Source organism: Dromaius novaehollandiae, chromosome 26 (genome assembly GCF_036370855.1).
Source record: "Dromaius novaehollandiae isolate bDroNov1 chromosome 26, bDroNov1.hap1, whole genome shotgun sequence".
NCBI classification, from domain to species: domain Eukaryota; kingdom Metazoa; phylum Chordata; class Aves; order Casuariiformes; family Dromaiidae; genus Dromaius; species Dromaius novaehollandiae.
The window spans coordinates 408897-545408 of record NC_088123.1 but is presented as its reverse complement, the minus strand read 5'-3'; positions in this window follow the sequence as shown (position 1 = coordinate 545408).

Here is a 136512-nt window from a genome sequence, read left to right as displayed (position 1 = left end):
TCACAGCAGACTCAGTGCCTCAAAAGTTAGTGTGCAGCGCCCCCTGCTGGCTGTGCTTGTGAGGTCACAGCAGCCTCAGTGCCCCTCAGGCAAGTACCATGCTCATGGCTGCTGGCTGTGCTTGTGAGGTCACAGCAGACTCAGTACCTCCTAGTTTAGTGCCCATCGCCCCCTGCTGGCTCTGCTTGTGAGGTCACAGCAGCCTCAGTGCCTCTGAGGCCAGTGGCATGCTCATGGCTGCTGGCTGTGCTTCTGAGGTCACAGCAACCTCAGTGCCTCTCAGGCCAGTATCAGGCTCATGGCTGCTGGCTGTGCTTGTGAGGTCACAGCAGCCTGAATGCCTCCTCTGCCAGTGGCAGTCTCATGGCTGCTGGCTGTGCTTGTGAGGTCACAGCAGCCTCAGTGCCTCATAGTTTAGTGTCCAGCGTCCCCTGCTGGCTCTGCTTGTGAGCTCCCAGCAGACTCAGTGCCTCATAGGTTAGTGTCCAGCGTGCCCTGCTGGCTCTGCTTGTGAGGTCACAGCAGCCCCAGTGCCTCCTCTGCCACTGTCAGGCTCATGGCTGCTGGCTGTGCTTCTCAGTTCACAGCAGCCTCAGTGCCTCCACGGACAGAGCCATGCTCATGGCTGCTGCCTGTGGTTGTGAGCTCACAGAAGCCTCAGTGCCTCTGAGGCCAGTGGCAGTCTCATGGCTGCTGGTTGTGTTTGTGAGGTCACAGCAGCCTGAATGCCTCCTAGACCAGTGGCACGCTCATGGCTGCTGGCTATGACTGTGAGGTCACAGCAGGATCAGTGCCTCATAGTTTAGTGTCCAGCGTCCCCTACTGGCTCCGCTTGTGACGTCACAGCAGCCTCAGTGCATCCTCTGCCAGTGTCAGGCTCATGGCTGCTGGCTGTGCTTGTGAGGTCACAGCAGCCTCACTGCCTCATAGTTTAGTGTTCAGCGTCCCCTGCTGGCTCTGCTTGTGAGGTCACAGCAGAGTCTGTGCCTCAAAATTTAGTGTGCAGCGACCCCTGCTGGCTCTGCTTGTGAGGTCACAGCAGCCTCAGTGCCTCTCAGGCCAGTATCATGCTCATGGCTGCTGGCTGAGCATCTGAGGTCACAGCAGCCTGAATGCCTCCTAGACCAGTGTCAGGCTCATGGCTGCTGGCTGTGCTTGTGACCTCACAGCAGCCTCAGTGCCTCATAGTTTAGTGTCCAGACTCCCCTGCTGGCTCTGCTTCTGAGGTCACAGCAGACTCAGTGCCTCATAGGTTAGTGTCCAGCGACCCCTGCTGGCTGTGCTTGTGACGTCACAGCAGACTCAGTGCCTCAAACGTTAGTGTGCAGCGCCCCCTGCTGGCTGTGCTTGTGAGGTCACAGCAGCCTCAGTGCCTCTCAGGCCAGTACCATGCTCATGGCTGCTGGCTGTGCTTGTGAGGTCACAGCAGCCTCAGTACCTCCCAGTTTAGTGCCCATCGCCCCCTGCTGGCTCTGCTTGTGAGGTCACAGCAGCCTCAGTGCCTCTGAGGCCAGTGGCATTGTCATGGCTGCTGACTGTGCTTGTGATGTCAGAGCAGCCTCAGTGCCTCCGTGGATAATGCCATGCTCATGGCTGCTGGCTGTGCTTCTGAGGTCACAGCAACCTCAGTGCCTCTCAGGCCAGTATCAGGCTCATGGCTGCTGGCTGTGTTTGTGAGGTCACAGCAGCCTGAATGCCTCCTCTGCCAGTGGCAGTCTCATGGCTCCTGGCTGTGCTTGTGAGGTCACAGCAGCCTCAGTGCCTCATAGTTTAGTGTCCAGCGTCCCCTGCTGGCTCTGCTTGTGAGCTCCCAGCAGACTCAGTGCCTCATAGGTTAGTGTCCAGCGTGCCCTGCTGGCTCTGCTTGTGAGGTCACAGCAGCCCCAGTGCCTCCTCTGCCACTGTCAGGCTCATGGCTGCTGGCTGTGCTTCTCAGTTCACAGCAGCCTCAGTGCCTCCACGGATAGAGCCATGCTCATGGCTGCTGCCTGTGGTTGTGAGCTCACAGAAGCCTCAGTGCCTCTGAGGCCAGTGGCAGTCTCATGGCTGCTGGTTGTGTTTGTGAGGTCACAGCAGCCTGAATGCCTCCTAGACCAGTGGCACGCTCATGGCTGCTGGCTATGACTGTGAGGTCACAGCAGGATCAGTGCCTCACAGTTTAGTGTCCAGCGTCCCCTGCTGGCTCTGCTTGTGACGTCACAGCAGCCTCAGTGCATCCTCTGCCAGTGTCAGGCTCATGGCTGCTGGCTGTGCTTGTGAGGTCACAGCAGCCTCAGTGCCTCAGAGTTTAGTGTTCAGCGTCCCCTGCTGGCTCTGCTTGTGAGGTCACAGCAGAGTCTGTGCCTCAAAATTTAGTGTGCAGCGACCCCTGCTGGCTGTGCTTGTGAGGTCACAGCAGCCTCAGTGCCTCTCAGGCCAGTACCATGCTCATGGCTGCTGGCTGAGCATCTGAGGTCACAGCAGCCTGAATGCCTCCTAGACCAGTGTCAGGCTCATGGCTGCTGGCTGTGCTTGTGACCTCACAGCAGCCTCAGTGCCTCATAGTTTAGTGTCCAGACTCCCCTGCTGGCTCTGCTTCTGAGGTCACAGCAGACTCAGTGCCTCATAGGTTAGTGTCCAGCGACCCCTGCTGGCTGTGCTTGTGAGGTCACAGCAGCCTCAGTGCCTCTCAGGCCAGTACCATGCTCATGGCTGCTGGCTGTGCTTGTGAGGTCACAGCAGCCTCAGTACCTCCCAGTTTAGTGCCCATCGCCCCCTGCTGGCTCTGCTTGTGAGGTCACAGCAGCCTCAGTGCCTCTGAGGCCAGTGTCAGGCTCATGGCTGCTGGCTGTGCCTCTGAGGTCACAGCAGGCTGAATGCCCCCTAGGCCACTGGCAGGCTCATGGCTGCTGGCTGTGGTTGTGAGGTCACAGCAGCCTGAATGCCTCCTAGGCCAGTGGCAGGCTCATGGCTGCTGGCTGTGATTGTCAAGTCACAGCAGCCTGAATGCCTCTGAGGCCAGTGGCAGGCTCATGGCTGCTGGCTGTACTTGTGAGGTCACAGCAGACTCAGTGCCTCAAAAGTCAGTTTCCAGCGCCCCCTGCTGGCTGTGCTTGTGAGGTCACAGCAGCCTCAGTGCCTCACAGGCCAGTATCAGGTTCATGGCTGATGGCTGTGCTTGTGACGTCACAGCAGCATGAATGCCTCCTAGGCCAGTATCAGGCTCATGGCTGCTGGCTGTGCTTGTGAGGTCACAGCAGCCTGAATGCCTCTGAGGCCAGCGGCAGTCTCATGGCTGCTGGCTGTGCTTGTGAGGTCACAGCAGCCTCAGTGCCTCATAGTTTAGTGTCCAGCGTCCCCTGCTAGCTCTGCTTGTGAGGCCACAGCAGCCTCCGTGCCTCATAGGTTAGTGTCCAGCGCCCCCTGCTGGCTGTGCTTGTGAGGTCACAGCAGCCTCAGTGCCTCACAGGCCAGTACCATGCTCATGGCTGCTGGTTGTGCTTGTGAGGTCACAGCAGCCTGAATGCCTCCTAGACCAGTGTCAGGGTCATGACTGCTGGCTGTGCTTGTGAGGTCACAGTAGCCTCAGTGCCTCATAGATTACTGTGCAGCGCCCCCTGCTAGCTATGTTTGTGACATCACAGCAGCCTGAGTGCCTCCTATGCCCGTGGCAGACTCATGGCTGCTGGCTGTGCTTGTGAGGTCACAGCAGCCGCAGTGCCTCTGAGGCCAGTGGCAGGCTCATGGCTGCTGACTGTGCTTGTGACCTCACAGCAGCCTCAGTGCCTCATAGTTTAGTGTCCAGACTCCCCTGCTGGCTCTGCTTCTGAGGTCACAGCAGACTCAGTGCCTCATAAGTTAGTTTCCAGCGCCCCCTACTGGCTGTGCTTGTGAGCTCACAGCAGCCTCAGTGCCTCTGAGTCCAGTGGCAGGCTCATGGCTGCTGGATGTGCTTTTGAGGACACAGAAGCCTCAGTGCCTCCTCTGCCAGTGGCAGTCTCATGGCTGCTGGCTGTGCTTGTGAGGTCACAGCACCCTCAGTGCCTCCTAGGATAGTGTCCAGCGCCCCCTACTGGTTGTGCTTGTGAGGTCACAGCAGACTCAGTGCCTCCTCTGCCAGTGCCATGCTCATGGCTGTTGGCTGTGCTTGTGAGGTCACAGCAGCCTGAATGCCCCCTAGGCCACTGGCAGGCTCATGGCTGCTGGCTGTGGTTGTGAGGTCACAGCAGCCTGAATGCCTCCTAGGCCAGTGGCAGGCTCATGGCTGCTGGCTGTGATTGTCAAGTCACAGCAGCCTGAATGCCTCTGAGGCCAGTGGCAGGCTCATGGCTGCTGGCTGTGGTTGTGAGGTCACAGCAGACTCAGTGCCTCAAAAGTCAGTTTCCAGCGCCCCCTGCTGGCTGTGCTTGTGAGGTCACAGCAGCCTCAGTGCCTCACAGGCCAGTATCAGGTTCATGGCTGATGGCTGTGCTTGTGACGTCACAGCAGCATGAATGCCTCCTAGGCCAGTATCAGGCTCATGGCTGCTGGCTGTGCTTCTGAGGTCACAGCAGCCTGAATGCCTCTGAGGCCAGCGGCAGTCTCATGGCTGCTGGCTGTGCTTGTGAGGTCACAGCAGCCTCAGTGCCTCATAGTTTAGTGTCCAGCGTCCCCTGCTAGCTCTGCTTGTGAGGCCACAGCAGCCTCCGTGCCTCATAGGTTAGTGTCCAGCGCCCCCTGCTGGCTGTGCTTGTGAGGTCACAGCAGCCTCAGTGCCTCACAGGCCAGTACCATGCTCATGGCTGCTGGTTGTGCTTGTGAGGTCACAGCAGCCTGAATGCCTCCTAGACCAGTGTCAGGGTCATGACTGCTGGCTGTGCTTGTGAGGTCACAGTAGCCTCAGTGCCTCATAGATTACTGTGCAGCGCCCCCTGCTAGCTATGTTTGTGACATCACAGCAGCCTGAGTGCCTCCTATGCCCGTGGCAGACTCATGGCTGCTGGCTGTGCTTGTGAGGTCACAGCAGCCGCAGTGCCTCTGAGGCCAGTGGCAGGCTCATGGCTGCTGACTGTGCTTGTGACCTCACAGCAGCCTCAGTGCCTCATAGTTTAGTGTCCAGACTCCCCTGCTGGCTCTGCTTCTGAGGTCACAGCAGACTCAGTGCCTCATAAGTTAGTTTCCAGCGCCCCCTACTGGCTGTGCTTGTGAGCTCACAGCAGCCTCAGTGCCTCTGAGTCCAGTGGCAGGCTCATGGCTGCTGGATGTGCTTTTGAGGACACAGAAGCCTCAGTGCCTCCTCTGCCAGTGGCAGTCTCATGGCTGCTGGCTGTGCTTGTGAGGTCACAGCACCCTCAGTGCCTCCTAGGATAGTGTCCAGCGCCCCCTACTGGTTGTGCTTGTGAGGTCACAGCAAACTCAGTGCCTCCTCTGCCAGTGCCATGCTCATGGCTGTTGGCTGTGCTTGTGAGGTCACAGCAGCCTGAATGCCCCCTAGGCCACTGGCAGGCTCATGGCTGCTGGCTGTGGTTGTGAGGTCACAGCAGCCTGAATGCCTCCTAGGCCAGTGGCAGGCTCATGGCTGCTGGCTGTGATTGTCAAGTCACAGCAGCCTGAATGCCTCTGAGGCCAGTGGCAGGCTCATGGCTGCTGGCTGTGCTTGTGAGGTCACAGCAGGCTCAGTGCCTCACAGGCCAGTATCAGGTTCATGGCTGATGGCTGTGCTTGTGACGTCACAGCAGCATGAATGCCTCCTAGGCCAGTATCAGGCTCATGGCTGCTGGCTGTGCTTCTGAGGTCACAGCAGCCTGAATGCCTCCTTGGCCAGTGGCAGGTTCATGGCTGCTGGCTGTGCTTGTGAGGTCACAGCAGCCTCAGTGCCTCATAGTTTAGTGTCCAGCGTCCCCTGCTAGCTCTGCTTGTGAGGCCACAACAGCCTCCGTGCCTCATAGGTTAGTGTCCAGTGCCCCCTGCTGGCTGTGCTTGTGAGGTCACAGCAGCCTCAGTGCCTCCTCTGCCAGTGGCAGGCTCATGGCTGCTGGCTGTGCTTGTGAGGTCACAGCAGCCTCAGTGTCTCCGTGGATAGTGGCATGCTCATGGCTGCTGGCTGTGCTTGTGAGGTCACAGCTGCCTCAGTGCCTCTTAGGTTAGTGTCCAGCGCCCCCTGCTGGCTCTGCTTTTGAGGTCACACCAGCCTGAGTGCCTCACAGGCCAGTATCAGGCTCATGGCTGCTGGCGGTGCTTGTGATGTCACAGCAGCCTCAGTGCCTCCTCTGCCAGTTCCATGCTCATGGCTGCTGGCTGTGCTTGTGAGGTCACAGCAGCCTCAAAGCCTCCTAAGCCAGTGGCAGGCTCATGGCTGCTGGCTGTGCTTGTGACGTCACAGCAGCCTCAATGCCTCCGAGATTAGTGTCCAGCGTCCCCTGCTGGCTCTGCTTGTGAGGTCACAGCAGCCTCAGTGCCTCATAGGTCAGTGTCCAGCGCCCCCTGCTGGCTGTGCTTATGAGGTCACAGCAGCCTCAGTGCCTCCCAGGCCAGTATCAGGCTCATGGCTGCTGGCTGTGGTTGTGAGGTCACAGAAGCCTGAATGCCTCCTAGGCCAGTGTCAGGGTCATGGTTGCTGGCTGTGCTTGTGAGGTCACAGCAGCCTCAGTGCCTCACAGTTTAGTGTCCAGCGTCCCCTGCTGGCTCTGCTTGTGAGGTCACAGCAGACTCAGTGCCTCATAGATTAGTGTGCAGCGACCCCTGCTGGCTGTGCTTGTGAGGTCACAGCAGCCTCAGTGCCTCTCAGGCCAGTATCATGCTCATGGCTGCTGGCTGTTCTTGTGAGGTCACAGCAGCCTCAGTGCCTCCTCTGCCAGTGGCAGGCTCATGGCTGCTGGCTGTGCTTGTGAGGTCACAGCAGCCTCAGTCCCTCATAGTTTAGTGTCCAGAGTCCCCTGCTGGCTCTGCTTGTGAGGTCACAACAGACTCGGTGCCTCAAAAGTTAGTGTGCAGCGCCCCCTGCTGGCTGTGCTTGTGAGGTCACAGCAGCCTCAGTGCCTCTCAGGCCAGTACCATGCTCATGGCTGCTGGCTGTGCTTGTGAGGTCACAGCAGCCTGAATGCCTCCTAGACCAGTGTCAGGGTCATGGCTGCTGGCTGTGCTTGTGAGGTCACAGCAGCCTGAATGCCTCCTAGGCCAGTGGCAGGCTCATGGCTGCTGGCTGTGCTTGTGAGGTCACAGCAGCCTCAAAGCCTCCTAAGCCAGTGGCAGGCTCATGACTGCTGGCTGTGCTTGTGACGTCACAGCAGCCTCAATGCCTCATAGTTTAGTTTCCAGCATCCCCTGCTGGCTCTACTTGTGAGGTCACAGCAACTCAGTGCCCCAAAAGGTAGTGTGCAGCGCCTCCTGCTGGCTGTGCTTATGAGGTCAAAGCAGCCTCAGTGCCTCCCAGGCCAGTATCAGGCTCATGGCTGCTGGCTGTGCTTGTGAGGTCACACAAGCCTGAATGCCTCCTATGCCAGTGTCAGGGTCATGGTTGCTGGCTGTGCTTGTGAGGTCACAGCAGCCTCAGTGCCTCTCAGGCCGGTATCATGCTCATGGCTGCTGGCTGTGCTTTTGAGGTCACAGCAGCCTGAATGCCTCCTAGACCAGTGTCAGGCTCGTGGCTGCTGGCTGTGCTTGTGACCTCACAGCAGCCTCAGTGCCTCATAGTTTAGTGTCCAGACTCCCCTGCTGGCTCTGCTTCTGAGGTCACAGCAGACTCAGTGCCTCATAGGTTAGTGTGCAGCGCCCCCTGCTGGCTCTGCTTGTGACGTCACAGCAGACTCAGTGCCTCAAAAGTTAGTGTGCAGCGCCCCTGCTGGCTGTGCTTGTGAGGTCACAGCAGCCTCAGTGCCCCTCAGGCAAGTACCATGCTCATGGCTGCTGGCTGTGCTTGTGAGGTCACAGCAGACTCAGTACCTCCTAGTTTAGTGCCCATCGCCCCCTGCTGGCTCTGCTTGTGAGGTCACAGCAGCCTCAGTGCCTCTGAGGCCAGTGGCATGCTCATGGCTGCTGGCTGTGCTTCTGAGGTCACAGCAACCTCAGTGCCTCTCAGGCCAGTATCAGGCTCATGGCTGCTGGCTGTGCTTGTGAGGTCACAGCAGCCTGAATGCCTCCTAGGCCAGTGGCAGTCTCATGGCTGCTGGCTGTGCTTGTGAGGTCACAGCAGCCTCAGTGCCTCATAGTTTAGTGTCCAGCGTCCCCTGCTGGCTCTGCTTGTGAGCTCCCAGCAGACTCAGTGCCTCATAGGTTAGTGTCCAGCGTGCCCTGCTGGCTCTGCTTGTGAGGTCACAGCAGCCCCAGTGCCTCCTCTGCCACTGTCAGGCTCATGGCTGCTGGCTGTGCTTCTCAGTTCACAGCAGCCTCAGTGCCTCCACGGATAGAGCCATGTTCATGGCTGCTGCCTGTGGTTGTGAGCTCACAGAAGCCTCAGTGCCTCTGAGGCCAGTGGCAGTCTCATGGCTGCTGGTTGTGTTTGTGAGGTCACAGCAGCCTGAATGCCTCCTAGACCAGTGGCACGCTCATGGCTGCTGGCTATGACTGTGAGGTCACAGCAGGATCAGTGCCTCATAGTTTAGTGTCCAGCGTCCCCTGCTGGCTCCGCTTGTGACGTCACAGCAGCCTCAGTGCATCCTCTGCCAGTGTCAGGCTCATGGCTGCTGGCTGTGCTTGTGAGGTCACAGCAGCCTCACTGCCTCATAGTTTAGTGTTCAGCGTCCCCTGCTGGCTCTGCTTGTGAGGTCACAGCAGAGTCTGTGCCTCAAAATTTAGTGTGCAGCGACCCCTGCTGGCTCTGCTTGTGAGGTCACAGCAGCCTCAGTGCCTCTCAGGCCAGTATCATGCTCATGGCTGCTGGCTGAGCATCTGAGGTCACAGCAGCCTGAATGCCTCCTAGACCAGTGTCAGGCTCATGGCTGCTGGCTGTGCTTGTGACCTCACAGCAGCCTCAGTGCCTCATAGTTTAGTGTCCAGACTCCCCTGCTGGCTCTGCTTCTGAGGTCACAGCAGACTCAGTGCCTCATAGGTTAGTGTCCAGCGACCCCTGCTGGCTGTGCTTGTGAGGTCACAGCAGCCCCAGTGCCTCCTCTGCCACTGTCAGGCTCATGGCTGCTGGCTGTGCTTCTCAGTTCACAGCAGCCTCAGTGCCTCCACGGATAGAGCCATGCTCATGGCTGCTGCCTGTGGTTGTGAGCTCACAGAAGCCTCAGTGCCTCTGAGGCCAGTGCCAGTCTCATGGCTGCTGGTTGTGTTTGTGAGGTCACAGCAGCCTGAATGCCTCCTAGACCAGTGGCACGCTCATGGCTGCTGGCTGTGCTTGTGAGGTCACAGCAGCCTCAGTGCCTCACAGTTTAGTGTTCAGCGTCCCCTGCTGGCTCTGCTTGTGAGGTCACAGCAGAGTCTGTGCCTCAAAATTTAGTGTGCAGCGACCCCTGCTGGCTCTGCTTGTGAGGTCACAGCAGCCTCAGTGCCTCTCAGGCCAGTATCATGCTCATGGCTGCTGGCTGAGCATCTGAGGTCACAGCAGCCTGAATGCCTCCTAGACCAGTGTCAGGCTCATGGCTGCTGGCTGTGCTTGTGACCTCACAGCAGCCTCAGTGCCTCATAGTTTAGTGTCCAGACTCCCCTGCTGGCTCTGCTTCTGAGGTCACAGCAGACTCAGTGCCTCATAGGTTAGTGTCCAGCGACCCCTCCTGGCTGTGCTTGTGAGGTCACAGCAGCCTCAGTGCCTCTCAGGCCAGTACCATGCTCATGGCTGCTGGCTGTGCTTGTGAGGTCACAGCAGCCTCAGTACCTCCCAGTTTAGTGCCCATCGCCCCCTGCTGGCTCTGCTTGTGAGGTCACAGCAGCCTCAGTGCCTCTGAGGCCAGTGTCAGGCTCATGGCTGCTGGCTGTGCTTGTGAGGTCACAGCAGGCTGAATGCCCCCTAGGCCACTGGCAGGCTCATGGCTGCTGGCTGTGGTTGTGAGGTCACAGCAGCCTGAATGCCTCCTAGGCCAGTGGCAGGCTCATGGCTGCTGGCTGTGATTGTCAAGTCACAGCAGCCTGAATGCCTCTGAGGCCAGTGGCAGGCTCATGGCTGCTGGCTGTACTTGTGAGGTCACAGCAGACTCAGTGCCTCAAAAGTCAGTTTCCAGCGCCCCCTGCTGGCTGTGCTTGTGAGGTCACAGCAGCCTCAGTGCCTCACAGGCCAGTATCAGGTTCATGGCTGATGGCTGTGCTTGTGACGTCACAGCAGCATGAATGCCTCCTAGGCCAGTATCAGGCTCATGGCTGCTGGCTGTGCTTCTGAGGTCACAGCAGCCTGAATGCCTCTGAGGCCAGCGGCAGTCTCATGGCTGCTGGCTGTGCTTGCGAGGTCACAGCAGACTCAGTGCCTCATAGTTTAGTGTCCAGCGTCCCCTGCTAGCTCTGCTTGTGAGGCCACAGCAGCCTCCGTGCCTCATAGGTTAGTGTCCAGTGCCCCCTGCTGGCTGTGCTTGTGAGGTCACAGCAGCCTCAGTGCCTCCTCTGCCAGTGGCAGGCTCATGGCTGCTGGCTGTGCTTGTGAGGTCACAGCAGCCTCAGTGTCTCCGTGGATAGTGGCATGCTCATGGCTGCTGGCTGTGCTTGTGAGGTCACAGCAGCCTCAGTGCCTCATAGTTTAGTGTCCAGCGTCCCCTGCTAGCTCTGCTTGTGAGGCCACAGCAGCCTCCGTGCCTCATAGGTTAGTGTCCAGTGCCCCCTGCTGGCTGTGCTTGTGAGGTCACAGCAGCCTCAGTGCCTCCTCTGCCAGTGGCAGGCTCATGGCTGCTGGCTGTGCTTGTGAGGTCACAGCAGCCTCAGTGCCTCCTCTGCCAGTGGCAGGCTCATGGCTGCTGGCTGTGCTTGTGAGGTCACAGCAGCCTCAGTGTCTCCGTGGATAATGCCATGCTCATGGCTGCTGGCTGTGCTTCTGAGGTCACAGCAACCTCAGTGCCTCTCAGGCCAGTATCAGGCTCATGGCTGCTGGCTGTGCTTGTGAGGTCACAGCAGCCTGAATGCCTCCTCTGCCAGTGGCAGTCTCATGGCTGCTGGCTGTGCTTGTGAGGTCACAGCAGCCTCAGTGCCTCATAGTTTAGTGTCCAGCGTCCCCTGCTGGCTCTGCTTGTGAGCTCCCAGCAGACTCAGTGCCTCATAGGTTAGTGTCCAGCGTGCCCTGCTGGCTCTGCTTGTGAGGTCACAGCAGCCCCAGTGCCTCCTCTGCCACTGTCAGGCTCATGGCTGCTGGCTGTGCTTCTGAGTTCACAGCAGCCTCAGTGCCTCCACGTATAGAGCCATGCTCATGGCTGCTGCCTGCGGTTGTGAGCTCACAGAAGCCTCAGTGCCTCTGAGGCCAGTGGCAGTCTCATGGCTGCTGGTTGTGTTTGTGAGGTCACAGCAGCCTGAATGCCTCCTAGACCAGTGGCACGCTCATGGCTGCTGGCTATGACGGTGAGATCACAGCAGGATCAGTGCCTCATAGTTTAGTGTCCAGCGTCCCCTGCTGGCTCCGCTTGTGAGGTCACAGCAGACTCAGTGCCTCACAGGACAGTATCAACCTCATGGCTGCTGGCTCTGCTTGTGACGTCACAGCAGCCTCAGTGCATCCTCTGCCAGTGTCAGGCTCATGGCTGCTGGCTGTGCTTGTGAGGTCACAGCAGACTCAGTGCCATCTAGGACAGTATCAGGCTTATGGCTGCTGGCTGTGCTTGTGAGGTCACAGCAGCCTCAGTGCCTCAAAAGTTAGTGTCCAGCGTCCCCTGCTGGCTCTGCTTGTGAGGTCACAGCAGACTCAGAGCCTCCCAGGCCAATATCAGGCTCATGGCAGCTGGCTGTGCTTGTGAGGTCACAGAAGCCTGAATGCCTCCTAGGCCAGTGTCAGGGTCATGGTTGCTGGCTGTGCTTGTGAGGTCACAGCAGCCTCAGTGCCTCACAGTTTAGTGTCCAGCGTCCCCTGCTGGCTCTGCTTGTGAGGTCACAGCAGACTCAGTGCCTCAAAAGTTAGTGTGCAGCGACCCCTGCTGGCTGTGCTTGTGAGGTCACAGCAGCCTCAGTGCCTCTCAGGCCAGTATCATGCTCATGGCTGCTGGCTGTTCTTGTGAGGTCACAGCAGCCTCAGTGCCTCCTCTGCCAGTGGCAGGCTCATGGCTGCTGGCTGTGCTTGTGAGGTCACAGCAGCCTCAGTGCCTCATAGTTTAGTGTCCAGAGTCCCCTGCTGGCTGTGCTTGTGAGGTCACAGCAGCCTCAGTGCCTCTCAGGCCAGTACCATGCTCATGGCTGCTGGCTGTGCTTGTGAGGTCACAGCAGCCTGAATGCCTCCTAGACCAGTGTCAGGGTCATGGCTGCTGGCTGTGCTTGTGAGGTCACAGCAGCCTGAATGCCTCCTAGGCCAGTGGCAGGCTCATGGCTGCTGGCTGTGCTTGTGAGGTCACAGCAGCCTCAAAGCCTCCTAAGCCAGTGGCAGGCTCATGACTGCTGGCTGTGCTTGTGAGGTCACAGCAGCCTCAATGCCTCATAGTTTAGTGTCCAGCGTGCCCTGCTGGCTCTGCTTGTGAGGTCACAGCAACTCAGTGCCTCAAAAGTTAGTGTACAGCGCCTCCTGCTGGCTGTGCTTATGAGGGCAAAGCAGCCTCAGTGCCTCCCAGGCCAGTATCAGGCTCATGGCTGCTGGCTGTGCTTGTGAGGTCACACAAGCCTGTATGCCTCCTATGCCAGTGTCAGGGTCATGGTTGCTGGCTGTGCTTGTGAGGTCACAGCAGACTCAGTGCCTCACAGTTTAGTGTTCAGCGTCCCCTGCTGGCTGTGCTTGTGAGGTCACAGCAGCCTCAGTGCCTCTCAGGCCGGTATCATGCTCATGGCTGCTGGCTGTGCTTTTGAGGTCACAGCAGCCTCAGTGCCTCTCAGGCCAGTATCATGCTCATGGCTGCTGGCTGTTCTTGTGAGGTCACAGCAGCCTCAGTGCCTCCTCTGCCAGTGGCAGTCTCATGGCTGCTGGCTGTGCTTCTGAGGTCACAGCAGCCTCAGTACCTCCTAGTTTAGTGCCCATCGCCCCCTGCTGGCTCTGCTTGTGAGGTCACAGCAGCCTCAGTGCCTCTCAGGCCAGTGGCATGGTCATGGCTGCTGACTGTGCTTGTGATGTCACAGCAACCTCAGTGCCTCCGTGGATAATGCCATGCTCATGGCTGCTGGCTGTGCTTCTGAGGTCACAGCAACCTCAGTGCCTCTCAGGCCAGTATCAGGCTCATGGCTGCTGGCTGTGCTTGTGAGGTCACAGCAGCCTGAATGCCTCCTCTGCCAGTGGCAGTCTCATGGCTGCTGGCTGTGCTTGTGAGGTCACAGCAGCCTCAGTGCCTCATAGTTTAGTGTCCAGCGTACCCTGCTGGCTCTGCTTGTGAGCTCCCAGCAGACTCAGTGCCTCATAGGTTAGTGTCCAGCGTGCCCTGCTGGCTCTGCTTGTGAGGTCACAGCAGCCCCAGTGCCTCCTCTGCCACTGTCAGGCTCATGGCTGCTGGCTGTGCTTCTGAGTTCACAGCAGCCTCAGTGCCTCCACGTATAGAGCCATGCTCATGGCTGCTGCCTGCGGTTGTGAGCTCACAGAAGCCTCAGTGCCTCTGAGGCCAGTGTCAGTCTCATGGCTGCTGGTTGTGTTTGTGAGGTCACAGCAGCCTGAATGCCTCCTAGACCAGTGGCACGCTCATGGCTGCTGGCTATGATTGTGAGATCACAGCAGAATCAGTGCCTCATAGTTTAGTCTCCAGCGTCCCCTGCTGGCTCCGCTTGTGAGGTTACAGCAGACTCAGTGCCTCACAGGACAGTATCAACCTCATGGCTGCTGGCTCTGCTTGTGACGTCACAGCAGCCTCAGTGCATCCTCTGCCAATGTCAGGCTCATGGCTGCTGGCTGTGCTTGTGAGGTCACAGCAGCCTCAGTGCCTCGGATGCCAGTGGCAGGCTCCTGGCTGCTGGCTGTGCTTGTGAGGTCACAGCAGCCTCAGTGCCTCAAAAGTCAGTGTCCAGCGTCCCCTGCTGGCTCTGCTTGTGAGGTCACAGCAGACTCAGAGCCTCCCAGGCCAATATCAGGCTCCTGGCTGCTGGCTGTGCTTGTGAGGTCACAGCAGCCTCAGTGCCTCACAGGACAGCATCAGGCTCATGGCTGCTGGCTGTGCTTGTGAGGTCACAGCAGCCTCAGTGCATCCTCTGCCAGTATCAGGCTTATGGCTGCTGGCTGTGCTTCTGAGGTCACAGCAGACTCAGTGCCTCTTCTGCCAGTGGCAGTCTCATGGCTGCTGGCTGTGCTTGTGAGGTCACAGCAGCCTCAGTGCCACCTAGGCCAGTGGCAGCCTCATGGCTGCTGGCTGTGCTTGTGAGGTCACAGCAGCCTGAATGCCTCTGAGGCCAGTGGCAGGCTCATGGCTGCTGGCTTTGATTGTGAGGTCACAGCAGCCTCGGTGCCTCTGAGGCCAGTGGCAGCCTCATGGCTGCTGGCTGTGCTTGTGACGTCACAGCAGCCTGAGTGCCTCCAAGGCCAGTGGCAGCCTCATGGCTGCTGGCTGTGCTTGTGAGGTCACAGCAGCCTGAATGCCTCCTTGGCCAGTGGCAGTCTCATGGCTGCTGGCTGTGCTTGTTAGGTCAGAGCAGCCTCAGTGCCTCATAGTTTAGTGTCCAGCGTCCCCTGCTGGCTCTGCTTGTGAGGTCACAGCAGACTCAGTGCCTCCTAGGTTAGTGACCAGCGCCCCCTGCTGGCTGTGCTTGTGAGGTCACAGCAGCCTCAGTGCCTCTCAGGCCACTACCATGCTCATGGCTGCTGGCTGTGCTTGTGAGGTCACAGCAGGCTCAGTACCTCCTAGTTTAGTGCCCATCGCCCACTACTGGCTGTGCTTGTGAGTGTCACAGCAGCCTCAGTGCCTGATAGGTTATCTCCAGAGCCCCCTGCTGGCTGTGTTGTGAGGTAACAGCACCCTCAGTGCCTCACAGGCCAGTGGCAGTCTCATAGCTGCTGGCTGTGCTTCTGAGGTCACACAAGCCTCAGTGCATCCTCTGCCAGTGTCAGGCTCATGGCTGCTGGCTGTGCTTGTGATGTCACAGCAGACTCAGTGCCTCACAGGCAAGTATCAGGCTTATGGCTGCTGGCTGTGCTTGTGAGGTCACAGCAGCCTCAGTGCCTCAAAAGTCAGTGTCCAGCGTCCCCTGCTGGCTCTGCTTGTGAGGTCACAGCAGACTCAGAGCCTCCCAGGCCAATATCAGGCTCCTGGCTGCTGGCTGTGCTTGTGAGGTCACAGCAGCCTCAGTGCCTCACAGGACAGCATCAGGCTCATGGCTGCTGGCTGTGCTTGTGAGGTCACAGCAGCCTCAGTGCATCCTCTGCCAGTATCAGGCTTATGGCTGCTGGCTGTGCTTCTGAGGTCACAGCAGACTCAGTGCCTCTTCTGCCAGTGGCAGTCTCATGGCTGCTGGCTGTGCTTGTGAGGTCACAGCAGCCTCAGTGCCACCTAGGCCAGTGGCAGCCTCATGGCTGCTGGCTGTGCTTGTGAGGTCACAGCAGCCTGAATGCCTCCTAGGCCAGTGGCAGGCTCATGGCTGCTGGCTTTGATTGTGAGATCACAGCAGCCTCGGTGCCTCTGAGGCCAGTGGCAGCCTCATGGCTGCTGGCTGTGCTTGTGACGTCACAGCAGCCTGAGTGCCTCCAAGGCCAGTGGCAGCCTCATGGCTGCTGGCTGTGATTGTGAGGTCACAGCAGCCTGAATGCCTCCTTGGCCAGTGGCAGTCTCATGGCTGCTGGCTGTGCTTGTTAGGTCAGAGCAGCCTCAGTGCCTCATAGTTTAGTGTCCAGCGTCCCCTGCTGGCTCTGCTTGTGAGGTCACAGCAGACTCAGTGCCTCCTAGGTTAGTGACCAGCGCCCCCTGCTGGCTGTGCTTGTGAGGTCACAGCAGCCTCAGTGCCTCTCAGGCCACTACCATGCTCATGGCTGCTGGCTGTGCTTGTGAGGTCACAGCAGGCTCAGTACCTCCTAGTTTAGTGCCCATCGCCCACTACTGGCTGTGCTTGTGAGTGTCACAGCAGCCTCAGTGCCTGATAGGTTATCTCCAGAGCCCCCTGCTGGCTGTGTTGTGAGGTAACAGCACCCTCAGTGCCTCACAGGCCAGTGGCAGTCTCATAGCTGCTGGCTGTGCTTCTGAGGTCACACAAGCCTCAGTGCATCCTCTGCCAGTGTCAGGCTCATGGCTGCTGGCTGTGCTTGTGATGTCACAGCAGCCTCAGTGCCTCACAGGCAAGTATCAGGCTTATGGCTGCTGGCTGTGCTTCTGAGGTCACAGCAGTCTCAGTGCCTCTTTTGCCAGTGGCAGTCTCATGGCTGCTGGCTGTGCTTGTGAGGTCACAGCAGCCTCAGTGCCTCTGAGGCCAGTGGCAGCCTCATGGCTGCTGGCTGTGCTTCTGAGGTCACAGCAGCCTGAATGCCTCTGAGGCCAGTGGCAGGCTCATGGCTGCTGGCTCTGCTTGTGAGGTCACAGCAGCCTCGGTGCCTCTGAGGCCAGTGGCAGGCTCATGGCTGCTGGCTGTGCTTGTGAGGTCACAACAGCCTGAATGCCTCTGAGGCCAGTGGCAGGCTCATGGCTGCTGGCTGTGCTTGTGAGGTCACAGCAGCCTCAGTGCCTCCTCTGCCAGTGCCATGCTCCTGGCTGCTGGCTGTGCTTCTGAGGTCACAGCAGCCTCAGTGCCTCCTCTGCCAGTGGCAGTCTCATGGCTGCTGGCTGTGCTTCTGAGGTCACACAAGCCTGAATGCCTCTGAGGCCAGTGGCAGGCTCATGGCAGCTGGCTGTGCTTGTGAGGTCACAGCAGCCTCAGTGCCTCATAGTTTAGTGTCCAGCGTCCCCTGCTGGCTCTGCTTGTGAGGTCACAGCTGACTCAGTGCCTCATAGGTTAGTGACCAGCGCCCCCTGCTGGCTCTGCTTGTGATGTCACAGCAGCCTCAGTGCCTCTCAGGTCAGTACCATGCTCATGGCTGCTGGCTGTGCTTGTGAGGTCACAGAAGCCTCAGTGCCTCCCAGGCCAGTATCAGGCTCATGGCTGCTGGCTGTGCTTGTGAGGTCACAGCAGCCTCAGTACCTCCTAGTTTAGTGCCCATCGCTCCCTACTGGCTGTCCTTGTGAGGTCACAGCAGGCTCAGTGCCTGATAGGTTATCTCCAGTGCCCCCTGCTGGCTGTGTTGTGAGGTCACAGCAGCCTCAGTGCCTCACAGGCCAGTATCAGGCTTATGGCTGCTGGCTCTGCTTGTGAGGTCACAGCAGACTCAGTGCCTCCTCTGCCAGTGCCATGCTCATGGCTGCTGGCTGTGCTTGTGAGGTCACAGCAGCCTGAATGCCTCCTAGGCCAGTGGCAGGCTTATGGCTGCTGGCTGTGCTTGTGAGGTCACAGCAGCCTGAATGCCTCTGAGGCCAGTGGCAGGCTCATGGCTGCTGGCTGTGCTTGTGAGGTCACAGCAGCCTCGGTGCCTCTGAGGCAAGTGGCAGCCTCATGGCTGCTGGCTGTGCTTGTGAGGTCACAGAAGCCTCAGTGCCTCCTCTGCCAGTGGAAGTCTCATGGCTGCTGGCTGTGCTTCTGAGGTCACAGCAGCCTGAATGCCTCTGAGGCCAGTGGCAGGCTCATGGCTGCTGGCTGTGCTTTTGAGGTCACAGCAGCCTCGGTGCCTCTGAGGCCAGTGGCAGCCTCATGGCTGCTGGCTGTGCTTGTGAGGTCACAGCAGCCTGAATGCCTCTGAGGCCAGTGGCAGGCTCATGGCTGCTGGCTGTGCTTGTGAGGTCACACCAGCCTCAGTGCCTCCTCTGCCAGTGCCATGCTCATGGCTGCTGGCTGTGCTTCTGAGGTCACAGCAGCCTCAGTGCCTCCTCTGCCAGTGCCATGCTCATGGCTGCTGGCTGTGCTTGTGAGGTCACAGCAGCCTCAGTGCCTCTGAGGCCAGTGGCAGTCTCATGGCTGCTGGCTGTGCTTCTGAGGTCACACAAGCCTGAATGCCTCTGAGGCCAGTGGCAGGCTCCTGGCAGCTGGCTGTGCTTGTGAGGTCACAGCAGCCTCAGTGCCTCATAGTTTAGTGTCCAGCGTCCCCTGCTGGCTCTGCTTGTGCGGTCACAGCAGACTCAGTGCCTCATAGGTTAGTGTCCAGCGCCCCCTGCTGGCTCTGCTTGTGCTGTCACAGCAGCCTCAGTGCCTCTCAGGCCAGTACCATGCTCATGGCTGCTGGCTGTGCTTGTGAGGTCACAGCAGCCTCAGTGCCTCCTCTGCCAGTGGCAGTCTCATGGCTGCTGGCTGTGCTTGTGAGGTCACAGCAGCCTCAGTACCTCCCAGTTTAGTGCCCATCGCCCCCTACTGGCTGTCCTTGTAAGGTCACAGCAGGCTCAGTGCCTGATAGGTTATCTCCAGTGCCCCCTGCTGGCTGTGTTGTGAGGTCACAGCAGCCTCAGTGCCTCACAGGCCAGTATCAGGCTTATGGCTGCTGGCTCTGCTTGTGAGGTCACAGCAGACTCAGTGCCTCCTCTGCCAGTGCCATGCTCATGGCTGCTGGCTGTGCTTGTGAGGTCACAGCAGCCTGAATGCCTCCTAGGCCAGTGGCAGGCTTATGGCTGCTGGCTGTGCTTGTGAGGTCACAGCAGCCTGAATGCCTCTGAGGCCAGTGTCAGGCTCATGGCTGCTGGCTGTGCTTGTGAGGTCACAGCAGCCTCGGTGCCTCTGAGGCCAGTGGCAGCCTCATGGCTGCTGGCTGTGCTTTTGAGGTCACAGAAGCCTCAGTGCCTCCTAGGCCAGTGGCAGTCTCATGGCTGCTGGCTGTGCTTCTGAGGTCACAGCAGCCTGAATGCCTCCGAGGCCAGTGGCAGGCTCATGGCTGCTGGCTGTGCTTTTGAGGTCACAGCAGCCTCGGTGCCTCTGAGGCCAGTGGCAGCCTCATGGCTGCTGGCTGTGCTTGTGAGGTCACAGCAGCCTGAATGCCTCTGAGGCCAGTGGCAGGCTCATGGCTGCTGGCTGTGCTTGTGAGGTCACAGCAGCCTCTGTGCCTCCTCTGCCAGTGCCATGCTCATGGCTGCTGGCTGTGCTTGTGAGGTCACAGCAGCCTCAGTGCCTCTGAGGCCAGTGGCAGTCTCATGGCTGCTGGCTGTGCTTCTGAGGTCACACAAGCCTGAATGCCTCTGAGGCCAGTGGCAGGCTCATGGCGGCTGGCTGTGCTTGTGATGTCACAGCAGACTCAGTGCCTCATAGTTTAGTGTCCAGCGTCCCCTGCTGGCTCTGCTTGTGCGGTCACAGCAGACTCAGTGCCTCATAGGTTAGTGTCCAGCGCCCCCTGCTGGCTCTGCTTGTGATGTCACAGCAGCCTCAGTGCCTCTCAGGCCAGTACCATGCTCATGGCTGCTGGCTGTGCTTGTGAGGTCACAGAAGCCTCAGTGCCTCTGAGGCCAGTGGCAGTCTCACGGCTGCTGGCTGTGCTTGTGAGGTCACAGCAGCCTCAGTACCTCCTAGTTTAGTGCCCATCGCCCCCTACTGGCTGTCCTTGTGAGGTCACAGCAGGCTCAGTGCCTGATAGGTTATCTCCAGTGCCCCCTGCTGGCTGTGTTGTGAGGTCACAGCAGCCTCAGTGCCTCAAAGGCCAGTATCAGGCTTATGGCTGCTGGCTCTGCTTGTGAGGTCACAGCAGACTCAGTGCCTCCTCTGCCAGTGCCATGCTCATGGCTGCTGGCTGTGCTTGTGAGGTCACAGCAGCCTGAATGCCTCCTAGGCCAGTGGCAGGCTTATGGCTGCTGGCTGTGCTTGTGAGGTCACAGCAGCCTGAATGCCTCTGAGGCCAGTGGCAGGCTCATGGCTGCTGGCTGTGCTTGTGAGGTCACAGCAGCCTCGGTGCCTCTGAGGCCAGTGGCAGCCTCATGGCTGCTGGCTGTGCTTGTGAGGTCACAGCAGCCTCCGTGCCTCCTAGCTTAGTGTCCATCGCCCCCTACTGGCTGTGCTTGTGATGTCACAGCAGACTCAGTGCCTGATAGGTTATCTCCAGTGCCCCCTGCTGGCTGTGTTGTGAGGTCACAGCAGCCTCAGTGCCTCCTCTGCCAGTGTCAGGCTCATGGCTGCTGGCTGTGCTTGTGAGGTCACAGAAGCCTCAGTGCCTCACAGGCCAGTATCAGGCTCCTGGCTGCTGGCTGTGCTTCTGAGGTCACAGCAGACTCAGTGCCTCTTCTGCCAGTGGCAGTCTCATGGCTGCTGGCTGTGCTTCTGAGGTCACAGCAGCCTCAGTGCCTCCTAGCTTAGTGCCCATCGCCCACTACTGGCTGTGCTTGTGAGTGTTACAGCAGCCTCAGTGCCTGATAGGTTATCTCCAGAGCCCCCTGCTGGCTGTGTTGTGAGGTCACAGCAGCCTCAGTGCCTCACAGGCCAGTGGCAGTCTCATGGCTGCTGGCTGTGCTTGTGAGGTCACACAAGCCTCAGTGCCCCTTAGGCCAGTGCCAGGCTCATGGCTGCTGGCTGTGCTTGTGATGTCACAGCAGCCTCAGTGCCTCACAGGCCAGTATCAGGCTTATGGCTGCTGGCTGTGCTTCTGAGATCACAGCAGACTCAGTGCCTCTTCTGCCAGTGGCAGTCTCATGGCTGCTGGCTGTGCTTGTGAGGTCACAGCAGCCTCAGTGCCACCTAGGCCAGTGGCAGCCTCATGGCTGCTGGCTGTGCTTGTGAGGTCACAGCAGCCTCAGTGCCTCCTAGGCCAGTGGCAGGCTCATGGCTGCTGGCTGTGCTTGTGAGGTCTCACCAGCCTCAGTGCCTCCTCTGCCAGTGGCAGTCTCATGGCTGCTGGCTGTTCTTGTGATGTCACAGCACACTCAGTGCCTCCTCTGCCAGTGCCATGCTCATGGCTGCTGGCTGTGCTTGTGAGGTCACAGAAGCCTGAATGCCTCCTAGGCCAGTGGCAGGCTCATGGCTGCTGGCTGTGCTTGTGAGGTCACAGAAGCCTGAGTGCCTCCTAGTCCAGTGGCAGGCTCATGGCTGCTGGCTGTGCTTGTGAGGTCACAGAAGCCTGAGTGCCTCCTAGTCCAGTGGCATGCTCATGGCTGCTGGCTGTGGTTGTGAGGTCACAGCAGCCTCAGTTGCTCCTCTGCCAGTGTCAGGCGCATGGCTGCTGGCTGTGCTTGTGAGGTCACAGCAGACTCAGGGCCTGAGAGGTTATCTCCAGTGTCCCCTGCTGGCTGTGCTTGTGAGGTCACAGCAGCCTCAGTGCCTCCTCTGCCAGTGTCAGGCTCATGGCTGCTGGCTGTGCTTGTGAGGTCACAGCAGTCTCAGTGCCTCATAGTTTAGTGTCCAGCGTGCCCTGCTGGCTCTGCTTGTGAGGTCACAGCAGACTCAGTGCCTCATAGGTTAGTGTCCAGCGCCCCCTGCTGGCTGTGATTCTGAGGTCACAGCAGCCTCAGTGCCTCCCAGGCCACTATCACGCTCCTGGCTGCTGGCTGTGCTTGTGACATCACAGCAGCCTCAGTGCCTCTCAGGCCAGTATCAGGCTCATGGCTGCTGGCTGTGCTTGTGATGTCACAGCAGCCTCAGTGCCTCTGAGGCCAGTGGCAGTCTCATGGCTGCTGGCTGTGCTTGTGAGGTCACAGAAGCCTCAGTACCTCCTCTGCCAGTGGCAGTCTCATGGCTGCTGGCTGTGCTTGTGAGGTCACAGCAGACTCAGTGCCTGATAGGTTATCTGCATTGCCCCCTGCTGGCTGTGTTGTGAGGTCACAGCAGACTCAGTGCCTCATAGTTTACTGTGCTGCGCACCCTGCTGGCTGTGCTTGTGAGGTCACAGCAGACTCAGTGCCTCATAGGTTAGTCTCCAGCGCCCCCTGCTGGCTGTGCTTGTGAGGTCACAGCAGCCTGAGTGCCTCCCAGGCCAGTGGCAGGCTCATGGCTGCTGGCTCTGCTTGTGAGGTCACAGCAGCCTCAGTGCCTCCTAGGCCAGTGGCAGGCTCATGGCTGCTGGCTGTTCTTGTGACGTCACAGCAGACTCAGTGTCTCTGTGGATAGTGCCATGCTCATGGCTGCTGGCTGTGCTTTTGAGGTCACAGCAGACTCAGTGCCTCCTCTGCCAGTGCCATGCTCATGGCTGCTGGCTGTGCTTGTGAGGTCACAGAAGCCTGAATGCCTCCTAGGCCAGTGGCAGGCTCATGGCTGCTGGCTGTGCTTGTGAGGTCACAGAAGCCTGAGTGCCTCCTAGTCCAGTGGCAGGCTCATGGCTGCTGGCTGTGCTTGTGAGGTCACAGAAGCCTGAGTGCCTCCTAGTCCAGTGGCATGCTCATGGCTGCTGGCTGTGGTTGTGAGGTCACAGCAGCCTCAGTTGCTCCTTTGCCAGTGTCAGGCTCATGGCTGCTGGCTGTGCTTGTGAGGTCACAGCAGACTCAGGGCCTGAGAGGTTATCTCCAGTGTCCCCTGCTGGCTGTGCTTGTGAGGTCACAGCAGCCTCAGTGCCTCCTCTGCCAGTGTCAGGCTCATGGCTGCTGGCTGTGCTTGTGAGGTCACAGCAGTCTCAGTGCCTCATAGTTTAGTGTCCAGCGTCCCCTGCTGGCTCTGCTTGTGAGGTCACAGCAGACTCAGTGCCTCATAGGTTAGTGTCCAGCGCCCCCTGCTGGCTGTGATTCTGAGGTCACAGCAGCCTCAGTGCCTCCCAGGCCACTATCACGCTCCTGGCTGCTGGCTGTGCTTGTGACATCACAGCAGCCTCAGTGCCTCTCAGGCCAGTATCAGGCTCATGGCTGCTGGCTGTGCTTGTGAGGTCACAGCAGCCTCAGTGCCTCTGAGGCCAGTGGCAGTCTCATGGCTGCTGGCTGTGCTTGTGAGGTCACAGAAGCCTCAGTACCTCCTCTGCCAGTGGCAGGCTCATGGCTGCTGGCTGTGCTTGTGAGGTCACAGCAGTCTGAATGCCACCTAGGCCCGTGGCAGGCACATGGCTGCTGGCTGTGCTTGTGAGGCCACAGCAGACTCAGTGCCTCCCAGGCCTGTATCAGGCTCATGGCTGCTGGCTGTGCTTGTGAGGTCACAGCAGCCTCAGTGCCTCATAGTTTAGGGTCCAGCGTCCCCTGCTGGCTCTGCTTGTGAGGTCACAGCAGACTCAGTGCCTCACAGGCTAGTATCAGGCTCCTGGCTGCTGGCTGTGCTTGTGACGTCACAGCAGCCTCAGTGCCTCCTCTGCCAGTGCCATGCTCATGGCTGCTGGCTGTGCTTGTGAGGTCACAGCAGCCTCAGTGCCTCCTAGACCAGTATCAGGCTCATGGCTGCTGGCTGTGCTTGTGAGGTCACAGCAGACTCGGTGCCTCCTAGACCAGTGTCAGGCTCATGGCTGCTGGCTGTGCTTCTGAGGTCACAAAAGCCTCAATGCCTCTGAGGGCAGTGGCAGGCTCATGGCTGCTCGCTGTGCTTCTGAGGTCACAGAAGCCTCAATGCCTCTGAGGCCAGTGGCAGGCTCATGGCTGCTGGCTGTGCTTGTGAGGTCACAGCAGCCTCAGTGCCTCATAGTTTAGTGTCCAGCATCCCCTGCTGGCTGTGCTTGTGAGGTCACAGCAGACTCAGTGCCTCTTGGTTTAGTGTGCAGCGCGCCCTGCTGGCTGTGCTTGTGAGGTCACAGCAGACTCAGTGCCTGATAGGTTTTCTCCAGTGCCCCCTGCTGGCTGTGCTTGTGAGGTCACAGCAGCCTCAGTGCCTCCCAGGCCAGTGGCAGGCTCATGGCTGCTGGCTCTGCTTGTGAGGTCACTGCAGCCTCAGTGCCTCATAGGTTAGTGTCCAGCGCCCCCTGCTGGCTGTGCTTGTGAGGTCACAGTAGCCTCAGTGCCTCTCAGGACAGTGGCAGGCTCATGGCTGCTGGCTGTGCTTCTGAGGTCACAGCAGCCTCAGTGCCTCCTCTGCCAGTGGCAGTCTCATGGCTGCTGGCTGTGCTTGTGAGGTCACAGCAGCCTCAGTACCTCCTAGTTTAGTGCCCATCGCCCCCTACGGGCTGTTCTTGTAAGGTCACAGCAGGCTCAGTGCCTGTTAGGTTTTCTCCAGTGCCCCCTGCTGGCTGTGCTTGTGAAGTCACAGCAGCATCAGTGCCTCACAGGCCAGTGTCAGGCTCATGGCTGCTGGCTGTGCTTGTGAGGTCACAGCAGCCTGAATGCCTTCTAGGCCAGTGGCAGGCTCATGGCTGCTGGCTGTGCTTGTGAGGTCACAGCAGCCTCAGTGCCTCACAGGCCAGTATCAGGCTTATGGCTGCTGGCTGTGCTTCTGAGGTCACAGCAGCCTCTGTGCCTCCTCTGCCAGTGTCAGGCCCATGGCTCCTGGCTGTGCTTGTGAGGTCACAGCAGCCTCAGTGCCTCTGAGGCCAGTGGCAGTCTCATGGCTGCTGGCTGTGCTTGTGACGTCACAGCAGCCTCAGTGCATCCTCTGCCAGTGTCAGGCTCATGGCTGCTGGCTGTGCTTGTGAGGTCACAGCAGCCTCAGTGCCTCACAGGCCAGTATCAGGCTTATGGCTGCTGGCTGTGCTTCTGAGGTCACAGCAGCCTCTGTGCCTCCTCTGCCAGTGTCAGGCTCATGGCTGCTGGCTGTGCTTGTGACGTCACAGCAGCCTCAGTGCCTCTGAGGCAGGTGGCAGTCTCATGGCTGCTGGCTGTGCTTGTGACGTCACAGCAGCCTCAGTGCATCCTCTGCCAGTGTCAGGCTCATGGCTGCTGGCTGTGCTTGTGAGGTCACAGCAGCCTCAGTGCCTCACAGGCCAGTATCAGGCTTATGGCTGCTGGCTGTGCTTCTGAGGTCACAGCAGACTCAGTGCCTCTTCTGCCAGTCGCAGTCTCATGGCTGCTGGCTGTGCTTGTGAGGTCACAGCAGCCTCAGTGCCTCATAGGTTAGTGTCCAGCGCCCCCTGCTGGCTGTGCTTCTGAGGTCACAGCAGCCTGAATGCCTCCTAGGCCAGTGCCAGGCTCATGGCTGCTGGCTGTGCTTCTGAGGTCACACAAGCCTCAGTGCCTCCTCTGCCAGTGGCAGTCTCATGGCTGCTGGCTGTTCTTGTGATGTCACAGCAGACTCAGTGCCTGATAGGTTATCTCCAGTGCCCCGTGCTGGCTGTGTTGTGAGGTCACAGCAGCCTCAGTGCCTCCTCTGCCAGTGTCAGGCTCATGGCTGCTGGCTGTGCTTGTGAGGTCACAGCAGCCTCAGTGCCTCACAGGCCAGTATCAGGCTCCTGGCTGCTGGCTGTGCTTCTGAGGTCACAGCAGACTCAGTGCCTCTTCTGCCAGTGGCAGTGTCATGGCTGCTGGCTGTGCTTCTGAGGTCACAGCAGCCTCAGTGCCTCCTAGCTTAGTGCCCATCGCCCACTACTGGCTGTGCTTGTGAGTGTCACAGCAGCCTCAGTGCCTGATAGGTTATCTCCAGATCCCCCTGCTGGCTGTGTTGTGAGGTCACAGCAGCCTCAGTGCCTCACAGGCCAGTGGCAGTCTCATGGCTGCTGGCTGTGCTTGTGAGGTCTCACCAGCCTCAGTGCCTCCTCTGCCAGTGGCAGTCTCATGGCTGCTGGCTGTTCTTGTGATGTCACAGCACACTCAGTGCCTCCTCTGCCAGTGCCATGCTCATGGCTGCTGGCTGTGCTTGTGAGGTCACAGAAGCCTGAATGCCTCCTAGGCCAGTGGCAGGCTCATGGCTGCTGGCTGTGCTTGTGAGGTCACAGAAGCCTGAGTGCCTCCTAGTCCAGTGGCAGGCTCATGGCTGCTGGCTGTGCTTGTGAGGTCACAGCAGCCTCAGTGCCTCCTAGTCCAGTGGCATGCTCATGGCTGCTGGCTGTGGTTGTGAGGTCACAGCAGCCTCAGTTGCTCCTCTGCCAGTGTCAGGCGCATGGCTGCTGGCTGTGCTTGTGAGGTCACAGCAGACTCAGGGCCTGAGAGGTTATCTCCAGTGTCCCCTGCTGGCTGTGCTTGTGAGGTCACAGCAGCCTCAGTGCCTCCTCTGCCAGTGTCAGGCTCATGGCTGCTGGCTGTGCTTGTGAGGTCACAGCAGTCTCAGTGCCTCATAGTTTAGTGTCCAGCGTGCCCTGCTGGCTCTGCTTGTGAGGTCACAGCAGACTCAGTGCCTCATAGGTTAGTGTCCAGCGCCCCCTGCTGGCTGTGATTCTGAGGTCACAGCAGCCTCAGTGCCTCCCAGGCCACTATCACGCTCCTGGCTGCTGGCTGTGCTTGTGACATCACAGCAGCCTCAGTGCCTCTCAGGCCAGTATCAGGCTCATGGCTGCTGGCTGTGCTTGTGAGGTCACAGCAGCCTCAGTGCCTCTGAGGCCAGTGGCAGTCTCATGGCTGCTGGCTGTGCTTGTGAGGTCACAGAAGCCTCAGTACCTCCTCTGCCAGTGGCAGTCTCATGGCTGCTGGCTGTGCTTGTGAGGTCACAGCAGACTCAGTGCCTGATAGGTTATCTGCATTGCCCCCTGCTGGCTGTGTTGTGAGGTCACAGCAGACTCAGTGCCTCATAGTTTACTGTGCTGCGCCCCCTGCTGGCTGTGCTTGTGAGGTCACAGCAGACTCAGTGCCTCATAGGTTAGTCTCCAGCGCCCCCTGCTGGCTGTGCTTGTGAGGTCACAGCAGCCTGAGTGCCTCCTAGGCCAGTGGCAGGCTCATGGCTGCTGGCTCTGCTTGTGAGGTCACAGCAGCCTCAGTGCCTCCTAGGCCAGTGGCAGGCTCATGGCTGCTGGCTGTTCTTGTGACGTCACAGCAGACTCAGTGTCTCTGTGGATAGTGCCATGCTCATGGCTGCTGGCTGTGCTTTTGAGGTCACAGCAGACTCAGTGCCTCCTCTGCCAGTGCCATGCTCATGGCTGCTGGCTGTGCTTGTGAGGTCACAGAAGCCTGAATGCCTCCTAGGCCAGTGGCAGGCTCATGGCTGCTGGCTGTGCTTGTGAGGTCACAGAAGCCTGAGTGCCTCCTAGTCCAGTGGCAGGCTCATGGCTGCTGGCTGTGCTTGTGAGGTCACAGAAGCCTGAGTGCCTCCTAGTCCAGTGGCATGCTCATGGCTGCTGGCTGTGGTTGTGAGGTCACAGCAGCCTCAGTTGCTCCTTTGCCAGTGTCAGGCTCATGGCTGCTGGCTGTGCTTGTGAGGTCACAGCAGACTCAGGGCCTGAGAGGTTATCTCCAGTGTCCCCTGCTGGCTGTGCTTGTGAGGTCACAGCAGCCTCAGTGCCTCCTCTGCCAGTGTCAGGCTCATGGCTGCTGGCTGTGCTTGTGAGGTCACAGCAGTCTCAGTGCCTCATAGTTTAGTGTCCAGCGTCCCCTGCTGGCTCTGCTTGTGAGGTCACAGCAGACTCAGTGCCTCATAGGTTAGTGTCCAGCGCCCCCTGCTGGCTGTGATTCTGAGGTCACAGCAGCCTCAGTGCCTCCCAGGCCACTATCACGCTCCTGGCTGCTGGCTGTGCTTGTGACATCACAGCAGCCTCAGTGCCTCTCAGGCCAGTATCAGGCTCATGGCTGCTGGCTGTGCTTGTGAGGTCACAGCAGCCTCAGTGCCTCTGAGGCCAGTGGCAGTCTCATGGCTGCTGGCTGTGCTTGTGAGGTCACAGAAGCCTCAGTACCTCCTCTGCCAGTGGCAGTCTCATGGCTGCTGGCTGTGCTTGTGAGGTCACAGCAGACTCAGTGCCTGATAGGTTATCTGCATTGCCCCCTGCTGGCTGTGTTGTGAGGTCACAGCAGACTCAGTGCCTCATAGTTTACTGTGCTGCGCCCCCTGCTGGCTGTGCTTGTGAGGTCACAGCAGACTCAGTGCCTCATAGGTTAGTCTCCAGCGCCCCCTGCTGGCTGTGCTTGTGAGGTCACAGCAGCCTGAGTGCCTCCTAGGCCAGTGGCAGGCTCATGGCTGCTGGCTCTGCTTGTGAGGTCACTGCAGACTCAGTGACTCATAGGTTAGTGTCCAGCGACCCCTGCTGGCTGTGCTTGTGAGGTCACAGCAGACTCAGTGCCTGATAGGTTATCGCCATTGCCCCCTGCTGGCTGTGTTGTGAGGTCACAGCAGCCTCAGTGCTTCCTCTGCCAGTGCCATGCTCATGGCTGCTGGCTGTGCTTCTGAGGTCACAGCAGCCTCAGTGCCTCTCAGGCCAGTGGCAGGCTCATGGCTGCTGGCTGTGCTTGTGAGGTCACAGCAGTCTGAATGCCTCCTAGGCCCGTGGCAGGCACATGGCTGCTGGCTGTGCTTGTGAGGCCACAGCAGACTCAGTGCCTCCCAGGCCTGTATCAGACTCATGGCTGCTGGCTGTGATTGTGAGGTCACAGCAGCCTCAGTGCCTCATAGTTTAGTGTCCAGCGTCCCCTGCTGGCTCTGCTTGTGAGGTCACAGCAGACTCAGTGCCTCACAGGCTAGTATCAGGCTCCTGGCTGCTGGCTGTGCTTGTGACGTCACAGCAGCCTCAGTGCCTCCTCTGCCAGTGCCATGCTCATGGCTGCTGGCTGTGCTTGTGAGGTCACAGCAGCCTCAGTGCCTCCTAGACCAGTATCAGGCTCATGGCTGCTGGCTGTGCTTGTGAGGTCACAGCAGACTCGGTGCCTCCTAGACCAGTGTCAGGCTCATGGCTGCTGGCTGTGCTTCTGAGGTCACAGAAGCCTCAATGCCTCTGAGGCCAGTGGCAGGCTCATGGCTGCTGGCTGTGCTTCTGAGGTCACAGCAGCCTCTGTGCCTCTGAGGCCAGTGGCAGGCTCATGGCTGCTGGCTGTGCTTGTGAGGTCACAGCAGGCTCAGTGCCTCATAGTTTAGTGTCCAGCATCCCCTGCTGGCTGTGCTTGTGAGGTCACAGCAGACTCAGTGCCTCATAGTTTAGTGTGCAGCGCCCCCTGCTGGCTGTGCTTGTGAGGTCACAGCAAACTCAGTGCCTGATAGGTTTTCTCCAGTGCCCCCTGCTGGCTGTGCTTGTGAGGTCACAGCAGCCTCAGTGCCTCCTAGGCCAGTGGCAGGCTCATGGCTGCTGGCTCTGCTTGTGAGGTCACTGCAGCCTCAGTGACTCATAGATTAGTGTCCAGCGTCCCCTGCTGGCTGTGCTTGTGAGGTCACAGCAGACTCAGTGCCTCATAGGTTAGTGTCCAGCGCCCCCTGCTGGCTGTGCTTGTGAGGTCACAGTAGCCTCAGTGCCTCTGAGGCCAGTGGCAGGCTCATGGCTGCTGGCTGTGCTTGTGAGGTCACAGCAGCCTCAGTGCCTCTGAGGCCAGTGGCAGGCTCCTGGCTGCTGGCTGTGCTTGTGAGGTCACAGCAGCCTCAGTACCTCCTAGTTTAGTGCCCATCGCCCCCTACGGGCTGTTCTTGTGAGGTCACAGCAAACTCAGTGCCTGTTAGGTTTTCTCCAGTGCCCCCTGCTGGCTGTGCTTGTGAAGTCACAGCAGCATCAGTGCCTCACAGGCCAGTGTCAGGCTCATGGCTGCTGGCTGTGCTTGTGAGGTCACAGCAGCCTGAATGCCTTCTAGGCCAGTGGCAGGCTCATGGCTGCTGGCTGTGCTTGTGAGGTCACAGCAGCCTCAGTGCCTCACAGGCCAGTATCAGGCTTATGGCTGCTGGCTGTGCTTCTGAGGTCACAGCAGCCTCTGTGCCTCCTCTGCCAGTGTCAGGACCATGGCTCCTGGCTGTGCTTGTGAGGTCACAGCAGCCTCAGTGCCTCTGAGGCCAGTGGCAGTCTCATGGCTGCTGGCTGTGCTTGTGACGTCACAGCAGCCTCAGTGCATCCTCTGCCAGTGTCAGGCTCATGGCTGCTGGCTGTGCTTGTGAGGTCACAGCAGCCTCAGTGCCTCACAGGCCAGTATCAGGCTTATGGCTGCTGGCTGTGCTTCTGAGGTCACAGCAGCCTCTGTGCCTCCTCTGCCAGTGTCAGGCTCATGGCTCCTGGCTGTGCTTGTGAGGTCACAGCAGCCTCAGTGCCTCTGAGGCCAGTGGCAGTCTCATGGCTGCTGGCTGTGCTTGTGAGGTCACAGCAACCTCTGTGCATCCTCTGCCAGTGTCAGGCTCATGGCTGGTGGCTGTGCTTGTGAGGTCACAGCAGCCTCAGTGCCTCACAGGCCAGTATCAGGCTCATGGCTGCTGGCTGTGCTTCTGAGGTCACAGCAGACTCAGTGCCTCTTCTGCCAGTCGCAGTCTCATGGCTGCTGGCTGTGCTTGTGAGGTCACAGCAGCCTCAGTGCCTCATAGGTTAGTGTCCAGCGCCCCCTGCTGGCTGTGCTTCTGAGGTCACAGCAGCCTGAATGCCTCCTAGGCCAGTGGCAGGCTCATGGCTGCTGGCTGTGCTTGTGAGGTCACACCAGCCTCAGTGCCTCCTCTGCCAGTGGCAGTCTCATGGCTGCTGGCTGTTCTTGTGATGTCACAGCAGACTTGTTACAAGACAACCCTGAGAAGCTCAGAAAGAATGTTTGAAGTAGGTAGATTTGGATAACTTCTATCTTAGATAGAATTTATTTAGCATGAGTAGCCGCACACTTGCTTAGCATAAGTAGCTAAATTTGCTGAAGCCTTAGGCCGTGCTCCTAGTTCATTAAGAAAAGGCCTCAGAGCTGGTGCAGGCTGGAGAGATAAGGGAGTTACAAGCAGTCTGCATTCCTGTGCCCCACTCTCCAGAAGGGAGGATGCCAAGGCTGAGAAATAAGGCCTGTTTGGGCGCCAAGACCTTGGGAAGTAAAAAGCTTCCTCTCACTGTTAAAACAGTGATGATTAAGGGGTCTGGATTATGTCTTCTTCCTCAGGGCCTTGGAAGATAACACCTACTGACCCAGCTGGGGCAGTGTTAATTAATTGATCAGAACCTTGAGAAGCAGGGGTGGGACCCAGGGAAATGTGAAGAAATCATTAACCAATCAGTGTAGAAGAGGAAGGAAGTCACAAATATGGCAATAAGAGGAAGGAAGTCACAAATATGGCAAATTTGATTGTATAAATGCTACCTGAAAAGTTGGGGGGGTGTGCTTGATTTGTGGGAGACCACCAAGCACCCAGGCTTGCGCAACTCTGAAATAAATAAATAAATGTCTCTCCTGAGTGTGTAATTATTGGCTCATTGCACACCGGGCAACGAATCCGCTTTTCGGACAACAGTTTTCTGGCGACCCAGATGGGACCTCGCTGTAAAGCCTTGCCCGGATCGTCTTGCCAGTTCCGGCGGGGAGACACTGCTCATCGGACTCCAGCGCGCACCGACCGTTTTGTTCGGGGACTCCGTGAGCACCCTCCCCGGTCGGAACAGGTAAGCGACTCAAAGGTGCAACGCAGTAATTATTAAGAGACATTGCATAAAGGGTATGATACAAGGGTAATTGGTTGTGGTAACCAAAGGTAAGCTTTGTACACGTTTGGACAGTGACGACTGGAGTGTACGAAAGCGTAATTGGTAAGAACGTTCTTTTAAGGGTGGTAATATGGGAACAGGACAATCTGTGGGGGTATCCTCCTGTTCTCCTTTAGGATGCATCCTGAAACATTGGAGAAAGTTTGGTGGGAATCCTTTAACAAGGAGAAAATTAAAGGAATACTGTACTCAGTGGTGGCCAATGTATAAACTGGAGGATGAGGAAAAATGGCCAGAAATGGGAACGCTAAACTATAATACAATCTTGCAACTTATGTTGTTTTGCAGAAGACAGAACAAATGGGATGAGGTCCCATATGTAGATTTGTTCTTCTCTCTGAGAAATGATCATGAAACTAGAAAAAAATGTAAGCTGTTGATCTCTGATTCAAATGTGTTAATGATGATGGGAAACAAAGAGAAAATGTCTCGGTGTTGCTCTGCTTGTAGCATTGGGAAAAGATGTTTAAAAGCGGGTGATGAGGAAGAGGATGTACAATTATTGGTCTCTCCTGAAAGAGATCAAGATAGTGTTAATAGCAGAAATAAGGGAAGTGAGGCATGTAGCCCGATTGCAGGCAGAACTCGGGCTATTCGGGCTCAACAAAATCCCGTGATTCAGGCCCTGCTGCGTCAAGCAGTCGGACCAGACGGGATGCCTGTGTATGTGAAGGTCCCTTTGTCAACTACAGATTTAATGAATTGGAAGGAGTCTGCCGGGTCGTACCGAGAAAATCCAGAAAAGATGTATCAATCCTTTAAAATGATAATTGAAAATCATAATCCAGATTGGCAGGATTTACAGGTGCTTTTAAATACTTTGCTTTCACCTGAGGAGAAAAGAATGGTATTAGATAAAGCTCAAGAGGAAAATGAAAGGCAAAATGCCAGAGACGGACCAGACCGTTTTATGCCGACCCGGGAACCGGGTTGGGATCAAAACATAGGGGCAGGCAGGTTAACGACTAAACAGTACCAACAGTTAATACTATATGGGGTAAAGCATGGAGTACCTAGGCCCAAAAATATTGCAAAACTATATCAAATCGCACAGGGTAAGACTGAGGATCCCTCTGCATTTTACGAGCAGTTATGTGAAACTGCCCGAAAATGGACAGACTTGGATCCCGAGGACGAAGCAAATAAAATAACTTTTACTACATTATTTGTAGGACAATCAGCACCAGATATAAGGAGAAAGCTTCAGAAAGTAGATGGTATGTCGGGGATGTCGATATCGCAATTAATAGAAATTGCAGATAAGGTGTACAATAATAGGGAAGAAGTGGAGAGAAAGGAAAAACAAAAGGAGAAACTGAAAGATAAGAGGCAAAATGCTGCAATCTTGGCAGCTGCATTTGCCCAAGCATAAACTCCCTCTCAGGGAAGGAGTTTTCCGAAAGGACAAGGACGTAGAAGAGGGTATAGAGTAAGAGGGAATTTGGGAGATGGAATTCCGCTAAGGAGAGATCAGTGTGCAATTTGCAGGGGGAAGGGGCACTGGAAAAATGAGTGCCCGAAGAGACAAACAGATCATTGGAAACCTCAGTCTGCATCTGTTCCAGAGGCAGATTTGCTCGTGTTCGGTACAGAGGATTCAGACTGACGGGGACCGGGGGTTGAGGAACTGGATTCCCCAGCCGAACCCCTGGTTTCAGTAAAGCTGGGGAACGAAACAGTTAAATTTTTAGTAGACACTGGAGCAGCATACTCAGTACTAAATAGCTGTAAGGGACCAATGAGTAAATTCTCTATGCCAGTAATTGGGGCCACGGGAAAGCGAGAGGTTAAACCTTTCTGTCAACCAATTAAATGTGAAATAGGAAATAAAGTGTTAACACATGAATTCTTATACATGCCAGAATGCCCATTACCCCTAATGGGGAGGGATTTACTGAATAAACTGGGGGCACAGATAACCTTTGATCAAAACAAAGTTAAGGTGCACATTCCACAAAGTAACGCCTGGAAGGCACAAGCATATATGTTGCAGAAAGCACTGGATTCCGAACAGGTGGAGGATGGACCAAGTGAAATTCCCTCTGAAGTAATGGACGCAGTAATCCCTTTTGTGTGGGCAACGGAGAAACCTGGAAGAGCCAGATGTGCAGAACCGGTAAAGGTGAAATTAAAACAAGGAGCTAAACCGGTAAGGTGAAAACAGTATCCCATGAAGTTAGAGGCCCGTGTTGGACTGGAGCCTATGATTAATAATTTCTTAAAGTATGGACTGCTGCGAGAATGTCAATCCGAGTACAATACTCCAATCCTGCCTGTAAAAAAAAAAAAAAAAAAAAAAAAAAAAAAAAAACAAAAAACAAAAAACTACATGAGAGAGGGCACCAGGCTTTGGGAGTGCTTGTACAGACTTTAGGAAATTGGAAAAGACCTGTGGCTTATTTTTCAAGACAGCTGGATAAAGTGAGTGCAGGGTGGCCAGGATGCCTCAGAGCAGTTGCAGCTGCTGTGCTGTTAATACAAGAGGCACGAAAATTGACATTGGGACAAAAAGTGACTGTTTATGTGCCACATGCTGTTGCAGCAGTTTTAGAACAAAAAGGGCATCACTGGTTATCCCCAAGTAGGATGGTGCAGTACCAGGCAGTGATACTTGAGCAAGAAGATGTAACCATGAAGGTGTATAATACCCTTAATCTGGCATCTTTATTACCATTTCATGAAGGGGGAGGTTGGCTCATGACTGTCTGCAAACTATTGAGCGAGTATATTCCAGCCGTCCAGATTTGAGAGATGTTCCATTGCAGAATCCAGACTGCGAATTATTTACCAATGGGAGCAGATTTATAATAAAGGGAGAAAGAAGGGCTGGATACGCTGTTGTCACTTTGGAAGGAGAAATCGAAGCAAGATCACTACCAGCAAATACATCAGCCCAGAAAGCAGAACTGATTGCTTTAGCCCGGGCTCTGGAATTATCAGAGGGAAAATGGACTAATGTGTTTCAGAAGAAGCCCCCCCCAGGGGAAGTAGAAAGGGGCTTCATGCCTGGGGATTACTGGCAAATTGATTTTTCTGAATTACCAAAATGTAATGGATATAAATATTTGTTGGTGATTGTTGACACCTTTTCAGGATGGCCTGAAGCTTTCCCGTGCCGTACCAATAAGGCCAGGGAGGTAGTAAAAATGTTATTAAAAGAAATTATACCAAGATTTGGGGTACCAGAAGGGTTTTCTTCAGATAGAGGACCTCATTTTATAGCAGAAATAGTACAGCAAATCTCAAAAATACTACAAATTAAATGGGACTTACATACCCCCTGGAGGCCACGATCCAGTGGAAAAGTGGAAAGAATGAATCAAACAATTAAGAGACAGGTAGGAAAATTGTGTCAGGAGACTCAGATGAAATGGACTGATGTTTTACCTCTGGCATTATTAAGAATCAGAATAACCCCAAGGGTTAGGGAGAAAGTTAGTCCATTTGAGATTCTGTATGGTAAACCTTACACTGTAAATTTAACTGGAAATGAAATTCAAATGCACGTTAAGGGTGATCAAATTTTAAGTGATTATCTCTTGTCTATGGCAAAGGTTCTTACTTCTCTCCGTAGGTACATCCAGTTAAGATCTCCTGTACTTTTAGATTCACCTGTACATTCATTCCAGCCAGGAGATCAAGTGTATCTTCGGACCTGGAAGGACGAGCCATTGGTAGAAAAGTGGAGAGGACCGTATCTTGTACTGCTAACAACAAATACTGCTGTGAAACTGCAGGGAATTGATTCCTGGATCCACTACACCCGAGTGAAAGCAGTACCTCGAGAGACGTGGAAAGCTGAACAAGTTCAACCTCTAAAGTTAAAAATACATAAAGATATATGAGTTGTATTGGAAGCGAATCGGTTTTAAATTTAGATTGTATTCAGGAAAGAATTGCTTTAATCTGTTTGTTAGGAATAGGGTTAATATTGTTGTTACGGTATCTATGGTATCTGTGTAAAAATGATGTTCTCCCAAATAACCAGGGGAGAAATGTGGTGGTTAGTTTTTCTAAGTTACCTGAGCCAAACAATTAAAGGGAATCAGGAAGGATTTTGGAGCCATAATCTCCATTTGGAAGTAATTACGAAATCTATGAAGATAATTAACCAGAAGGATTGCTGGGTGTGTACCCACTTCCCTGAACATTCCAATAAGGGCTTCCCCCTAATTGGAGTGCCTCTTAATTTTTCCTTTATGGAATTTATGAGGCAGATAAGAAATGATAGTGATCAAACGAAATATAATGAAACAACCGAACAGGAATGGGAAGTCCAGAGTGTGACAGGAGATTATTACCAATGTATCCGAAGATGTAATAATAGTAATAGATGGTGGGAAAAAAAAACTGTACCCTATGGAAAGCAACCGATCAACTGTACTGGAGCCATTAAGGTGGGAGGTTATAAAAATTGCTCTCATATACCTGAAATAGGTTATAAGTGGCCAAGTAAGGAACTAAATGGGTGGCATGTTCCGAAAGGTAGTGGATGGTATTGGTTGTGTGGGAACAAGGCACGAAAAGTGCTACCTCCTAATTGGTCAGGGGCATGTACTTTAGGGGCAATAATCCCTAATGTTACTATAAGAAAAGAACTGAGTAATAAATATCAAAAATCCTGGCTAAGAACATTCATGAGGAGACAAAAGAGGGTCAATAATCCTTTAATAGATCGACCTACTAGGTTTCAGTCATTCGTAAGGTGGCTGTTTCCACAATTGGGAGTGAGTGAACTTGAAAAAGCAATAGTAAATATTTCAGCAGTTATTGAAAAAAATAGGGAATAAAACCTCTGATGCCATTGCAGCTTTACAAGAGGAGGTTTCAGAAATTGCTAAAATAAGTACCCAAAACAGGATGGCTCTAGATATGTTATTGGCATCTCAGGGAGGAGTATGTACAGTAATAAATACTAGTTGCTGTGTATATGTGGATCAAAGCGGGAGAATTTCTACCGATCTAAATGAAATCTGGAAGCAGACTGAAATCTTACATGAGGTTCAGAAAGATGATACTTCTTTCGGATTTGAAGAAATATGGAAATGGTTGACTTCCTGGTTCCCTGATGTGAGCTCATGGGTTAAAAAAATGTTTAACAATTCTAGGATTGATGCTAGTAATTTTTGTATGCGTTTATGTAGTGATTCAATGTATTTCTAAGTGTTATATGAAACTAATATGGGAAAGATTTTAAAAGAGTGAGACTAATATGAAAATGATCATAAAAGTCTCAAAGGGGGGAATTGTTACAAGACAACCCTGGGAAGCTCAGAAAGAATGTTTGAAGTAGGTAGATTTGGATAACTTCTATCTTAGATAGAATTTATTTAGCATGAGTAGCCGCACACTTGCTTAGCATAAGTAGCTAAATTTGCTGAAGCCTTAGGCCGTGCTCCTAGTTCATTAAGAAAAGGCCTCAGAGCTGGTGCAGGCTGGAGAGATAAGGGAGTTACAAGCAGTCTGCATTCCTGTGCCCCACTCTCCAGAAGGGAGGATGCCAAGGCTGAGAAATAAGGCCTGTTTGGGCGCCAAGACCTTGGGAAGTAAAAAGCTTCCTCTCACTGTTAAAACAGTGATGATTAAGGGGTCTGGATTATGTCTTCTTCCTCAGGGCCTTGGAAGATAACACCTACTGACCCAGCTGGGGCAGTGTTAATTAATTGATCAGAACCTTGAGAAGCAGGGGTGGGACCCAGGGAAATGTGAAGAAATCATTAACCAATCAGTGTAGAAGAGGAAGGAAGTCACAAATATGGCAATAAGAGGAAGGAAGTCACAAATATGGCAAATTTGATTGTATAAATGCTACCTGAAAAGTTGGGGGGGTGTGCTTGATTTGTGGGAGACCACCAAGCACCCAGGCTTGCGCAACTCTGAAATAAATAAATAAATGTCTCTCCTGAGTGTGTAATTATTGGCTCATTGCACACCGGGCAACGAATCCGCTTTTCGGACAACAGACTCAGTGCCTGATAGGTTATCTCCAGTGCCCCGTGCTGGCTGTGTTGTGAGGTCACAGCAGCCTCAGTGCCTCCTCTGCCAGTGTCAGGCTCATGGCTGCTGGCTGTGCTTGTGAGGTCACAGCAGCCTCAGTGCCTCACAGGCCAGTATCAGGCTCCTGGCTGCTGGCTGTGCTTCTGAGGTCACAGCAGACTCAGTGCCTCTTCTGCCAGTGGCAGTGTCATGGCTGCTGGCTGTGCTTCTGAGGTCACAGCAGCCTCAGTGCCTCCTAGCTTAGTGCCCATCGCCCACTACTGGCTGTGCTTGTGAGTGTCACAGCAGCCTCAGTGCCTGATAGGTTATCTCCAGAGCCCCCTGCTGGCTGTGTTGTGAGGTCACAGCAGCCTCAGTGCCTCACAGGCCAGTGGCAGTCTCATGGCTGCTGGCTGTGCTTCTGAGGTCACACAAGCCTCAGTGCCCCTTAGGCCAGTGCCAGGCTCATGGCTGCTGGCTGTGCTTGTGATGTCACAGCAGCCTCAGTGCCTCACAGGCCAGTATCAGGCTTATGGCTGCTGGCTGTGCTTCTGAGATCACAGCAGACTCAGTGCCTCTTCTGCCAGTGGCAGTCTCATGGCTGCTGGCTGTGCTTGTGAGGTCACAGCAGCCTCAGTGCCACCTAGGCCAGTGGCAGCCTCATGGCTGCTGGCTGTGCTTGTGAGGTCACAGCAGCCTCAGTGCCTCCTAGGCCAGTGGCAGGCTCATGGCTGCTGGCTGTGCTTGTGAGGTCACACCAGCCTCAGTGCCTCCTCTGCCAGTGGGAGGCTCATGGCTGCTGGCTGTTCTTGTGATGTCACAGCACACTCAGTGCCTCCTCTGCCAGTGCCATGCTCATGGCTGCTGGCTGTGCTTGTGAGGTCACATAAGCCTGAATGCCTCCTAGGCCAGTGGCAGGCTCATGGCTGCTGGCTGTGCTTGTGAGGTCACAGAAGCCTCAGTGCCTCCTAGTCCAGTGGCAGGCTCATGGCTGCTGGCTGTGCTTGTGAGGTCACAGAAGCCTGAGTGCCTCCTAGTCCAGTGGCAGGCTCATGGCTGCTGGCTGTGGTTGTGAGGTCACAGCAGCCTCAGTTGCTCCTCTGCCAGTGTCAGGCGCATGGCTGCTGGCTGTGCTTGTGAGGTCACAGCAGACTCAGGGCCTGAGAGGTTATCTCCAGTGTCCCCTGCTGGCTGTGCTTGTGAGGTCACAGCAGCCTCAGTGCCTCCTCTGCCAGTGTCAGGCTCATGGCTGCTGGCTGTGCTTGTGAGGTCACAGCAGTCTCAGTGCCTCATAGTTTAGTGTCCAGCGCCCCCTGCTGGCTCTGCTTGTGAGGTCACAGCAGACTCAGTGCCTCATAGGTTAGTGTCCAGCGCCCCCTGCTGGCTGTGTTTCTGAGGTCACAGCAGCCTCAGTGCCTCCCAGGCCACTATCACGCTCCTGGCTGCTGGCTGTGCTTGTGACATCACAGCAGCCTCAGTGCCTCTCAGGCCAGTATCAGGCTCATGGCTGCTGGCTGTGCTTGTGAGGTCACAGCAGCCTCAGTGCCTCTGAGGCCAGTGGCAGTCTCATGGCTGCTGGCTGTGCTTGTGAGGTCACAGAAGCCTCAGTACCTCCTCTGCCAGTGGCAGTCTCATGGCTGCTGGCTGTGCTTGTGAGGTCACAGCAGACTCAGTGCCTGATAGGTTATCTGCATTGCCCCCTGCTGGCTGTGTTGTGAGGTCACAGCAGACTCAGTGCCTCATAGTTTACTGTGCTGCGCCCCCTGCTGGCTGTGCTTGTGAGGTCACAGCAGACTCAGTGCCTCATAGGTTAGTCTCCAGCGCCCCCTGCTGGCTGTGCTTGTGAGGTCACAGCAGCCTGAGTGCCTCCTAGGCCAGTGGCAGGCTCATGGCTGCTGGCTCTGCTTGTGAGGTCACTGCAGACTCAATGACTCATAGGTTAGTGTCCAGCGTCCCCTGCTGGCTGTGCTTGTGAGGTCACAGCAGACTCAGTGCCTGATAGGTTATCGCCATTGCCCCCTGCTGGCTGTGTTGTGAGGTCACAGCAGCCTCAGTGCTTCCTCTGCCAGTGCCATGCTCATGGCTGCTGGCTGTGCTTCTGAGGTCACAGCAGCCTCAGTGCCTCTCAGGCCAGTGGCAGGCTCATGGCTGCTGGCTGTGCTTGTGAGGTCACAGCAGTCTGAATGCCTCCTAGGCCCGTGGCAGGCACATGGCTGCTGGCTGTGCTTGTGAGGCCACAGCAGACTCAGTGCCTCCCAGGCCTGTATCAGGCTCATGGCTGCTGGCTGTGCTTGTGAGGTCACAGCAGCCTCAGTGCCTCATAGTTTAGTGTCCAGCGTCCCCTGCTGGCTCTGCTTGTGAGGTCACAGCAGACTCAGTGCCTCACAGGCTAGTATCAGGCTCCTGGCTGCTGGCTGTGCTTGTGACGTCACAGCAGCCTCAGTGCCTCCTCTGCCAGTGCCATGCTCATGGCTGCTGGCTGTGCTTGTGAGGTCACAGCAGCCTCAGTGCCTCCTAGACCAGTATCAGGCTCATGGCTGCTGGCTGTGCTTGTGAGGTCACAGCAGACTCGGTGCCTCCTAGACCAGTGTCAGGCTCATGGCTGCTGGCTGTGCTTGTGAGGTCACAAAAGCCTCAATGCCTCTGAGGGCAGTGGCAGGCTCATGGCTGCTCGCTGTGCTTCTGAGGTCACAGAAGCCTCAATGCCTCTGAGGCCAGTGGCAGGTTCATGGCTGCTGGCTGTGCTTGTGAGGTCACAGCAGCCTCAGTGCCTCATAGTTTAGTGTCCAGCATCCCCTGCTGGCTGTGCTTGTGAGGTCACAGCAGACTCAGTGCCTCTTGGTTTAGTGTGCAGCGCGCCCTGCTGGCTGTGCTTGTGAGGTCACAGCAGACTCAGTGCCTGATAGGTTTTCTCCAGTGCCCCCTGCTGGCTGTGCTTGTGAGGTCACAGCAGCCTCAGTGCCTCCCAGGCCAGTGGCAGGCTCATGGCTGCTGGCTCTGCTTGTGAGGTCACTGCAGCCTCAGTGCCTCATAGGTTAGTGTCCAGCGCCCCCTGCTGGCTGTGCTTGTGAGGTCACAGTAGCCTCAGTGCCTCTCAGGACAGTGGCAGGCTCATGGCTGCTGGCTGTGCTTCTGAGGTCACAGCAGCCTCAGTGCCTCCTCTGCCAGTGGCAGTCTCATGGCTGCTGGCTGTGCTTGTGAGGTCACAGCAGCCTCAGTACCTCCTAGTTTAGTGCCCATCGCCCCCTACGGGCTGTTCTTGTGAGGTCACAGCAAACTCAGTGCCTGTTAGGTTTTCTCCAGTGCCCCCTGCTGGCTGTGCTTGTGAAGTCACAGCAGCATCAGTGCCTCACAGGCCAGTGTCAGGCTCATGGCTGCTGGCTGTGCTTGTGAGGTCACAGCAGCCTGAATGCCTTCTAGGCCAGTGGCAGGCTCATGGCTGCTGGCTGTGCTTGTGAGGTCACAGCAGCCTCAGTGCCTCACAGGCCAGTATCAGGCTTATGGCTGCTGGCTGTGCTTCTGAGGTCACAGCAGCCTCTGTGCCTCCTCTGCCAGTGTCAGGCCCATGGCTCCTGGCTGTGCTTGTGAGGTCACAGCAGCCTCAGTGCCTCTGAGGCCAGTGGCAGTCTCATGGCTGCTGGCTGTGCTTGTGACGTCACAGCAGCCTCAGTGCATCCTCTGCCAGTGTCAGGCTCATGGCTGCTGGCTGTGCTTGTGAGGTCACAGCAGCCTCAGTGCCTCACAGGCCAGTATCAGGCTTATGGCTGCTGGCTGTGCTTCTGAGGTCACAGCAGCCTCTGTGCCTCCTCTGCCAGTGTCAGGCTCATGGCTGCTGGCTGTGCTTGTGACGTCACAGCAGCCTCAGTGCCTCTGAGGCCAGTGGCAGTCTCATGGCTGCTGGCTGTGCTTGTGACGTCACAGCAGCCTCAGTGCATCCTCTGCCAGTGTCAGGCTCATGGCTGCTGGCTGTGCTTGTGAGGTCACAGCAGCCTCAGTGCCTCACAGGCCAGTATCAGGCTTATGGCTGCTGGCTGTGCTTCTGAGGTCACAGCAGACTCAGTGCCTCTTCTGCCAGTCGCAGTCTCATGGCTGCTGGCTGTGCTTGTGAGGTCACAGCAGCCTCAGTGCCTCATAGGTTAGTGTCCAGCGCCCCCTGCTGGCTGTGCTTCTGAGGTCACAGCAGCCTGAATGCCTCCTAGGCCAGTGGCAGGCTCATGGCTGCTGGCTGTGCTTCTGAGGTCACACAAGCCTCAGTGCCTCCTCTGCCAGTGGCAGTCTCATGGCTGCTGGCTGTTCTTGTGATGTCACAGCAGACTCAGTGCCTGATAGGTTATCTCCAGTGCCCCGTGCTGGCTGTGTTGTGAGGTCACAGCAGCCTCAGTGCCTCCTCTGCCAGTGTCAGGCTCATGGCTGCTGGCTGTGCTTGTGAGGTCACAGCAGCCTCAGTGCCTCACAGGCCAGTATCAGGCTCCTGGCTGCTGGCTGTGCTTCTGAGGTCACAGCAGACTCAGTGCCTCTTCTGCCAGTGGCAGTGTCATGGCTGCTGGCTGTGCTTCTGAGGTCACAGCAGCCTCAGTGCCTCCTAGCTTAGTGCCCATCGCCCACTACTGGCTGTGCTTGTGAGTGTCACAGCAGCCTCAGTGCCTGATAGGTTATCTCCAGAGCCCCCTGCTGGCTGTGTTGTGAGGTCACAGCAGCCTTAGTGCCTCACAGGCCAGTGGCAGTCTCATGGCTGCTGGCTGTGCTTCTGAGGTCACACAAGCCTCAGTGCCCCTTAGGCCAGTGCCAGGCTCATGGCTGCTGGCTGTGCTTGTGATGTCACAGCAGCCTCAGTGCCTCACAGGCCAGTATCAGGCTTATGGCTGCTGGCTGTGCTTCTGAGATCACAGCAGACTCAGTGCCTCTTCTGCCAGTGGCAGTCTCATGGCTGCTGGCTGTGCTTGTGAGGTCACAGCAGCCTCAGTGCCACCTAGGCCAGTGGCAGCCTCATGGCTGCTGGCTGTGCTTGTGAGGTCACAGCAGCCTCAGTGCCTCCTAGGCCAGTGGCAGGCTCATGGCTGCTGGCTGTGCTTGTGAGGTCACACCAGCCTCAGTGCCTCCTCTGCCAGTGGGAGGCTCATGGCTGCTGGCTGTTCTTGTGATGTCACAGCACACTCAGTGCCTCCTCTGCCAGTGCCATGCTCATGGCTGCTGGCTGTGCTTGTGAGGTCACATAAGCCTGAATGCCTCCTAGGCCAGTGGCAGGCTCATGGCTGCTGGCTGTGCTTGTGAGGTCACAGCAGCCTCAGTGCCTCCTAGTCCAGTGGCAGGCTCATGGCTGCTGGCTGTGCTTGTGAGGTCACAGAAGCCTGAGTGCCTCCTAGTCCAGTGGCAGGCTCATGGCTGCTGGCTGTGGTTGTGAGGTCACAGCAGCCTCAGTTGCTCCTCTGCCAGTGTCAGGCGCATGGCTGCTGGCTGTGCTTGTGAGGTCACAGCAGACTCAGGGCCTGAGAGGTTATCTCCAGTGTCCCCTGCTGGCTGTGCTTGTGAGGTCACAGCAGCCTCAGTGCCTCCTCTGCCAGTGTCAGGCTCATGGCTGCTGGCTGTGCTTGTGAGGTCACAGCAGTCTCAGTGCCTCATAGTTTAGTGTCCAGCGCCCCCTGCTGGCTCTGCTTGTGAGGTCACAGCAGACTCAGTGCCTCATAGGTTAGTGTCCAGCGCCCCCTGCTGGCTGTGTTTCTGAGGTCACAGCAGCCTCAGTGCCTCCCAGGCCACTATCACGCTCCTGGCTGCTGGCTGTGCTTGTGACATCACAGCAGCCTCAGTGCCTCTCAGGCCAGTATCAGGCTCATGGCTGCTGGCTGTGCTTGTGAGGTCACAGCAGCCTCAGTGCCTCTGAGGCCAGTGGCAGTCTCATGGCTGCTGGCTGTGCTTGTGAGGTCACAGAAGCCTCAGTACCTCCTCTGCCAGTGGCAGTCTCATGGCTGCTGGCTGTGCTTGTGAGGTCACAGCAGACTCAGTGCCTGATAGGTTATCTGCATTGCCCCCTGCTGGCTGTGTTGTGAGGTCACAGCAGACTCAGTGCCTCATAGTTTACTGTGCTGCGCCCCCTGCTGGCTGTGCTTGTGAGGTCACAGCAGACTCAGTGCCTCATAGGTTAGTCTCCAGCGCCCCCTGCTGGCTGTGCTTGTGAGGTCACAGCAGCCTGAGTGCCTCCTAGGCCAGTGGCAGGCTCATGGCTGCTGGCTCTGCTTGTGAGGTCACTGCAGACTCAATGACTCATAGGTTAGTGTCCAGCGTCCCCTGCTGGCTGTGCTTGTGAGGTCACAGCAGACTCAGTGCCTGATAGGTTATCGCCATTGCCCCCTGCTGGCTGTGTTGTGAGGTCACAGCAGCCTCAGTGCTTCCTCTGCCAGTGCCATGCTCATGGCTGCTGGCTGTGCTTCTGAGGTCACAGCAGCCTCAGTGCCTCTCAGGCCAGTGGCAGGCTCATGGCTGCTGGCTGTGCTTGTGAGGTCACAGCAGTCTGAATGCCTCCTAGGCCCGTGGCAGGCACATGGCTGCTGGCTGTGCTTGTGAGGCCACAGCAGACTCAGTGCCTCCCAGGCCTGTATCAGGCTCATGGCTGCTGGCTGTGCTTGTGAGGTCACAGCAGCCTCAGTGCCTCATAGTTTAGTGTCCAGCGTCCCCTGCTGGCTCTGCTTGTGAGGTCACAGCAGACTCAGTGCCTCACAGGCTAGTATCAGGCTCCTGGCTGCTGGCTGTGCTTGTGACGTCACAGCAGCCTCAGTGCCTCCTCTGCCAGTGCCATGCTCATGGCTGCTGGCTGTGCTTGTGAGGTCACAGCAGCCTCAGTGCCTCCTAGACCAGTATCAGGCTCATGGCTGCTGGCTGTGCTTGTGAGGTCACAGCAGACTCGGTGCCTCCTAGACCAGTGTCAGGCTCATGGCTGCTGGCTGTGCTTCTGAGGTCACAGAAGCCTCAATGCCTCTGAGGGCAGTGGCAGGCTCATGGCTGCTCGCTGTGCTTCTGAGGTCACAGAAGCCTCAATGCCTCTGAGGCCAGTGGCAGGCTCATGGCTGCTGGCTGTGCTTGTGAGGTCACAGCAGGCTCAGTGCCTCATAGTTTAGTGTCCAGCATCCCCTGCTGGCTGTGCTTGTGAGGTCACAGCAGACTCAGTGCCTCTTGGTTTAGTGTGCAGCGCGCCCTGCTGGCTGTGCTTGTGAGGTCACAGCAGACTCAGTGCCTGATAGGTTTTCTCCAGTGCCCCCTGCTGGCTGTGCTTGTGAGGTCACAGCAGCCTCAGTGCCTCCTAGGCCAGTGGCAGGCTCATGGCTGCTGGCTCTGCTTGTGAGGTCACTGCAGCCTCAGTGCCTCATAGGTTAGTGTCCAGCGCCCCCTGCTGGCTGTGCTTGTGAGGTCACAGTAGCCTCAGTGCCTCTCAGGACAGTGGCAGGCTCATGGCTGCTGGCTGTGCTTCTGAGGTCACAGCAGCCTCAGTGCCTCATAGGTTAGTGTCCAGCGCCCCCTGCTGGCTGTGCTTGTGAGGTCACAGTAGCCTCAGTGCCTCTCAGGACAGTGGCAGGCTCATGGCTGCTGGCTGTGCTTCTGAGGTCACAGCAGCCTCAGTGCCTCCTCTGCCAGTGGCAGTCTCATGGCTGCTGGCTGTGCTTGTGAGGTCACAGCAGCCTCAGTACCTCCTAGTTTAGTGCCCATCGCCCCCTACGGGCTGTTCTTGTGAGGTCACAGCAAACTCAGTGCCTGTTAGGTTTTCTCCAGTGCCCCCTGCTGGCTGTGCTTGTGAAGTCACAGCAGCATCAGTGCCTCACAGGCCAGTGTCAGGCTCATGGCTGCTGGCTGTGCTTGTGAGGTCACAGCAGCCTGAATGCCTTCTAGGCCAGTGGCAGGCTCATGGCTGCTGGCTGTGCTTGTGAGGTCACAGCAGCCTCAGTGCCTCACAGGCCAGTATCAGGCTTATGGCTGCTGGCTGTGCTTCTGAGGTCACAGCAGCCTCTGTGCCTCCTCTGCCAGTGTCAGGCCCATGGCTCCTGGCTGTGCTTGTGAGGTCACAGCAGCCTCAGTGCCTCTGAGGCCAGTGGCAGTCTCATGGCTGCTGGCTGTGCTTGTGACGTCACAGCAGCCTCAGTGCATCCTCTGCCAGTGTCAGGCTCATGGCTGCTGGCTGTGCTTGTGAGGTCACAGCAGCCTCAGTGCCTCACAGGCCAGTGGCAGGCTCCTGGCTGCTGGCTGTGCTTCTGAGGTCACAGCAGCCTCTGTGCCTCCTCTGCCAGTGTCAGGCTCATGGCTGCTGGCTGTGCTTGTGACGTCACAGCAGCCTCAGTGCCTCTGAGGCCAGTGGCAGTCTCATGGCTGCTGGCTGTGCTTGTGACGTCACAGCAGCCTCAGTGCATCCTCTGCCAGTGTCAGGCTCATGGCTGCTGGCTGTGCTTGTGAGGTCACAGCAGCCTCAGTGCCTCACAGGCCAGTATCAGGCTTATGGCTGCTGGCTGTGCTTCTGAGGTCACAGCAGACTCAGTGCCTCTTCTGCCAGTCGCAGTCTCATGGCTGCTGGCTGTGCTTGTGAGGTCACAGCAGCCTCAGTGCCTCATAGGTTAGTGTCCAGCGCCCCCTGCTGGCTGTGCTTCTGAGGTCACAGCAGCCTGAATGTATCCTAGGCCAGTGGCAGGCTCATGGCTGCTGGCTGAGCTTGTGAGGTCACACCAGCCTCAGTGCCTCCTCTGCCAGTGGCAGTCTCATGGCTGCTGGCTGTTCTTGTGATGTCACAGCAGACTCAGTGCCTGATAGGTTATCTCCAGTGCCCCGTGCTGGCTGTGTTGTGAGGTCACAGCAGCCTCAGTGCCTCCTCTGCCAGTGTCAGGCTCATGGCTGCTGGCTGTGCTTGTGAGGTCACAGCAGCCTCAGTTCCTCACAGGCCAGTATCAGGCTCCTGGCTGCTGGCTGTGCTTCTGAGGTCACAGCAGACTCAGTGCCTCTTCTGCCAGTGGCAGTCTCATGGCTGCTGGCTGTGCTTCTGAGGTCACAGCAGCCTCAGTGCCTCCTAGCTTAGTGCCCATCGCCCACTACTGGCTATGCTTGTGAGTGTCACAGCAGCCTCAGTGCCTGATAGGTTATCTCCAGAGCCCCCTGCTGGCTGTGTTGTGAGGTCACAGCAGCCTCAGTGCCTCACAGGCCAGTGGCAGTCTCATGGCTGCTGGCTGTGCTTGTGAGGTCACACAAGCCTCAGTGCCCCTTAGGCCAGTGCCAGGCTCATGGCTGCTGGCTGTGCTAGTGATGTCACAGCAGCCTCAGTGCCTCACAGGCCAGTATCAGGCTTATGGCTGCTGGCTGTGCTTCTGAGATCACAGCAGACTCAGTGCCTCTTCTGCCAGTGGCAGTCTCATGGCTGCTGGCTGTGCTTGTGAGGTCACAGCAGCCTCAGTGCCACCTAGGCCAGTGGCAGCCTCATGGCTGCTGGCTGTGCTTGTGAGGTCACAGCAGCCTCAGTGCCTCCTAGGCCAGTGGCAGGCTCATGGCTGCTGGCTGTGCTTGTGAGGTCACAGCAGCCTCAGTGCCTCCTCTGCCAGTGGCAGTCTCATGGCTGCTGGCTGTTCTTGTGATGTCACAGCACACTCAGTGCCTCCTCTGCCAGTGCCATGCTCATGGCTGCTGGCTGTGCTTGTGAGGTCACATAAGCCTGAATGCCTCCTAGGCCAGTGGCAGGCTCATGGCTGCTGGCTGTGCTTGTGAGGTCACAGCAGCCTCAGTGCCTCCTAGTCCAGTGGCAGGCTCATGGCTGCTGGCTGTGCTTGTGAGGTCACAGAAGCCTGAGTGCCTCCTAGTCCAGTGGCAGGCTCATGGCTGCTGGCTGTGGTTGTGAGGTCACAGCAGCCTCAGTTGCTCCTCTGCCAGTGTCAGGCTCATGGCTGCTGGCTGTGCTTGTGAGGTCACAGCAGACTCAGGGCCTGAGAGCTTATCTCCAGTGTCCCCTGCTGGCTGTGCTTGTGAGGTCACAGCAGCCTCAGTGCCTCCTCTGCCAGTGTCAGGCTCATGGCTGCTGGCTGTGCTTGTGAGGTCACAGCAGTCTCAGTGCCTCATAGTTTAGTGTCCAGCGTCCCCTGCTGGCTCTGCTTGTGAGGTCACAGCAGACTCAGTGCCTCATAGGTTAGTGTCCAGCGCCCCCTGCTGGCTGTGATTCTGAGGTCACAGCAGCCTCAGTGCCTCCCAGGCCACTATCACGCTCCTGGCTGCTGGCTGTGCTTGTGACATCACAGCAGCCTCAGTGCCTCTCAGGCCAGTATCAGGCTCATGGCTGCTGGCTGTGCTTGTGAGGTCACAGCAGCCTCAGTGCCTCTGAGGCCAGTGGCAGTCTCATGGCTGCTGGCTGTGCTTGTGAGGTCACAGAAGCCTCAGTACCTCCTCTGCCAGTGGCAGTCTCATGGCTGCTGGCTGTGCTTGTGAGGTCACAGCAGACTCAGTGCCTGATAGGTTATCTGCATTGCCCCCTGCTGGCTGTGTTGTGAGGTCACAGCAGACTCAGTGCCTCATAGTTTACTGTGCTGCGCCCCCTGCTGGCTGTGCTTGTGAGGTCACAGCAGCCTCGGTGCCTCATAGGTTAGTCTCCAGCGCCCCCTGCTGGCTGTGCTTGTGAGGTCACAGCAGCCTCAGTGCCTCCTAGGCCAGTGGCAGGCTCATGGCTGCTGGCTCTGCTTGTGAGGTCACTGCAGACTCAGTGACTCATAGGTTAGTGTCCAGCGTCCCCTGCTGGCTGTGCTTGTGAGGTCACAGCAGACTCAGTGCCTGATAGGTTATCGCCATTGCCCCCTGCTGGCTGTGTTGTGAGGTCACAGCAGCCTCAGTGCTTCCTCTGCCAGTGCCATGCTCATGGCTGCTGGCTGTGCTTCTGAGGTCACAGCAGCCTCAGTGCCTCTCAGGCCAGTGGCAGGCTCATGGCTGCTGGCTGTGATTGTCAAGTCACAGCAGCCTGAATGCCTCCTAGGCCCGTGGCAGGCACATGGCTGCTGGCTGTGCTTGTGAGGCCACAGCAGACTCAGTGCCTCCCAGGCCTGTATCAGGCTCATGGCTGCTGGCTGTGCTTGTGAGGTCACAGCAGCCTCAGTGCCTCATAGTTTAGTGTCCAGCGTCCCCTGCTGGCTCTGCTTGTGAGGTCACAGCAGACTCAGTGCCTCACAGGCTAGTATCAGGCTCCTGGCTGCTGGCTGTGCTTGTGACGTCACAGCAGCCTCAGTGCCTCCTCTGCCAGTGCCATGCTCATGGCTGCTGGCTGTGCTTGTGAGGTCACAGCAGCCTCAGTGCCTCCTAGACCAGTATCAGGCTCATGGCTGCTGGCTGTGCTTGTGAGGTCACAGCAGACTCGGTGCCTCCTAGACCAGTGTCAGGCTCATGGCTGCTGGCTGTGCTTCTGAGGTCACAGAAGCCTCAATGCCTCTGAGGGCAGTGGCAGGCTCATGGCTGCTCGCTGTGCTTCTGAGGTCACAGAAGCCTCAATGCCTCTGAGGCCAGTGGCAGGCTCATGGCTGCTGGCTGTGCTTGTGAGGTCACAGCAGGCTCAGTGCCTCATAGTTTAGTGTCCAGCATCCCCTGCTGGCTGTGCTTGTGAGGTCACAGCAGACTCAGTGCCTCTTGGTTTAGTGTGCAGCGCGCCCTGCTGGCTGTGCTTGTGAGGTCACAGCAGACTCAGTGCCTGATAGGTTTTCTCCAGTGCCCCCTGCTGGCTGTGCTTGTGAGGTCACAGCAGCCTCAGTGCCTCCTAGGCCAGTGGCAGGCTCATGGCTGCTGGCTCTGCTTGTGAGGTCACTGCAGCCTCAGTGCCTCATAGGTTAGTGTCCAGCGCCCCCTGCTGGCTGTGCTTGTGAGGTCACAGTAGCCTCAGTGCCTCTCAGGACAGTGGCAGGCTCATGGCTGCTGGCTGTGCTTCTGAGGTCACAGCAGCCTCAGTGCCTCCTCTGCCAGTGGCAGTCTCATGGCTGCTGGCTGTGCTTGTGAGGTCACAGCAGCCTCAGTACCTCCTAGTTTAGTGCCCATCGCCCCCTACGGGCTGTTCTTGTGAGGTCACAGCAAACTCAGTGCCTGTTAGGTTTTCTCCAGTGCCCCCTGCTGGCTGTGCTTGTGAAGTCACAGCAGCATCAATGCCTCACAGGCCAGTGTCAGGCTCATGGCTGCTGGCTGTGCTTGTGAGGTCACAGCAGCCTGAATGCCTTCTAGGCCAGTGGCAGTCTCATGGCTGCTGGCTGTGCTTGTGAGGTCACAGCAGCCTCAGTGCCTCACAGGCCAGTATCAGGCTTATGGCTGCTGGCTGTGCTTCTGAGGTCACAGCAGCCTCTGTGCCTCCTCTGCCAGTGTCAGGCCCATGGCTCCTGGCTGTGCTTGTGAGGTCACAGCAGCCTCAGTGCCTCTGAGGCCAGTGGCAGTCTCATGGCTGCTGGCTGTGCTTGTGACGTCACAGCAGCCTCAGTGCATCCTCTGCCAGTGTCAGGCTCATGGCTGCTGGCTGTGCTTGTGAGGTCACAGCAGCCTCAGTGCCTCACAGGCCAGTGGCAGGCTCCTGGCTGCTGGCTGTGCTTCTGAGGTCACAGCAGCCTCTGTGCCTCCTCTGCCAGTGTCAGGCTCATGGCTGCTGGCTGTGCTTGTGACGTCACAGCAGCCTCAGTGCCTCTGAGGCCAGTGGCAGTCTCATGGCTGCTGGCTGTGCTTGTGACGTCACAGCAGCCTCAGTGCATCCTCTGCCAGTGTCAGGCTCATGGCTGCTGGCTGTGCTTGTGAGGTCACAGCAGCCTCAGTGCCTCACAGGCCAGTATCAGGCTTATGGCTGCTGGCTGTGCTTCTGAGGTCACAGCAGACTCAGTGCCTCTTCTGCCAGTGGCAGGCTCATGGCTGCTGGCTGTGCTTGTGAGGTCACAGCAGCCTCAGTGCCTCATAGGTTAGTGTCCAGCGCCCCCTGCTGGCTGTGCTTCTGAGGTCACAGCAGCCTGAATGCCTCCTAGGCCAGTGGCAGGCTCATGGCTGCTGGCTGAGCTTGTGAGGTCACACCAGCCTCAGTGCCTCCTCTGCCAGTGGCAGTCTCATGGCTGCTGGCTGTTCTTGTGATGTCACAGCAGACTCAGTGCCTGATAGGTTATCTCCAGTGCCCCGTGCTGGCTGTGTTGTGAGGTCACAGCAGCCTCAGTGCCTCCTCTGCCAGTGTCAGGCTCATGGCTGCTGGCTGTGCTTGTGAGGTCACAGCAGCCTCAGTGCCTCACAGGCCAGTATCAGGCTCCTGGCTGCTGGCTGTGCTTCTGAGGTCACAGCAGACTCAGTGCCTCTTCTGCCAGTGGCAGTCTCATGGCTGCTGGCTGTGCTTCTGAGGTCACAGCAGCCTCAGTGCCTCCTAGCTTAGTGCCCATCGCCCACTACTGGCTATGCTTGTGAGTGTCACAGCAGCCTCAGTGCCTGATAGGTTATCTCCAGAGCCCCCTGCTGGCTGTGTTGTGAGGTCACAGCAGCCTCAGTGCCTCACAGGCCAGTGGCAGTCTCATGGCTGCTGGCTGTGCTTGTGAGGTCACACAAGCCTCAGTGCCCCTTAGGCCAGTGCCAGGCTCATGGCTGCTGGCTGTGCTAGTGATGTCACAGCAGCCTCAGTGCCTCACAGGCCAGTATCAGGCTTATGGCTGCTGGCTGTGCTTCTGAGATCACAGCAGACTCAGTGCCTCTTCTGCCAGTGGCAGTCTCATGGCTGCTGGCTGTGCTTGTGAGGTCACAGCAGCCTCAGTGCCACCTAGGCCAGTGGCAGCCTCATGGCTGCTGGCTGTGCTTGTGAGGTCACAGCAGCCTCAGTGCCTCCTAGGCCAGTGGCAGGCTCATGGCTGCTGGCTGTGCTTGTGAGGTCACAGCAGCCTCAGTGCCTCCTCTGCCAGTGGCAGTCTCATGGCTGCTGGCTGTTCTTGTGATGTCACAGCACACTCAGTGCCTCCTCTGCCAGTGCCATGCTCATGGCTGCTGGCTGTGCTTGTGAGGTCACATAAGCCTGAATGCCTCCTAGGCCAGTGGCAGGCTCATGGCTGCTGGCTGTGCTTGTGAGGTCACAGCAGCCTCAGTGCCTCCTAGTCCAGTGGCAGGCTCATGGCTGCTGGCTGTGCTTGTGAGGTCACAGAAGCCTGAGTGCCTCCTAGTCCAGTGGCAGGCTCATGGCTGCTGGCTGTGGTTGTGAGGTCACAGCAGCCTCAGTTGCTCCTCTGCCAGTGTCAGGCTCATGGCTGCTGGCTGTGCTTGTGAGGTCACAGCAGACTCAGGGCCTGAGAGCTTATCTCCAGTGTCCCCTGCTGGCTGTGCTTGTGAGGTCACAGCAGCCTCAGTGCCTCCTCTGCCAGTGTCAGGCTCATGGCTGCTGGCTGTGCTTGTGAGGTCACAGCAGTCTCAGTGCCTCATAGTTTAGTGTCCAGCGTGCCCTGCTGGCTCTGCTTGTGAGGTCACAGCAGACTCAGTGCCTCATAGGTTAGTGTCCAGCGCCCCCTGCTGGCTGTGATTCTGAGGTCACAGCAGCCTCAGTGCCTCCCAGGCCACTATCACGCTCCTGGCTGCTGGCTGTGCTTGTGACATCACAGCAGCCTCAGTGCCTCTCAGGCCAGTATCAGGCTCATGGCTGCTGGCTGTGCTTGTGAGGTCACAGCAGCCTCAGTGCCTCTGAGGCCAGTGGCAGTCTCATGGCTGCTGGCTGTGCTTGTGAGGTCACAGAAGCCTCAGTACCTCCTCTGCCAGTGGCAGTCTCATGGCTGCTGGCTGTGCTTGTGAGGTCACAGCAGACTCAGTGCCTGATAGGTTATCTGCATTGCCCCCTGCTGGCTGTGTTGTGAGGTCACAGCAGACTCAGTGCCTCATAGTTTACTGTGCTGCGCCCCCTGCTGGCTGTGCTTGTGAGGTCACAGCAGCCTCGGTGCCTCATAGGTTAGTCTCCAGCGCCCCCTGCTGGCTGTGCTTGTGAGGTCACAGCAGCCTGAGTGCCTCCTAGGCCAGTGGCAGGCTCATGGCTGCTGGCTCTGCTTGTGAGGTCACTGCAGACTCAGTGACTCATAGGTTAGTGTCCAGCGTCCCCTGCTGGCTGTGCTTGTGAGGTCACAGCAGACTCAGTGCCTGATAGGTTATCGCCATTGCCCCCTGCTGGCTGTGTTGTGAGGTCACAGCAGCCTCAGTGCTTCCTCTGCCAGTGCCATGCTCATGGCTGCTGGCTGTGCTTCTGAGGTCACAGCAGCCTCAGTGCCTCTCAGGCCAGTGGCAGGCTCATGGCTGCTGGCTGTGATTGTCAAGTCACAGCAGCCTGAATGCCTCCTAGGCCCGTGGCAGGCACATGGCTGCTGGCTGTGCTTGTGAGGCCACAGCAGACTCAGTGCCTCCCAGGCCTGTATCAGGCTCATGGCTGCTGGCTGTGATTGTGAGGTCACAGCAGCCTCAGTGCCTCATAGTTTAGTGTCCAGCGTCCCCTGCTGGCTCTGCTTGTGAGGTCACAGCAGACTCAGTGCCTCACAGGCTAGTATCAGGCTCCTGGCTGCTGGCTGTGCTTGTGACGTCACAGCAGACTCAGTGCCTCCTCTGCCAGTGCCATGCTCATGGCTGCTGGCTGTGCTTGTGAGGTCACAGCAGCCTCAGTGCCTCCTAGACCAGTATCAGGCTCATGGCTGCTGGCTGTGCTTGTGAGGTCACAGCAGACTCGGTGCCTCCTAGACCAGTGTCAGGCTCATGGCTGCTGGCTGTGCTTCTGAGGTCACAGAAGCCTCAATGCCTCTGAGGCCAGTGGCAGGCTCATGGCTGCTGGCTGTTCTTGTGAGGTCACAGCAGCCTCTGTGCCTCTGAGGCCAGTGTCAGGCTCATGGCTGCTGGCTGTGCTTGTGAGGTCACAGCAGGCTCAGTGCCTCATAGTTTAGTGTCCAGCATCCCCTGCTGGCTGTGCTTGTGAGGTCACAGCAGACTCAGTGCCTCATAGTTTAGTGTGCAGCGCCCCCTGCTGGCTGTGCTTGTGAGGTCACAGCAAACTCAGTGCCTGATAGGTTTTCTCCAGTGCCCCCTGCTGGCTGTGCTTGTGAGGTCACAGCAGACTCAGTGGCTCATAGGTTAGTGTCCAGCGCCCCCTGCTGGCTGTGCTTGTGAGGTCACAGTAGCCTCAGTGCCTCTGAGGCCAGTGGCAGGCTCATGGCTGCTGGCTGTGCTTGTGAGGTCACAGCAGCCTCAGTGCCTCTGAGGCCAGTGGCAGTCTCATGGCTGCTGGCTGTGCTTGTGAGGTCACAGCAGCCTCAGTACCTCCTAGTTTAGTGCCCATCGCCCCCTACGGGCTGTTCTTGTGAGGTCACAGCAAACTCAGTGCCTGTTAGGTTTTCTCCAGTGCCCCCTGCTGGCTGTGCTTGTGAAGTCACAGCAGCATCAGTGCCTCACAGGCCAGTGTCAGGCTCATGGCTGCTGGCTGTGCTTGTGAGGTCACAGCAGCCTGAATGCCTTCTAGGCCAGTGGCAGGCTCATGGCTGCTGGCTGTGCTTGTGAGGTCACAGCAGCCTCAGTGCCTCACAGGCCAGTATCAGGCTTATGGCTGCTGGCTGTGCTTGTGAGGTCACAGAAGCCTGAATGCCTCCTCTGCCAGTGTCAGGCCCATGGCTCCTGGCTGTGCTTGTGAGGTCACAGCAGCCTCAGTGCCTCTGAGGCCAGTGGCAGTGTCATGGCTGCTGGCTGTGCTTGTGAGGTCACAGAAGCCTGAGTGCCTCCTAGTCCAGTGGCAGGCTCATGGCTGCTGGCTGTGCTTGTGAGGTCACAGAAGCCTGAGTGCCTCCTAGTCCAGTGGCAGGCTCATGGCTGCTGGCTGTGGTTGTGAGGTCACAGCAGCCTCAGTTGCTCCTCTGCCAGTGTCAGGCTCATGGCTGCTGGCTGTGCTTGTGAGGTCACAGCAGACTCAGGGCCTGAGAGCTTATCTCCAGTGTCCCCTGCTGGCTGTGCTTGTGAGGTCACAGCAGCCTCAGTGCCTCCTCTGCCAGTGTCAGGCTCATGGCTGCTGGCTGTGCTTGTGAGGTCACAGCAGTCTCAGTGCCTCATAGTTTAGTGTCCAGCGTCCCCTGCTGGCTCTGCTTGTGAGGTCACAGCAGACTCAGTGCCTCATAGGTTAGTGTCCAGCGCCCCCTGCTGGCTGTGCTTGTGAGGTCACAGCAGCCTCAGTGCCTCCCAGGCCACTATCACGCTCCTGGCTGCTGGCTGTGCTTGTGACATCACAGCAGCCTCAGTGCCTCTCAGGCCAGTATCAGGCTCATGGCTGCTGGCTGTGCTTGTGAGGTCACAGCAGCCTCAGTGCCTCTGAGGCCAGTGGCAGTCTCATGGCTGCTGGCTGTGCTTGTGAGGTCACAGAAGCCTCAGTACCTCCTCTGCCAGTGGCAGTCTCATGGCTGCTGGCTGTGCTTGTGAGGTCACAGCAGACTCAGTGCCTGATAGGTTATCTGCATTGCCCCCTGCTGGCTGTGTTGTGAGGTCACAGCAGACTCAGTGCCTCATAGTTTACTGTGCTGCGCCCCCTGCTGGCTGTGCTTGTGAGGTCACAGCAGCCTCGGTGCCTCATAGGTTAGTCTCCAGCGCCCCCTGCTGGCTGTGCTTGTGAGGTCACAGCAGCCTGAGTGCCTCCTAGGCCAGTGGCAGGCTCATGGCTGCTGGCTCTGCTTGTGAGGTCACTGCAGACTCAGTGACTCATAGGTTAGTGTCCAGCGTCCCCTGCTGGCTGTGCTTGTGAGGTCACAGCAGACTCAGTGCCTGATAGGTTATCGCCATTGCCCCCTGCTGGCTGTGTTGTGAGGTCACAGCAGCCTCAGTGCTTCCTCTGCCAGTGCCATGCTCATGGCTGCTGGCTGTGCTTCTGAGGTCACAGCAGCCTCAGTGCCTCTCAGGCCAGTGGCAGGCTCATGGCTGCTGGCTGTGCTTGTGAGGTCACAGCAGTCTGAATGCCTCCTAGGCCCGTGGCAGGCACATGGCTGCTGGCTGTGCTTGTGAGGCCACAGCAGACTCAGTGCCTCCCAGGCCTGTATCAGGCTCATGGCTGCTGGCTGTGATTGTGAGGTCACAGCAGCCTCAGTGCCTCATAGTTTAGTGTCCAGCGTCCCCTGCTGGCTCTGCTTGTGAGGTCACAGCAGACTCAGTGCCTCACAGGCTAGTATCAGGCTCCTGGCTGCTGGCTGTGCTTGTGACGTCACAGCAGCCTCAGTGCCTCCTCTGCCAGTGCCATGCTCATGGCTGCTGGCTGTGCTTGTGAGGTCACAGCAGCCTCAGTGCCTCCTAGACCAGTGTCAGGCTCATGGCTGCTGGCTGTGCTTGTGAGGTCACAGAAGCCTCAATGCCTCTGAGGCCAGTGGCAGGCTCATGGCTGCTCGCTGTGCTTCTGAGGTCACAGAAGCCTCAATGCCTCTGAGGCCAGTGGCAGGCTCATGGCTGCTGGCTGTGCTTGTGAGGTCACAGCAGGTTCAGTGCCTCATAGTTTAGTGTCCAGCACCCCCTGCTGGCTGTGCTTGTGAGGTCACAGCAGACTCAGTGCCTCATAGTTTAGTGTGCAGCGCCCCCTGCTGGCTGTGCTTGTGAGGTCACAGCAAACTCAGTGCCTGATAGGTTTTCTCCAGTGCCCCCTGCTGGCTGTGCTTGTGAGGTCACAGCAGCCTCAGTGCCTCCTAGGCCAGTGGCAGGCCCATGGCTGCTGGCTCTGCTTGTGAGGTCACTGCAGCCTCAGTGCCTCATAGGTTTGTGTCCAGCGCCCCCTGCTGGCTGTTCTTGTGAGGTCACAGTAGCCTCAGTGCCTCTCAGGCCAGTGGCAGGCTCATGGCTGCTGGCTGTGCTTGTGAGGTCACAGCAGCCTCAGTGCCTCTGAGGCCAGTGGCTGTCTCATGGCTGCTGGCTGTGCTTGTGAGGTCACAGCAGCCTCAGTACCTCCTAGTTTAGTGCCCATCGCCCCCTACGGGCTCTTCTTGTGAGGTCACAGCAAACTCAGTGCCTGTTAGGTTTTCTCCAGTGCCCCCTGCTGGCTGTGCTTGTGAAGTCACAGCAGCATCAGTGCCTCCCAGGCCTGTACCAGGCTCATGGCTGCTGGCTGTGCTTGTGAGGTCACAGCAGCCTGAATGCCTTCTAGGCCAGTGGCAGGCTCATGGCTGCTGGCTGTGCTTGTGAGGTCACAGCAGCCTCAGTGCCTCACAGGCCAGTATCAGGCTTATGGCTGCTGGCTGTGCTTCTGAGGACACAGCAGCCTCTGTGCCTCCTCTGCCAGTGTCAGGCTCATGGCTCCTGGCTGTGCTTGTGAGGTCACAGCAGCCTCAGTGCCTCTGAGGCCAGTGGCAGTCTCATGGCTGCTGGCTGTGCTTGTGACGTCACAGCAGCCTCAGTGCATCCTCTGCCAGTGTCAGGCTCATGGCTGCTGGCTGTGCTTGTGAGGTCACAGCAGCCTCAGTGCCTCACAGGCCAGTATCAGGCTTATGGCTGCTGGCTGTGCTTCTGAGGTCACAGCAGCCTCTGTGCCTCCTCTGCCAGTGTCAGGCTCATGGCTCCTGGCTGTGCTTGTGAGGTCACAGCAGCCTCAGTGCCTCTGAGGCCAGTGGCAGTCTCATGGCTGCTGGCTGTGCTTGTGACGTCACAGCAGCCTCAGTGCATCCTCTGCCAGTGTCAGGCTCATGGCTGGTGGCTGTGCTTGTGAGGTCACAGCAGCCTCAGTGCCTCACAGGCCAGTATCAGGCTTATGGCTGCTGGCTGTGCTTCTGAGGTCACAGCAGACTCAGTGCCTCTTCTGCCAGGGCAGTCTCATGGCTGCTGGCTGTGCTTCTGAGGTCACAGCAGCCTGAATGCCTCCTAGGCCAGTGGCAGGCTCATGGCTGCTGGCTGTGCTTGTGAGGTCACACCAGCCTCAGTGCCTCCTCTGCCAGTGGCAGTCTCATGGCTGCTGGCTGTTCTTGTGAGGTCACAGCAGGCTCAGTGCCTCCTCTGCCAGTGCCATGCTCATGGCTGCTGGCTGTGCTTGTGAGGTCACAGCAGCCTCAGTTCCTCCTAGGTCAGTATCAGGCTCATGGCTGCTGGCTGTGCTTCTGAGGTCACAGCAGACTCAGTGCCTCTTCTGCCAGGGCAGTCTCATGGCTGCTGGCTGTGCTTCTGAGGTCACAGCAGCCTGAGTGCCTCCTAGGCCAGTGGCAGGCTCATGGCTGCTGGCTGTGCTTGTGACGTCACAGAAGCCTCAGTGCCTCCTAGTCCAGTGGCAGGCTCATGGCTGCTGGCTGTGGTTGTGAGGTCACAGCAGCCTCAGTTGCTCCTCTGCCAGTGTCAGGCTCATGGCTGCTGGCTGTGCTTGTGAGGTCACAGCAGACTCAGGGCCTGATAGGTTATCTCCAGTGTCCCCTGCTGGCTGTGCTTGTGAGGTCACAGCAGCCTCAGTGCCTCCTCTGCCAGTGTCAGGCTCATGGCTGCTGGCTGTGCTTGTGAGGTCACAGCAGTCTCAGTGCCTCATAGTTTAGTGTCCAGCGCCCCCTGCTGGCTCTGCTTGTGAGGTCACAGCAGACTCAGTGCCTCATAGGTTAGTGTCCAGCGCCCCCTGCTGGCTGTGATTCTGAGGTCACAGCAGCCTCAGTGCCTCCCAGGCCACTATCACGCTCCTGGCTGCTGGCTGTGCTTGTGACATCACAGCAGCCTCAGTGCCTCTCAGGCCAGTATCAGGCTCATGGCTGCTGGCTGTGCTTGTGAGGTCACAGCAGCCTCAGTGCCTCTGAGGCCAGTGGCAGTCTCATGGCTGCTGGCTGTGCTTGTGAGGTCACAGAAGCCTCAGTACCTCCTCTGCCAGTGGCAGTCTCATGGCTGCTGGCTGTGCTTGTGAGGTCACAGCAGACTCAGTGCCTGATAGGTTATCTGCATTGCCCCCTGCTGGCTGTGTTGTGAGGTCACAGCAGACTCAGTGCCTCATAGTTTACTGTGCTGCGCCCCCTGCTGGCTGTGCTTGTGAGGTCACAGCAGAGTCAGTGCCTCATAGGTTAGTCTCCAGCGCCCCCTGCTGGCTGTGCTTGTGAGGTCACAGCAGCCTGAGTGCCTCCTAGGCCAGTGGCAGGCTCATGGCTGCTGGCTCTGCTTGTGAGGTCACTGCAGACTCAGTGACTCATAGGTTAGTGTCCAGCGTCCCCTGCTGGCTGTGCTTGTGAGGTCACAGCAGACTCAGTGCCTGATAGGTTATCGCCATTGCCCCCTGCTGGCTGTGTTGTGAGGTCACAGCAGCCTCAGTGCTTCCTCTGCCAGTGCCATGCTCATGGCTGCTGGCTGTGCTTCTGAGGTCACAGCAGCCTCAGTGCCTCTCAGGCCAGTGGCAGGCTCATGGCTGCTGGCTGTGCTTGTGAGGTCACAGCAGTCTGAATGCCTCCTAGGCCCGTGGCAGGCACATGGCTGCTGGCTGTGCTTGTGAGGCCACAGCAGACTCAGTGCCTCCCAGGCCTGTATCAGGCTCATGGCTGCTGGCTGTGATTGTGAGGTCACAGCAGCCTCAGTGCCTCATAGTTTAGTGTCCAGCGTCCCCTGCTGGCTCTGCTTGTGAGGTCACAGCAGACTCAGTGCCTCACAGGCTAGTATCAGGCTCCTGGCTGCTGGCTGTGCTTGTGACGTCACAGCAGCCTCAGTGCCTCCTCTGCCAGTGCCATGCTCATGGCTGCTGGCTGTGCTTGTGAGGTCACAGCAGCCTCAGTGCCTCCTAGACCAGTGTCAGGCTCATGGCTGCTGGCTGTGCTTGTGAGGTCACAGAAGCCTCAATGCCTCTGAGGCCAGTGGCAGGCTCATGGCTGCTCGCTGTGCTTCTGAGGTCACAGAAGCCTCAATGCCTCTGAGGCCAGTGGCAGGCTCATGGCTGCTGGCTGTGCTTGTGAGGTCACAGCAGGTTCAGTGCCTCATAGTTTAGTGTCCAGCACCCCCTGCTGGCTGTGCTTGTGAGGTCACAGCAGACTCAGTGCCTCATAGTTTAGTGTGCAGCGCCCCCTGCTGGCTGTGCTTGTGAGGTCACAGCAAACTCAGTGCCTGATAGGTTTTCTCCAGTGCCCCCTGCTGGCTGTGCTTGTGAGGTCACAGCAGCCTCAGTGCCTCCTAGGCCAGTGGCAGGCCCATGGCTGCTGGCTCTGCTTGTGAGGTCACTGCAGCCTCAGTGCCTCATAGGTTTGTGTCCAGCGCCCCCTGCTGGCTGTTCTTGTGAGGTCACAGTAGCCTCAGTGCCTCTCAGGCCAGTGGCAGGCTCATGGCTGCTGGCTGTGCTTGTGAGGTCACAGCAGCCTCAGTGCCTCTGAGGCCAGTGGCTGTCTCATGGCTGCTGGCTGTGCTTGTGAGGTCACAGCAGCCTCAGTACCTCCTAGTTTAGTGCCCATCGCCCCCTACGGGCTCTTCTTGTGAGGTCACAGCAAACTCAGTGCCTGTTAGGTTTTCTCCAGTGCCCCCTGCTGGCTGTGCTTGTGAAGTCACAGCAGCATCAGTGCCTCCCAGGCCTGTACCAGGCTCATGGCTGCTGGCTGTGCTTGTGAGGTCACAGCAGCCTGAATGCCTTCTAGGCCAGTGGCAGGCTCATGGCTGCTGGCTGTGCTTGTGAGGTCACAGCAGCCTCAGTGCCTCACAGGCCAGTATCAGGCTTATGGCTGCTGGCTGTGCTTCTGAGGACACAGCAGCCTCTGTGCCTCCTCTGCCAGTGTCAGGCTCATGGCTCCTGGCTGTGCTTGTGAGGTCACAGCAGCCTCAGTGCCTCTGAGGCCAGTGGCAGTCTCATGGCTGCTGGCTGTGCTTGTGACGTCACAGCAGCCTCAGTGCATCCTCTGCCAGTGTCAGGCTCATGGCTGCTGGCTGTGCTTGTGAGGTCACAGCAGCCTCAGTGCCTCACAGGCCAGTATCAGGCTTATGGCTGCTGGCTGTGCTTCTGAGGTCACAGCAGCCTCTGTGCCTCCTCTGCCAGTGTCAGGCTCATGGCTCCTGGCTGTGCTTGTGAGGTCACAGCAGCCTCAGTGCCTCTGAGGCCAGTGGCAGTCTCATGGCTGCTGGCTGTGCTTGTGACGTCACAGCAGCCTCAGTGCATCCTCTGCCAGTGTCAGGCTCATGGCTGGTGGCTGTGCTTGTGAGGTCACAGCAGCCTCAGTGCCTCACAGGCCAGTATCAGGCTTATGGCTGCTGGCTGTGCTTCTGAGGTCACAGCAGACTCAGTGCCTCTTCTGCCAGGGCAGTCTCATGGCTGCTGGCTGTGCTTCTGAGGTCACAGCAGCCTGAATGCCTCCTAGGCCAGTGGCAGGCTCATGGCTGCTGGCTGTGCTTGTGAGGTCACACCAGCCTCAGTGCCTCCTCTGCCAGTGGCAGTCTCATGGCTGCTGGCTGTTCTTGTGAGGTCACAGCAGGCTCAGTGCCTCCTCTGCCAGTGCCATGCTCATGGCTGCTGGCTGTGCTTGTGAGGTCACAGCAGCCTCAGTTCCTCCTAGGTCAGTATCAGGCTCATGGCTGCTGGCTGTGCTTCTGAGGTCACAGCAGACTCAGTGCCTCTTCTGCCAGGGCAGTCTCATGGCTGCTGGCTGTGCTTCTGAGGTCACAGCAGCCTGAGTGCCTCCTAGGCCAGTGGCAGGCTCATGGCTGCTGGCTGTGCTTGTGAGGTCACAGAAGCCTCAGTGCCTCCTAGTCCAGTGGCAGGCTCATGGCTGCTGGCTGTGGTTGTGAGGTCACAGCAGCCTCAGTTGCTCCTCTGCCAGTGTCAGGCTCATGGCTGCTGGCTGTGCTTGTGAGGTCACAGCAGACTCAGGGCCTGATAGGTTATCTCCAGTGTCCCCTGCTGGCTGTGCTTGTGAGGTCACAGCAGCCTCAGTGCCTCCTCTGCCAGTGTCAGGCTCATGGCTGCTGGCTGTGCTTGTGAGGTCACAGCAGTCTCAGTGCCTCATAGTTTAGTGTCCAGCGCCCCCTGCTGGCTCTGCTTGTGAGGTCACAGCAGACTCAGTGCCTCATAGGTTAGTGTCCAGCGCCCCCTGCTGGCTGTGATTCTGAGGTCACAGCAGCCTCAGTGCCTCCCAGGCCACTATCACGCTCCTGGCTGCTGGCTGTGCTTGTGACATCACAGCAGCCTCAGTGCCTCTCAGGCCAGTATCAGGCTCATGGCTGCTGGCTGTGCTTGTGAGGTCACAGCAGCCTCAGTGCCTCTGAGGCCAGTGGCAGTCTCATGGCTGCTGGCTGTGCTTGTGAGGTCACAGAAGCCTCAGTACCTCCTCTGCCAGTGGCAGTCTCATGGCTGCTGGCTGTGCTTGTGAGGTCACAGCAGACTCAGTGCCTGATAGGTTATCTGCATTGCCCCCTGCTGGCTGTGTTGTGAGGTCACAGCAGACTCAGTGCCTCATAGTTTACTGTGCTGCGCCCCCTGCTGGCTGTGCTTGTGAGGTCACAGCAGACTCAGTGCCTCATAGGTTAGTCTCCAGCGCCCCCTGCTGGCTGTGCTTGTGAGGTCACAGCAGCCTCAGTGCCTCCTAGGCCAGTGGCAGGCTCATGGCTGCTGGCTCTGCTTGTGAGGTCACTGCAGACTCAGTGACTCATAGGTTAGTGTCCAGCGTCCCCTGCTGGCTGTGCTTGTGAGGTCACAGCAGACTCAGTGCCTGATAGGTTATCGCCATTGCCCCCTGCTGGCTGTTTTGTGAGGTCACAGCAGCCTCAGTGCTTCCTCTGCCAGTGCCATGCTCATGGCTGCTGGCTGTGCTTCTGAGGTCACAGCAGCCTCAGTGCCTCTCAGGCCAGTGGCAGGCTCATGGCTGCTGGCTGTGCTTGTGAGGTCACAGCAGTCTGAATGCCTCCTAGGCCCGTGGCAGGCACATGGCTGCTGGCTGTGCTTGTGAGGCCACAGCAGCCTCAGTGCCTCCCAGGCCTGTATCAGGCTCATGGCTGCTGGCTGTGATTGTGAGGTCACAGCAGCCTCAGTGCCTCATAGTTTAGTGTCCAGCGTCCCCTGCTGGCTCTGCTTGTGAGGTCACAGCAGACTCAGTGCCTCACAGGCTAGTATCAGGCTCCTGGCTGCTGGCTGTGCTTGTGACGTCACAGCAGCCTCAGTGCCTCCTCTGCCAGTGCCATGCTCATGGCTGCTGGCTGTGCTTGTGAGGTCACAGCAGCCTCAGTGCCTCCTAGACCAGTATCAGGCTCATGGCTGATGGCTGTGCTTGTGACGTCACAGCAGACTCGGTGCCTCCTAGACCAGTGTCAGGCTCATGGCTGCTGGCTGTGCTTCTGAGGTCACAGAAGCCTCAATGCCTCTGAGGCCAGTGGCAGGCTCATGGCTGCTCGCTGTGCTTCTGAGGTCACAGAAGCCTCAATGCCTCTGAGGCCAGTGGCAGGCTCATGGCTGCTGGCTGTGCTTGTGAGGTCACAGCAGGCTCAGTGCCTCATAGTTTAGTGTCCAGCATCCCCTGCTGGCTGTGCTTGTGAGGTCACAGCAGACTCAGTGCCTCATAGTTTAGTGTGCAGCGCCCCCTGCTGGCTGTGCTTGTGAGGTCACAGCAGATTCAGTGCCTGATAGGTTTTCTCCAGTGCCCCCTGCTGGCTGTGCTTGTGAGGTCACAGCAGCCTCAGTGCCTCCTAGGCCAGTGGCAGGCTCATGGCTGCTGGCTCTGCTTGTGAGGTCACTGCAGCCTCAGTGCCTCATAGGTTAGTGTCCAGCGCCCCCTGCTGGCTGTGCTTGTGAGGTCACAGTAGCCTCAGTGCCTCTCAGGCCAGTGGCAGGCTCATGGCTGCTGGCTGTGCTTCTGAGGTCACAGCAGCCTCAGTGCCTCTGAGGCCAGTGGCAGTCTCATGGCTGCTGGCTGTGCTTGTGAGGTCACAGCAGCCTCAGTACCTCCTAGTTTAGTGCCCATCGCCCCCTACGGGCTGTTCTTGTGAGGTCACAGCAAACTCAGTGCCTGTTAGGTTTTCTCCAGTGCCCCCTGCTGGCTGTGCTTGTGAAGTCACAGCAGCATCAGTGCCTCACAGGCCAGTGTCAGGCTCATGGCTGCTGGCTGTGCTTGTGAGGTCACAGCAGCCTGAATGCCTTCTAGGCCAGTGGCAGGCTCATGGCTGCTGGCTGTGCTTGTTAGGCCACAGCAGCCTCAGTGCCTCACAGGCCAGTATCAGGCTTATGGCTGCTGGCTGTGCTTCTGAGGTCACAGCAGCCTCCGTGCCTCCTCTGCCAGTGTCAGGCTCATGGCTCCTGGCGGTGCTTGTGAGGTCACAGCAGCCTCAGTGCCTCTGAGGCCAGTGGCAGTCTCATGGCTGCTGGCTGTGCTTGTGACGTCACAGCAGCCTCAGTGCATCCTCTGCCAGTGTCAGGCTCATGGCTGCTGGCTGTGCTTGTGAGGTCACAGCAGCCTCAGTGCCTCACAGGCCAGTATCAGGCTTATGGCTGCTGGCTGTGCTTCTGAGGTCACAGCAGCCTCTGTGCCTCCTCTGCCAGTGTCAGGCTCATGGCTCCTGGCTGTGCTTGTGAGGTCACAGCAGCCTCAGTGCCTCTGAGGCCAGTGGCAGTCTCATGACTGCTGGCTGTGCTTGTGACGTCACAGCAGCCTCAGTGCATCCTCTGCCAGTGTCAGGCTCATGGCTGCTGGCTGTGCTTGTGAGGTCACAGCAGCCTCAGTGCCTCACAGGCCAGTATCAGGCTTATGGCTGCTGGCTGTGCTTCTGAGGTCACAGCAGACTCAGTGCCTCTTCTGCCAGTCGCAGTCTCATGGCTGCTGGCTGTGCTTGTGAGGTCACAGCAGACTCAGTGCCACCTAGGCCAGTGGCAGCCTCATGGCTGCTGGCTGTGCTTCTGAGGTCACAGCAGCCTGCATGCCTCCTAGGCCAGTGGCAGGCTCATGGCTGCTGGCTGTGCTTGTGAGGTCACAGCAGACTCAGTGCCTCATAATTTAGTGTGCAGCGCCCCCTGCTGGCTGTGCTTGTGAGGTCACAGCAAACTCAGTGCCTGATAGGTTTTCTCCAGTGCCCCCTGCTGGCTGTGCTTGTGAGGTCACAGCAGCCTGAATGCCTTCTAGGCCAGTGGCAGGCTCATGGCTGCTGGCTGTGCTTGTGAGGTCACAGCAGCCTCAGTGCCTCACAGGCCAGTATCAGGCTTATGGCTGCTGGCTGTGCTTCTGAGGTCACAGCAGCCTCTGTGCCTCCTCTGCCAGTGTCAGGCTCCTGGCTCCTGGCTGTGCTTGTGAGGTCACAGCAGCCTCAGTGCCTCTGAGGCCAGTGGCAGTCTCATGGCTGCTGGCTGTGCTTGTGACGTCACAGCAGCCTCAGTGCCTCCTCTGCCAGTGTCAGGCTCATGGCTGCTGGCTGTGCTTGTGAGGTCACAGCAGCCTCAGTGCCTCACAGGCCAGTATCAGGCTTATGGCTGCTGGCTGTGCTTCTGAGGTCACAGCAGCCTCTGTGCCTCCTCTGCCAGTGGCAGGCTCATGGCTGCTGGCTGTGCTTGTGAGGTCACAGCAGCCTCAGTGCCTCTGAGGCCAGTGGCAGTCTCATGGCTGCTGGCTGTGCTTGTGAGGTCACAGCAGCCTCAGTGCCTCCTAGTTTAGTGCCCATCGCCCCCTACGGGCTGTTCTTGTGAAGTCACAGCAAACTCAGTGCCTGTTAGGTTTTCTCCAGTGCCCCCTGCTGGCTGTGCTTGTGAAGTCACAGCAGACTCAGGGCCTCACAGGCCAGTATCAGGCTTATGGCTGGTGGCTGTGCTTCTGAGATCACAGCAGACTCAGTGCCTCTTCTGCCAGTCGCAGTCTCATGGCTGCTGGCTGTGCTTGTGAGGTCACAGCAGCCTGAATGCCACCTATACCAGTGTCAGGCTCATGGCTGCTGGCTGTGCTTCTGAGGTCACAGCAGCCTGAATGCCTCCTAGGCCAGTGGCAGGCTCATGGCTGCTGGCTGTGCTTGTGAGGTCACACCAGCCTCAGTGCCTCCTCTGCCAGTGGCAGTCTCATGGCTGCTGGCTGTTCTTGTGATGTCACAGCAGACTCGGTGCCTCCTCTGCCAGTGCCATGCTCATGACTGCTGGCTGTGCTTGTGAGGTCACAGCAGCCTCAGTTCCTCCTAGGTCAGTATCAGGCTCATGGCTGCTGGCTGTGCTTCTGAGGTCACAGAAGCCTGAATGCCTCCTAGGCCAGCGGCAGGCTCATGGCTGCTGGCTGTGCTTGTGAGGTCACAGAAGCCTCAGTGCCTCCTAGTCCAGTGGCAGGCTCATGGCTGCTGGCTGTGGTTGTGAGGTCACAGCAGCCTCAGTTGCTCCTCTGCCAGTGTCAGGCTCATGGCTGCTGGCTGTGCTTGTGACGTCACAGCAGTCTCAGTGCCTCATAGGTTAGTGTCCAGCGCCCCCTGCTGGCTCTGCTTGTGAGAACACAGCAGACTCAGTGCCTCATAGGTTAGTGTCCAGCGCCCCCTGCTGGCTGTGATTCTGAGGTCACAGCAGACTCAGTGCCTCCCAGGCCACTATCACGCTCCTGGCTGCTGGCTGTGCTTGTGACATCACAGCAGCCTCAGTGCCTCTCAGGCCAGTATCAGGCTCATGGCTGCTGGCTGTGCTTGTGAGGTCACAGCAGCCTCAGTGCCTCTGAGGCCAGTGGCAGTCTCATGGCTGCTGGTTGTGCTTGTGAGGTCACAGAAGTCTCAGTGCATCCTCTGCCAGTGGCAGTCTCATGGCTGCTGGCTGTGCTTGTGAGGTCACAGCAGACTCAGTGCCTCATAGTTTAGTGTCCAGCGTCCCCTGCTGGCTCTGCTTGTGAGGTCACAGCAGACTCAGTGCCTCATAGGTTAGTGTCCAGCGCCCCCTGCTGGCTGTGCTTGTGAGGTCACAGCAGCCTCAGTGCCTCCCAGGCCAATATCAGGCTCATGGCTGCTGGCTGTGCTTGTGAGGTCACAGCAGCCTGAATGCCTCCTAGACCAGTGTCAGGCTCATGGCTGCTGACTGTGCTTGTGAGGTCACAGCAGTCTCAGTGCCTCCTCTGCCAGTGCCAGGCTCATGGCTGCTGGCTGTGCTTGTGAGGTCACAGCAGCCTCAGTGCCTCCTCTGCCAGTGCCAGGCTCATGGCTGCTGGCTGTGCTTGTGAGGTCACAGCAGTCTCAGTGCCTCCTCTGCCAGTGCCAGGCTCATGGCTGCTGGCTGTGCTTGTGAGGTCACAGCAGCCTCAGTGCCTCACAGGCCAGTATCAGGCTTATGGCTGCTGGCTGTGCTTGTGAGGTCACAGCAGACTCAGTGCCTCACAGGCCAGTATCAGGCTCATGGCTGCTGGCTGTGCTTGTGAGGTCACAGCAGCCTGAATGCATCCTCTGCCAGTGTCAGGCTCATGGCTGCTGACTGTGCTTGTGAGGTCACAGCAGTCTCAGTGCCTCCTCTGCCAGTATCAGGCTCATGGCTGCTGGCTGTGCTTGTGAGGTCACAGCAGACTCAGTGCCTGATAGCTTATCTCCAGTGCCCCCTGCTGGCTGTGCTTGTGAGGTCACAGCAGCCTGAATGCCTCCTCTGCCAGTGTCAGGCTCATGGCTGCTGGCTGTGCTTGTGAGGTCACAGCAGCCTGAATGCCTCCTAGACCAGTGTCAGGGTCATGGCTGCTGGCTGTGCTTCTGAGGTTACACAAGCCTGAATGCCTCCTAGGCCAGTGGCAGGTTTATGGCTGCTGGCTGTGCTTGTGAGGTCACAGCAGCCTCAGTGCCTCATAGTTTAGTGTCCAGTGTCCCCTGCTGGCTCTGCTTGTGAGGTCACAGCAGCCTCAGTGCCTCATAGGTTAGTGTCCAGCGCCCCCTGCTGGCTCTGCTTGTGAGGTCACAGCAGCCTCAGTGCCTCCCAGGCCAATATCAGGCTCCTGGCTGCTGGCTCTGCTTGTGACCTCACAGCAGCCTGAGTGCCTCCTAGGCCCGTGGCAGGCTCATGGCTGCTGGCTCTGCTTGTGAGGTCACAGAAGCCTCAGTGCCTCCTCTGCCAGTGGCAGTGTCATGGCTGCTGGCTGTGCTTGTGAGGTCACAGCAGCCTCAGTGCCTCCTCTGCCAGTGTCAGGCTCATGGCTGCTGGCTGTGCTTGTGAGGTCACAGCAGCCTGAATGCATCCTCTGCCAGTATCAGGCTCATAGCTGCTGACTGTGCTTGTGAGGTCACAGCAGTCTCAGTGCCTCCTCTGCCAGTGCCAGGCTCATGGCTGCTGGTTCTGCTTTTGAGGTCACAGCAGCCTCAGTGCCTCCGAGGACAGTGCCATGCTAATGGCTGCTGGCTGTGCTTGTGAGGTCACAGCAGCCAGAATGCATCCTCTGCCAGTGTCAGGCTCATGGCTGCTGACTGTGCTTGTGAGGTCACAGCAGTCTCAGTGCCTCCTCTGCCAGTGGCAGGGTCATGGCTGCTGGCTGTGCTTGTGAGGTCACAGCAGCCTCAGTGCCTCCGAGGACAGTGCCATGCTAATGGCTGCTGGCTGTGCTTGTGAGGTGACAGCAGACTCAGTGCCTCACAGGCCAGTATCAGGCTCATGGCTGCTGGCTGTGCTTGTGACGTCACAGCAGCCTCAGTGCCTCCCAGGTCAATATCAGGCTCCTGGCTGCTGGCTATGCTTGTGACGTCACTGCAGCCTCAGTGCCTCACAGGCCAGTGGCATACTCATGGCTGCTGGCTGTGCTTGTGAGGTCACAGAAGCCTCAGTGCCTCCTCTGCCAGTGGCAGTCTCATGGCTGCTGGCTGTGCTTGTGAGGTCACAGGAGACTCAGTGCCTCAAAAGTTAGTGTCCATCGCCCCCTACTGGATGTGGTTGTGAGGTCACAGCAGATTCAGTGCCTGATAGGTTATCTCCAGTGCCCCCTACTGGCTGTGCTTGTGACGTCACAGCAGCCTCAGTGCCTCATAGGTTAGTGTCCAGCGCCCCCTGCTGGCTGTGCTTGTTAGGTCACAGCAGCCTCAGTGCCTCCCAGGCCAATATCAGGCTCCCGGCTGCTGCCTCTGCTTGTGAGGTCACAGCAGACTCAGTGCCTCCTAGGCCCGTGGCAGGCTCATGGCTGCTGGCTGTGCTTCTGTGGTCACAGCAGCCTCGGTGCCTCCTAGACCAGTGTCATTGTCATGGCTGCTGGCTGTGCTTGTGAGGTCACAGCAGCCTCGGTGCCGCCTAGGCCAGTGGCAGGCTCATGGCTGCTGGCTCTGCTTGTGAGGTCACAGCAGACTCAGTGCCTCATAGGTTAGTGTCCATCGCCCCCTGCTGGCTGTGCTTGTGAGGTCACAGCAGCCTCAGTGCCTCCCAGGCCAATATCAGGCTCCTGGCTGCTGGCTCTGCTTGTGACCTCACAGCAGCCTGAGTGCCTCCTAGGCCCGTGGCAGGCTCATGGCTGCTGGCTCTGCTTGTGAGGTCACAGAAGCCTCAGTGCCTCCTCTGCCAGTGGCAGTGTCATGGCTGCTGGCTGTGCTTGTGAGGTCACAGCAGCCTCAGTGCCTCCCCTGCCAGTGTCAGGCTCATGGCTGCTGGCTGTGCTTGTGAGGTCACAGCAGCCTGAATGCATCCTCTGCCAGTGTCAGGCTCATGGCTGCTGACTGTGCTTGTGAGGTCACAGCAGTCTCAGTGCCTCCTCTGCCAGTGGCAGGCTCATGACTGCTGGCTCTGCTTGTGAGGTCACAGCAGCCTCAGTGCCTCCGAGGACAGTGCCATGCTAATGGCTGCTGGCTGTGCTTGTGAGGTCACAGCAGACTCAGTGCCTCACAGGCCAGTATCAGGCCCATGGCTGCTGGCTGTGCTTGTGAGGTCACAGCAGCCTGCATGCATCCTCTACCAGTGTCAGGCTCCTGGCTGCTGACTGTGCTTGTGAGGTCACAGCAGTCTCAGTGCCCCCTCTGCCAGTGCCAGGCTCATGGCTGCTGGCTCTGCTTGTGAGGTCACAGCAGACTCAGTGCCTCCGAGGACAGTGCCATGCTAATGGCTGCTGGCTGTGCTTGTGAGGTCACAGCAGACTCAGTGCCTCACAGGCCAGTATCAGGCTCATGGCTGCTGGCTGTGCTTGTGAGGTCACAGCAGCCTGAATGCCTTGTAGACCAGTGTCAGGGTCATGGCTGCTGGCTCTGCTTGTGAGGTCACAGCAGATTCAGTGCCTCATAGGTTAGTGTCCAGCGCCCCCTGCTGGCTCTGCTTGTGATGTCACAGCAGCCTCAGTGCCTCCCAGGTCAATATCAGGCTCCTGGCTGCTGGCTATGCTTGTGACGTCACAGCAGCCTCAGTGCCTCCGAGGACAGTGGCATACTCATGGCTGCTGGCTGTGCTTGTGAGGTCACAGCAGCCTCAGTGCCTCCTCTGCCAGTGGCAGTCTCATGGCTGCTGGCTGTGCTTGGGAGGTCACAGCAGCCTCAGTGCCTCCTAGGTTAGTGTCCATCGCACCCTACTGGCTGTGCTTGTGAGGTCACAGCAGACTCAGTGTCTGATAGGTTATCTCCAGTGCCCTGTGCTGGCTGTGCTTGTGAGGTCACAGCAGCCTCAGTGCCTCCTCTGCCAGTGTCAGGCTCATGGCTGCTGGCTGTGCTTGTGACGTCACAGCAGCCTCAATGCCTCATAGTTTAGTGTGCAGCGTCCACTGCTGGCTGTGCTTGTGAGGTCACCGCAGACTCAGTGCCTCAAAAGTTAGTGTCCAGCGCCCCCTGCTGGCTGTGCTTGTGAGGTCACACCAGCCTCAGTGCCTCCTAGGCCTGTGGCAGGCTCATGGCTGCTGGCTGTGCTTGTGAGGTCACAGCAGCCTCAGTGCCTCATAGTTTAGTGTCCAGCGTCCCATGCTGGCTCTGCTTGTGAGGCCACAGTAGACTCAGTTCACCATAGGTTAGTGTGCAGCCTCCCCTGCTGGCTGTGCTTGTGAGGTCACAGCAGACTCAGTGCCTCCCAGGCCAATATCAGGCTCCTGGCTGCTGGCTCTGCTTGTGACGTCACAGCAGCCTGAGTGCCTCCTAGGCCAGTGGCAGGCTCATGGCTGCTGGTTCTGCTTGTGACCTCACAGCAGCCTCAGTGCCTCCTCTGCCAGTGTCAGGCTCATGCCTGCTGGCTGCGCTTGTGAGGTCACAGCAGACTCAGTGCCTCTGAGGATAGTGCCATGCTAATGGCTGCTGGCTGTGCTTGTGAGGTCACACCAGCCTCAGTGCCCCTCAGGCCAGTATCAGGCTCATGGCTGCTGGCTGTGCTTGTGAGGTCACACAAGCCTGAATGCCTCCGAGGCCAGTGGCAGGCTCATGGCTCCTGGCTGTGCTTGTCAGGTCACAGCATCCTCAGTGCCTCATCGTTTAGTGTCCAGCGTCCCTTGCTGGCTCTGCTTGTGAGGTCACAGCAGCCTCAGTGCCTCATAGGTTAGTGTCCGGCGCCCCTTGCTGGCTGTGCTTGTGAGGTCACAGCAGCCTCAGTGCCTCCCAGGCCAATATCAGGTTCCTGGCTGCTGGCTGTGCTTCTGAGGTCACAGCAGCCTCAGTGCCTCTGAGGCCAGTGGCAGTCTCCTGGTTGCTGGCTGTGCTTGTGAGGTCACAGCAGACCTAGTGCCTCCGAGGATAGTGCCATGCTAATGGCTGCTGGCTGTGTTTTTGAGGTCATAGCAACCTCAGGGCCTCACAGGCCAGTATCAGTCTCATGGCTGCTGGCTGTGCTTGTGAGGTCACAGCAGCCTGAATGACTCCTAGACCAGTGTCAGGGTCATGGCTGCTGGCTGTGCTTCTGAGGTCACAGAAGCCTGAATGCCTCTGAGGCCAGTGGCAGGCTCATGGCTGCTGGCTGTGGTTGTGAGGTCACAGCAGGCTCAGTGCCTCATAGTTTAGTGTCCAGCGTCCCCTGCTGGCTGTGCTTGTGAGGTCACAGCAGACTCAGTGCCTCACAGGTTAGTGTCCAGCGCCCCCTGCTGGCTGTGCTTGTGAGGTCACAGCAGCCTCAGTGCCTCCCAGGCCAATATCAGGCTCATGGCTGCTGGCTCTGCTTGTGACGTCACAGCAGCCTCAGTGCCTGTGAGGCCAGTATCAGGCTCATGGCTGCTGGCTGTGCTTGTGAGGTCACAGCAGCCTCAGTGCCTCCCAGACCAGTGGCAGTCTCATGGCTGCTGGCTGTGCTTGTGAGGTCACAGCAGCCTGAATGCCTCCTAGACCAGTGTCAGGCTCATGGCTGCTGGCTGTGCTTGTGAGGTCACAGCAGACTCAGTGCCTCATAGGTTAGTGTCCAGCGCCCCCTGCTGGCTGTGCTTCTGAGGTCACAGCAGACTCAGGGCCTCCTCTGCCAGTTTCAGGGTCATGGCTGCTGGCTGTGCTTGTCAGGTCACAGCAGACTTAGCGCCTGCGAGGATAGTGCCATGCTAACGGCTGCTGGCTATGCTTGTGAGGTCACAGCAGCCTCAGTGCCTCTCAGGCCACTATCAGGCACCTGGCTGCAGGCTGTGCTTGTGAGGTCACAGGAGCCTGAATGCCTCCTCTGGCAGTGTCAGGGTCATGGCTGCTGGCTGTGCTTGTGAGGTCACAGCAGCCTGAATGCCTCCGAGGCCAGTGTCAGGCTCATGGCTGCTGGCTGTGATTCTGAGGTCACAGCATCCTCAGTGCCTCATCGTTTAGTGTCCAGCGTCCCTCGCTGTCTCTGCTTGTGAGGTCACAGCATACTCAGTGCCTCATAGCTTAGTGTCCAGCGCCCCTTCCTGGCTGTGCTTGTGAGGTCACAGCAGCCTCAGTACCTCCTAGTTTAGTGCCCATCGCCCCCTACGGGCTGTGCTTGTGAGGTCACAGCAAACTCTTTTCCTGATAGGTTTTCTCCAGTGCCCCCTGCTGGCTGTGCTTCTGAGGTCACAGCAGCCTGAATGCTTCCTAGACCAGTGTCATTGTCATGGCTGCTGGCTGTGCTTCTGAGGTCACAGCAGACTCAGTGCCTCCGAGGATAGTGCCATGCTAATGGCTGCTGGCTGTGCTTGTGATGTCACAGCAGCCTCAGTGCCTCTGAGGCCAGTGGCAGGTTCATGGCTGCTCGCTGTGCTTGTGAGGTCACAGCAGCCTCAGTGCCTCCTCTGCCAGTGGCAGGTTCATGGCTGCTGGCTGTGCTTGTGAGGTCACAGAAGCCTCAGTGCCTCCTCTGCCAGTGGCAGTCTCATGGCTGCTGGCTGTGCTTGTGAGGTCACAGCAGACTCAGTGCCTCCGAGGACAGTGCCATGCTAATGGCTGCTGGCTGTGCTTTGAGGTCACAGCAGCCTCAGTGCCTCCCAGGCCACTATCAGGCTCCTGGCTGCTGGCTATGCTTGTGACGTCACAGCAGCCTGAGTGCCTCCTCGGCCAGTGGCAGGCTCATGGCTGCTGGCTGTGCTTGTGACTTCACAGCAGTCTCAGTGCCTCACAGGCCAGTGGCAGTCTCATGGCGGCTGGCTGTGCTTGTGAGGTCACAGCAGCCTCAGTGCCTCCTCTGCCAGTGGCAGTCTCATGGCTGCTGGCTGTGCTTGTGAGGTCACAGCAGCCTCAGTGCCTCCTAGGTTAGTGTCCATCGAACCCTACTGGCTGTGCTTGTGAGGTCACAGCAGAATCAGTGCCTGATAGGTTATCTCCAGTGCCCACTGCTGGCCCTGCTTGTGAGGTCACAGCAGCCTCAGTGCCTCCTCTGCCAGTGTCAGGCTCATGGCTGCTGGCTGTGCTTGTGAGGTCACAGCAGCCTGAATAACTCCTAGACCAGTGTCATTGTCATGGCTGCTGGCTGTGCTTCTGAGGTCACAGCAGCCTCAGTGCCTCCGACGACAGTGCCATGCTAATGGCTGCTGGCTGTGCTTTTGAGGACACAGCAACCTCAGTGCCTCTCAGGCCAGTATCAGGCTCATGGCTGCTGGCTGTGCTTGTGAGGTCACAGCAGCCTGAATGCCTCCTAGACCAGTTTCAGGGTCATGGCTACTGGCTGTGCTTCTGATGTCACAGAAGCCTGATTGCCTCCTAGGCCAGTGTCAGGGTCAGGCTGCTGGCTGTACTTGTGAGCTCACAGCAGCCTCAGTGCCTCATAGGTTAGTGTCCAGCGTCCCCTGCTGGCTCTGCTTGTGAGGTCACAGCAGCCTCAGTGCCTCTCAGGCCAGTATCAGGTTCCTGGCTGCTGGCTCTGCTTGTGACGTCACAGCAACCTGAGTGCCTCCTAGGCCCGTGGCAGGCTCATGGCTGCTGGCTGTGCTTGTGAGGTCACAGCAGCCTGAATGCCTCCCAGACCAGTGGCAGTCTCATGGCTGCTGGCTGTGCTTCTGAGGTCACAGAAGCCTGAATGCCTCCTAGGCCAGTGTCAGGCTCATGGCTGCTGACTGTGCTTGTGACGTCACAGCAGCCTCAGTGCCTCCCATGCCAGTGGCAGGCTCATGGCTGCTGGCTGTGCTTGTGAGGTCACAGCAGACTCAGTGCCTCATAGGTTAGTGTCCAGCGCCCCCTGCTGGCTGTGCTTGTGAGGTCACAGCAGACTCAGTGCCTCCTCTGCCAGTTTCAGGGTCATGGCTGCTGGCTGTGCTTGTGAGGTCACAGCAGACTTAGTGCCTCCGAGGATAGTGGTAGTCTCAAGGCTGCTGGCTGTTCTTGTGAGGTCACAGCAGCCTGAATGCCTCCTAGACCAGTGTAAGGGTCATGGCTGCTGACTGTGCTTCTGAGGTCACAGAAGCCTTAGTGCCTCCTCTGCCAGTGGCAGGCTTATGGCTGCTGGCTGTGCTTGTGACGTCACAGCAGCGTCAGTGCCTCATAGTTTAGTGTCCATCGTCCCCTGCTGGCTCTGCTTGTGAGATCACAGCAGACTCAGTGCCTCATAGGTTAGTGTCCAGCGCCCCCTGCTGGCTGTGCTTGTGAGGTCAGAGCAGCCTCAGTGCCTCCCAGGCCAATATCAGGCTTCTGACTGCTGGCTCTGCCTGTGACCTCACAGCAGCCTGAGTGCCTCCTAGGCCCGTGGCAGGCTCATGACTGCTGGCTGTGCTTGTGATGTCACAGCAGCCTCAGTGCCTCCCATGCCAGTGTCATTGTCATGGCTGCTGGCTGTGCTTGTGAGGTCACAGCAGCCTCAGTGCCTCTGAGGCCAGTGGCAGTCTCATGGCTGCTGGCTGTGCTTGTGAGGTCACAGCAGCCTCAGTGCCTCCTCGGCCAGTGTCAGGTTCATGGTTGCTGGCTGTGCTTGTGAGGTCACAGCAGCCTCAGTGCCTCCTCGGCCAGTGTCAGGCTCAAGGCTGCTGGCTGCTCCTCTGAGGTCACAGCAGCCTCGGTGCCTCCTAGACCAGTGTCATTGTCATGGCTGATGGCTGTGCTTGTGAGGTCACAGCAGTCTCAGTGCCTCTCAGGCCAGTATCAGGCTCATGGCTGCTGGCTGTGCTTGTGAGGTCACAGCAGCCTGAATGCCTCCTAGACCAGTGTCAGGCTCATGGCTGCTGGCTGTGCTTGTGAGGTCACAGCAGCCTGAATGCCTCCTAGACCAGTGTCATTGTCATGGCTGCTGGCTCTGCTTGTGACGTCACAGCAGCGTCAGTGCCTCATAGCTTAGTGTCCAGCGTCCCCTGCTGGCTCTGCTTGTGAGGTCACAGCAGCCTCAGTGCCTCATAGGTTAGTGTCCAGCGCCCCCTGCTGGCTGTGCTTGTGAGGCCACAGCAGCCTCAGTGCCTCCCAGGCCACTATCAGGCTCCTGGCTGCTGGCTGTGCTTGTGACGTCACAGCAGCCTGAGTGCCTCCTAGGCCCGTGGCAGGCTCTTGGCTGCTGGCTCTGCTTGTGATGTCACAGCAGCCTCAGTGCCTCTGAGGCCATTGGCAGACTCATGGCTGCTGGCTGTGCTTGTGAGGTCACAGCAGCCTCAGTGCCTCCTCTGCCAGTGTCAGGCTCATGGCTGCTGGCTGTGCTTGTGAGGTCGCAGGAGCCTCATTGCCTCCTAGGCCAGTGTCATTGTCATGCCTGCTGGCTCTGCTTGTGAGGTCACAGCAGCCTCAGTGCCTCATAGGTTAGTGTCCAGCGTCCCCTGCTGGCTCTGCTTGTGAGGTCACAGCAGACTCAGTGCCTCCTCTGCCAGTGGCAGTCTCATGGCTGCTGGCTGTGCGTGTGAGGTCACAGCAGCCTTAGTGCCTCCTCTGCCAGTGGCAGTCTGATGGCTGCTGGCTGTGCTTGTGAGGTCACAGCAGCCTCAGTGCCTCATAGGTTAGTTTGCAGCGCCCCCTGCTGGCTGTGCTTGTGAGGTCACAGCAGCCTCAGTGCCTCCCAGGCCAGTATCAGGCTCATGGCTGCTGGCTGTGCTTGTGAGCTCACAGCAGACTCAGTGCCTCCTCTGCCAGTGTCAGGCTCATGGCTGCTGGCTGTGCTTGTGACGTCACAGCAGCCTCAGTGCCTCCTAGGCCAGTCTCAGGCTCATGGCTGCTGGCTGCTCCTCTGAGGTCACAGCAGCCTCGGTGCCTCCTAGACCAGCGTCATTGTCATGGCTGCTGGCTGTGCTTCTGAGGTCACAGCAGTCTCAGTGCCTCCGATTACAGTGCCATGCTAATGGCTGCTGGCTGTGCTTTTGAGGTCACAGCAGACTCAGTGCCTCCCAGTCCAATATCAGGCGCCTGGCTGCTGGCTATGCTTGTGAGGTCACAGCAGCCTGAATGCCTCCTAGACCAGTGTCAGGCTCATGGCTGCTGGCTGTGCTTGTGAGGTCACAGCAGCCTGAATGCCTCCTAGACCAGTGTCATTGTCATGGCTGCTGGCTGTGCTTGTGAGGTCACAGCAGCCTCAGTGCCTCATAGTTTAGTGTCCAGCGTCCCCTGCTGGCTCTGCTTGTGAGGTCACAGCAGCCTCAGTGCCTCATAGGTTAGTGTCCAGCGCCCCCTGCTGGCTGTGGTTGTGAGGTCACAGCAGCCTCAGTGCCTCCCAGGCCAATATCAGGCTCCTGGCTGCTGGCTGTGCTTATGACGTCACAGCAGCCTGAGTGCCTCCTAGGCCCGTGGCAGGCTCATGGCTGCTGGCTGTGCTTGTGAGGTCACAGCAGCCTCATTGCCTCCTAGGCCAGTGTCATTGTCATGGCTGCTGGCTCTGCTTGTGAGGTCACAGCAGCCTCATTGCCTCATAGGTTAGTGTCCAGCGTCCCCTGCTGGCTCTGCTTGTGAGGTCATAGCAGACTCAGTGCCTCATAGTTTAGTGTGCAGCGCCCCCTGCTGGCTGTGCTTGTGAGGTCACAGCAGCCTCAGTGCCTCCCAGGCCAATATCAGGCTCCTGGCTGCTTGCTGTGCTTGTGAGGTCACAGCAGCCTGAGTGCCTCCTAGGCCCCTGGCAGGCTCATGGCTGCTGGCTGTGCTTGTGAGGTCACAGCAGACTCAGTGCCTCTGAGGCTAGTGGCATGCTCATGGCTGCTGGCTGTGCTTGTGACGTCACAGCAGCCTCAGTGCCTCCTCTGCCAGTGTCAGGCTCATGGCTGCTGGCTGTGCTTGTGAGGTCACAGCAGCCTCGGTGCCTCCTAGACCAGTGTCATTGTCATGGCTGCTGGTTGTGCTTGTGAGGTCACAGCAGTCTCAATGCCTCCGAGGATAGTGCCATGCTAATGGCTGCTGGCTGTGCTTGTGAGGTCACAGCAACCTCAGTGCCTCTGAGGCCAATGGCTGTCTCATGGCTGCTGGCTGTGCTTGTGAGGTCACAGCAGCCTGAGTGCCTCCTAGGCCCCTGGCAGGCTCATGGCTGCTGGCTGTGCTTGTGAGGTCACAGCAGACTCAGTGCCTCTGAGGCCAGTGGCATGCTCATGGCTGCTGGCTGTGCTTGTGACGTCACAGCAGACTCAGTGCCTCCTCTGCCAGTGTCAGGCTCATGGCTGCTGGCTGTGTTGTGAGGTCACAGCAGCCTCAGTGCCTCCTCTGCCAGTGTCAGGCTCATGGCTGCTGGCTGTGCTTGTGAGGTCACAGCAGCCTCGGTGCCTCCTAGACCAGTGTCATTGTCATGGCTGCTGGTTGTGCTTGTGAGGTCACAGCAGTCTCAGTGCCTCCGAGGATAGTGCCATGCTAATGGCTGCTGGCTGTGCTTGTGAGGTCACAGCAGACTCAGTGCCTCATAGGTTAGTGTCCAGCGCCCCCTGCTGGCTGTGCTTGTGAGGTCACAGCAGACTCAGTGCCTCCTCTGCCAGTTTCAGGGTCATGGCTGCTGGCTGTGCTTGTGAGGTCACAGCAGACTTAGTGCCTATGAGGATAGTGGCAGTCTCAAGGCTGCTGGCTGTTCTTGTGAGGTCACAGCAGCCTCAGTGCCTCCTAGACCAGTGTAAGGGTCATGGCTGCTGGCTGTGCTTCTGAGGTCACAGAAGCCTTAGTGCCTCCTCTGCCAGTGGCAGGCTTATGGCTGCTGGCTGTGCTTGTGACGTCACAGCAGCGTCAGTGCCTCATAGTTTAGTGTCCAGCGTCCCCTGCTGGCTCTGCTTGTGAGATCACAGCAGACTCAGTGCCTCATAGGTTAGTGTCCAGCGCCCCCTGCTGGCTGTGCTTGTGAGGTCAGAGCAGCCTCAGTGCCTCCCAGGCCAATATCAGGCTTCTGACTGCTGGCTCTGCCTGTGACCTCACAGCAGCCTGAGTGCCTCCTAGGCCCGTGGCAGGCTCATGACTGCTGGCTGTGCTTGTGATGTCACAGCAGCCTCAGTGCCTCCCATGCCAGTGTCATTGTCATGGCTGCTGGCTGTGCTTGTGAGGTCACAGCAGCCTCAGTGCCTCTGAGGCCAGTGGCAGTCTCATGGCTGCTGGCTGTGCTTGTGAGGTCACAGCAGCCTCAGTGCCTCCTCGGCCAGTGTCAGGTTCATGGTTGCTGGCTGTGCTTCTGAGGTCACAGCAGCCTCAGTGCCTCCTCGGCCAGTGTCAGGCTCAAGGCTGCTGGCTGCTCCTCTGAGGTCACAGCAGCCTCGGTGCCTCCTAGACCAGTGTCATTGTCATGGCTGATGGCTGTGCTTGTGAGGTCACAGCAGTCTCAGTGCCTCTCAGGCCAGTATCAGGCTCATGGCTGCTGGCTGTGCTTGTGAGGTCACAGCAGCCTGAATGCCTCCTAGACCAGTGTCAGGCTAATGGCTGCTGGCTGTGCTTGTGAGGTCACAGCAGCCTGAATGCCTCCTAGACCAGTGTCATTGTCATGGCTGCTGGCTCTGCTTGTGACGTCACAGCAGCGTCAGTGCCTCATAGCTTAGTGTCCAGCGTCCCCTGCTGGCTCTGCTTGTGAGGTCACAGCAGCCTCAGTGCCTCATAGGTTAGTGTCCAGCGCCCCCTGCTGGCTGTGCTTGTGAGGCCACAGCAGCCTCAGTGCCTCCCAGGCCACTATCAGGCTCCTGGCTGCTGGCTGTGCTTGTGACGTCACAGCAGACTCAGTGCCTCCTAGGCCCGTGGCAGGCTCTTGGCTGCTGGCTCTGCTTGTGATGTCACAGCAGCCTCAGTGCCTCTGAGGCCATTGGCAGACTCATGGCTGCTGGCTGTGCTTGTGAGGTCACAGCAGCCTCAGTGCCTCCTAGGCCAGTGTCATTGTCATGCCTGCTGCCTCTGCTTGTGAGGTCACAGCAGCCTCAGTGCCTCATAGGTTAGTGTCCAGCGTCCCCTGCTGGCTCTGCTTGTGAGGTCACAGCAGACTCAGTGCCTCCTCTGCCAGTGGCAGTCTCATGGCTGCTGGCTGTGCGTGTGAGGTCACAGCAGCCTCAGTGCCTCCTCTGCCAGTGGCAGTCTGATGGCTGCTAGCTGTGCTTGTGAGGTCACAGCAGCCTCAGTGCCTCATAGGTTAGTTTTCAGCGCCCCCTGCTGGCTGTGCTTGTGAGGTCACAGCAGCCTCAGTGCCTCCCAGGCCAGTATCAGGCTCATGGCTGCTGGCTGTGCTTGTGAGCTCACAGCAGCCTCAGTGCCTCCTAGGCCAGTCTCAGGCTCATGGCTGCTGGCTGCTCCTCTGAGGTCACAGCAGCCTCGGTGCCTCCTAGACCAGCGTCATTGTCATGGCTGCTGGCTGTGCTTCTGAGGTCACAGCAGTCTCAGTGCCTCCGATTACAGTGCCATGCTAATGGCTGCTGGCTGTGCTTTTGAGGTCACAGCAGACTCAGTGCCTCCCAGTCCAATATCAGGCGCCTGGCTGCTGGCTATGCTTGTGAGGTCACAGCAGCCTGAATGCCTCCTAGACCAGTGTCAGGCTCATGGCTGCTGGCTGTGCTTGTGAGGTCACAGCAGCCTGAATGCCTCCTAGACCAGTGTCATTGTCATGGCTGCTGGCTGTGCTTGTGAGGTCACAGCAGCCTCAGTGCCTCATAGTTTAGTGTCCAGCGTCCCCTGCTGGCTCTGCTTGTGAGGTCACAGCAGACTCAGTGCCTCATAGGTTAGTGTCCAGCGCCCCCTGCTGGCTGTGCTTGTGAGGTCACAGCAGCCTCAGTGCCTCCCAGGCCAATATCAGGCTCCTGGCTGCTGGCTGTGCTTATGACGTCACAGCAGCCTGAGTGCCTCCTAGGCCCGTGGCAGGCTCATGGCTGCTGGCTCTGCTTGTGATGTCACAGCAGCCTCAGGGCCTCTGAGGCCAGTGGCAGTCTCATGGCTGCTGGCTGTGCTTGTGAGGTCACAGCAGCCTCATTGCCTCCTAGGCCAGTGTCATTGTCATGGCTGCTGGCTCTGCTTGTGAGGTCACAGCAGCCTCATTGCCTCATAGGTTAGTGTCCAGCGTCCCCTGCTGGCTCTGCTTGTGAGGTCATAGCAGACTCAGTGCCTCATAGTTTAGTGTGCAGCGCCCCCTGCTGGCTGTGCTTGTGAGGTCACAGCAGCCTCAGTGCCTCCCAGGCCAATATCAGGCTCCTGGCTGCTTGCTGTGCTTGTGAGGTCACAGCAGCCTGAGTGCCTCCTAGGCCCCTGGCAGGCTCATGGCTGCTGGCTGTGCTTGTGAGGTCACAGCAGACTCAGTGCCTCTGAGGCCAGTGGCATGCTCATGGCTGCTGGCTGTGCTTGTGACGTCACAGCAGACTCAGTGCCTCCTCTGCCAGTGTCAGGCTCATGGCTGCTGGCTGTGTTGTGAGGTCACAGCAGCCTCAGTGCCTCCTCTGCCAGTGTCAGGCTCATGGCTGCTGGCTGTGCTTGTGAGGTCACAGCAGCCTCGGTGCCTCCTAGACCAGTGTCATTGTCATGGCTGCTGGTTGTGCTTGTGAGGTCACAGCAGTCTCAGTGCCTCCGAGGATAGTGCCATGCTAATGGCTGCTGGCTGTGTTTGTGAGGTCACAGCAACCTCAGTGCCTCTGAGGCCAATGGCTGTCTCATGGCTGCTGGCTGTGCTTGTGAGGTCACAGCAGCCTGAATGCCTCCCAGACCAGTGGCAGTCTCATGGCTGCTGGCTGTGCTTCTGAGGTCACAGAAGCCTGAATGCCTCCTAGGCCAGTGTCAGGCTCATGGCTGCTGACTGTGCTTGTGACGTCACAGCAGCCTCAGTGCCTCCCATGCCAGTGGCAGGCTCATGGCTGCTGGCTGTGCTTGTGAGGTCACAGCAGACTCAGTGCCTCATAGGTTAGTGTCCAGCGCCCCCTGCTGGCTGTGCTTGTGAGGTCACAGCAGACTCAGTGCCTCCTCTGCCAGTTTCAGGGTCATGGCTGCTGGCTGTGCTTGTGAGGTCACAGCAGACTTAGTGCCTCCGAGGATAGTGGCAGTCTCAAGGCTGCTGGCTGTTCTTGTGAGGTCACAGCAGCCTGAATGCCTCCTAGACCAGTGTAAGGGTCATGGCTGCTGGCTGTGCTTCTGAGGTCACAGAAGCCTTAGTGCCTCCTCTGCCAGTGGCAGGCTTATGGCTGCTGGCTGTGCTTGTGACGTCACAGCAGCGTCAGTGCCTCATAGTTTAGTGTCCAGCGTCCCCTGCTGGCTCTGCTTGTGAGATCACAGCAGACTCAGTGCCTCATAGGTTAGTGTCCAGCGCCCCCTGCTGGCTGTGCTTGTGAGGTCAGAGCAGCCTCAGTGCCTCCCAGGCCAATATCAGGCTTCTGACTGCTGGCTCTGCCTGTGACCTCACAGCAGCCTGAGTGCCTCCTAGGCCCGTGGCAGGCTCATGACTGCTGGCTGTGCTTGTGATGTCACAGCAGCCTCAGTGCCTCCCATGCCAGTGTCATTGTCATGGCTGCTGGCTGTGCTTGTGAGGTCACAGCAGCCTCAGTGCCTCTGAGGCCAGTGGCAGTCTCATGGCTGCTGGCTGTGCTTGTGAGGTCACAGCAGCCTCAGTGCCTCCTCGGCCAGTGTCAGGTTCATGGTTGCTGGCTGTGCTTCTGAGGTCACAGCAGCCTCGGTGCCTCCTCGGCCAGTGTCAGGCTCAAGGCTGCTGGCTGCTCCTCTGAGGTCACAGCAGCCTCGGTGCCTCCTAGACCAGTGTCATTGTCATGGCTGATGGCTGTGCTTGTGAGGTCACAGCAGTCTCAGTGCCTCTCAGGCCAGTTTCAGGCTCATGGCTGCTGGCTGTGCTTGTGAGGTCACAGCAGCCTGAATGCCTCCTAGACCAGTGTCAGGCTCATGGCTGCTGGCTGTGCTTGTGAGGTCACAGCAGCCTGAATGCCTCCTAGACCAGTGTCATTGTCATGGCTGCTGGCTCTGCTTGTGACGTCACAGCAGCGTCAGTGCCTCATAGCTTAGTGTCCAGCGTCCCCTGCTGGCTCTGCTTGTGAGGTCACAGCAGCCTCAGTGCCTCATAGGTTAGTGTCCAGCGCCCCCTGCTGGCTGTGCTTGTGAGGCCACAGCAGCCTCAGTGCCTCCCAGGCCACTATCAGGCTCCTGGCTGCTGGCTGTGCTTGTGACGTCACAGCAGCCTCAGTGCCTCATAGGCCCGTGGCAGGCTCTTGGCTGCTGGCTCTGCTTGTGATGTCACAGCAGCCTCAGTGCCTCTGAGGCCATTGGCAGACTCATGGCTGCTGGCTGTGCTTGTGAGGTCACAGCAGCCTCAGTGCCTCCTCTGCCAGTGTCAGGCTCATGGCTGCTGGCTGTGCTTGTGAGGTCGCAGGAGCCTCATTGCCTCCTAGGCCAGTGTCATTGTCATGCCTGCTGGCTCTGCTTGTGAGGTCACAGCAGCCTCAGTGCCTCATAGGTTAGTGTCCAGCGTCCCCTGCTGGCTCTGCTTGTGAGGTCACAGCAGACTCAATGCCTCCTCTGCCAGTGGCAGTCTCATGGCTGCTGGCTGTGCGTGTGAGGTCACAGCAGCCTTAGTGCCTCCTCTGCCAGTGGCAGTCTGATGGCTGCTGGCTGTGCTTGTGAGGTCACAGCAGCCTCAGTGCCTCATAGGTTAGTTTGCAGCGCCCCCTGCTGGCTGTGCTTGTGAGGTCACAGCAGCCTCAGTGCCTCCCAGGCCAGTATCAGGCTCATGGCTGCTGGCTGTGCTTGTGAGCTCACAGCAGACTCAGTGCCTCCTCTGCCAGTGTCAGGCTCATGGCTGCTGGCTGTGCTTGTGACGTCACAGCAGCCTCAGTGCCTCCTAGGCCAGTCTCAGGCTCATGGCTGCTGGCTGCTCCTCTGAGGTCACAGCAGCCTCGGTGCCTCCTAGACCAGCGTCATTGTCATGGCTGCTGGCTGTGCTTCTGAGGTCACAGCAGTCTCAGTGCCTCCGATTACAGTGCCATGCTAATGGCTGCTGGCTGTGCTTTTGAGGTCACAGCAGACTCAGTGCCTCCCAGTCCAATATCAGGCGCCTGGCTGCTGGCTATGCTTGTGAGGTCACAGCAGCCTGAATGCCTCCTAGACCAGTGTCAGGCTCATGGCTGCTGGCTGTGCTTGTGAGGTCACAGCAGCCTGAATGCCTCCTAGACCAGTGTCATTGTCATGGCTGCTGGCTGTGCTTGTGAGGTCACAGCAGCCTCAGTGCCTCATAGTTTAGTGTCCAGCGTCCCCTGCTGGCTCTGCTTGTGAGGTCACAGCAGACTCGGTGCCTCATAGGTTAGTGTCCAGCGCCCCCTGCTGGCTGTGCTTGTGAGGTCACAGCAGCCTCAGTGCCTCCCAGGCCAATATCAGGCTCCTGGCTGCTGGCTGTGCTTATGACGTCACAGCAGCCTGAGTGCCTCCTAGGCCCGTGGCAGGCTCATGGCTGCTGGCTCTGCTTGTGATGTCACAGCAGCCTCAGTGCCTCTGAGGCCAGTGGCAGTCTCATGGCTGCTGGCTGTGCTTGTGAGGTCACAGCAGCCTCATTGCCTCCTAGGCCAGTGTCATTGTCATGGCTGCTGGCTCTGCTTGTGAGGTCACAGCAGCCTCATTGCCTCATAGGTTAGTGTCCAGCGTCCCCTGCTGGCTCTGCTTGTGAGGTCATAGCAGACTCAGTGCCTCATAGTTTAGTGTGCAGCGCCCCCTGCTGGCTGTGCTTGTGAGGTCACAGCAGCCTCAGTGCCTCCCAGGCCAATATCAGGCTCCTGGCTGCTTGCTGTGCTTGTGAGGTCACAGCAGCCTGAGTGCCTCCTAGGCCCCTGGCAGGCTCATGGCTGCTGGCTGTGCTTGTGAGGTCACAGCAGACTCAGTGCCTCTGAGGCCAGTGGCATGCTCATGGCTGCTGGCTGTGCTTGTGACGTCACAGCAGACTCAGTGCCTCCTCTGCCAGTGTCAGGCTCATGGCTGCTGGCTGTGTTGTGAGGTCACAGCAGCCTCAGTGCCTCACAGGCCAGTATCAGGCTCATGGCTGCTGGCTGTGCTTGTGAGGTCACAGCAGCCTCGGTGCCTCCTAGACCAGTGTCATTGTCATGGCTGCTGGTTGTGCTTGTGAGGTCACAGCAGTCTCAGTGCCTCCGAGGACAGTTCCATGCTAATGGCTGCTGGCTGTGCTTGTGAGGTCACAGCAACCTCAGTGCCTCTGAGGCCAATGGCTGTCTCATGGCTGCTGGCTGTGCTTGTGAGGTCACAGCAGCCTGAGTGCCTCCTAGGCCCCTGGCAGGCTCATGGCTGCTGGCTGTGCTTGTGAGGTCACAGCAGACTCAGTGCCTCTGAGGCCAGTGGCATGCTCATGGCTGCTGGCTGTGCTTGTGACGTCACAGCAGACTCAGTGCCTCCTCTGCCAGTGTCAGGCTCATGGCTGCTGGCTGTGTTGTGAGGTCACAGCAGCCTCAGTGCCTCTGAGGCCAATGGCTGTCTCATGGCTGCTGGCTGTGCTTGTGAGGTCACAGCAGCCTCAGTGCATCCTCGGCCAGTGTCAGGTTCATGGTTGCTGGCTGTGCTTCTGAGGTCACAGCAGCCTCATTGCCTCCTAGGCCAGTCTCAGGCTCATGGCTGCTGGCTGCTCCTCTGAGGTCACAGCAGCCTCGGTGCCTCCTAGGCCAGTGTCATTGTCATGGCTGCTGGCTGTGCTTGTGAGGTCACAGCAGTCTCAGTGCCTCTCAGGCCAGTATCAGGCTCATGGCTGCTGGCTGTGCTTGTGAGGTCACAGCAGCCTCAGTGCCTCATAGTTTAGTGTCCAGCGTCCCCTTCTGGTTCTGCTTGTGAGCTCACAGCAGACTCAGTGCCTCATAGGTTAGTGTCCAGCGCCCCCTGCTGGCTGTGCTTGTGAGGTCACACCAGCCTCAGTGCCTCCCAGGCCACTATCAGGCTCCTGGCTGCTGGCTGTGCTTCTGAGGTCACAGCAGCCTCAGTGCCTCCCAGGCCACTATCAGGCTCCTGGCTGCTGGCTGTGCTTGTGAGGTCACAGCAGCCTCAGTGCCTCCTAGGCCCGTGGCAGGCTCCTGGCTGCTGGCTCTGCTTGTGATGTCACAGCAGCCTCAGTGCCTCCTCTGCCAGTGTCAGGCTCATGGCTGCTAGCTGTGCTTGTGAGGTCGCAGCAGCCTCATTGCCTCCTAGGCCAGTGTCATTGTCATGGTTGCTGGCTCTGCTTGTGAGGTCACAGCAGCCTCAGTGCCTCATAGTTTAGTGTCCAGCGTCCCCTGCTGGCTGTGCTTGTGAGGTCACAGCAGACTCAGTGCCTCCAAAGTTGGTGTCCAGTGCCCCCTGCTGGCTGTGCTTGTGAGGTCACAGCAGCCTCAGGGCCTCCCAGGCCACTATCAGGCTCCTGGCTGCTGGCTGTGCTTGTGAGGTCACAGCAGACTCAGTGCCTCCTAGGCCCGTGGCAGGCTCATGGCTGCTGGCTGTGCTTGTGAGGGCACAGCAGCCTCAGTGCCTCTGAGGCCAGTGGCAGTCTCACGGCTGCTGGCTGTGCTTGTGACGTCACAGCAGACTCAGTGCCCCCTCTGCCAGTGTCAGGCTCATGGCTGCTGGCTGTGCTTGTGACGTCACAGCAGCCTCAGTGCCTCCTCTGCCAGTGTCAGGCTCATGGCTGCTGGCTGTGCTTGTGAGGTCACAGCAGCCTCGGTGCCTCCTAGACCAGTGTCATTGTCATGGCTGCTGCCTGTGCTTGTGAGGTCACAGCAGTCTCAGTGCCTCCAAGGATAGTGCCATGCTAATGGCTGCTGGCTGTGCTTTTGAGGTCACAGCAACCTCAGTGCTTCTCAGGCCAGTATCAGGCTCATGGCTGCTGGCTGCTCCTCTGAGGTCACAGCAGCCTGAAAGCCTTCTAGACCAGTGTCAGGCTCATGGCTGCTGGCTGTGCTTCTGAGGTCACAGAAGCCTGAATACCCCTAGGCCAGTGGCAGGCTTATGGCTGCTGGCTGTGCTTGAGAGGTCACAGCAGCCACAATGCCTCATAGTTTAGTGTCCAGCGTCCCCTGCTGGCTCTGTGTGTGAGGTTACAGCAGACTCAGTGCCTCAAAAGTTATGATGCAGCGCCCCCTGCTGGCTGTGCTTGTGAGGTCACAGCAGCCTCAGAGCCTCTCAGGCCAGTATCATGCTCATGGCTGCTGGCTGTGCTTGTGAGGTCACAGCAGCCTCAGTGCCGCGTAGTTTAGTGTCCAGCGTCCCCTGCTGGCTCTGCTTATGAGATCATAGCAGCCTCAGTGCCTCATAGGTTAGTGTCCAGCGCCCCCTGCTGGCTGTGCTTGTGAGGTCACAGCAGCCTCAGTGCCTCCCAGGCCAGTAGCAGGCTCATGGCTGCTGGCTGTGCTTGTGAGCTCACAGCAGACTCAGTGCCTCCTCTGCCAGTGCCATGCTCATGGCTGCTGGCTGTGCTTGTGAGGTCACAGCAGCCTCAGTGCCTCCTCTGACAGTGGCAGTCTCATGGCTGCCGACTGTGCTTGTGAGGTCACAGCAGCCTCAGTGCCTCTGAGGCCAGTATCAGGCTCATGGCTGCTGGCTGTGCTTGTGAGGTCACTGCAGCCTGAATGCCTCCTAGACCAGTGTCAGGCTCCTGGCTGCTGGCTGTGCTTGTGAGGTCACAGCAGCCTCAGTGCCTCATAGTTTAGTGCCAGCATCCCCACGTGGCTCTGATTGTGAGGTCACAGCAGACTCAGTGCCTCAAAAGTTAGTGTCCAGCGCCCCCTGCTGGCTGTGCTTGTGAGGTCACAGCAGCCTCAGTGCCTCCCAGGCCAGTATCAGGCTCCTGGCTGCTGGCTGTGCTTGTGAGGTCACAGCAGCCTGAATGCCTCCTAGACCAGTGTCATTGTCATGGCTGCTGGCTCTGCTTGTGAGCTCACAGCAGACTCAGTGCCTCAGAGGTTAGTGTCCAGCGTCCCCTGCTGGCTCTGCTTGTGAGGTCACAGCAGACTCAGTGCCTCATAGGTTAGTGTCCAGCGCCCCCTGCTGGCTGTGCTTGTGAGGTCACAGCAGCCTCAGTGCCTCCCAGGCCACTATCAGGCTCCTGGCTGCTGGCTGTGCTTGTGACGTCACAGCAGCCTGAGTGCCTCCTAGGCCCGTGGCAGGCTCCTGGCTGCTGCCTGTGCTTGTGAGGTCACAGCAGCCTCAGTGCCTCCGAGGCCAGTGTCAGGCTCATGGCTGCTGGCTGTGCTTGTGAGGTCGCAGCAGCCTCATTGCCTCCTAGGCCAGTGTCATTGTCATGGCTGCTGGCTCTGCTTGTGAGGTCACAGCAGCCTCATTGCCTCATAGGTTAGTGTCCAGCGTCCCCTGCTGGCTCTGCTTGTGAGGTCACAGCAGACTCAGTGCCTCATAGGTTAGTGTCCAGCGCCCCCTGCTGGCTGTGCTTGTGAGGTCACAGCAACCACAGTGCCTCCCAGGCCAGTATCAGGCTCATGGCTGCTGGCTGTGCTTGTGAGCTCACAGCAGCCTCAGTGCCTCCTCTGCCAGTGTCAGGCTCATGGCTGCTGGCTGTGCTTGTGACGTCACAGCAGCCTCGGTGCCTCCTAGACCAGCGTCATTGTCATGGCTGCTGGCTGTGCTTCTGAGGTCACAGCAGTCTCAGTGCCTCCGATTTCAGTGCCATGCTAATGGCTGCTGGCTGTGCTTTTGAGGTCACAGCAGACTCAGTGCCTCCCAGTCCAATATCAGGCGCCTGGCTGCTGGCTATGCTTGTGAGGTCACAGCAGCCTGAATGCCTCCTAGACCAGTGTCAGGCTCATGGCTGCTGGCTGTGCTTGTGAGGTCACAGCAGCCTGAATGCCTCCTAGACCATTGTCATTGTCATGGCTGCTGGCTCTGCTTGTGAGGTCACAGCAGCCTCAGTGCCTCATAGGTTAGTGTCCAGCGTCCCCTGCTGGCTCTGCTTGTGAGGTCACAGCAGACTCAGTGCCTCATAGGTTAGTGTCCAGCGTCCCCTGCTGGCTGTGCTTGTGAGGTCACAGCAGCCTCAGTCCCTCCCAGGCCACTATCAGGCTACTGGCTGCTGGCTGTGCTTGTGAGGTCACAGCAGCCTGAGTGCCTCCTAGGCCCGTGGCAGGCTCATGGCTGCTGGCTCTGCTTGTGATGTCACAGCAGCCTCAGTGCCTCTGAGGCCATTGGCAGTCTCATGGCTGCTGGCTGTGCTTGTGAGGTCACAGCAGCCTCATTGCCTCCTAGGCCAGTGTCATTGTCATGGCTGCTGGCTCTGCTTGTGAGGTCACAGCAGCCTCATTGCCTCATAGGTTAGTGTCCAGCGTCCCCTGCTGGCTCTGCTTGTGAGGTCATAGCAGACTCAGTGCCTCATAGTTTAGTGTGCAGCGCCCCCTGCTGGCTGTGCTTGTGAGGTCACAGCAGCCTCAGGGCCTCCCAGGCCAATATCAGGCTCCTGGCTGCTGGCTGTGCTTGTGAGGTCACAGCAGCCTGAGTGCCTCCTAGGCCCGTGGCAGGCTCATGGCTGCTGGCTGTGCTTGTGAGGGCACAGCAGCCTCAGTGCCTCTGAGGCCAGTGGCATGCTCATGGCTGCTGGCTGTGCTTGTGAGGTCACAGCAGCCTCAGTGCCTCCTCTGCCAGTGTCAGGCTCATGGCTGCTGGCTGTGTTGTGAGGTCACAGCAGCCTCAGTGCCTCCTCTGCCAGTGTCAGGCTCATGGCTGCTGGCTGTGTTGTGGGGTCACAGCAGCCTCGGTGCCTCCTAGACCAGTGTCATTGTCATGGCTGCTGGCTGTGCTTGTGAGGTCACAGCAACCTCAGTGCCTCATAGGCCAGTGGCAGTCTCATGGCTGCTGGCTGTGCTTGTGAGGTCACAGCAGCCTCAGTGCCTCCTCGGCCAGTGTCAGGTTCATGGTTGCTGGCTGTGCTTCTGAGCTCACAGCAGCCTCATTGCCTCCTAGGCAAGTCTCAGGCTCATGGCTGCTGGCTGCTCCTCTGAGGTCACAGCAGCCTCGGTGCCTCCTAGACCAGTGTCATTGTCATGGCTGCTGGCTGTGCTTGTGAGGTCACAGCAGTCTCAGTGCCTCATAGTTTAGTGTCCAACGTCCCCTGCTGGCTCTGCTTGTGAGCTCAGAGCAGACTCAGTGCCTCATAGGTTAGTGTCCAGCGCCCCCTGCTGGCTGTGCTTGTGAGGTCACACCAGCCTCAGTGCCTCCCAGGCCACTATCAGGCTCCTGGCTGCTGGCTGTGCTTGTGAGGTCACAGCAGCCTCAGTGCCTCCCAGGCCACTATCAGGCTCCTGGCTGCTGGCTGTGCTTGTGAGGTCACAGCAGCCTCAGTGCCTCCTAGGCCCGTGGCAGGCTCCTGGCTGCTGGCTCTGCTTGTGATGTCACAGCAGCCTCAGTGCCTCCTCTGCCAGTGTCAGGCTCATGGCTGCTGGCTGTGCTTGTGAGGTCGCAGCAGCCTCATTGCCTCCTAGGCCAGTGTCATTGTCATGGCTGCTGGCTCTGCTTGTGAGGTCACAGCAGCCTCAGTGCCTCATAGTTTAGTGTCCAGCGTCCCCTGCTGGCTCTGCTTGTGAGGTCACAGCAGACTCAGTGCCTCCAAAGTTGGTGTCCAGTGCCCCCTGCTGGCTGTGCTTGTGAGGTCACAGCAGCCTCAGTGCCTCCCAGGCCACTATCAGGCTCCTGGCTGCTGGCTGTGCTTGTGAGGTCACAGCAGACTCAGTGCCTCTGAGGCCAGTGGCAGTCTCATGGCTGCTGGCTGTGCTTGTGACCTCACAGCATCCTCAGTGCCTCTGAGGCCAGTGTCAGGCTCATGGCTGCTGGCTGTGCTTGTGACGTCACAGCAGCCTCAGTGCCTCCTCTGCCAGTGTCAGGCTCATGGCTGCTGGCGGTGCTTGTGAGGTCACAGCAGCCTCGGTGCCTCCTACACCAGTGTCATTGTCATGGCTGCTGCCTGTGCTTGTGAGGTCACAGCAGTCTCAGTGCCTCCAAGGATAGTGCCATGCTAATGGCTGCTGGCTGTGCTTTTGAGTTCACAGCAACCTCAGTGCTCCTCAGGCCAGTATCAGGCTCATGGCTGCTGGCTGTGCTTGTGAGGTCACAGCAGCCTGAATGCCTCCTAGACCAGTGTCAGGCTCATGGCTGCTGGCTGTGCTTGTGAGGTCACAGCAGCCTCAGTGCCTCCTCTGACAGTGGCAGTCTCATGGCTGCCGACTGTGCTTGTGAGGTCACAGCAGCCTCAGTGCCTCTGAGGCCAGTATCAGGCTCATGGCTGCTGGCTGTGCTTGTGAGGTCACAGCAGCCTGAATGCCTCCTAGACCAGTGGCAGGCTCCTGGCTGCTGGCTGTGCTTGTGAGGTCACAGCAGCCTCAGTGCCGCATAGTTTAGTGTCCAGCATCCCCACGTGGCTCTGATTGTGAGGTCACAGAAGCCTCAGTGCCTCCCAGGCCAGTATCAGGCTCCTGGCTGCTGGCTGTGCTTGTGAGGTCACAGCAGCCTGAATGCCTCCTTGACCAGTGTCAGGCTCATGGCTGCTGGCTGTGATTCTGAGGTCACAGCAGCCTCAGTGCCTCACAAGCCAGTATCAGGCTCATGGCTGCTGGCTGTGCTTGTGACGTCTCAGCAGCCTCAGTGCCTCCGAGGCCCGTGGCAGGCTCATGGCTGCTGGCTGTGCTTGTGAGGTCATAGCAGCCTCAGTGCCCTCTCTGCCAGTGTCAGGCTCATGGCTGCTAGCTGTGCTTCTGAGGTCACAGAAGCCTCAGTGCCTCCTCTGCCAGTGGCAGTCTCATGGCTGCTGGCTGTGCTTGTGAGGTCACAGCAGCCTCAGTGCCTGATAGGTTATCTCCGGTGCCCCCTGCTGGCTGTGCTTGTGAGCTCACAGCAGCCTCAGTGCCTCCTCTGCCAGTGCCATGCTGCTGGCTGCTGGCTGTGCTTGTGAGGTCACAGCAGACTCACTGCCTCCTAGGCCAGTGGCAGCCTCATGGCTGCTGGCTGTGCTTGTGAGGTCACGGCAGCCTGAATGCCTCCTAGACCAGTGGCAGGCTCATGGCTGCTGGCTGTGCTTGTGAGGTCACAGCAGCCTCAGTGCCTCCTTGGTTAGTGTCCATCGTCCCCTCCTAGCTCTGCTTGTGAGGTCACAGCAGACTCAGTGCCTCCAAAGTTAGTGTGCAGCGCACCCTGCTGGCTGTGCTTGTGAGGTCACAGCAGACTCAGTGCCTCCTCTTCCAGTTTCAGGCTCGTGGCTGCTGGCTGTGCTTGTGAGGTCACAGAAGCCTGAATGCCTCCTAGACCAGTGTAAGGGTCATGGCTGCTGGCTGTGCTTGTGAGGTCACAGCAGCCTCGGTGCCTCCTAGACCAGCGTCATTGTCATGGCTGCTGGCTGTGCTTCTGAGGTCACAACAGTCTCAGTGCCTCTGAATACAGTGCCATGCTAATGGCTGCTGGCTGTGCTTGTGAGGTCACAGCAGCCTCAGTGCCTCCCAGGCCAATATCAGGCTCCTGGCTGTTGGCTGTAGTTGTGGCGTCACAGCAGCCTGAGTGCCTCCTAGGCCCGTGGCAGGCTCATGGCTGCTGGCTGTGCTTGTGAGGTCACAGCAGCCTCAGTGCCTCCTCTGCCAGTGGCAGTCTCATGGCTGCTGGTTATGCTTGTGAGGTCACAGAAGCCTCCGTGCCTCCTCTGCCAGTGGCAGACTCATGGCTGCTGGCTGTGCTTGTGAGGTCACAGCAGCCTCAGTGCCTCATAGCTTAGTGTCCATCGCACCCTACTGGCTGTGCTTCTGAGATCACAGCATACTCAGTGCCTCATAGTTTAGTGTCCAGCGTCCCCTGCTGGCTCTGCTTGTGAGGTCACAGCAGACTCAGTGCCTCAAAAGTTAGAGTGCAGAGCCGCCTGCTGGCTGTGCTTGTGAGGTCACAGCAGCCTCAGTGCCTCACAGGCCAGTATCAGGCTCCTGGCTGCTGGCTGTGCTTGTGGGGTCACAGCAGCCTCAGTGCCTCCTCTGCCAGTGCCATGATCCTGGCTGCTGGCTGTGCTTGGGGGGTCACAGCAGCCTCAGTGCCTCCTCTGCCAGTGTCAGGCTCATGGCTGCTGGCTGTGCTTCTGAGGTCACAGCAGCCTGAATGCCTCCTAGGCCAGCGGCAGGCTCATGGCTGCTGGCTGTGCTTGTGAGGTCACAGCAGCCTCAGTGCCTGAAAAGTTACTGTCCAGCGGCCCCTGCTGACTGTGCTTGTGAGGTCACAGCAGCCTGAATGCCTCCTAGACCAGTGTCAGGCTCATGGCTGCTGGCTGTGCTTGTGAGGTCACAGCAGCCTGAATGCCTCCTTGGCCAGTGGCAGGCTCATGGCTGCTGGCTGTGCTTGTGAGGTCACAGCAGCCTCAGTGCCTCATAGTTTAGTGTCCAGCGTCCCCTGCTGGCTCTGTTTGTGAGGTCACAGCAGACTCAGTGCCTGATAAGCTGGTGTGCAGCGCCCCCTGCTGGTTGTGCTTGTGAGGTCACACCAGCCTCAGTGCCTCTCAGGCCAGTATCATGTTCATGGCTGCTGGCTGTGCTTGTGAGGTCACAGCAGCCTCAGTGCCTCCTAGACCAATGTCAGGCTCATGGCTGCTGGCTGTGCTTGTGAGGTCACAGCAGCCTCAGTGCCTCCTCTGCCACTGTCAGGCTCATGGCTGCTGGCTGTGCTTGTGACGTCACAGCATCCTCAGTGCCTCTGAGGCCAGTGGCAGGCTCATGGCTGCTGGCTGTGTTTGTGAGGTCACAGCAACCTCAGTGCCTCCTAGGCCAGTGGCAGTCTCATGGCTGCTGGCTGTGCTTGTGAGGTCACAGCAGCCTCAGTGCCTCCTAGGTTAGTGTCCATCGCCCCCTACAAGCTGTGCTTGTGAGGTCACAGCAGACTCAGTGCCTCCTAAGCCAGTATCAGGCTCATGGCTGCTGGCTGTACTTGTCAGGTCACAGAAGCCTGAATGCCTCCTAGGCCAGTGGCAGGCTCATGGCTACTGGCTATGATTGTGAGGTCACAGCAGCCTCAGTGCCTCCTAGGTTAGTGTCCAGCGTCCCCTGCTGGCTCTGCTTGTGAGGTCACAGCAGCCTCAGTGCCTCATAAGATAGTGTCCAGCGCCCACTGCTGGCTGTGCTTGTGAGGTCACAGCAGCCTCAGTGCCTCAAAAGTTAGTGTCCAGCGCCCCCTGCTGGCTGTGCTTGTGAGGTCACAGCAGCCTCAGTGCCTCCTAGGCCAGCGTCAGGCTCAAGGCTGCTGGCTGTGCTTCTGAGGTCAGAGCAGCCTGAATGACTCCTAGCCCAGTGGCAGGCTCCTGCCTGCTGGCTGTGCTTGTGACGTCACAGTAGCCTGAGTACCTTCTAGGCCAGTGGCAGTCTCATGACTGCTGGCTGTGCTTCTGAGACCACAGCAGCCTCAGTGCCTCATAGTTTAGTGTCCAGCGTCCCCTGCTGGCTCTGTTTGTGAGGTCACAGCAGACTCAGTGCCTCATAGGTTAGTGTCCATCGCCCCCTACTGGCTGTGCTTGTGAGGTCACAGCAGCCTCAGTGCCTCCCAGGACAATATCAGGCTCATGGCTGCTGGCTGTGCTTGTGACATCACAGCAGCCTGAGTGCCTCCTAGGCCCGTTGCAGGCTCATGGCTGCTGGCTGTGCTTGTGAGGTCACAGCAGCCTCAGTGCATCCTCTGCCAGTGGCAGTCTCATGGCTGCTGGCTCTGCTTGTGAGATCACAGCAGACTCAGTTCCTGATAGATTATCTCCAGTGCCCCCTGCTTGCTGTGTTTTGACATCACAGCAGCCTCAGTGCCTCCTCTGCCAGTGTCAGGCTCATGGCTGCTGGCTGTGCTTGTGAGGTCACAGCAGCCTGAATGCCTCCTAGGCCAGTGGCAGGCTCATGGCTGCTGGCTATGATTGTGAGGTCACAGCAGCCTCAGGGCCTCACAGCTTAGTGTCCAGCGTCCCCTGCTGGCTCTGTTTGTGAGGTCACAGCAGACTCAGTGCCTCAAATCTTAGTGTGCAGCGCCCCCTGCTGTCTGTGCTTGTGAGGTCACAGCAGACTCAGTGCCTCACAGGCCAGTATCAGGCTTATGGCTGATGGCTGTGCTTGTGACGTCACAGCAGCCTCAGTGCCTCCTCTTCCAGTGCCATGCTCATGGCTGCTGGCTGTGGTTGTGAGGTCACAGCAGCCTCAGTGCCTCCTAGGCCAGTATCAGGCTCATGGCTGCTGGCTGTGCTTCTGAGGTCACAGCAGCCTCAGTGCCTCATAGTTTAGTGTCCAGCGTCCCCTGCTGGCTCTGCTTGTGAGGTCACAGCAGACTCTGTGCCTGATAAGTTAGTGTCCAGCGCCCCCTGCTGGTTGTGCTTGTGAGGTCACAGCAGCCTGAGTGCCTGCTAGGCCAGTGGCAGGCTCATGGCTGCTGGCTGTGCTTCTGAGGTCACTGCAGACTTACTGCCTCCTAGGCCCGTGGCAGGCTCATGGCTGCTGGCTCTGCTTGTGAGGTCACAGCAGCCTCAGTGCCTCAAAAGTTACTGTCCAGCGCCCCCTGCTGGCTGTGCTTGTGAGGTCACAGCAGCCTCAGTGCCTCACAGGCCAGTAACAGGCTCCTGGCTGCTGGCTGTGCTTGTGAGGTCACAGCAGCCTCAGTGCATCCTCTGCCAGTGCCATATTCATGGCTGCTGGCTGTGCTTGTGAGGTCACAGCAGCCTCAGTGCCTCTCAGGCTACTGTTAGGCTCATGGCTGCTGGCTGTGCGTCTGATGTCACAGCAGCCTGAATGCCTCCTAGACCAGTGTCAGGGTCATGGCTGCTGGCTGTGCTTTTGAGGTCACAGCAGCCTCAGTGCCTCCCAGGCCAGTATCAGGCTCATGGCTGCTGGCTGTGCTTGTGAGGGCACAGCAGACTCAGTGCCTCCTCTGCCAGTGCCATGCTCATGGCTGCTGGCTGTGCTTGTGAGGTCACAGCAGCCTCAGTGCCTCACAGGCCAGTATCAGGCTCATGGTTGCTGGCTGTGCTTGTGAGGTCACAGAAGCCTGAATGCCTCCTAAGCCCGTGGCAGGCTCATGGCTGCTGGCTGTGACTGTGAGATCACAGCAGCCTCAGTGCCTCATAGTTTAGTGTCCAGCGTCCCCTGCTGGCTCTGCTTGTGAGGTCACAGCACAACCAGTGCCTCATAGGTTAGCGTCCATCGGCCCCTACTGGCTGTGCTTGTGACGTCACAGCAGACTCAGTGCCTCCTCTGCCAGTGTCAGGCTCATGGCTGCTGGCTGTACTTCTGAGGTCACAGCAGCCTCAGTGCCTCCGAGGATAGTGCCATGCTCATGGCTGCTGGCTGTGCTTGTGAGGTCACAGCAGCCTCAGTGCCTCCGAGGCCAGTCGCAGTCTCATGGCTGTTGGCTGTGCTTGTGAGGTCACAGAAGCCTCAGTGACTCCTCTGCCAGTGGCAGTCTCATGGCTGCTGGCTGTGCTTATCAGGTCACAGCAGCCTCAGTGCCTCCTAGGTTAGTGTCCATCGCCCCCTACTGGCTGTGCTTGTGAGGCCACAGCAGACTCAGTGCCTGATAGGTTATCTCCAGTGCCCCCTGCTGGCTGTGCTTGTGAGGTCACAGCAGCCTGAATGCCTCCTAGACCAGTGTCAGGCTCATGGCTGCTGGCTGTTCTTCTGAGGTCACAGCAGCCTGAATGCCTCCTACTCCAGTGGCAGGCTCATGGCTGCTGGATGTGATTGTGACGTCACAGCAGACTCAGTGTCTCTGTGGATAGTGCCATGCTCACGGCTGCTAGCTGTGCTTGTGAGGTCACAGCAGCCTCAGTGCCTCCTCTGCCAGTGCCATGCTCATGGCTGCTGGCTGTGCTTGTGAGGTCACAGCAGCCTCAGTGCCTCCTAGGCCAGTGGCAGTCTCATGGCTGCTGGCTGTGCTTGTGAGGTCACAGCAGCCTCAGTGCCTCTGAGGCGAGTGGCAGTCTCATGGCTGCTGGCTGTGCTTGTGAGGTCACAGCAGCCTCAGTGCCCCACAAGTTAGTCTCCAGCGCCCCCTGCTGGCTGTGTTTGTAAGCTCACACCAGCCTCAGTGCCTCACAGGCCAGTATCATTCTCATGGCTGCTGGCTGTGCTTGTGACGTCACAGCAGCCTCAGTGCCTCTGAGGCCAGTATCATGCGCATGGCTGCTGGCTGTGCTTGTGAGGTCACAGCAGCCTGAATGTCTCCTCGGCCAGTGGCAGGCTCATGGCTGCTGGCTGTGCTTGTCAGGTCACAGCAGCCTCAGTGCCTCATAGGTTAGTGTCCAGCGCCCCCTGCTGGCTGTGCTTGTGAGGTCACAGCAGCCTCAGTGCCTCCTCGGCCAGTATCAGGCTCATGGCTGCTGGCTGTGCTTGTGACATCACAGCAGCCTCAGTGCCTCTGAGGCCAGTGGCAGGGTCATGGCTGCTGGCTGTGCTTGTGAGGTCACAGCAGCCTCAGTGCCTCCTAGGTTAGTGTCCATTGCCCCCTACAACCTGTGCTTGTGAGGTCACAGCAGACTCAGTGCCTGATAGGTTTTCTCCAGTGCCCCCTGCTGGCTGTGCTTGTGAGCTCACAGCAGCCTCAGTGCCTCCTCTGCCAGTGTCAGGCTCATGGCTGCTGGCTGTGCTTCTGAGCTCACAGCAGCCTCAGTGCCTCTCAGGCCAGTATCATGCTCATGGCTGCTGGCTGTGCTTGTGAGGTCACAGCAGCCTGAATGCCTCCTAGACCAGCATCATGTTCAAGGCTGCTGGCTGTTCTTCTGAGGTCACAGCAGCCTGAATGCCTCCTAGGCCAGTGGCAGGCTCATGGCTGCTGGCTGTGATTGTGAGGTCACAGCAGACTCAGTGCCTCATAGTTTAGTGTCCAGCCTCCCCTGCTGGCTCTGCTTGTGAGGTCACAGCAGCCTCAGGGCCTCAAAAGTTAGTGTGGAGCGCCCCCTGCTGGTTGTGCTTCTGAGGTTGCAGTAGCCTCAGGTCCTCCGAGGCCAGTATCATGCTCATGGCTGCTGGCTGTGCTTGTGAGGTCACAGCAGCCTGAATGCCTCCTAGGCTAGTGGCAGGCTCATGGCTGCTGGCTATGATTCTGAGGTCACAGCAGTCTCAGTTCCTCAAAAGTTAGTGTGCAGCGCCCCCTGCTGGCTGTGCTTGTGAGGTCACAGCAGCCTGAATGCCTCCTCTGCCAGTAACAGGCTCCTGGCTGCTGGCTGTGCTTGTGAGATCACAGCAGCCTCAGTGTCTCCTAGGCCAGTATGAGGCTCCTGGCTGCTGGCTGTGCTTGTGAGGTCACAGCAGCGTCAGTGCCTCATAGTTTAGTGTCCAGCGCCCCCTGCTGGCTGTGCTTGTGAGGTCACAGCAGACTCAGTGCCTGAAAAGTTAGTGTGCAGCGCCCCCTGCTGGCTGTACTTGTGAGGTCACAGCAGCCTGAGTGCCCCCTAGGCCAGTGGCAGTCTCATGACTGCTGGCTGTGCTTCTGAGATCACAGCAGACTGACTGCCTCCGAGGCCAGTGGCAGGCTCATGGCTGCTGGCTGTGATTGTGAGATCACAGCAGCCTCAGTGCCTCATAGTTTAGTGTCCAGCGTCCCCTGCTGGCTCTGTTTGTGAGGTCACAGCAGACTCAGTGCCTCATAGGTTAGTGTCCATCGCCCCTTACTGGCTGTGCTTGTGAGGTCACAGCAGCCTCAGTGCCTCCCAGGACAATATCAGGCTCATGGCTGCTGGCTGTGCTTGTGACATCACAGCAGCCTGAGTGCCTCCTCTGCCAGTGTCAGGCTCATGGCTGCTGCCTGTGCTTGTGAGATCACAGCAGCCTCAGTGGCCCCTAGGTTAGTGTCCATCGCCCCCTACAACCTGTGCTTGTGAGGTCACAGCAGACTCAGTGCCTCACAGGCCAGTATCATGCTCATGGCTGCTGGCTGTGCTTGTGAGGTCACAACAGCCTCAATGCCTCTCAGGCCAGTATCATGCTCAAGGCTGCTGGCTGTGCTTCTGAGGTCACAGAAGCCTGAATGCCTCCTAGGCCAGTGGCAGTCTCATGACTGCTCGCTGTGCTTCTGAGATCACAGCAGACTCACTGCCTGCGAGGCCAGTGGCAGGCTCATGGCTGCTGGCTGGGATTGTGAGATCACAGCAGCCTCAGTGCCTCATAGTTTAGTGTCCAGCGTCCCCTGCTGGCTCTGTTTGTGAGGTCACAGCAGACTCAGTGCCTCATAGGTTAGTGTCCATCGCCCCCTACTGGCTGTGCTTGTGAGGTCACAGCAGCCTCAGTGCCTCCCAGGACAATATCAGGCTCATGGCTGCTGGCTGTGCTTGTTACATCACAGCAGCCTGAGTGCCTCCTTTGCCAGTGTCAGGCTCATGGCTGCTGGCTGTGCTTGTGAGGTCACATCAGCCTCAGTTCCTCCTCTGCCAGTGTCAGGCTCATGGCTGCTGGCTGTGCTTGTGAGCTCACAGCAGACTCAGTGCCTCATATTTTAGTATCCAGCGTCCCTTGCTGGCTGTGCTTGTGAGGTCACAGCAGCCTCAGTGCCTCCTCTGCCAGTGCCATATTCATGGCTGCTGGCTGTGCTTGTGAGGTCACAGCAGCCCGAATGCCTCCTAGACGAGTGTCAGGCTCATGGCTGCTGGCTGTGCTTCTGAGGTCACACATGCCTAAATGCCTCCTAGGCCAGTGGCAGGCTCATGGCTGCTGGCTGTGCTTGTGAGGTCACAGCAGCCTGAGTGCCTCATAGTTTAGTGTCCAGCGTCCCCTGCTGGCTGTGCTTGTGAGCTCACAGCAGCCACATTGCCTCACAAGCCAGTATCAGGCTCATGGCTGCTGGCTGTGCTTGTGACGTCACAGCAGCCTCAGTGCCTCCTCTGCCAGTGCCATGCTCATGGCTGCTGGCTGTACTTGTGAGGTCACAGCAGCCTCAGTGCCTCCCAGGCGAGTATCAGGCTCATGGCTGCTGGCTGTGCTTGTGACGTCACAGCAGCCTCAGTGCCTCTGAGGCCAGTGGCAGTCTCCTGCCTGCTGGATGTGCTTGTGAGGTCACAGCAGCCTCAGTGCCTCCTCTGCCAGTCTCAGGCTCATGGCTGCTGGCTGTGCTTCTGAGGTCAGAGCAGCCTCAGTGTCTCCGTGGATAGTGCCATGCTAATGGCTGCTGGCTGTGCTTTTGAGGTCACAGTAACCTCAGTGCCTCTCAGGCCAGTGTCAGGCTCATGGCTGCTGGCTGTGCTTGTGAGGTCACAGAAGCCTGAATGCCTCCTAGGCCAGTGGCAGGCTCATGGCTGCTGGCTGTGCTTGTGAGGTCACAGCAGCCTCAGTGCCTCATCGTTTAGTGTCCAGCGTCCCCTGCTGGCTCTGCTTGTGAGGTCACAGCAGACTCAGTGCCTCATAGGTTAGTGTCCATCGCCCCCTGCTGGCTGTGCTTGTGAGGTCACAGCAGCGTCAGTGCCTCCTCTGCCAGTGCCATATTCACGGCTGCTGCCTGTGCTTGTGATGTCACAGGAACCTCAGTGCCTCTCAGGCCAGTGTCAGGGTCATGGCTGCTGGCTGTGCTTGTGACGTCACAGCAGCCTCAGTGCCTCCTCTGCCAGTGCCATGCTCATGGCTGCTGGCTGTGCTTGTGAGCTCACAGCAGCCTCGGTGCCTCCTCTGCCAGTGGCAGGCTCATGGCTGCTGGCTGTGCTTGTGACGTCACAGCAGCCTGAATGCCTCCTAGGTTAGTGTCCAGCGCCCCCTGCTGGCTGTGCTTGTGAGGTCACAGCAGCCTCAGTGCCTCCCTGGACAATATCAGGCTCCTGGCTGCTGGCTGTGCTTTTGAGGTCACAGCAGACTCAGTGTCTCCTAGGCTAGTGGCAGGCTCCTGGCTGCTGGGTGTGCTTGTGACGTCACAGCAGCCTCAGTGCCTCCTATTCCAATGGCAGGCTCAGGTCTTCTAGCTGTGCTTGTGAGGTCACAGCAGCTTCAGTGCCTCCTAGGCCAGTGGCAGGCTCATGGCTGCTGGCTGTGCTTGTGACGTCACAGCAGACTCAGTGCCTCATAGGTTAGTGTCCAGCGCCCCCTGCTGGCTGTGTTTGTGAGGTCACAGCAGCCTCAGCGCCTCCTCTGCCAGTGCCATGCTCATGGCTGCTCGCTGTGCTTGTGAGGTCACAGCAGCCTGAATGCCTCCTACACCAGTATCAGGGTCATGGCTGCTGGCTGTGCTTCTGAGGTCACAGAAGCCTGAATGCCTCCTAGGCCAGTGGCAATCTCATGGCTGCTGGCTGTGCTTGTGACGTCACAGCAGCCTCAGTGCCTCCTAGGTTAGTGTCCAGCGCCCCCTGCTGGCTGTGCTTGTGAGGTCACAGCAGCCTCAGTGCCTCCCAGGCCAATATCAGGCTCCTGGCTGCTGGCTGTGCTTGTGAGGTCACAGCAGCCTCAGTGCTTCCTATGCCCGTGGCAGGCTCACGGCTGCTGGCTGTGTTTGTGAGGTCACAGCAGCCTGAATGCCTCCTAGGCCAGTGCCAGGCTCATGGTATCTGGCTGTGCCTGTCTGGTCACAGCAGCCTCAGTGCCTCATCGTTTAGTGTTCAGTGTCCCCTGCTGGTTCTGCTTGTGAGGTCACAGCAGACTCAGTGCCTCATAGTTTAGTGTCCATCGTGCCCTGGTGGCTCTGCTTGTGAGGTCACAGCACGCTCAGTGCATCACAGATTAGTGTCCATCGCACCCTACTGACTGTACTTGTGAGGCCACAGTAGACTCAGGGCCTGATAGGATATCTCCAGTGCCCCCTGCTGGCTGTGCTTGTGAGGTCACAGCAGCCTCAGTGCCTCCTCGGCCAGTGGTAGGTTCATGGCTGCTGGCTGTGCTTGTGAGGTCACAGCAGCCTCAGTGCCTCATAGTTTAGTGTCCATCGTGCCCTGCTGGCTCTGCTTGTGAGGTCACAGCACGCTCAGTGCATCATAGATTAGTGTCCAGCGCCCCCTTCTGGCTGTGCTTGTGAGGTCACAGCAGACTCACTGTCTCTTAGACCAGTGGCAGGTTCCTGGCTGCTGGCTGTGCTTGTGAGGTCACAGTAGACTCACTGTCTCCTGGGCCAGTATCAGGCTCATGGCTGCTGGCTGTGCTTGTGAGCTCACAGCAGCCTCAGTGCCTCCTCTGCCAGTGCCATGCTCATGGCTGCTGGCTGTGCTTGTGAGGTCACAGCAGACCCAGTGCCTGATAGGTTGTCTCCAGTGCCCCTGCTGGCTGTGCTTGTGAGGTCACAGGAGCCTCAGTGCCTCCTATGCCCGTGCCAGGCTGATGGCTGCTGGCTGTGTTTGTGAGGTCACAGCAGCCTGAATGCCTCCTAGGCCAGTGGCAGGCTCCTGGCTGCTGGCTGTGCTTGTCAGGTCACAGCAGCCTCAGTGCCTCATCGTTTAGTGTTCAGTGTCCCCTGCTGGTTCTGCTTGTGAGGTCACAGCAGCCTCAGTGCCTCATAGTTTAGTGTCCATCGTGCCCTGCTGGCTCTGCTTGTGAGGTCACAGCACGCTCAGTGCATCACAGATTAGTGTCCATCGCACCCTACTGACTGTACTTGTGAGGCCACAGTAGACTCAGGGCCTGATAGGATATCTCCAGTGCCCACTGCTGGCTGTGCTGTGAGGTCACAGCAGCCTCAGTGCCTCCTCTGCCAGTGTCAGGCTCATGCCTGCTGGCTGTGCTTGTGAGGTCACAGCACGCTCAGTGCCTCCGAGGACAGTGCCATGCTCATGGCTGCTGGCTGTGCTTGTGAGGTCACAGCAGCCCCAGTGCCTCATAGGTTAGTGTCCAGCGCCCCCTGCTGGCTGTGCTTGTGAGGTCACAGCAGCCTCAGTGCCTCCTCGGCCAGTGGTAGGTTCATGGCTGCTGGCTGTGCTTGTGAGCTCACAGCAGCCTCAGGGTCTCCTCTGCCAGTGCCATGTTCATGGCTGCTGCCTGTGCTTGTGACGTCACAGCAGCCTCAGTGCCTCTCAGGCTACTATGAGGCTCATGGCTGCTGGGTGTGCTTGTGACATCACAGCAGCCTGAATGCCTCCTAAACCAGTGTCAGGGTCAGGGCTGCTGGCTGTGCTTCTGAGGTCACAGCAGCACGAATGCCTCCTAGGCCTGTGGCAGGCTCCTGGCTGCTGGCTGTGCTTGTGAGGTCACAGCAGCCTCAGTGCCTCATAGGTTAGTGTCCAGCGCCCCCTGCTGGCTGTGGTTGTGAGGTCACAGCAGCCTCAGTGCCTCCCAGGCCAATATCAGGCTCCTGGCTGCTGGCTGTGCTTATGACGTCACAGCAGCCTGAGTGCCTCCTAGGCCCGTGGCAGGCTCATGGCTGCTGGCTGTGCTTGTGAGGTCACAGCAGCCTCATTGCCTCCTAGGCCAGTGTCATTGTCATGGCTGCTGGCTCTGCTTGTGAGGTCACAGCAGCCTCATTGCCTCATAGGTTAGTGTCCAGCGTCCCCTGCTGGCTCTGCTTGTGAGGTCATAGCAGACTCAGTGCCTCATAGTTTAGTGTGCAGCGCCCCCTGCTGGCTGTGCTTGTGAGGTCACAGCAGCCTCAGTGCCTCCCAGGCCAATATCAGGCTCCTGGCTGCTTGCTGTGCTTGTGAGGTCACAGCAGCCTGAGTGCCTCCTAGGCCCCTGGCAGGCTCATGGCTGCTGGCTGTGCTTGTGAGGTCACAGCAGACTCAGTGCCTCTGAGGCTAGTGGCATGCTCATGGCTGCTGGCTGTGCTTGTGACGTCACAGCAGCCTCAGTGCCTCCTCTGCCAGTGTCAGGCTCATGGCTGCTGGCTGTGCTTGTGAGGTCACAGCAGCCTCGGTGCCTCCTAGACCAGTGTCATTGTCATGGCTGCTGGTTGTGCTTGTGAGGTCACAGCAGTCTCAATGCCTCCGAGGATAGTGCCATGCTAATGGCTGCTGGCTGTGCTTGTGAGGTCACAGCAACCTCAGTGCCTCTGAGGCCAATGGCTGTCTCATGGCTGCTGGCTGTGCTTGTGAGGTCACAGCAGCCTGAGTGCCTCCTAGGCCCCTGGCAGGCTCATGGCTGCTGGCTGTGCTTGTGAGGTCACAGCAGACTCAGTGCCTCTGAGGCCAGTGGCATGCTCATGGCTGCTGGCTGTGCTTGTGACGTCACAGCAGACTCAGTGCCTCCTCTGCCAGTGTCAGGCTCATGGCTGCTGGCTGTGTTGTGAGGTCACAGCAGCCTCAGTGCCTCCTCTGCCAGTGTCAGGCTCATGGCTGCTGGCTGTGCTTGTGAGGTCACAGCAGCCTCGGTGCCTCCTAGACCAGTGTCATTGTCATGGCTGCTGGTTGTGCTTGTGAGGTCACAGCAGTCTCAGTGCCTCCGAGGATAGTGCCATGCTAATGGCTGCTGGCTGTGCTTGTGAGGTCACAGCAGACTCAGTGCCTCATAGGTTAGTGTCCAGCGCCCCCTGCTGGCTGTGCTTGTGAGGTCACAGCAGACTCAGTGCCTCCTCTGCCAGTTTCAGGGTCATGGCTGCTGGCTGTGCTTGTGAGGTCACAGCAGACTTAGTGCCTATGAGGATAGTGGCAGTCTCAAGGCTGCTGGCTGTTCTTGTGAGGTCACAGCAGCCTCAGTGCCTCCTAGACCAGTGTAAGGGTCATGGCTGCTGGCTGTGCTTCTGAGGTCACAGAAGCCTTAGTGCCTCCTCTGCCAGTGGCAGGCTTATGGCTGCTGGCTGTGCTTGTGACGTCACAGCAGCGTCAGTGCCTCATAGTTTAGTGTCCAGCGTCCCCTGCTGGCTCTGCTTGTGAGATCACAGCAGACTCAGTGCCTCATAGGTTAGTGTCCAGCGCCCCCTGCTGGCTGTGCTTGTGAGGTCAGAGCAGCCTCAGTGCCTCCCAGGCCAATATCAGGCTTCTGACTGCTGGCTCTGCCTGTGACCTCACAGCAGCCTGAGTGCCTCCTAGGCCCGTGGCAGGCTCATGACTGCTGGCTGTGCTTGTGATGTCACAGCAGCCTCAGTGCCTCCCATGCCAGTGTCATTGTCATGGCTGCTGGCTGTGCTTGTGAGGTCACAGCAGCCTCAGTGCCTCTGAGGCCAGTGGCAGTCTCATGGCTGCTGGCTGTGCTTGTGAGGTCACAGCAGCCTCAGTGCCTCCTCGGCCAGTGTCAGGTTCATGGTTGCTGGCTGTGCTTCTGAGGTCACAGCAGCCTCAGTGCCTCCTCGGCCAGTGTCAGGCTCAAGGCTGCTGGCTGCTCCTCTGAGGTCACAGCAGCCTCGGTGCCTCCTAGACCAGTGTCATTGTCATGGCTGATGGCTGTGCTTGTGAGGTCACAGCAGTCTCAGTGCCTCTCAGGCCAGTATCAGGCTCATGGCTGCTGGCTGTGCTTGTGAGGTCACAGCAGCCTGAATGCCTCCTAGACCAGTGTCAGGCTAATGGCTGCTGGCTGTGCTTGTGAGGTCACAGCAGCCTGAATGCCTCCTAGACCAGTGTCATTGTCATGGCTGCTGGCTCTGCTTGTGACGTCACAGCAGCGTCAGTGCCTCATAGCTTAGTGTCCAGCGTCCCCTGCTGGCTCTGCTTGTGAGGTCACAGCAGCCTCAGTGCCTCATAGGTTAGTGTCCAGCGCCCCCTGCTGGCTGTGCTTGTGAGGCCACAGCAGCCTCAGTGCCTCCCAGGCCACTATCAGGCTCCTGGCTGCTGGCTGTGCTTGTGACGTCACAGCAGACTCAGTGCCTCCTAGGCCCGTGGCAGGCTCTTGGCTGCTGGCTCTGCTTGTGATGTCACAGCAGCCTCAGTGCCTCTGAGGCCATTGGCAGACTCATGGCTGCTGGCTGTGCTTGTGAGGTCACAGCAGCCTCAGTGCCTCCTAGGCCAGTGTCATTGTCATGCCTGCTGCCTCTGCTTGTGAGGTCACAGCAGCCTCAGTGCCTCATAGGTTAGTGTCCAGCGTCCCCTGCTGGCTCTGCTTGTGAGGTCACAGCAGACTCAGTGCCTCCTCTGCCAGTGGCAGTCTCATGGCTGCTGGCTGTGCGTGTGAGGTCACAGCAGCCTCAGTGCCTCCTCTGCCAGTGGCAGTCTGATGGCTGCTAGCTGTGCTTGTGAGGTCACAGCAGCCTCAGTGCCTCATAGGTTAGTTATCAGCGCCCCCTGCTGGCTGTGCTTGTGAGGTCACAGCAGCCTCAGTGCCTCCCAGGCCAGTATCAGGCTCATGGCTGCTGGCTGTGCTTGTGAGCTCACAGCAGCCTCAGTGCCTCCTAGGCCAGTCTCAGGCTCATGGCTGCTGGCTGCTCCTCTGAGGTCACAGCAGCCTCGGTGCCTCCTAGACCAGCGTCATTGTCATGGCTGCTGGCTGTGCTTCTGAGGTCACAGCAGTCTCAGTGCCTCCGATTACAGTGCCATGCTAATGGCTGCTGGCTGTGCTTTTGAGGTCACAGCAGACTCAGTGCCTCCCAGTCCAATATCAGGCGCCTGGCTGCTGGCTATGCTTGTGAGGTCACAGCAGCCTGAATGCCTCCTAGACCAGTGTCAGGCTCATGGCTGCTGGCTGTGCTTGTGAGGTCACAGCAGCCTGAATGCCTCCTAGACCAGTGTCATTGTCATGGCTGCTGGCTGTGCTTGTGAGGTCACAGCAGCCTCAGTGCCTCATAGTTTAGTGTCCAGCGTCCCCTGCTGGCTCTGCTTGTGAGGTCACAGCAGACTCAGTGCCTCATAGGTTAGTGTCCAGCGCCCCCTGCTGGCTGTGCTTGTGAGGTCACAGCAGCCTCAGTGCCTCCCAGGCCAATATCAGGCTCCTGGCTGCTGGCTGTGCTTATGACGTCACAGCAGCCTGAGTGCCTCCTAGGCCCGTGGCAGGCTCATGGCTGCTGGCTCTGCTTGTGATGTCACAGCAGCCTCAGGGCCTCTGAGGCCAGTGGCAGTCTCATGGCTGCTGGCTGTGCTTGTGAGGTCACAGCAGCCTCATTGCCTCCTAGGCCAGTGTCATTGTCATGGCTGCTGGCTCTGCTTGTGAGGTCACAGCAGCCTCATTGCCTCATAGGTTAGTGTCCAGCGTCCCCTGCTGGCTCTGCTTGTGAGGTCATAGCAGACTCAGTGCCTCATAGTTTAGTGTGCAGCGCCCCCTGCTGGCTGTGCTTGTGAGGTCACAGCAGCCTCAGTGCCTCCCAGGCCAATATCAGGCTCCTGGCTGCTTGCTGTGCTTGTGAGGTCACAGCAGCCTGAGTGCCTCCTAGGCCCCTGGCAGGCTCATGGCTGCTGGCTGTGCTTGTGAGGTCACAGCAGACTCAGTGCCTCTGAGGCCAGTGGCATGCTCATGGCTGCTGGCTGTGCTTGTGACGTCACAGCAGACTCAGTGCCTCCTCTGCCAGTGTCAGGCTCATGGCTGCTGGCTGTGTTGTGAGGTCACAGCAGCCTCAGTGCCTCCTCTGCCAGTGTCAGGCTCATGGCTGCTGGCTGTGCTTGTGAGGTCACAGCAGCCTCGGTGCCTCCTAGACCAGTGTCATTGTCATGGCTGCTGGTTGTGCTTGTGAGGTCACAGCAGTCTCAGTGCCTCCGAGGATAGTGCCATGCTAATGGCTGCTGGCTGTGTTTGTGAGGTCACAGCAACCTCAGTGCCTCTGAGGCCAATGGCTGTCTCATGGCTGCTGGCTGTGCTTGTGAGGTCACAGCAGCCTGAATGCCTCCCAGACCAGTGGCAGTCTCATGGCTGCTGGCTGTGCTTCTGAGGTCACAGAAGCCTGAATGCCTCCTAGGCCAGTGTCAGGCTCATGGCTGCTGACTGTGCTTGTGACGTCACAGCAGCCTCAGTGCCTCCCATGCCAGTGGCAGGCTCATGGCTGCTGGCTGTGCTTGTGAGGTCACAGCAGACTCAGTGCCTCATAGGTTAGTGTCCAGCGCCCCCTGCTGGCTGTGCTTGTGAGGTCACAGCAGACTCAGTGCCTCCTCTGCCAGTTTCAGGGTCATGGCTGCTGGCTGTGCTTGTGAGGTCACAGCAGACTTAGTGCCTCCGAGGATAGTGGCAGTCTCAAGGCTGCTGGCTGTTCTTGTGAGGTCACAGCAGCCTGAATGCCTCCTAGACCAGTGTAAGGGTCATGGCTGCTGGCTGTGCTTCTGAGGTCACAGAAGCCTTAGTGCCTCCTCTGCCAGTGGCAGGCTTATGGCTGCTGGCTGTGCTTGTGACGTCACAGCAGCGTCAGTGCCTCATAGTTTAGTGTCCAGCGTCCCCTGCTGGCTCTGCTTGTGAGATCACAGCAGACTCAGTGCCTCATAGGTTAGTGTCCAGCGCCCCCTGCTGGCTGTGCTTGTGAGGTCAGAGCAGCCTCAGTGCCTCCCAGGCCAATATCAGGCTTCTGACTGCTGGCTCTGCCTGTGACCTCACAGCAGCCTGAGTGCCTCCTAGGCCCGTGGCAGGCTCATGACTGCTGGCTGTGCTTGTGATGTCACAGCAGCCTCAGTGCCTCCCATGCCAGTGTCATTGTCATGGCTGCTGGCTGTGCTTGTGAGGTCACAGCAGCCTCAGTGCCTCTGAGGCCAGTGGCAGTCTCATGGCTGCTGGCTGTGCTTGTGAGGTCACAGCAGCCTCAGTGCCTCCTCGGCCAGTGTCAGGTTCATGGTTGCTGGCTGTGCTTCTGAGGTCACAGCAGCCTCGGTGCCTCCTCGGCCAGTGTCAGGCTCAAGGCTGCTGGCTGCTCCTCTGAGGTCACAGCAGCCTCGGTGCCTCCTAGACCAGTGTCATTGTCATGGCTGATGGCTGTGCTTGTGAGGTCACAGCAGTCTCAGTGCCTCTCAGGCCAGTTTCAGGCTCATGGCTGCTGGCTGTGCTTGTGAGGTCACAGCAGCCTGAATGCCTCCTAGACCAGTGTCAGGCTCATGGCTGCTGGCTGTGCTTGTGAGGTCACAGCAGCCTGAATGCCTCCTAGACCAGTGTCATTGTCATGGCTGCTGGCTCTGCTTGTGACGTCACAGCAGCGTCAGTGCCTCATAGCTTAGTGTCCAGCGTCCCCTGCTGGCTCTGCTTGTGAGGTCACAGCAGCCTCAGTGCCTCATAGGTTAGTGTCCAGCGCCCCCTGCTGGCTGTGCTTGTGAGGCCACAGCAGCCTCAGTGCCTCCCAGGCCACTATCAGGCTCCTGGCTGCTGGCTGTGCTTGTGACGTCACAGCAGCCTCAGTGCCTCATAGGCCCGTGGCAGGCTCTTGGCTGCTGGCTCTGCTTGTGATGTCACAGCAGCCTCAGTGCCTCTGAGGCCATTGGCAGACTCATGGCTGCTGGCTGTGCTTGTGAGGTCACAGCAGCCTCAGTGCCTCCTCTGCCAGTGTCAGGCTCATGGCTGCTGGCTGTGCTTGTGAGGTCGCAGGAGCCTCATTGCCTCCTAGGCCAGTGTCATTGTCATGCCTGCTGGCTCTGCTTGTGAGGTCACAGCAGCCTCAGTGCCTCATAGGTTAGTGTCCAGCGTCCCCTGCTGGCTCTGCTTGTGAGGTCACAGCAGACTCAATGCCTCCTCTGCCAGTGGCAGTCTCATGGCTGCTGGCTGTGCGTGTGAGGTCACAGCAGCCTTAGTGCCTCCTCTGCCAGTGGCAGTCTGATGGCTGCTGGCTGTGCTTGTGAGGTCACAGCAGCCTCAGTGCCTCATAGGTTAGTTTGCAGCGCCCCCTGCTGGCTGTGCTTGTGAGGTCACAGCAGCCTCAGTGCCTCCCAGGCCAGTATCAGGCTCATGGCTGCTGGCTGTGCTTGTGAGCTCACAGCAGACTCAGTGCCTCCTCTGCCAGTGTCAGGCTCATGGCTGCTGGCTGTGCTTGTGACGTCACAGCAGCCTCAGTGCCTCCTAGGCCAGTCTCAGGCTCATGGCTGCTGGCTGCTCCTCTGAGGTCACAGCAGCCTCGGTGCCTCCTAGACCAGCGTCATTGTCATGGCTGCTGGCTGTGCTTCTGAGGTCACAGCAGTCTCAGTGCCTCCGATTACAGTGCCATGCTAATGGCTGCTGGCTGTGCTTTTGAGGTCACAGCAGACTCAGTGCCTCCCAGTCCAATATCAGGCGCCTGGCTGCTGGCTATGCTTGTGAGGTCACAGCAGCCTGAATGCCTCCTAGACCAGTGTCAGGCTCATGGCTGCTGGCTGTGCTTGTGAGGTCACAGCAGCCTGAATGCCTCCTAGACCAGTGTCATTGTCATGGCTGCTGGCTGTGCTTGTGAGGTCACAGCAGCCTCAGTGCCTCATAGTTTAGTGTCCAGCGTCCCCTGCTGGCTCTGCTTGTGAGGTCACAGCAGACTCGGTGCCTCATAGGTTAGTGTCCAGCGCCCCCTGCTGGCTGTGCTTGTGAGGTCACAGCAGCCTCAGTGCCTCCCAGGCCAATATCAGGCTCCTGGCTGCTGGCTGTGCTTATGACGTCACAGCAGCCTGAGTGCCTCCTAGGCCCGTGGCAGGCTCATGGCTGCTGGCTCTGCTTGTGATGTCACAGCAGCCTCAGTGCCTCTGAGGCCAGTGGCAGTCTCATGGCTGCTGGCTGTGCTTGTGAGGTCACAGCAGCCTCATTGCCTCCTAGGCCAGTGTCATTGTCATGGCTGCTGGCTCTGCTTGTGAGGTCACAGCAGCCTCATTGCCTCATAGGTTAGTGTCCAGCGTCCCCTGCTGGCTCTGCTTGTGAGGTCATAGCAGACTCAGTGCCTCATAGTTTAGTGTGCAGCGCCCCCTGCTGGCTGTGCTTGTGAGGTCACAGCAGCCTCAGTGCCTCCCAGGCCAATATCAGGCTCCTGGCTGCTTGCTGTGCTTGTGAGGTCACAGCAGCCTGAGTGCCTCCTAGGCCCCTGGCAGGCTCATGGCTGCTGGCTGTGCTTGTGAGGTCACAGCAGACTCAGTGCCTCTGAGGCCAGTGGCATGCTCATGGCTGCTGGCTGTGCTTGTGACGTCACAGCAGACTCAGTGCCTCCTCTGCCAGTGTCAGGCTCATGGCTGCTGGCTGTGTTGTGAGGTCACAGCAGCCTCAGTGCCTCACAGGCCAGTATCAGGCTCATGGCTGCTGGCTGTGCTTGTGAGGTCACAGCAGCCTCGGTGCCTCCTAGACCAGTGTCATTGTCATGGCTGCTGGTTGTGCTTGTGAGGTCACAGCAGTCTCAGTGCCTCCGAGGACAGTTCCATGCTAATGGCTGCTGGCTGTGCTTGTGAGGTCACAGCAACCTCAGTGCCTCTGAGGCCAATGGCTGTCTCATGGCTGCTGGCTGTGCTTGTGAGGTCACAGCAGCCTGAGTGCCTCCTAGGCCCCTGGCAGGCTCATGGCTGCTGGCTGTGCTTGTGAGGTCACAGCAGACTCAGTGCCTCTGAGGCCAGTGGCATGCTCATGGCTGCTGGCTGTGCTTGTGACGTCACAGCAGACTCAGTGCCTCCTCTGCCAGTGTCAGGCTCATGGCTGCTGGCTGTGTTGTGAGGTCACAGCAGCCTCAGTGCCTCTGAGGCCAATGGCTGTCTCATGGCTGCTGGCTGTGCTTGTGAGGTCACAGCAGCCTCAGTGCATCCTCGGCCAGTGTCAGGTTCATGGTTGCTGGCTGTGCTTCTGAGGTCACAGCAGCCTCATTGCCTCCTAGGCCAGTCTCAGGCTCATGGCTGCTGGCTGCTCCTCTGAGGTCACAGCAGCCTCGGTGCCTCCTAGGCCAGTGTCATTGTCATGGCTGCTGGCTGTGCTTGTGAGGTCACAGCAGTCTCAGTGCCTCTCAGGCCAGTATCAGGCTCATGGCTGCTGGCTGTGCTTGTGAGGTCACAGCAGCCTCAGTGCCTCATAGTTTAGTGTCCAGCGTCCCCTTCTGGTTCTGCTTGTGAGCTCACAGCAGACTCAGTGCCTCATAGGTTAGTGTCCAGCGCCCCCTGCTGGCTGTGCTTGTGAGGTCACACCAGCCTCAGTGCCTCCCAGGCCACTATCAGGCTCCTGGCTGCTGGCTGTGCTTCTGAGGTCACAGCAGCCTCAGTGCCTCCCAGGCCACTATCAGGCTCCTGGCTGCTGGCTGTGCTTGTGAGGTCACAGCAGCCTCAGTGCCTCCTAGGCCCGTGGCAGGCTCCTGGCTGCTGGCTCTGCTTGTGATGTCACAGCAGCCTCAGTGCCTCCTCTGCCAGTGTCAGGCTCATGGCTGCTAGCTGTGCTTGTGAGGTCGCAGCAGCCTCATTGCCTCCTAGGCCAGTGTCATTGTCATGGTTGCTGGCTCTGCTTGTGAGGTCACAGCAGCCTCAGTGCCTCATAGTTTAGTGTCCAGCGTCCCCTGCTGGCTGTGCTTGTGAGGTCACAGCAGACTCAGTGCCTCCAAAGTTGGTGTCCAGTGCCCCCTGCTGGCTGTGCTTGTGAGGTCACAGCAGCCTCAGGGCCTCCCAGGCCACTATCAGGCTCCTGGCTGCTGGCTGTGCTTGTGAGGTCACAGCAGACTCAGTGCCTCCTAGGCCCGTGGCAGGCTCATGGCTGCTGGCTGTGCTTGTGAGGGCACAGCAGCCTCAGTGCCTCTGAGGCCAGTGGCAGTCTCACGGCTGCTGGCTGTGCTTGTGACGTCACAGCAGACTCAGTGCCCCCTCTGCCAGTGTCAGGCTCATGGCTGCTGGCTGTGCTTGTGACGTCACAGCAGCCTCAGTGCCTCCTCTGCCAGTGTCAGGCTCATGGCTGCTGGCTGTGCTTGTGAGGTCACAGCAGCCTCGGTGCCTCCTAGACCAGTGTCATTGTCATGGCTGCTGCCTGTGCTTGTGAGGTCACAGCAGTCTCAGTGCCTCCAAGGATAGTGCCATGCTAATGGCTGCTGGCTGTGCTTTTGAGGTCACAGCAACCTCAGTGCTTCTCAGGCCAGTATCAGGCTCATGGCTGCTGGCTGCTCCTCTGAGGTCACAGCAGCCTGAAAGCCTTCTAGACCAGTGTCAGGCTCATGGCTGCTGGCTGTGCTTCTGAGGTCACAGAAGCCTGAATACCCCTAGGCCAGTGGCAGGCTTATGGCTGCTGGCTGTGCTTGAGAGGTCACAGCAGCCACAATGCCTCATAGTTTAGTGTCCAGCGTCCCCTGCTGGCTCTGTGTGTGAGGTTACAGCAGACTCAGTGCCTCAAAAGTTATGATGCAGCGCCCCCTGCTGGCTGTGCTTGTGAGGTCACAGCAGCCTCAGAGCCTCTCAGGCCAGTATCATGCTCATGGCTGCTGGCTGTGCTTGTGAGGTCACAGCAGCCTCAGTGCCGCGTAGTTTAGTGTCCAGCGTCCCCTGCTGGCTCTGCTTATGAGATCATAGCAGCCTCAGTGCCTCATAGGTTAGTGTCCAGCGCCCCCTGCTGGCTGTGCTTGTGAGGTCACAGCAGCCTCAGTGCCTCCCAGGCCAGTAGCAGGCTCATGGCTGCTGGCTGTGCTTGTGAGCTCACAGCAGACTCAGTGCCTCCTCTGCCAGTGCCATGCTCATGGCTGCTGGCTGTGCTTGTGAGGTCACAGCAGCCTCAGTGCCTCCTCTGACAGTGGCAGTCTCATGGCTGCCGACTGTGCTTGTGAGGTCACAGCAGCCTCAGTGCCTCTGAGGCCAGTATCAGGCTCATGGCTGCTGGCTGTGCTTGTGAGGTCACTGCAGCCTGAATGCCTCCTAGACCAGTGTCAGGCTCCTGGCTGCTGGCTGTGCTTGTGAGGTCACAGCAGCCTCAGTGCCTCATAGTTTAGTGCCAGCATCCCCACGTGGCTCTGATTGTGAGGTCACAGCAGACTCAGTGCCTCAAAAGTTAGTGTCCAGCGCCCCCTGCTGGCTGTGCTTGTGAGGTCACAGCAGCCTCAGTGCCTCCCAGGCCAGTATCAGGCTCCTGGCTGCTGGCTGTGCTTGTGAGGTCACAGCAGCCTGAATGCCTCCTAGACCAGTGTCATTGTCATGGCTGCTGGCTCTGCTTGTGAGCTCACAGCAGACTCAGTGCCTCAGAGGTTAGTGTCCAGCGTCCCCTGCTGGCTGTGCTTGTGAGGTCACAGCAGACTCAGTGCCTCATAGGTTAGTGTCCAGCGCCCCCTGCTGGCTGTGCTTGTGAGGTCACAGCAGCCTCAGTGCCTCCCAGGCCACTATCAGGCTCCTGGCTGCTGGCTGTGCTTGTGACGTCACAGCAGCCTGAGTGCCTCCTAGGCCCGTGGCAGGCTCCTGGCTGCTGCCTGTGCTTGTGAGGTCACAGCAGCCTCAGTGCCTCCGAGGCCAGTGTCAGGCTCATGGCTGCTGGCTGTGCTTGTGAGGTCGCAGCAGCCTCATTGCCTCCTAGGCCAGTGTCATTGTCATGGCTGCTGGCTCTGCTTGTGAGGTCACAGCAGCCTCATTGCCTCATAGGTTAGTGTCCAGCGTCCCCTGCTGGCTCTGCTTGTGAGGTCACAGCAGACTCAGTGCCTCATAGGTTAGTGTCCAGCGCCCCCTGCTGGCTGTGCTTGTGAGGTCACAGCAACCACAGTGCCTCCCAGGCCAGTATCAGGCTCATGGCTGCTGGCTGTGCTTGTGAGCTCACAGCAGCCTCAGTGCCTCCTCTGCCAGTGTCAGGCTCATGGCTGCTGGCTGTGCTTGTGACGTCACAGCAGCCTCGGTGCCTCCTAGACCAGCGTCATTGTCATGGCTGCTGGCTGTGCTTCTGAGGTCACAGCAGTCTCAGTGCCTCCAATTTCAGTGCCATGCTAATGGCTGCTGGCTGTGCTTTTGAGGTCACAGCAGACTCAGTGCCTCCCAGTCCAATATCAGGCGCCTGGCTGCTGGCTATGCTTGTGAGGTCACAGCAGCCTGAATGCCTCCTAGACCAGTGTCAGGCTCATGGCTGCTGGCTGTGCTTGTGAGGTCACAGCAGCCTGAATGCCTCCTAGACCATTGTCATTGTCATGGCTGCTGGCTCTGCTTGTGAGGTCACAGCAGCCTCAGTGCCTCATAGGTTAGTGTCCAGCGTCCCCTGCTGGCTCTGCTTGTGAGGTCACAGCAGACTCAGTGCCTCATAGGTTAGTGTCCAGCGTCCCCTGCTGGCTGTGCTTGTGAGGTCACAGCAGCCTCAGTGCCTCCCAGGCCACTATCAGGCTACTGGCTGCTGGCTGTGCTTGTGAGGTCACAGCAGCCTGAGTGCCTCCTAGGCCCGTGGCAGGCTCATGGCTGCTGGCTCTGCTTGTGATGTCACAGCAGCCTCAGTGCCTCTGAGGCCATTGGCAGTCTCATGGCTGCTGGCTGTGCTTGTGAGGTCACAGCAGCCTCATTGCCTCCTAGGCCAGTGTCATTGTCATGGCTGCTGGCTCTGCTTGTGAGGTCACAGCAGCCTCATTGCCTCATAGGTTAGTGTCCAGCGTCCCCTGCTGGCTCTGCTTGTGAGGTCATAGCAGACTCAGTGCCTCATAGTTTAGTGTGCAGCGCCCCCTGCTGGCTGTGCTTGTGAGGTCACAGCAGCCTCAGGGCCTCCCAGGCCACTATCAGGCTCCTGGCTGCTGGCTGTGCTTGTGAGGTCACAGCAGCCTGAGTGCCTCCTAGGCCCGTGGCAGGCTCATGGCTGCTGGCTGTGCTTGTGAGGGCACAGCAGCCTCAGTGCCTCTGAGGCCAGTGGCATGCTCATGGCTGCTGGCTGTGCTTGTGAGGTCACAGCAGCCTCAGTGCCTCCTCTGCCAGTGTCAGGCTCATGGCTGCTGGCTGTGTTGTGAGGTCACAGCAGCCTCAGTGCCTCCTCTGCCAGTGTCAGGCTCATGGCTGCTGGCTGTGTTGTGGGGTCACAGCAGCCTCGGTGCCTCCTAGACCAGTGTCATTGTCATGGCTGCTGGCTGTGCTTGTGAGGTCACAGCAACCTCAGTGCCTCATAGGCCAGTGGCAGTCTCATGGCTGCTGGCTGTGCTTGTGAGGTCACAGCAGCCTCAGTGCCTCCTCGGCCAGTGTCAGGTTCATGGTTGCTGGCTGTGCTTCTGAGCTCACAGCAGCCTCATTGCCTCCTAGGCAAGTCTCAGGCTCATGGCTGCTGGCTGCTCCTCTGAGGTCACAGCAGCCTCGGTGCCTCCTAGACCAGTGTCATTGTCATGGCTGCTGGCTGTGCTTGTGAGGTCACAGCAGTCTCAGTGCCTCATAGTTTAGTGTCCAACGTCCCCTGCTGGCTCTGCTTGTGAGCTCAGAGCAGACTCAGTGCCTCATAGGTTAGTGTCCAGCGCCCCCTGCTGGCTGTGCTTGTGAGGTCACACCAGCCTCAGTGCCTCCCAGGCCACTATCAGGCTCCTGGCTGCTGGCTGTGCTTGTGAGGTCACAGCAGCCTCAGTGCCTCCCAGGCCACTATCAGGCTCCTGGCTGCTGGCTGTGCTTGTGAGGTCACAGCAGCCTCAGTGCCTCCTAGGCCCGTGGCAGGCTCCTGGCTGCTGGCTCTGCTTGTGATGTCACAGCAGCCTCAGTGCCTCCTCTGCCAGTGTCAGGCTCATGGCTGCTGGCTGTGCTTGTGAGGTCGCAGCAGCCTCATTGCCTCCTAGGCCAGTGTCATTGTCATGGCTGCTGGCTCTGCTTGTGAGGTCACAGCAGCCTCAGTGCCTCATAGTTTAGTGTCCAGCGTCCCCTGCTGGCTCTGCTTGTGAGGTCACAGCAGACTCAGTGCCTCCAAAGTTGGTGTCCAGTGCCCCCTGCTGGCTGTGCTTGTGAGGTCACAGCAGCCTCAGTGCCTCCCAGGCCACTATCAGGCTCCTGGCTGCTGGCTGTGCTTGTGAGGTCACAGCAGACTCAGTGCCTCTGAGGCCAGTGGCAGTCTCATGGCTGCTGGCTGTGCTTGTGACCTCACAGCATCCTCAGTGCCTCTGAGGCCAGTGTCAGGCTCATGGCTGCTGGCTGTGCTTGTGACGTCACAGCAGCCTCAGTGCCTCCTCTGCCAGTGTCAGGCTCATGGCTGCTGGCGGTGCTTGTGAGGTCACAGCAGCCTCGGTGCCTCCTACACCAGTGTCATTGTCATGGCTGCTGCCTGTGCTTGTGAGGTCACAGCAGTCTCAGTGCCTCCAAGGATAGTGCCATGCTAATGGCTGCTGGCTGTGCTTTTGAGTTCACAGCAACCTCAGTGCTCCTCAGGCCAGTATCAGGCTCATGGCTGCTGGCTGTGCTTGTGAGGTCACAGCAGCCTGAATGCCTCCTAGACCAGTGTCAGGCTCATGGCTGCTGGCTGTGCTTGTGAGGTCACAGCAGCCTCAGTGCCTCCTCTGACAGTGGCAGTCTCATGGCTGCCGACTGTGCTTGTGAGGTCACAGCAGCCTCAGTGCCTCTGAGGCCAGTATCAGGCTCATGGCTGCTGGCTGTGCTTGTGAGGTCACAGCAGCCTGAATGCCTCCTAGACCAGTGGCAGGCTCCTGGCTGCTGGCTGTGCTTGTGAGGTCACAGCAGCCTCAGTGCCGCATAGTTTAGTGTCCAGCATCCCCACGTGGCTCTGATTGTGAGGTCACAGAAGCCTCAGTGCCTCCCAGGCCAGTATCAGGCTCCTGGCTGCTGGCTGTGCTTGTGAGGTCACAGCAGCCTGAATGCCTCCTTGACCAGTGTCAGGCTCATGGCTGCTGGCTGTGATTCTGAGGTCACAGCAGCCTCAGTGCCTCACAAGCCAGTATCAGGCTCATGGCTGCTGGCTGTGCTTGTGACGTCTCAGCAGCCTCAGTGCCTCCGAGGCCCGTGGCAGGCTCATGGCTGCTGGCTGTGCTTGTGAGGTCATAGCAGCCTCAGTGCCCTCTCTGCCAGTGTCAGGCTCATGGCTGCTAGCTGTGCTTCTGAGGTCACAGAAGCCTCAGTGCCTCCTCTGCCAGTGGCAGTCTCATGGCTGCTGGCTGTGCTTGTGAGGTCACAGCAGCCTCAGTGCCTGATAGGTTATCTCCGGTGCCCCCTGCTGGCTGTGCTTGTGAGCTCACAGCAGCCTCAGTGCCTCCTCTGCCAGTGCCATGCTGCTGGCTGCTGGCTGTGCTTGTGAGGTCACAGCAGACTCACTGCCTCCTAGGCCAGTGGCAGCCTCATGGCTGCTGGCTGTGCTTGTGAGGTCACGGCAGCCTGAATGCCTCCTAGACCAGTGGCAGGCTCATGGCTGCTGGCTGTGCTTGTGAGGTCACAGCAGCCTCAGTGCCTCCTTGGTTAGTGTCCATCGTCCCCTCCTAGCTCTGCTTGTGAGGTCACAGCAGACTCAGTGCCTCCAAAGTTAGTGTGCAGCGCACCCTGCTGGCTGTGCTTGTGAGGTCACAGCAGACTCAGTGCCTCCTCTTCCAGTTTCAGGCTCGTGGCTGCTGGCTGTGCTTGTGAGGTCACAGAAGCCTGAATGCCTCCTAGACCAGTGTAAGGGTCATGGCTGCTGGCTGTGCTTGTGAGGTCACAGCAGCCTCGGTGCCTCCTAGACCAGCGTCATTGTCATGGCTGCTGGCTGTGCTTCTGAGGTCACAACAGTCTCAGTGCCTCTGAATACAGTGCCATGCTAATGGCTGCTGGCTGTGCTTGTGAGGTCACAGCAGCCTCAGTGCCTCCCAGGCCAATATCAGGCTCCTGGCTGTTGGCTGTAGTTGTGGCGTCACAGCAGCCTGAGTGCCTCCTAGGCCCGTGGCAGGCTCATGGCTGCTGGCTGTGCTTGTGAGGTCACAGCAGCCTCAGTGCCTCCTCTGCCAGTGGCAGTCTCATGGCTGCTGGTTATGCTTGTGAGGTCACAGAAGCCTCCGTGCCTCCTCTGCCAGTGGCAGACTCATGGCTGCTGGCTGTGCTTGTGAGGTCACAGCAGCCTCAGTGCCTCATAGCTTAGTGTCCATCGCACCCTACTGGCTGTGCTTCTGAGATCACAGCATACTCAGTGCCTCATAGTTTAGTGTCCAGCGTCCCCTGCTGGCTCTGCTTGTGAGGTCACAGCAGACTCAGTGCCTCAAAAGTTAGAGTGCAGAGCCGCCTGCTGGCTGTGCTTGTGAGGTCACAGCAGCCTCAGTGCCTCACAGGCCAGTATCAGGCTCCTGGCTGCTGGCTGTGCTTGTGGGGTCACAGCAGCCTCAGTGCCTCCTCTGCCAGTGCCATGATCCTGGCTGCTGGCTGTGCTTGGGGGGTCACAGCAGCCTCAGTGCCTCCTCTGCCAGTGTCAGGCTCATGGCTGCTGGCTGTGCTTCTGAGGTCACAGCAGCCTGAATGCCTCCTAGGCCAGCGGCAGGCTCATGGCTGCTGGCTGTGCTTGTGAGGTCACAGCAGCCTCAGTGCCTGAAAAGTTACTGTCCAGCGGCCCCTGCTGACTGTGCTTGTGAGGTCACAGCAGCCTGAATGCCTCCTAGACCAGTGTCAGGCTCATGGCTGCTGGCTGTGCTTGTGAGGTCACAGCAGCCTGAATGCCTCCTTGGCCAGTGGCAGGCTCATGGCTGCTGGCTGTGCTTGTGAGGTCACAGCAGCCTCAGTGCCTCATAGTTTAGTGTCCAGCGTCCCCTGCTGGCTCTGTTTGTGAGGTCACAGCAGACTCAGTGCCTGATAAGCTGGTGTGCAGCGCCCCCTGCTGGTTGTGCTTGTGAGGTCACACCAGCCTCAGTGCCTCTCAGGCCAGTATCATGTTCATGGCTGCTGGCTGTGCTTGTGAGGTCACAGCAGCCTCAGTGCCTCCTAGACCAATGTCAGGCTCATGGCTGCTGGCTGTGCTTGTGAGGTCACAGCAGCCTCAGTGCCTCCTCTGCCACTGTCAGGCTCATGGCTGCTGGCTGTGCTTGTGACGTCACAGCATCCTCAGTGCCTCTGAGGCCAGTGGCAGGCTCATGGCTGCTGGCTGTGTTTGTGAGGTCACAGCAACCTCAGTGCCTCCTAGGCCAGTGGCAGTCTCATGGCTGCTGGCTGTGCTTGTGAGGTCACAGCAGCCTCAGTGCCTCCTAGGTTAGTGTCCATCGCCCCCTACAAGCTGTGCTTGTGAGGTCACAGCAGACTCAGTGCCTCCTAAGCCAGTATCAGGCTCATGGCTGCTGGCTGTACTTGTCAGGTCACAGAAGCCTGAATGCCTCCTAGGCCAGTGGCAGGCTCATGGCTACTGGCTATGATTGTGAGGTCACAGCAGCCTCAGTGCCTCCTAGGTTAGTGTCCAGCGTCCCCTGCTGGCTCTGCTTGTGAGGTCACAGCAGCCTCAGTGCCTCATAAGATAGTGTCCAGCGCCCACTGCTGGCTGTGCTTGTGAGGTCACAGCAGCCTCAGTGCCTCAAAAGTTAGTGTCCAGCGCCCCCTGCTGGCTGTGCTTGTGAGGTCACAGCAGCCTCAGTGCCTCCTAGGCCAGCGTCAGGCTCAAGGCTGCTGGCTGTGCTTCTGAGGTCAGAGCAGCCTGAATGACTCCTAGCCCAGTGGCAGGCTCCTGCCTGCTGGCTGTGCTTGTGACGTCACAGTAGCCTGAGTACCTTCTAGGCCAGTGGCAGTCTCATGACTGCTGGCTGTGCTTCTGAGACCACAGCAGCCTCAGTGCCTCATAGTTTAGTGTCCAGCGTCCCCTGCTGGCTCTGTTTGTGAGGTCACAGCAGACTCAGTGCCTCATAGGTTAGTGTCCATCGCCCCCTACTGGCTGTGCTTGTGAGGTCACAGCAGCCTCAGTGCCTCCCAGGACAATATCAGGCTCATGGCTGCTGGCTGTGCTTGTGACATCACAGCAGCCTGAGTGCCTCCTAGGCCCGTTGCAGGCTCATGGCTGCTGGCTGTGCTTGTGAGGTCACAGCAGCCTCAGTGCATCCTCTGCCAGTGGCAGTCTCATGGCTGCTGGCTCTGCTTGTGAGATCACAGCAGACTCAGTTCCTGATAGATTATCTCCAGTGCCCCCTGCTTGCTGTGTTTTGACATCACAGCAGCCTCAGTGCCTCCTCTGCCAGTGTCAGGCTCATGGCTGCTGGCTGTGCTTGTGAGGTCACAGCAGCCTGAATGCCTCCTAGGCCAGTGGCAGGCTCATGGCTGCTGGCTATGATTGTGAGGTCACAGCAGCCTCAGGGCCTCACAGCTTAGTGTCCAGCGTCCCCTGCTGGCTCTGTTTGTGAGGTCACAGCAGACTCAGTGCCTCAAATCTTAGTGTGCAGCGCCCCCTGCTGTCTGTGCTTGTGAGGTCACAGCAGACTCAGTGCCTCACAGGCCAGTATCAGGCTTATGGCTGATGGCTGTGCTTGTGACGTCACAGCAGCCTCAGTGCCTCCTCTTCCAGTGCCATGCTCATGGCTGCTGGCTGTGGTTGTGAGGTCACAGCAGCCTCAGTGCCTCCTAGGCCAGTATCAGGCTCATGGCTGCTGGCTGTGCTTCTGAGGTCACAGCAGCCTCAGTGCCTCATAGTTTAGTGTCCAGCGTCCCCTGCTGGCTCTGCTTGTGAGGTCACAGCAGACTCTGTGCCTGATAAGTTAGTGTCCAGCGCCCCCTGCTGGTTGTGCTTGTGAGGTCACAGCAGCCTGAGTGCCTGCTAGGCCAGTGGCAGGCTCATGGCTGCTGGCTGTGCTTCTGAGGTCACTGCAGACTTACTGCCTCCTAGGCCCGTGGCAGGCTCATGGCTGCTGGCTCTGCTTGTGAGGTCACAGCAGCCTCAGTGCCTCAAAAGTTACTGTCCAGCGCCCCCTGCTGGCTGTGCTTGTGAGGTCACAGCAGCCTCAGTGCCTCACAGGCCAGTAACAGGCTCCTGGCTGCTGGCTGTGCTTGTGAGGTCACAGCAGCCTCAGTGCATCCTCTGCCAGTGCCATATTCATGGCTGCTGGCTGTGCTTGTGAGGTCACAGCAGCCTCAGTGCCTCTCAGGCTACTGTTAGGCTCATGGCTGCTGGCTGTGCGTCTGATGTCACAGCAGCCTGAATGCCTCCTAGACCAGTGTCAGGGTCATGGCTGCTGGCTGTGCTTTTGAGGTCACAGCAGCCTCAGTGCCTCCCAGGCCAGTATCAGGCTCATGGCTGCTGGCTGTGCTTGTGAGGGCACAGCAGACTCAGTGCCTCCTCTGCCAGTGCCATGCTCATGGCTGCTGGCTGTGCTTGTGAGGTCACAGCAGCCTCAGTGCCTCACAGGCCAGTATCAGGCTCATGGTTGCTGGCTGTGCTTGTGAGGTCACAGAAGCCTGAATGCCTCCTAAGCCCGTGGCAGGCTCATGGCTGCTGGCTGTGACTGTGAGATCACAGCAGCCTCAGTGCCTCATAGTTTAGTGTCCAGCGTCCCCTGCTGGCTCTGCTTGTGAGGTCACAGCACAACCAGTGCCTCATAGGTTAGCGTCCATCGGCCCCTACTGGCTGTGCTTGTGACGTCACAGCAGACTCAGTGCCTCCTCTGCCAGTGTCAGGCTCATGGCTGCTGGCTGTACTTCTGAGGTCACAGCAGCCTCAGTGCCTCCGAGGATAGTGCCATGCTCATGGCTGCTGGCTGTGCTTGTGAGGTCACAGCAGCCTCAGTGCCTCCGAGGCCAGTCGCAGTCTCATGGCTGTTGGCTGTGCTTGTGAGGTCACAGAAGCCTCAGTGACTCCTCTGCCAGTGGCAGTCTCATGGCTGCTGGCTGTGCTTATCAGGTCACAGCAGCCTCAGTGCCTCCTAGGTTAGTGTCCATCGCCCCCTACTGGCTGTGCTTGTGAGGCCACAGCAGACTCAGTGCCTGATAGGTTATCTCCAGTGCCCCCTGCTGGCTGTGCTTGTGAGGTCACAGCAGCCTGAATGCCTCCTAGACCAGTGTCAGGCTCATGGCTGCTGGCTGTTCTTCTGAGGTCACAGCAGCCTGAATGCCTCCTACTCCAGTGGCAGGCTCATGGCTGCTGGATGTGATTGTGACGTCACAGCAGACTCAGTGTCTCTGTGGATAGTGCCATGCTCACGGCTGCTAGCTGTGCTTGTGAGGTCACAGCAGCCTCAGTGCCTCCTCTGCCAGTGCCATGCTCATGGCTGCTGGCTGTGCTTGTGAGGTCACAGCAGCCTCAGTGCCTCCTAGGCCAGTGGCAGTCTCATGGCTGCTGGCTGTGCTTGTGAGGTCACAGCAGCCTCAGTGCCTCTGAGGCGAGTGGCAGTCTCATGGCTGCTGGCTGTGCTTGTGAGGTCACAGCAGCCTCAGTGCCCCACAAGTTAGTCTCCAGCGCCCCCTGCTGGCTGTGTTTGTAAGCTCACACCAGCCTCAGTGCCTCACAGGCCAGTATCATTCTCATGGCTGCTGGCTGTGCTTGTGACGTCACAGCAGCCTCAGTGCCTCTGAGGCCAGTATCATGCGCATGGCTGCTGGCTGTGCTTGTGAGGTCACAGCAGCCTGAATGTCTCCTCGGCCAGTGGCAGGCTCATGGCTGCTGGCTGTGCTTGTCAGGTCACAGCAGCCTCAGTGCCTCATAGGTTAGTGTCCAGCGCCCCCTGCTGGCTGTGCTTGTGAGGTCACAGCAGCCTCAGTGCCTCCTCGGCCAGTATCAGGCTCATGGCTGCTGGCTGTGCTTGTGACATCACAGCAGCCTCAGTGCCTCTGAGGCCAGTGGCAGGGTCATGGCTGCTGGCTGTGCTTGTGAGGTCACAGCAGCCTCAGTGCCTCCTAGGTTAGTGTCCATTGCCCCCTACAACCTGTGCTTGTGAGGTCACAGCAGACTCAGTGCCTGATAGGTTTTCTCCAGTGCCCCCTGCTGGCTGTGCTTGTGAGCTCACAGCAGCCTCAGTGCCTCCTCTGCCAGTGTCAGGCTCATGGCTGCTGGCTGTGCTTCTGAGCTCACAGCAGCCTCAGTGCCTCTCAGGCCAGTATCATGCTCATGGCTGCTGGCTGTGCTTGTGAGGTCACAGCAGCCTGAATGCCTCCTAGACCAGCATCATGTTCAAGGCTGCTGGCTGTTCTTCTGAGGTCACAGCAGCCTGAATGCCTCCTAGGCCAGTGGCAGGCTCATGGCTGCTGGCTGTGATTGTGAGGTCACAGCAGACTCAGTGCCTCATAGTTTAGTGTCCAGCCTCCCCTGCTGGCTCTGCTTGTGAGGTCACAGCAGCCTCAGGGCCTCAAAAGTTAGTGTGGAGCGCCCCCTGCTGGTTGTGCTTCTGAGGTTGCAGTAGCCTCAGGTCCTCCGAGGCCAGTATCATGCTCATGGCTGCTGGCTGTGCTTGTGAGGTCACAGCAGCCTGAATGCCTCCTAGGCTAGTGGCAGGCTCATGGCTGCTGGCTATGATTCTGAGGTCACAGCAGTCTCAGTTCCTCAAAAGTTAGTGTGCAGCGCCCCCTGCTGGCTGTGCTTGTGAGGTCACAGCAGCCTGAATGCCTCCTCTGCCAGTAACAGGCTCCTGGCTGCTGGCTGTGCTTGTGAGATCACAGCAGCCTCAGTGTCTCCTAGGCCAGTATGAGGCTCCTGGCTGCTGGCTGTGCTTGTGAGGTCACAGCAGCGTCAGTGCCTCATAGTTTAGTGTCCAGCGCCCCCTGCTGGCTGTGCTTGTGAGGTCACAGCAGACTCAGTGCCTGAAAAGTTAGTGTGCAGCGCCCCCTGCTGGCTGTACTTGTGAGGTCACAGCAGCCTGAGTGCCCCCTAGGCCAGTGGCAGTCTCATGACTGCTGGCTGTGCTTCTGAGATCACAGCAGACTGACTGCCTCCGAGGCCAGTGGCAGGCTCATGGCTGCTGGCTGTGATTGTGAGATCACAGCAGCCTCAGTGCCTCATAGTTTAGTGTCCAGCGTCCCCTGCTGGCTCTGTTTGTGAGGTCACAGCAGACTCAGTGCCTCATAGGTTAGTGTCCATCGCCCCTTACTGGCTGTGCTTGTGAGGTCACAGCAGCCTCAGTGCCTCCCAGGACAATATCAGGCTCATGGCTGCTGGCTGTGCTTGTGACATCACAGCAGCCTGAGTGCCTCCTCTGCCAGTGTCAGGCTCATGGCTGCTGCCTGTGCTTGTGAGATCACAGCAGCCTCAGTGGCCCCTAGGTTAGTGTCCATCGCCCCCTACAACCTGTGCTTGTGAGGTCACAGCAGACTCAGTGCCTCACAGGCCAGTATCATGCTCATGGCTGCTGGCTGTGCTTGTGAGGTCACAACAGCCTCAATGCCTCTCAGGCCAGTATCATGCTCAAGGCTGCTGGCTGTGCTTCTGAGGTCACAGAAGCCTGAATGCCTCCTAGGCCAGTGGCAGTCTCATGACTGCTCGCTGTGCTTCTGAGATCACAGCAGACTCACTGCCTGCGAGGCCAGTGGCAGGCTCATGGCTGCTGGCTGGGATTGTGAGATCACAGCAGCCTCAGTGCCTCATAGTTTAGTGTCCAGCGTCCCCTGCTGGCTCTGTTTGTGAGGTCACAGCAGACTCAGTGCCTCATAGGTTAGTGTCCATCGCCCCCTACTGGCTGTGCTTGTGAGGTCACAGCAGCCTCAGTGCCTCCCAGGACAATATCAGGCTCATGGCTGCTGGCTGTGCTTGTTACATCACAGCAGCCTGAGTGCCTCCTTTGCCAGTGTCAGGCTCATGGCTGCTGGCTGTGCTTGTGAGGTCACATCAGCCTCAGTTCCTCCTCTGCCAGTGTCAGGCTCATGGCTGCTGGCTGTGCTTGTGAGCTCACAGCAGACTCAGTGCCTCATATTTTAGTATCCAGCGTCCCTTGCTGGCTGTGCTTGTGAGGTCACAGCAGCCTCAGTGCCTCCTCTGCCAGTGCCATATTCATGGCTGCTGGCTGTGCTTGTGAGGTCACAGCAGCCCGAATGCCTCCTAGACGAGTGTCAGGCTCATGGCTGCTGGCTGTGCTTCTGAGGTCACACATGCCTAAATGCCTCCTAGGCCAGTGGCAGGCTCATGGCTGCTGGCTGTGCTTGTGAGGTCACAGCAGCCTGAGTGCCTCATAGTTTAGTGTCCAGCGTCCCCTGCTGGCTGTGCTTGTGAGCTCACAGCAGCCACATTGCCTCACAAGCCAGTATCAGGCTCATGGCTGCTGGCTGTGCTTGTGACGTCACAGCAGCCTCAGTGCCTCCTCTGCCAGTGCCATGCTCATGGCTGCTGGCTGTACTTGTGAGGTCACAGCAGCCTCAGTGCCTCCCAGGCGAGTATCAGGCTCATGGCTGCTGGCTGTGCTTGTGACGTCACAGCAGCCTCAGTGCCTCTGAGGCCAGTGGCAGTCTCCTGCCTGCTGGATGTGCTTGTGAGGTCACAGCAGCCTCAGTGCCTCCTCTGCCAGTCTCAGGCTCATGGCTGCTGGCTGTGCTTCTGAGGTCAGAGCAGCCTCAGTGTCTCCGTGGATAGTGCCATGCTAATGGCTGCTGGCTGTGCTTTTGAGGTCACAGTAACCTCAGTGCCTCTCAGGCCAGTGTCAGGCTCATGGCTGCTGGCTGTGCTTGTGAGGTCACAGAAGCCTGAATGCCTCCTAGGCCAGTGGCAGGCTCATGGCTGCTGGCTGTGCTTGTGAGGTCACAGCAGCCTCAGTGCCTCATCGTTTAGTGTCCAGCGTCCCCTGCTGGCTCTGCTTGTGAGGTCACAGCAGACTCAGTGCCTCATAGGTTAGTGTCCATCGCCCCCTGCTGGCTGTGCTTGTGAGGTCACAGCAGCGTCAGTGCCTCCTCTGCCAGTGCCATATTCACGGCTGCTGCCTGTGCTTGTGATGTCACAGGAACCTCAGTGCCTCTCAGGCCAGTGTCAGGGTCATGGCTGCTGGCTGTGCTTGTGACGTCACAGCAGCCTCAGTGCCTCCTCTGCCAGTGCCATGCTCATGGCTGCTGGCTGTGCTTGTGAGCTCACAGCAGCCTCGGTGCCTCCTCTGCCAGTGGCAGGCTCATGGCTGCTGGCTGTGCTTGTGACGTCACAGCAGCCTGAATGCCTCCTAGGTTAGTGTCCAGCGCCCCCTGCTGGCTGTGCTTGTGAGGTCACAGCAGCCTCAGTGCCTCCCTGGACAATATCAGGCTCCTGGCTGCTGGCTGTGCTTTTGAGGTCACAGCAGACTCAGTGTCTCCTAGGCTAGTGGCAGGCTCCTGGCTGCTGGGTGTGCTTGTGACGTCACAGCAGCCTCAGTGCCTCCTATTCCAATGGCAGGCTCAGGTCTTCTAGCTGTGCTTGTGAGGTCACAGCAGCTTCAGTGCCTCCTAGGCCAGTGGCAGGCTCATGGCTGCTGGCTGTGCTTGTGACGTCACAGCAGACTCAGTGCCTCATAGGTTAGTGTCCAGCGCCCCCTGCTGGCTGTGTTTGTGAGGTCACAGCAGCCTCAGCGCCTCCTCTGCCAGTGCCATGCTCATGGCTGCTCGCTGTGCTTGTGAGGTCACAGCAGCCTGAATGCCTCCTACACCAGTATCAGGGTCATGGCTGCTGGCTGTGCTTCTGAGGTCACAGAAGCCTGAATGCCTCCTAGGCCAGTGGCAATCTCATGGCTGCTGGCTGTGCTTGTGACGTCACAGCAGCCTCAGTGCCTCCTAGGTTAGTGTCCAGCGCCCCCTGCTGGCTGTGCTTGTGAGGTCACAGCAGCCTCAGTGCCTCCCAGGCCAATATCAGGCTCCTGGCTGCTGGCTGTGCTTGTGAGGTCACAGCAGCCTCAGTGCTTCCTATGCCCGTGGCAGGCTCACGGCTGCTGGCTGTGTTTGTGAGGTCACAGCAGCCTGAATGCCTCCTAGGCCAGTGCCAGGCTCATGGTATCTGGCTGTGCCTGTCTGGTCACAGCAGCCTCAGTGCCTCATCGTTTAGTGTTCAGTGTCCCCTGCTGGTTCTGCTTGTGAGGTCACAGCAGACTCAGTGCCTCATAGTTTAGTGTCCATCGTGCCCTGGTGGCTCTGCTTGTGAGGTCACAGCACGCTCAGTGCATCACAGATTAGTGTCCATCGCACCCTACTGACTGTACTTGTGAGGCCACAGTAGACTCAGGGCCTGATAGGATATCTCCAGTGCCCCCTGCTGGCTGTGCTTGTGAGGTCACAGCAGCCTCAGTGCCTCCTCGGCCAGTGGTAGGTTCATGGCTGCTGGCTGTGCTTGTGAGGTCACAGCAGCCTCAGTGCCTCATAGTTTAGTGTCCATCGTGCCCTGCTGGCTCTGCTTGTGAGGTCACAGCACGCTCAGTGCATCATAGATTAGTGTCCAGCGCCCCCTTCTGGCTGTGCTTGTGAGGTCACAGCAGACTCACTGTCTCTTAGACCAGTGGCAGGTTCCTGGCTGCTGGCTGTGCTTGTGAGGTCACAGTAGACTCACTGTCTCCTGGGCCAGTATCAGGCTCATGGCTGCTGGCTGTGCTTGTGAGCTCACAGCAGCCTCAGTGCCTCCTCTGCCAGTGCCATGCTCATGGCTGCTGGCTGTGCTTGTGAGGTCACAGCAGACCCAGTGCCTGATAGGTTGTCTCCAGTGCCCCTGCTGGCTGTGCTTGTGAGGTCACAGGAGCCTCAGTGCCTCCTATGCCCGTGCCAGGCTGATGGCTGCTGGCTGTGTTTGTGAGGTCACAGCAGCCTGAATGCCTCCTAGGCCAGTGGCAGGCTCCTGGCTGCTGGCTGTGCTTGTCAGGTCACAGCAGCCTCAGTGCCTCATCGTTTAGTGTTCAGTGTCCCCTGCTGGTTCTGCTTGTGAGGTCACAGCAGCCTCAGTGCCTCATAGTTTAGTGTCCATCGTGCCCTGCTGGCTCTGCTTGTGAGGTCACAGCACGCTCAGTGCATCACAGATTAGTGTCCATCGCACCCTACTGACTGTACTTGTGAGGCCACAGTAGACTCAGGGCCTGATAGGATATCTCCAGTGCCCACTGCTGGCTGTGTTGTGAGGTCACAGCAGCCTCAGTGCCTCCTCTGCCAGTGTCAGGCTCATGCCTGCTGGCTGTGCTTGTCAGGTCACAGCACGCTCAGTGCCTCCGAGGACAGTGCCATGCTCATGGCTGCTGGCTGTGCTTGTGAGGTCACAGCAGCCCCAGTGCCTCATAGGTTAGTGTCCAGCGCCCCCTGCTGGCTGTGCTTGTGAGGTCACAGCAGCCTCAGTGCCTCCTCGGCCAGTGGTAGGTTCATGGCTGCTGGCTGTGCTTGTGAGCTCACAGCAGCCTCAGGGTCTCCTCTGCCAGTGCCATGTTCATGGCTGCTGCCTGTGCTTGTGACGTCACAGCAGCCTCAGTGCCTCTCAGGCTACTATGAGGCTCATGGCTGCTGGGTGTGCTTGTGACATCACAGCAGCCTGAATGCCTCCTAAACCAGTGTCAGGGTCAGGGCTGCTGGCTGTGCTTCTGAGGTCACAGCAGCACGAATGCCTCCTAGGCCTGTGGCAGGCTCCTGGCTGCTGGCTGTGCTTGTGAGGTCACAGCAGCCTCAGTGCCTCATCGTTTAGTGTCCAGCGCCCCCTGCTGGCTGTGTTTGTGAGGTCACAGCAGCCTCAGTGCCTCCTCGGCCAGTGGTAGGCTCATGGCTGCTGGCTGTGCTTGTGAGGTCACAGCACCCTCAGTGCCTCCAAGGCCAGTGCCATGCTCATGGCTGCTCGCTGTGCTTCTGAGGTCACAGCAGCCTCAGTGCCTCTCAGGCTACTATCAGACTCATGGCTGCTGGCTGTGCTTGTGAGGTCACAGAAGCCTGAATGCCTCCTAGGCCAGTGGCAGGCTCATGGCTGCTGGCGGTGATTGTGAGGTCACAGCAGCCTCAGTGCCTTATAGCTTAGTGTCCAGCATCCCCTGCTGGCTCTGCTTGTGAGGTCACAGCAGACTCAGTGCCTCCTAGCTTAATGTCCAGCGCCCCCTGCTGGCTCTGCTTGTGAGGTCACAGCAGCCTCAGTGCCATCTCAGCCACTGGCAGGCTCATGGCTGCTGGCTGTGCTTGTGAGGTCACAGCAGCCTCAGTTCCTCCTAGGTTAGTCCACAGCGCCCCCTACAACCTGTGCTTCTGAGGTCACAGCAGCACGAATGCCTCCTAGGCCTGTGGCAGGCTCCTGGCTGCTGGCTGTGCTTGTGAGGTCACAGCAGCCTCAGTGCCTCATAGGTTAGTGTCCAGCGCCCCCTGCTGGCTGTGTTTGTGAGGTCACAGCAGCCTCAGTGCCTCCTCGGCCAGTGGTAGGCTCATGGCTGCTGGCTGTGCTTGTGAGGTCACAGCAGCCTCAGTGCCTCCTCTGCCAGGTCCATGCTCATGGCTGCTCGCTGTGCTTCTGAGGTCACAGCAGCCTCAGTGCCTCTCAGGCTACTATCAGACTCATGGCTGCTGGCTGTGCTTGTGAGGTAACAGAAGCCTGAATGCCTCCTAGGCCAGTGGCAGGCTCATGGCTGCTGGCGGTGATTGTGAGGTCACAGCAGCCTCAGTGCCTTATAGCTTGGTGTCCAGCATCCCCTGCTGGCTCTGCTTGTGAGGTCACAGCAGACTCAGTGCCTCCTAGCTTAATGTCCAGCGCCCCCTGCTGGCTATGCTTGTGAGGTCACAGCAGCCTCAGTGCCATCTCAGCCACTGGCAGGCTCATGGCTGCTGGCTGTTCTTGTATTTTTACAGCAGCTTCAGTGCCCCCTAGGCCAGTGCAATACTCACAGCTGCTGGCTGTGCTTGTGAGGTCACAGCAGCCTCAGTGCCTCCTAGGTTAGTCCACAGTACCCCCAACAACCTGTGCTTGTGAGGTCACAGCAGCCTGAGTGCCATCTAGGCCAGTGGCAGGCTCCTGGCTGCTGGTTGTGCTTGTGACGTCACAGCAGCCTCAGCGTCTCCTAGGCCAGTGGCAGGCTCGTGGCTGCTGGCTATGCTTGTGAGGTCAAAGAAGCATCATTGCCTCCTAGGGTAGTGGCAGGCTCCTAGCTGCTGGCTGTGCTTGTGAGGTCACAGCAGACTCAGTGCCTGATAGGTTATCTCCATTGCCCCCTGCTGGCTATGCTTGTGTGGTCACAGCAGACTCAGGGCCTCCGAGGCCAGTGGCAGGCTCGTGGCTGCTGGCTGTGCTTGTGAGGTCAAAGAAGCATCATTGCCTCCTCGGCTAGTGGCAGGCTCCTAGCTGCTGGCTGTGCTTGTGAGGTCACAGCAGACTCAGTGCCTGATAGTTTATCTCCATTGCCCCCTGCTGGCTCTGCTTGTGAGGTCACAGCAGACTCAGGGCCTCCGAGGCCAGTGTCAGGCTCATGGCTGCTGGCTCTGCTTGTGAGGTCACAGCAGCCTCAGTGCCTCTGAGGCCAGTGGCAGGCTCATGGCTGCTGGCTGTGCTTCTGAGGTCACAGCAGCCTCAGTGCCTCATAAGTTAGTGTCCAGCGCCCCCTTCTGGCTGTGCTTGTGAGGTCACAGCAGCCTCAGTGCCTCCTCGGCCAGTGGTAGGCTCATGGCTGCTGGCTGTGCTTGTGAGGTCACAGCAGCCTCAGTGCCTCCTCTGCCAGTGCCATGCTCATGGCTGCTGGCTGTGCTTCTGAGGTCACAGCAGCCTCAGTGCCTCTCAGGCTACTATCAGACTCATGGCTGCTGGCTGTGCTTGTGACATCACAGCAGCCTGAATGCCTCCTATCCCAGTGTCAGGGTCATGGCTGCTGGCTGTACTTGTGAGGTCACAGCAGCCTCAGTGCCTCCTAGGCTAGTCCACAGCGTCCCCTGCTGGCTGTGCTTGTGAGGTCACAGCAGACTCAGTGCCATCTAGGCCAGTGGCAGGATCCTGGCTGCTGGCTGTGCTTGAGACGTCACAGCACCCTCAGTGCCTCCGAGGCCAGTATCAGGCTCATGGCTGCTGGCTGTGCTTGTGAGGTCACAGCAGCCTGAATGCCTCCTAGGCCAGTGGCAGGCTCATGGCTGCTGGCTGTGCTTGTGAGGTCACAGCAGCTTCAGTGCCTCATAGTTTAGTGTCCAGCGTCCCCTGCTGGCTGTGCTTGTGAGCTCACAGCAGCCCAGTGCCTCAAGTTAGTGTGCAGCGCCCCCTGCTGCCTGTGCTTGTGAGGTCACAGCAGCCTCAGTGTCTCCCAGGCCAGTATTATCCTCATGGTTGCTGGCTATGCTTCTGAGGTCACAGCAGCCTGAATGCATCCTAGACCAGTGTCAGGGTCATGGCTGCTGGCTGTGCTTGTGAGGTCACAGAAGCCTGAATGCCTCCTAGGCCAGTGGCAGGCTCATGGCTGCTGGCTGTGCTTGTGAGGTCACAGCAGCCTCAGTGCCTCCCAGGACAATATCAGGCTCCTGGTTGCTGGCTGTGCTTGTGACGTCACAGCAGCCTCAGGGCCTCCGAGGCCAGTGGCAGGCTCGTGGCTGCTGGCTGTGCTTGTGAGGTCAAAGAAGCATCATTGCCTCCTCGGCTAGTGGCAGGCTCCTAGCTGCTGGCTGTGCTTGTGAGGTCACAGCAGACTCAGTGCCTGATAGTTTATCTCCATTGCCCCCTGCTGGCTCTGCTTGTGAGGTCACAGCAGACTCAGGGCCTCCGAGGCCAGTGTCAGGCTCATGGCTGCTGGCTCTGCTTGTGAGGTCACAGCAGCCTCAGTGCCTCTGAGGCCAGTGGCAGGCTCATGGCTGCTGGCTGTGCTTCTGAGGTCACAGCAGCCTCAGTGCCTCATAAGTTAGTGTCCAGCGCCCCCTTCTGGCTGTGCTTGTGAGGTCACAGCAGCCTCAGTGCCTCCTCGGCCAGTGGTAGGCTCATGGCTGCTGGCTGTGCTTGTGAGGTCACAGCAGCCTCAGTGCCTCCTCTGCCAGTGCCATGCTCATGGCTGCTGGCTGTGCTTCTGAGGTCACAGCAGCCTCAGTGCCTCTCAGGCTACTATCAGACTCATGGCTGCTGGCTGTGCTTGTGACATCACAGCAGCCTGAATGCCTCCTATCCCAGTGTCAGGGTCATGGCTGCTGGCTGTACTTGTGAGGTCACAGCAGCCTCAGTGCCTCCTAGGCTAGTCCACAGCGTCCCCTGCTGGCTGTGCTTGTGAGGTCACAGCAGACTCAGTGCTTCATAGGTTGATATACAGTGCCCCCTGCTGGCTGTGCTTGTGAGGTCACAGCAGACTCAGGGCCTCCGAGGCCAGTGGCAGGCTCATGGCTGCTGGCTGTGCTTGTGAGGTCACAGCAGACTCAGTGCCTCCTAGGCCAGTGGCAGGCTCATGGCTGCTGGCTGTGGTTGTGACGTCACAGCAGCCTCAGTGCCTCATAGTTTAGTGTCCAGCGTCCCCTGCTGGCTCTGCTTGTGTGGTCACAGCAGACTCAGTGCCTCAAATGTTAGTGTCCAGCGCCCCCTGCTGGCTGTGCTTGTGAGGTCACAGCAGACACAGAGCCTCATAGGCCAGTATCAGGCTTATGGCTGCTGGCTGTGCTTGTGAGGTCACAGCAGCCTGATAGTCTCCTAGACCAGTGTCAGGGTCATGGCTGCTGGCTGTGCTTGTGACGTCACAGCAGCCTCAGCGTCTCCTAGGCCAGTGGCAGGTTTGTGGCTGCTGGCTGTGCTTGTGAGGTCAAAGAAGCATCATTGCCTCCTCGGCTAGTGGCAGGCTCCTGCCTACTGGCTGTGCTTGTGAGGTCACAGCAGACTCAGTGCTTCATAGGTTGATATCCAGTGCCCCCTGCTGGCTGTGCTTGTGTGGTCACAGCAGACTCAGGGCCTCCGAGGCCAGTGGCAGGCTCGTGGCTGCTGGCTGTGCTTGTGAGGTCAAAGAAGCATCATTGCCTCCTCGGCTAGTGGCAGGCTCCTAGCTGCTGGCTGTGCTTGTGAGGTCACAGCAGACTCAGTGCCTGATAGTTTATCTCCATTGCCCCCTGCTGGCTCTGCTTGTGAGGTCACAGCAGACTCAGGGCCTCCGAGGCCAGTGTCAGGCTCATGGCTGCTGGCTCTGCTTGTGAGGTCACAGCAGCCTCAGTGCCTCTGAGGCCAGTGGCAGGCTCATGGCTGCTGGCTGTGCTTCTGAGGTCACAGCAGCCTCAGTGCCTCATAAGTTAGTGTCCAGCGCCCCCTTCTGGCTGTGCTTGTGAGGTCACAGCAGCCTCAGTGCCTCCTCGGCCAGTGGTAGGCTCATGGCTGCTGGCTGTGCTTGTGAGGTCACAGCAGCCTCAGTGCCTCCTCTGCCAGTGCCATGCTCATGGCTGCTGGCTGTGCTTCTGAGGTCACAGCAGCCTCAGTGCCTCTCAGGCTACTATCAGACTCATGGCTGCTGGCTGTGCTTGTGACATCACAGCAGCCTGAATGCCTCCTATCCCAGTGTCAGGGTCATGGCTGCTGGCTGTACTTGTGAGGTCACAGCAGCCTCAGTGCCTCCTAGGCTAGTCCACAGCGTCCCCTGCTGGCTGTGCTTGTGAGGTCACAGCAGACTCAGTGCTTCATAGGTTGATATACAGTGCCCCCTGCTGGCTGTGCTTGTGAGGTCACAGCAGACTCAGGGCCTCCGAGGCCAGTGGCAGGCTCATGGCTGCTGGCTGTGCTTGTGAGGTCACAGCAGACTCAGTGCCTCCTAGGCCAGTGGCAGGCTCATGGCTGCTGGCTGTGGTTGTGACGTCACAGCAGCCTCAGTGCCTCATAGTTTAGTGTCCAGCGTCCCCTGCTGGCTCTGCTTGTGTGGTCACAGCAGACTCAGTGCCTCAAATGTTAGTGTCCAGCGCCCCCTGCTGGCTGTGCTTGTGAGGTCACAGCAGACACAGAGCCTCATAGGCCAGTATCAGGCTTATGGCTGCTGGCTGTGCTTGTGAGGTCACAGCAGCCTGATAGTCTCCTAGACCAGTGTCAGGCTCCTGGCTGCTGGTTGTGCTTGTGACGTCACAGCAGCCTCAGCGTCTCCTAGGCCAGTGGCAGGTTTGTGGCTGCTGGCTGTGCTTGTGAGGTCAAAGAAGCATCATTGCCTCCTCGGCTAGTGGCAGGCTCCTGCCTACTGGCTGTGCTTGTGAGGTCACAGCAGACTCAGTGCTTCATAGGTTGATATCCAGTGCCCCCTGCTGGCTGTGCTTGTGTGGTCACAGCAGACTCAGGGCCTCCGAGGCCAGTGGCAGGCTCGTGGCTGCTGGCTGTGCTTGTGAGGTCAAAGAAGCATCATTGCCTCCTCGGCTAGTGGCAGGCTCCTAGCTGCTGGCTGTGCTTGTGAGGTCACAGCAGACTCAGTGCCTGATAGTTTATCTCCATTGCCCCCTGCTGGCTCTGCTTGTGAGGTCACAGCAGACTCAGGGCCTCCGAGGCCAGTGTCAGGCTCATGGCTGCTGGCTCTGCTTGTGAGGTCACAGCAGCCTCAGTGCCTCTGAGGCCAGTGGCAGGCTCATGGCTGCTGGCTGTGCTTCTGAGGTCACAGCAGCCTCAGTGCCTCATAAGTTAGTGTCCAGCGCCCCCTTCTGGCTGTGCTTGTGAGGTCACAGCAGCCTCAGTGCCTCCTCGGCCAGTGGTAGGCTCATGGCTGCTGGCTGTGCTTGTGAGGTCACAGCAGCCTCAGTGCCTCCTCTGCCAGTGCCATGCTCATGGCTGCTGGCTGTGCTTCTGAGGTCACAGCAGCCTCAGTGCCTCTCAGGCTACTATCAGACTCATGGCTGCTGGCTGTGCTTGTGACATCACAGCAGCCTGAATGCCTCCTATCCCAGTGTCAGGGTCATGGCTGCTGGCTGTACTTGTGAGGTCACAGCAGCCTCAGTGCCTCCTAGGCTAGTCCACAGCGTCCCCTGCTGGCTGTGCTTGTGAGGTCACAGCAGACTCAGTGCCATCTAGGCCAGTGGCAGGATCCTGGCTGCTGGCTGTGCTTGAGACGTCACAGCACCCTCAGTGCCTCCGAGGCCAGTATCAGGCTCATGGCTGCTGGCTGTGCTTGTGAGGTCACAGCAGCCTGAATGCCTCCTAGGCCAGTGGCAGGCTCATGGCTGCTGGCTGTGCTTGTGAGGTCACAGCAGCTTCAGTGCCTCATAGTTTAGTGTCCAGCGTCCCCTGCTGGCTGTGCTTGTGAGCTCACAGCAGCCCAGTGCCTCAAGTTAGTGTGCAGCGCCCCCTGCTGCCTGTGCTTGTGAGGTCACAGCAGCCTCAGTGTCTCCCAGGCCAGTATTATCCTCATGGTTGCTGGCTATGCTTCTGAGGTCACAGCAGCCTGAATGCATCCTAGACCAGTGTCAGGGTCATGGCTGCTGGCTGTGCTTGTGAGGTCACAGAAGCCTGAATGCCTCCTAGGCCAGTGGCAGGCTCATGGCTGCTGGCTGTGCTTGTGAGGTCACAGCAGCCTCAGTGCCTCCCAGGACAATATCAGGCTCCTGGTTGCTGGCTGTGCTTGTGACGTCACAGCAGCCTCAGTGCCTCATAGTTTAGTGTCCAGCATGCCCTGCTCTCGCTACTTGTGAGGTCACAGCAGCCTCAGTGCCTCATAGATTAGTGTCCAGTGCCCCCGGCTGGCTCTGCTTGTAAGGTCACAGCAGGCTCAGTGGCTCATAGGTTAGTGTGCAGCGCCCGCTGCTGGCTGTGTTGTGAGGTCACAACAGCCTCAGTGCCCCATAAGTCAGTGGCAGGCTCATGGCTGCTGGCTGTGTTTGTGACGTCACATCACCCTCAGTGCCTCCGCGGCCAGTGGCAGGCTCATGTGTGCTGGCTGTACTTGTGAGGTCACAGCAGACCCAGTGCCTGATAGGTTATCTCCAGTGCCCCTGCTGGCTGTGCTTGTGAGGTCACAGGAGCCTCAGTGCCTCCTATGCCCGTGCCAGGCTCATGGCTGCTGGCTGTGTTTGTGAGGTCACAGCAGCCTGAATGCCTCCTAGGCCAGTGGCAGGCTCCTGGCTGCTGGCTGTGCTTGTCAGGTCACAGCAGCCTCAGTGCCTCATCGTTTAGTGTTCAGTGTCCCCTGCTGGTTCTGCTTGTGAGGTCACAGCAGCCTCAGTGCCTCATAGTTTAGTGTCCATCGTGCCCTGCTGGCTCTGCTTGTGAGGTCACATCACGCTCAGTGCATCACAGATTAGTGTCCATCGCACCCTACTGACTGTACTTGTGAGGCCACAGTAGACTCAGGGCCTGATAGGATATCTCCAGTGCCCCCTGCTGGCTGTGCTTGTGAGGTCACAGCAGCCTCAGTGCCTCCTCGGCCAGTGGTAGGTTCTTGGCTGCTGGCTGTGCTTGTTTGGTCACAGCAGCCTCAGTGTCTCCTCTGCCAGTGCCATGTTCATGGCTGCTGCCTGTGCTTGTGACGTCACAGCAGCCTCAGTGCCTCTCAGGCTACTATGAGGCTCATGGCTGCTGGGTGTGCTTGTGACATCACAGCAGCCTGAATGCCTCCTAAACCAGTGTCAGGGTCAGGGTTGCTGGCTGTGCTTCTGAGGTCACAGCAGCACGAATGCCTCCTAGGCCTGTGGCAGGCTCCTGGCTGCTGGCTGTGCTTGTGAGGTCACAGCAGCCTCAGTGCCTCATCGTTTAGTGTCCAGCGCCCCCTGCTGGCTGTGTTTGTGAGGTCACAGCAGCCTCAGTGCCTCCTCGGCCAGTGGTAGGCTCATGGCTGCTGGCTGTGCTTGTGAGGTCACAGCACCCTCAGTGCCTCCAAGGCCAGTGCCATGCTCATGGCTGCTCGCTGTGCTTCTGAGGTCACAGCAGCCTCAGTGCCTCTCAGGCTACTATCAGACTCATGGCTGCTGGCTGTGCTTGTGAGGTCACAGAAGCCTGAATGCCTCCTAGGCCAGTGGCAGGCTCATGGCTGCTGGCGGTGATTGTGAGGTCACAGCAGCCTCAGTGCCTTATAGCTTAGTGTCCAGCATCCCCTGCTGGCTCTGCTTGTGAGGTCACAGCAGCCTCAGTGCCATCTCAGCCACTGGCAGGCTCATGGCTGCTGGCTGTTCTTGTATTTTTACAGCAGCTTCAGTACCCCCTAGGCCAGTGCAATACTCACACCTGCTGGCTGTGCTTGTGAGGTCACAGCAGCCTCAGTGCCTCCTAGGTTAGTCCACAGTGCCCCCAACAACCTGTGCTTGTGAGGTCACAGCAGCCTGAGTGCCATCTAGGCCAGTGGCAGGCTCCTGGCTGCTGGTTGTGCTTGTGACGTCACAGCAGCCTCAGTGTCTCCTAGGCCAGTGGCAGGCTCGTGGCTGCTGGCTATGCTTGGAGGTCAAAGAAGCATCATTGCCTCCTAGGGTAGTGGCAGGCTCCTAGCTGCTGGCTGTGCTTGTGAGGTCACAGCAGACTCAGTGCCTGATAGGTTATCTCCATTGCCCCCTGCTGGCTGTGCTTGTGTGGTCACAGCAGACTCAGGGCCTCCGAGGCCAGTGGCAGGCTCGTGGCTGC